At 32.9% G+C, this 118,267-nt stretch overlaps 3 protein-coding genes, 1 long non-coding RNA gene and 1 other non-coding gene across 5 annotated transcripts; 3 read left to right on the forward strand and 2 right to left on the reverse strand.

Annotated features, from left to right (window-relative positions):
• Positions 1 to 398: 398 nt before the first annotated feature.
• Positions 399 to 3,347, reverse strand: LOC149477439 (peptidyl-prolyl cis-trans isomerase Fkbp12-like). The gene is made up of 3 exons (XM_089710489.1): positions 3,057 to 3,347; positions 2,438 to 2,598; positions 399 to 1,813 (listed from the first exon to the last, which is right to left on the reverse strand). The coding sequence occupies exons 1-3, from the start codon at positions 3,091 to 3,093 to the stop codon at positions 1,685 to 1,687; spliced, it is 327 nt and encodes a 108-aa protein (XP_089566615.1). The 5' UTR covers positions 3,094 to 3,347; the 3' UTR covers positions 399 to 1,684.
• A 376-nt stretch (positions 3,348 to 3,723) lies between these two features.
• LOC149477440 (U6 spliceosomal RNA) lies at positions 3,724 to 3,830 on the forward strand. Its single transcript, XR_016317697.1, has one exon. It is a non-coding gene; the product is annotated as a U6 spliceosomal RNA (small nuclear RNA).
• A 233-nt stretch (positions 3,831 to 4,063) lies between these two features.
• Positions 4,064 to 116,545, reverse strand: Cbp53E (Calbindin 53E). Its single transcript, XM_089710729.1, has 13 exons — positions 116,421 to 116,545; positions 90,793 to 91,056; positions 69,301 to 69,386; positions 21,586 to 21,675; positions 21,048 to 21,134; positions 16,816 to 16,872; positions 16,238 to 16,321; positions 15,449 to 15,504; positions 15,163 to 15,208; positions 9,961 to 10,017; positions 9,788 to 9,859; positions 7,359 to 8,013; positions 4,064 to 6,783 (listed from the first exon to the last, which is right to left on the reverse strand). Exons 2-12 carry the CDS (start codon positions 90,941 to 90,943, stop codon positions 7,858 to 7,860), a joined length of 942 nt encoding a protein of 313 aa, XP_089566855.1. The 5' UTR covers positions 90,944 to 91,056; positions 116,421 to 116,545; the 3' UTR covers positions 4,064 to 6,783; positions 7,359 to 7,857.
• LOC149477442 (putative salivary secreted peptide) lies at positions 45,028 to 56,324 on the forward strand. Its single transcript, XM_089710665.1, has 3 exons — positions 45,028 to 45,154; positions 54,176 to 54,303; positions 56,061 to 56,324. The coding sequence occupies exons 2-3, from the start codon at positions 54,176 to 54,178 to the stop codon at positions 56,290 to 56,292; spliced, it is 360 nt and encodes a 119-aa protein (XP_089566791.1). The 5' UTR covers positions 45,028 to 45,154; the 3' UTR covers positions 56,293 to 56,324.
• Positions 66,829 to 68,857, forward strand: LOC149477443 (uncharacterized). Its single transcript, XR_016317623.1, has 3 exons — positions 66,829 to 67,188; positions 67,315 to 67,376; positions 67,454 to 68,857. It is a non-coding gene; the product is annotated as an uncharacterized LOC149477443 (long non-coding RNA).
• Positions 116,546 to 118,267: the final 1,722 nt, after the last annotated feature.

The following is a 118,267-nucleotide window of genomic DNA, read 5'->3' on the forward strand; positions in this document are numbered from 1 at the left end:
GACCTGAGGAAGGAATTTAAGGTTTTATCCCGTAAATCCCACGGGAACAGGAACTATGCGGGTTTTACAACTACTATTATGGTTAAAGCTTTTTATCCCCAGAATCCATCCATCCAAAAATCCAACTTCGACGTGATCGAATATACATCACTTTTACTCACAAATATAAATTTGTTAAAAATTGAATATCTTCTAGCGGCTCTCCCCGACTTCGTCCATCGTCCAAATACTATATGCTTATAGCTAGTGCATAAGCAACACTGAATCTTTGAAATCGGTCCAGTAGTTCCTAAAATTAGTGTTTTCAAACAAACATTTTTTTCAGCTTATACCAAACTCTCAGCTTTTTAATGTATAAATAGATTTATATAATTAAAGGGTGAAATAAAAAAACACAATTCCAATCCTTCACAATGTTTATTCTTAAACCTTACAAGCTTTTGGTATCTTTACAATAAAAAAGTAAACTTAATGTTTCAGAAAACTGTAAAATAGAAAAACCACAGACAAAATAATTGACGTCACTGTGGAATGTAGCTAAAACAATGCAGTTAAATGCACTTTGGTGCAGAAGCAGGGGTTTCACTCCGAGGTTTAGGTATGTTTCGCGCCGATGCCGACTGAGTTGGCAGTCGAGCGCGGTCTGCGCGGGTACAGTACCACAAACTTAACTAACCCGGTGACGGTGTCACTGATGTCGATTTTAGTGCCGCTAAATAGTATTTCCCCGGATGCAAGGGTAAAAATAATGTCATTGCCAATGGTGTAAATTAACATTAATAAGTAACTTCTTTAGCGGCGTTGAGCACTTTTTCTGTAATGGGTATAAAATCTTAAACTCGCGTCAGGACACGTGACCTGATCGAATAAGCGTAAGACGGATACCATTCCAAAATATCAAACATGCTCAACGTTAATAATCAAGTTTTCACTTCTGCCGGCACTCCCGGAGTGCAACCCGTCTTTTTATTTATACAAAATATTCCGTATGAAAAGTCTGTGAAAATGTGACATTTCAAAAAGGCGGCACGTAGTTCCAGTTTTTGCCACCGGGTCAGTTAAGTTTCTGGCACTGTAACGGTAACGCTCAATGCGTTGGTCACGTGACGTGTGTTCGCGTACCTATGATACATCGGCGAGAACCAACCCTAATCTATTATAGCTAATCAGCTATTATTTATGCCTAAAGTTGACGTTTGTTAGGGAGTGAACCTTCTGTACGTAGTATTATTATATATTCTGTGGCAGAAGTAAATTTATTTTATGGTTTTGCTTACACATAAACCTGGTAACGTATCTTCTATATTTTCACTATTTATCAAGAAAATATCATGAAAAGTTTCTATCAATTCCCAGTTGTAATCTTGCTTTGGAAATCGTCTTTAAAGTGAGTATTCCATAAACTTTGAGCCTTACACACAAAGTATTCAATTATTATTAAAGTGAAACTTTTATTACATCATCTCAAACTTTTTGGTCTGTGTAGCGTATGTCGCGTGACGGTCGGCTGCCGAGTAGGTTTAGGTTTTAGGTAAGTTTCACTTTTACCGTGGTTTCATAAAACCACACAACATTTTTTAGTTTTAACACTAATATCAATAGAGAATTGACTAAATACATTCTTAGATTTCAGAAAATAAGTTACCAGCAAGAATTTAAGTGACTATGAGAGTGAATGTTGTGCTTATTCCAAACGAATGAGTTCCACATCAAAGATGAGGGTGGAGTTTGGCGGGATGACTCCTGGGTGACCCTGTTGGCCGTACGCATAGTCGGGGGTGCAAGTTAACTTGGCGCGTTCACCGACTGACATCTGAAATAAAAATAAAAATCATTTTTTTTAAAACCATTTATTGAACAGAAGAACAAAACATGAAAAAATACAGTAAAGCATCACATAAATCAGTACAATTTGATTGTGATGCATATTCATTCAAACGTCAATTATTTATTTATTTATTTACAAAGGATAGCCAACAATTGATAACACTAATTATAGACATACAAGGAAAATACAATTTAACATATCAAGTGCAACAATTAATTATAGGCTAACACCACATGCAATTAAAAACGGTTATGATTTAAGAACCAGAAAAAAAAAATAATTATACATATAGTATGTATAGACACTGTTTCATTACTTTTATAATAATTAAATTAGTTACAAACACATTAAGATGGCAAGTGATACATGACAGAAAATAAATATGACATACAAGAGGGTACCATCACAAAAAATAATTTACTATCACCTACTGTGCCGGCCGATTCTTTATAAGCGTGATATATAGTGTGATTTTAATTTTGAAAGAATTTTTCAAATCGGACCAGTAGTTCCTGAGATTAGCGCGTTACAAACAAACTCTTCAGCTTTATAATATTCGTATAGATTATATGTCATTAATCGAAGATATTAGTAGAATGATTGTTTTACCTTAGCGACACCCTCGTCCCATCCCTTGATAACTTGTCCTTTGCCAATCTTGAACCTGAAGGGCTTTCCACGGTCGCGGGACGAGTCGAACTTCTGTCCGCTCGTCAGGGTGCCTGTGTAGTGCACCACAACGGTTTGACCGTTTTTAGGGTATGTGGCCTCTGTAACAACGAGGATTATTTATTAAAACTATCGTCATGATGGATATTCTTGTTATAAGGATTATATTTACGTTGGTTTATATGTTATAAGGATTATTATATAGTATACAGTGAATTATATGGCACTTATAACCTTTAAATACTAAAATGTTTTGATATTTCCAAGTAGTGGATTAAAATTACCTAATATAAATAAAGATAAGGATTCTAAACCAGCAGCGTTTATAGCAGTTTAGAGATAAAGATTTGATTTGAGATGAAACCGGTAACCGGTCTTTCTTTTCAAGGTTATTATTTTTTAAATTTTATATTGAAAATTAAATAAAAAGAACCTTACAAAGAACACGTAAAAAGAAACAGAATGGTCTATTAAGTAATTCAGAAATTATTTATAGATAGTTTCAACCACGATTTTATAAATATCTTTACATAGGTAGTTAAAATAAATTCATACTTACCATCACCAGGAGAAATAGTTTCAACTGTTACTCCCATGATTACGTCGTCTGTATTCTTAAATACTAAATAATATCTTTAAAATAACGCGTTCTCTCGTTATACGACAAAATTTTCAACACGTTTTTACGAAGGAGTGGACTGAAAAGTGAAAATGGCGTTCCGAGCAGACCGCGTTATTTTTTTCGTATTTACGTATTCGTCAATTGCGCATGTGACGTTTGTTCTTTTAGCTTCTGATTGGTAGTTTATTAGTTGAAGAAGCCGATTTGACTTTTCATTGGTTCTTCTTTCGTTCTCAGCGCAGGAAAAAAGAGTGACGCATTCACATTCTGCATTCTGCAGGAAATCATAAACAACTAGACAACCTTTAAAATTTAAAAATATTGGTCATAGACTCTGAGCAATAATATTGCTCTGAGGTCATAGATAATAAACTAAACTAACTAAAGATAAGAGTTTAAATTATCTAGAATACATTATTATCTGCAGGTGTTATTTTGTTAGAAAAGACTAGTTCTAGTTTTAACCTTTAAAAACGATTGACTTTAATTTCTTTAAAAAGTGCCCTCTAGTGGCACTTTTTAGTATCATCAGCTCATCCTGAATCGCGATGTAGATTTTTTTTGTGTCACTGACTATATAATAAGTATTTTAACTATAGTAAGTGTACTCGCTTCGGCAGTACATATACTAAAATTGGAACGATACAGAGAAGATTAGCATGGCCCCTGCGCAAGGATGACACGCAAAATCGTGAAGCGTTCCACATTTTTTTATCAATTTGATTTCTGTTTTATAAAAATGATTGATCAAGTAGTTACTTTGTACTTTGTAGCTCAATAGCCCATTTGCATAAAAATGTCTGAGGAATAAGCATAATCACAAATTACTTATTTTTTGAGATGTCATGACATAAGAAAATCCCCTCTTGGGCTCTCCTACTATTATTTATTAAAAAAGTGATTAATTATTAACTGCAGATGCAGTAGGTAGGCTACATGAACTTTTATCGCGGGGATATCGTGATAAAGGATTTCAATAATAAACATCATACAAATATAAACACTTTATTTGCTTCATCAATATGAATTCATGTAATCATATGACAATGTTATCGAAAAAAATATGTAAGTATATAAGCAGAATAATTATTATTTCTAGTTCTTTCATAATACCTATAATGATGTTTGATGCAAAATTGTGTAAAAAAAATGGTTAGTATTGTTCTGATTCAATAGCTTAGCTTTATGCTTGTTATATTATGTTATAGGTATATGATATTATGATTTGCCTAGACAATCAATTGAAATACTCTTTTGAAACAAAATTTTACACTGTGAACCATAAACAATAGCTAATAAGCTGTTAAAACCTCAAATGTTGCCATATAAGTACATGATTTAATAGGTTTTGCGCAGAATATAAACATCACAGTAATTATGCTAACACATTTTATATTTTTTGTTAATTTTCGACTATCACACACAACATACCTTTACTTAAAGGTAAATAAAGATTTTTTAATTGGAGTTGGGTTTAGTTGCTACAACGATTCATATAATATTATCTAAGTATTATCTTATATAATAACATGAAACACCTATTAAACAATTAAGACTTAACGAACATAATAAGCAAGTAAATGCTGTTATTATACATTTTCCATAGACAACAATCTTTATAGTTATTTTTAACCAACTTGCAGTAGGTATAATAATATTATGCACATCTACTAGTTATAGGTAGTAACTTGTACATATTAAAAAAATACTTCGTGTTTCGGTATTTTTAAGAATATACTTGATTATTCCTCAAAAACTAACAATTATTATTGGAAAGATTTAAGTACGTATTTAATTATTGTGCAGAGTACCAGCCAGCACTCAGAGATCCTAATGAAAAATGTAGTATCTTTGACGTTTATCAATTCGCAAAATTGCTTCGTGAATCATTATATTAATTTTAAATGGCTTTACGATAAGGTATTAATTCACTCTTGAATTTTAATTGACTATAATAAAAAATTGCTCATACTTTGTTGCGGCTGTAGTTCAAATAAATTTGGAACAGTTTACGAAACATTTGTAAGCATAAATAACAATTTAATAACTTTAATGCGTCTTATTATTACCGATATAAAATCCAACATTCATTTAAATATTTAATAATTAATTACAAAGCTCCATAAACATTTAGTCTCTGGCAACATTTGTTTAAACCCATCTATAATCTATGAAATAACTAGGACTTATTTTGTACAAATTCATGATATTTTGCAGTGCGAATAAATTTCAAACATTAATTATTTGTTATATTTGGAAATTTTGTTTCATTCTACTAGACTCTAACGCTACTTAAACTGTATAAAATATATTTTAATATGCATTTCATTTATAATATTTGGCAATATTTTTGGCTTATTTATCTATGGTATGTGTATTTTATAATTAATTCAATATGTAATAAGAAAATAAGTTTTTTTTTCAACTTGTACGTAGTACGTAGTATTATGCCACCGTCATCTGGTTAAATCTTTTATTTGATTGAATGACTAGCGCGTTCATTGAATGACGACATTAGAATAACCAGATGACTGCGACAGTCTATACATTATTTTTGTAAGACTGAAATTAACTGCTACATCGTATTTAGCTTTTTTAACTTTCAGTTTTAAGATTATTTAAAACAAAACTTATAAAAATCTTTTCATACCTAATATAGTTTCTCTATTTTTGATGTAACTTGTAAACAAAATTCGAGGCTATATTCTGAAGCAAATAATAACATATTTCAAAGGTAGGTTATATTTCAGTCTTACATCGTACAGTTTTCAATTTAAATAATTATTTTAACGCCAATCTTTTTGAATGTGTTTAATTTAAAGTAAATGTAACAAAAAAATGACTTACTGCATTAAATGTTGATACCTTTTTTAATCACAATTTTTATATCCAAATCACAACGTGTACTTAATATTTAATTACATATAAAACCCTTTCAATTCTACTAATACAGACATAGAGATATTTAATTTTTTTTTATTACGAGCAGTAATATTTTCTCCCTTGTGCATTTTTTTCATTTTTTTTAGTCTATGACTAGAAGAGGTATTTTTGCGTGTGGTATTATTAATATTTAATGTTCAGAATTTTCTTTTTAATGATAATTGAATATTAATTAGGTAGGTACATTCTTTAGGTAAAAAAGTCAAGTTTAATTAAAAAACTTTGACAATCATTCGGGAGGTTACATAACTCCAGCAAAAGTATTTTTATTATTAGATCACTGAAAAAATAAATGATCAAAAAGGATATTTTGTTTCGCAAATTGAAATTTAAGTACTTCGAAATTTATTTCGATACTTTCCCTTTAAATTTTAAATGTAACGGTATTACCGCTAGCATGTTTAAAAAAATATTATGTTATAGATACTTATCGTTCACTCACAGGGAGAAAATTTCTTTTAAATACGATATTTAACATCAATTTTTGATTATTTCAATTTTACAAAATCTATTTATAACAATGCTTACGATACAATAATAATAACATACAACATTAAGCTGTTATTCTTGTAAATATAACACAACGCTTCTATTAATTCTAAGTAAAAAAAGCACACATGTTTTTTGAAATAATTTACTTTGGCACTTTTTACAACTGTCACAAATACATTTTTTTTTATTTATGTTTTCAAATATTAAACACTATTACTACTCAAGGATACTTTATAGTAGGGGAGCCCAGGATGCTAAATGTGGATTTACTCGAGCGTCACGGGAACCTATTAGAATTGGTAGATTAGACCATAGCGAGAAAAAAAGGTCCTATAATGTTTTCACTTTTAGCGGTGGGGAAGGGTTTTTTGATTTTTTTTAATTTAAAAAAGAAAAATATTGGCTTGGAAATACTCAAGCGCGTTAGATATTGATATTTTGCATGCTCCAGGACGTCACTGAAAAAAAGTACCTATACGTTAATCTGACGATTTAAGTGGCGATTTAATCGCTATGAAGAAAGGGTAAAAAATTAAAGTAATATTATTCGAGCGCGTCAGATTAATATAGGTATGGGGGGGGTAATTACAATATAAGAAGTCCCCATTTCGCTAATCTGACGATTCGAGCTCAACCTTAGGGAATTATGGATTATTCAAATTTTCCAGCGGGGCCCCTGAGCGCACCCACCAACCATAACTGCTCATATTGACTAGAGGTACTAATGAATAGCTAAGGTACCGTCCCTTATAGTAATCTGACGCGCTCGTGTAAATCCCAAAATCCCCTTTTGGCCTCCCCTACTATTAATTTATAACTAAAATGTAGTTGGTAAGTTATTATTAAGAAACATTTTAAAGTGACTTGACAAAAAGATTCTCAGAAGTTAGAAGCGCGGGAAAGAGCAACGTTTCTGGCAGTTTCTGGCCAATGGCGCTGCGCGAAACAATGTCAACTAGTTAGGAGTATGGATGAATGTAGCTCTAAAGTCATTTATAATTAGGTTCATAATTGACAGACTCTAAAGAAAAATAAGTGCTCTAGATAGGTTTTGATTCTCTAAATTTTATCTTTATTTATTAAAATTTTTTTCGCACTTAAAGAATTCTCTAAGATTAAAATACAGGAACCAGTTATTATAGAGAAAGAGAGAGAGAGAGAAAGGGAGAGAGATAAAGTGAGTCAAAAAGATAGACAGAGAGAGAGAGAGAGAGAAATCGTATTTAACGTATTTAACAGTTGTAAAAAATGCCATAGCGTTATTCGGATACTAGGACGGACTGGCTGATAAAATTAAATGTATTTATGGTGTTATTGGTACGTCTTCCTCCTGGTTATGTTTTGCGAGGGCTAACAGTATCATGGTGAGTTGTTTTCTACTGATTTTGCCCTCACTGCTGTACTCTACGCCTTGGAGGATCGTCTCTTCGAATTCAAGGAGGTCCTGGGCGTCGTAGTCCTGGAAAATTAAAGATGTAGTCAGTGCGTTTTGTTTGAGCGAGATTATATAATATTGAGTTAAACAAATAAGGACATAATATAATAAAGAGGTAAGGTGTCATGTTTGTAGGGGGTAATTTTTGAAAGTACAGTTGAATACTGATCTAATCATAAAAAAATCTTTATACTACCTAATCAGAAATGACCATCTAAGCGCTTTTCGTGCGTTAAAAGGTGTTAAATTTCGAATTACAACTGTTGTAATTGTTATTGTATTAGAAATTAGATAATTTTCGCAAACTAGGTATATAGGCACGTTTCGTAATTCGTAGCACGAGAATCTTGTGATTTACGATACACTTGATGTCACTACAACAGCCTAAGATATTTGATTTGTTTCAAATGTAGTGTAGCTTATACGTGGGAAATATATTTTCACAAATACAGATAATATTATTATGTAGATACATTCTTCCAAACACTTAGACTGAATACGGAAATAAATGCCATCTACAGACTGAATTATTGAAAAATGTTACAACTGAAATAATAGTAGCCCAGGATGCTAAATGTGGATTTACTCGAGCGTCACGGGAACCTATTAGAATTGGTAGATTAGACCATAGCGAGAAAAAAAGGTCCTATAATGTTTTCACTTTTAGCGGTGGGGAAGGGTTTTTTGATTTTTTTTAATTTAAAAAAGAAAAAAATTGGCTTGGAAATACTCAAGCGCGTTAGATATTGATATTTTGCATGCTCCAGGACGTCACTGAAAAAAAGTATACGTTAATCTGACGATTTAAGTGGCGATTTAATCGCTATGAAGAAAGGGTAAAAAATTAAAGTAATATTATTCGAGCGCGTCAGATTAATATATGGGGGGGTTAATTACAATATAAGAAGTCCCCATTTCGCTAATCTGACGATTCGAGCTCAACCTTAGGGAATTATGGATTATTCAAATTTTCCAGCGGGGCCCCTGAGCGCACCCACCAACCATAACTGCTCATATTGACTAGAGGTACTAATGAATAGCTAAGGTACCTTCCCTTATAGTAATCTGACGCGCTCGAGTAAATCCCAAAATCCCCTCTTGGCCTCCCCTACTATAATTAATACTAGAAAATGGAAAATATGCAAATTAAAAGTTATAATAAAATTGTAGATTATCTAAAATCTAGATTTCGTTAAAATTTATTGGATGTGCTACGCCCGTTGCGTGGGTCACGTATGTTCGCTATTTTAATTTTAAACTAGGTCGAGTTGTGACTGTAGGTTTTATATTTTATATAACTAAAAAAATATGAAACTGAAAATATGAAATATTGAAATTATAATTACATGATTTCCGCCCGCGGCTTCGCCCGCGTTTTCAAAGGAAAACCCGCATAGTTCCCGTTCCCGTGGGATTTCCGGGATAAAACCTATCCTATGTGTTAATCCAAGTTACCCTCTATATGTGTGCTAAATTTCATTGTAATCAGTTCAGTAGTATTTGCGTGAAAGAGTAACAAACATCCTCAAAAACTTTCGCATTTATAATATTAATAGGATAGTCCACTGTCCATACTGTATATTAATATTTCTTAATATGTATGTATTTAAAAGGTTGTGTTGTGTTTTGCTACGAGTAAGTATTTTGACATGTCCTTAATGACTGACAATAAAAAAAAGTAAAAGTAACATGTAGGGACTATTTTTTGTAAAAATTACTAGTTATAAATCAATGTGGTTTTAAAAGCTTGTTTAATGATATACATATATGATAAGATGAAATAAATAGATAAACTTACCTTTTTGACTAACTCTAACAGATCTTTGAGGAATCCCCTTAATTCTTCATTTTCGATTGAGCCGTTGTTATCCTGTAGAACAAAGAACATACAATAATTAATGTATATATATATGCATAATTGTTTTTTTTTAATTTTTATATTAAATTTTTCGTATATTTAATATAACTTACCCTATCATATAGTGAAAAAACTCTTTCTATATCGTCCTTTGTAAGTTTGGTAGCGCCCTGTGAATATAATAAAATATTAGATAATTTATGTATCCAGTTTCAACAATTAATTAATTAAAATTTGAGTTAAAATTATGGCAAGTCATGTTCCCTCTCACTTGCACACAGCGGCGGCCTTACCCATTGCGAGGCCCCGGGCGGCAGGCCCTTTGCGAGGCCCTTTGCTCTTCGTGAAATGTATGTGATGCGAAAGTAGGTCTGGTTGTTTGGTTTAGGTATTTGTCATGTTTGAGGAGAAATGATAAAGTTATACAAATGAATAAAATTTGAGTTTTAAAATATTTATATATTTATGTTACCGGAAATGTATGAAATCAAGGAATTGTATACAATTCCTAGAAAATGTGTACAATTCCGATACCATTTAGGAAATGTATAAAATATTGTTTAAAAAACTATTTGATGCATGCATATCCTAGGAAATGTATAATCTTCCTAGGAATTGTATACAATTCCAATATCGTATTAGGAAATGTGTAAAGTAAATGCTTTCTGTAATAAAACACGTTGTTATTTTTTTTATTATAGCTCTTATTGATATAATCGGGTAACAGTCATACCGTAAAATTGTAATAATATTATGTTCATATTATTATCTTACTAATTAACATTTTAAAAATCAATTATCTTACTTTTAATGTAAATATCACAAAATCAACTTATAAAATCAAATTTTCATTTGGCAACTAATCAGTCCCCTCGTCCCGCTGTCCCCGCGTATATTTGGCGCAGTCGGATTGTATAATCCGCCGTATTACATTACGGCTAGCTGTTTTAATATACCGAAAATTCGTCTTTTTCCAAAATTGTACAAAAAAGACGGTCGCGAGCCGACGGAGCCCCACTTCGTGGGGCTGCTATTTATGTGTAGTTTTAAAATACACGAACCTAACCTAACCCACCCCCTTATCCAAACCAAAAAAATTCTGATTACGAATTATCGGCATAGTTACTACAAAATGCCGACCGTTTGTAAACGGCCAGATTATATACAATTTGCCTGCGACATATCAATATCTTAAATGTTTTACATTTCCGATAGCTATTTAGGAAATGTCTAGATTTCCTAGGAAATGTGTATAAAATAATTTATTTCACACATTTCCGTGCGATTTTAGGAATTATATACATTTCCTAGGAATTGTATACAATGACGGATTACATACATTTCCGGTAACATTTATACATTGAAAGATTTACCAAATTAACAAATACAGAGATGATAAATTTTAAAATTGATGTTTGCGGCTTTTCCTAAGGCTATAAAATCTTTAATTAAAGCACAATAATCCAATAGCTACGTCATTTTCGATTGAAAGAATAGCAAGGGCTGAAAGCCGATCTTGTGTCATCGAATTCCTCAAATATGTTTTAATAATTTTAAGTCTCGAAAAATCCTTTCAGCAGACGCAACTGTCACAGGTGTGGTGGCAATAATTCTCAGGACTATTTCTATAGTGGGGTAAACTTCAGTTAATTTGTTTTCTATTATGTATTTCAGCACCGAGATAATATCGTCGTTTCGTTCATACACACGCATGAACAATTGAACATACTCAGTTCTTCGTACAATTCATGTCCATCAATATCACATGATTCTCCTACTGTCATAGATATTTGCAAGTCGCTGCATTGCTTCAAAAGTTCACTATCACTAATTTCCTTTAATCTTTTTATATTATACATGAAACCAAATATGCTCTCATGATGTTTAAGTGCCTTAAACCTAGGATGGCACTTCTTACGTGTGTACTCTAGTACACGCACACATTTTCATTTTTTTAAATTTGCTTGGGTGGGTTGTTGCGCGAGGCCCCTGCAAGAGCGAGGCCCCGGGCGATTGCCCTGTTCGCCACCCCCTAAGGCCGCCGCTGCTTGCACACATGCGGTTTGTCGCATGCTATCTCTTTCGTTATGAAATATACCTACTTGGTTATACATAATCTGTGCCAATTTATTACAAAAAGTTATTAGAAAACTTTTTTAGTGCATACGAATACGAATCTAAATACATATCTCAAAATTATTAGTCTATTATAATAATAATAAAATTAGAGGGTTAAATTAGTCCCTTTTACTGAAACGAATCTAGCTTGCCTATAAAATAGCATTGGAATGAAATTGACTCTATCAGGTGAATGAAAATAACTCTGATTAAATTGATATTGAGCATTATAAAATAAATAATAAAAAATAAAAATCATTTTTGATCAATTTGTGGGTTAGGTACAAACATGTAACATTTGGACCCCAAACTAGGACAGCCTGTGTCCAAACTTATAGTATTCAATTCGTAGCTGCAATGGCTATCAAAAACTGGATTATTATTGTTTGTAAAAAATAAACAAGTATTATTAAAATTAAACTTAAAACTTTTTTTTAAATTATCTTATATTAATAGACTTAACTTATTGAAACAAAATTAAAACGTCTTATTACTTAGGTATATAAGTTAATAAAAACTATTAAAATTAAACTTATTATTTTTATTAATTATAAATTAAAACATAAATAACAAGCAGCATATTTTAGGAATTGATTTAATACAATTGTATTTTTTATTTATTTACACATAAACCCTTATGCCTATTAAAAATTAGTATAAAACGTGCTCTAATAATAATTTAAATTTAGAGAAGATAGACAAGAGTGCCCCTAAAGTGTTATTGAAGGAGGTTGTAAAGATTTGATCATCCTATGGTAAAATTAGACTCTCCCAACAAAGGTATTAAATTTTCGGACACTTAAAATCATAGGCACAAGTAAGGACTATTTGGAAAGTGTTTAACTGTTTAGTACATAAACAGAACCAGAATAAACAAAAAAATAACGGACAATACAAAAGTCATTGGGACTTATTGTGGAAGGTAAAGGAAGAAATAATAATAATAATTAATGAGAAAGGAAACGAAGGGAATATCTAAATCTAATAAGTTAAAATTGAAACTAATGCCAGTGTAGTGTTAAAAACTAATTTTACCAACGGATTACCACTACGAAGACTCACCTCAATGCCTTCCTATGTGCGTAGTGCAAGCAGCAGTGGATAGACAGAGACAGGCAAATCAATAGTATGTGTTGTGTTAGTGTTCTAACATAGTTCTAACAGAGGCAGCAATAGCTATTTGTTATTATTAATTTATGTTTTTTACTCCGTTTATTTTTGAAATTCGAAATTTGAATTCGTTTTTTTTAATTGCCAGTCGTTGTTTTATTATCAATTGGCTTTTTTGTCACTCTGTGGACGTACCTAAGTTTTTTTGGGTTTTATATTATCTGACAGCTGACAGATTCGATTCTTTGATTAATTAATTTTGTAATTAATTAAGTTCATCGTACAGCGTACTTTCATTATATAAAATATTTTAAATCAGCAATAATAGAATCTGAAATTTATATTTACTTACGCAAAAGATCTAACATAACCTTATCCAAAACCAATGTATAAAATTTCAAACAGCTATTGCCGAGTATTTAAAAATTTAGTCAGGAAGTTAAGAAACACTCTAGATTCTAGAAGGGAGTGCTAGAGCCTATTATATTTTTATTCTGTGCTTGTGCTTCTAATATTTCACACACTAGTATTGTACTAATCTTCTCGTTTTTTCTAAAACTAGTATGACATGTATGAAAATCATGTAATGTAATGATGTCAAATATACCCTTTTCGCTGAAAGTTTTTCAAGTATGATACAAAATATTTCCATAGAGTTATTTAATATTTTTTTAATTTTAACAGACCCATTTAAAATAATGTTAGAGAATTTTAAAAGTAATTTGCCTAATTAGCACAATATACAGATATCTGCAGTCAACTGTGTAATTAGGTTGCATGAAAAGTGTCTATTATAAAATAATTTAATTACCTCCAGTTACAGACGTACACGTTCAATTTATATTTGCGAATAAGGTATATTTAAAGTGCCTATGTGTTTGTGAAATCGATGAAATTCATGTATTGTGTTCAAGCGAATGAACTATGTTTTTTTAAGCAGATTGACGAATATATTGTGTGTTAATATAATAAAATGTAGCATGTGTGTATGTAGCCTTATCTGTGTGAAATACCGGTAATACCGCTACTTTTATGTTTAATTTTTTTTTTAATTATAAAAAATGTATCTATTCAAATTAATATTTCGTATGTGAATCAAAATCACAGCACAATGGAAGCTATCAATAATTGATGTTCTCATATTCATAGAGCTATAATGTTACATAGTCTGTGGAAGTTATTATTTGATATTCACGATGTTCAGAATTATAACCCTCGTCTCGTTGAAGGTTGAAATGTAGCATATGAATAGACAATAACGTTAGGCCGTATTCAGAAAGAAAGCTGGAAACTTATAAGCGCTTACCGGCGCTTGTCAGCGCTGGTTCGTTCTACACAAAGGACGCAGGTTGAAGCAGACCAAGACAAATTTTATATGGCAGCGCCCAGCGCTGACCAGCGCGTGTTGAAGCTTGCCGGAACTTGTCAGCGCTTATCGGCGCGGGTTCATATATTTTCCGGGTTACCAGCTCTGACAAGCACCGATAAGCACTTATAAGTTTCCAGCTTTCTTTCCGCATGTAACGCCCTTACATTAGTGGTATATCTAGTGTTGTATCATCTGTGCTTGTATTGTATTATGTTATCTGTGGTATTAGCGTATAGCGTGTTTGTGCTCTTGAAAAACTGCGATGGAACAAAAGGCTGGCAATAAAATGTCGTATTTTAATTTTTTAACGCTATAAATTTTTTATCAATAAAATATTTTATTCTTCGAGAAAGTCTATAAAGTGTGAAAAGAAGTGTATAAGAATCTGATATGTTTTTACGTTTTAGTTTAAAAAAAATTTCGTGTTGAAATTTTAAAATATGTTTGTTATGTTCATTAGTATAATTCTCACTACGACTAACCTTTTTTTAAATTCAATAATCTTAGCATCCCCTAAAAAGTGCATGTAGCATTGCAAAAGAATTGAATAAAATGTGCAAAAATATAAAAAGTGAACACTACTTTGCATGACACTGAGACAAGCAAAAAATGCGCAGTGATGCGCAGATGATAATAAATGACCATAGACTTTAGAAGGATTTGCGTGGGAAAATGGCGTCACAGATTTATGATTGGCGGGAAATTAACTGTCACTCACCTTAAACACTTGTCTGCACAGGAAATTTTCCTTCACAGGAAGTAACCTTTAACACAATTGTTTATTAATCTGATGCTATTTGTTAATAGTTTATATATTATTCATTTATATAAGGTTAAATAATACATAAACAATAATTTGCCCTTATTTAAAAGAAAATCTTGAAATGTCTATAAGATATTCATATTTGAAAAATATTCATGTATAATAGTAACCTTTTTACGATATATTTTTGTTAAATTTTTACGATAAACCTATTAGTTATCAATATTAAATAAGAACTCACTTAGCCATTTCAGAAAGCTGCAGCCGCCCATCTTTGTTCGAGTCGAAAACTTGTAACTGTTAAAAAAAAATATTTTTTTATCTGTATCACATGTTTATTAGCGGGTCATATTAATTTTGTTTAACTAAGCTGTGGTTTCATCCCCAAGTTTCAGTCAAAAGCCATGTACGGTTAGGCCAAACTTTGCAAAATACGTTGAAATTAGTTTGACGGGTTATTTTACTTTACTACTCATGTTTAATTAAAATTTTGATACATTGGTATAAAGCTGTTTGGAAAATGACCTTTGCCTTACAGGCATAGAAAAAATTGTATTACTTTTTAAATTTTTTAGATTAGCAACATAAAAAATATGACTTTTAATTAATTATTGCGGTTATATTCAACGTAATAATCCTAATTTTTCAAAGGTACGAAACCAGATAATAATAAATGAGAGTCATCTAATATTGAGTGACACATGTCACGACCGCGTACCTATTTTCAGATGCGTTGCCATGGAAACCTCGGAAAAATATTTTATACGTTGCCAACATAAAGAATTAATTTGATTTTGGATAAGGAGGGTAACCACAGGGTATCCATTGAGCTATTATTACTACAGGGTAACTTGGACTCTTTCTTCTTGATGTAAAAGGCAACAGTTGTTATTTTTGTAACTTTTATACAAGCAACAGGTTCTTAATTTTTTTACAAGTAAGTAAATAACTGAAGCTAAATTAAGGTCGAATATTAAAGGTCGTATATTGACAAAAATGTTCCTTGTAAGAAATAAAAATAAAAACTTACCATGGTATCAGTATACTCAATCAATTTATCTTCCGAAACGTCGTTTATCTTCTTTGCCTCTTTCAAAAGATCTCGGAGGAAGTTCTGAAACGTATTTTTTTAATACTAAGATCAATCTTTATTATTCTTATAATTGTTTTCATTACTTTTAATCACAGGGAAAGAAAAATAAACATCTATTGGAGACAGTTTCTATAAGTTGTAGAGATTTTCGAAATAACAAAACATTCGAAATACAAATCTTATATTATCTATACTAATCTTATACTAATATTATAAAGCTGAAGAGTTTGTTTATTTGTTTGTTTGAACGCGTTCATCTCAGGAACTACTGGTCCGATTCTTGAAAAATTCTTTAGCTGTTAGATAGCCCATTTATCGATGAAGGCCATTATAGGCTATATTATATTAAGACGCCAGCAGGAGCGTAGCAATGCGAATAAAATCGCAGGGCACAGCTAGTTTAAAATATCGTTGAATATGTATCTATTATAATTGTGGTTAATAACTTTCACTTTATTAAAGCTTTTTACATATTTCTCTTGTTTTATTTTAATAAATATTTAATTCAAAACTACCTTCAATTCATCCGCTTCAATATACCCGCTGCCATCTGTATCGTACTCCCGCCATATCTATAAATAGGAAAGTTAATTAGAAACCTGCATTTCAAAGGCTTTAGACCTTTGTCATTTTAATAGAGTTAATTTAACTACTTACAGTTTTAATGAAGGAATATATTTTGTTTATACATATAATACTAGTGGTCTGCCCCGGCTTCGCTCGTGTTACATAATATTTAGTATCCTATGTCCTTCTCCTGGCTCTAAGCTACCTCCCTGCCAATTTTCAGCTAAATCGGTTCAGCCGTTCTTGAGTTATAAGTGGAGTAACTAACACGAATTTCTTTTATATATACAGGGTTACAGGTTAAGTCGACCTATTCCTGTTAAGAGCGTGTAGTAGGGGTCAAAACAAACTGATTTGATCATATAATACAATATCCAAAAGTTAGCCGTTGAAGAGTTATTGCAATTTTAATTTTTTTCTTGAAAATGCCACTTTATCTTCGCATTTAGCGTTTAATTTTTTATTTTACTTATTTGGTCTGGGTTTTTTTGAGTTTTTATGTAAAGGTTGAGTTAAACAATAATTCTCAGCAATAAAAATCCATATCGCTGCAAACAATTCAAAGAAATGGCTTTTAAACTAAAAATAATAACATTAAAATAATTATGTTAACTCGTTTTAAACAAAGATATTGAAAAAAATCTCTATGAAAATGTGTCTGCAGATGTTTTTAAAAACATGTGCATGTTCTTAGCAATGTAAAAAGGTATGATAATCTCAGGTAGCATTCGTAGATTCCAAGAAATCGGGGATAAACTTGGTATGGGGAAATAATTCTTAGAATAGCTCATTAACATCGGTCTAGTTATTATCTGCCTATGCGAACAATAAAGGGTTGTGCCGCGTGATTATGATGTCTCACTCACACGCTGCAACTATCTCGCTTCCACCTACTGGAGAGAGCGAAAGGGATGCCGCTTTGTATTTTTTAGTCTGCTTATGTGATTCGTCCGTAGTAGATGCGATTTCTGTGCTCCTCTGTGTATTGACAACGAGACTTGGCTTTCTTTTTGGACTGATTTTCTTCCGATTCTGTGACCGTGGCTCGAAACTGGACTTTGATTTTTGCTTGCGATTTGAATTTTCAATATGAGTTCGTATACTAACTAAGAATATGCTGACATTTTGATGTGTTACGGGTTTTGTCAAGGTGTATCTGCACATGCTCGTGCGGAATACATGACCCGCTATCCTGACCGTCGTGCACCAGATGTTAGTGTCTTCGAAGGGACCTATCGTCGCCTTAGAGAAACTGGTTCGATTCTAAGACGACGAACAGACGTTGGTCGGCCATCTGTCCGGGTTGAGGAAGACGAAGAGGAAAATGAAATTAAGCGATTTTTTCGAATGGATCCCACGACATCAGCAAACATTGTTGCCCGAGAACTTGGTCTGTCTCAGTGGAAAGTATGGTTCACAATAAACACTTCAGGATATTACCCATATCACTACACGCCCGTGCACGTGATGGAAGAAGGAGATCCTTTAAGAAGACTAGATTTTTGTAGATTCATGTTGAATGCGGATCTGAAAAAACCCCTCGTTTTTCAAAAAAAATTATGGACAGATGAGTCCAAATTTGATCAAGACGGCATCACAAACTACCATAACGCTCACTATTGGGCTCCGAAAGCACGTGGCAATCCTAACAAGAAGAATCCAAAAAAATCACAAAGACGATTCAGTCTTAATGTGTGGATGGGGATAATTTCAAATAAATTAATTGGACCATACTTCCTTCCGGACAACCTAAATGGTGAAAATTATGAGACCTTTCTGCGCCAACATTTAAGCGACCTACTTGAAGACATACCCCTGACTTTGTTAAGAGACATGTGGTTCCAACATGATGGCTGCCCTGCACATTACAGAAGAAGTGTTAGAGAATGGTTAAACATCATCCAAACAGATGGATCGGAAGAGGTGGGCCCATACCATGGCCGGCTAGAAGTCCAGACCTAACCCCCATGGACTTTTACGTATGGGGGCATATGAAGAGTCTGGTGTACAATGAGCCGAACCCGATTCCATCTGTTGATATTTTACGACAAAAAATTATCGATGCAGCCAATAAGATGAGGAACCAATTAACAACTGGGGTAGTCAAGAGTTCTCTGCGGAAAAGGTTTCGAATATGTGTTCGCAATAGAGGAAGACATGTTGAGCAGGAACTGTAAAGTTTTTAAGAAAAATAAATTATGACAAAATTTATTCTGATGTACTTTACTAACACTGTCCCATGTTTATCCCCGATTTCTTGGAATCTACGAATGCTACCTGAGGTTATCATACCTTTTTACATAGCTTAGAACATGCACATGTTTTTAAAAACATCTGCAGACACATTTTCATAGAGATTTTTTTCAATATTTTTGTTTAAAACGAGTTAACTTAATTACTTTAATGTTATTATTTTTAGTTTAAAAGCCATTTCTTTGTATTGTTTGCAGCGATATGGATTTTTATTGCTGAGAATTATTGTTTAACTCAACCTTTACATAAAAACTCAAAAAAACCCAGACCAAATAAGTAAAATAAAAAATTAAACGCTAAATGCGAAGATAAAGTGGCATTTTCAAGAAAAAAATTAAAATTGCAATAACTCTTCAACGGCTAACTTTTGGATATAGTATTATATGATCAAATCAGTTTGTTTTGACCCCTACTATACGCTCTTAACAGGAATAGGTCGACTTAACCTGTAACCCTGTATAGATGTATATAAGGTAATAATGTTCAGTAACAATTCACCTTCGCCTCAGAATACTTAATATGTAAATAGTATAGCTAATGCCTTCGCTTCGCTTTAATAATTTTTTTTTGTAAAGTAAAAGCCTCTATTTTTTAGGAACCTAGGAACTATTACATACGAAGAGTGGTCTATTCTTCAGTTAATTGATTATTTAAGGCAACGCTAAATACAGAAAAGGAACTTAATACAGAAAAGGAACGTTTTAAGCTTATTTTGGTAAATCGTAACGACGAAATCTTTCTGGAAAGTTTATTTCCTACATCCTAACAGAATAATGTTACGAAATAAGCAACAAGTGCGAATATCATAATTTAATTCGTCATAACAATGAATATTATAGCTTAAAAATGTAACTTTCATAGCAAACTGTTAAAATACGTCCATAAATATGAAGCTTTATGTACAAAAACAATATACTTAGTTCATAAAACTAAATAAAAAATGCTTTAATAAGATAAACTCATGAAAATTATTGTACTGCCACCGATCCTTGATAAGTGTGCAAAGTTTTAATAAAATCTGTCTGTTAAAAGTGGGTCAAAATGGACTTTAAAGGAGACGGTTACATAAAAAATACAGGTGAAGCTATTAAAGGCGTGTTAATAATATAATAAATAAGGGCGTAGGGATGTGACGACCCCATCGCCCACGGTTGGAATATCTATTGTTTACTTGACAATAGATATTCCACCCGTGCAATCAGTCAACCCGCAGGACACCTTGTGGCGGGGTGTCGGGGAGTAGCGACCCCGCGGGAACCGAGTGCTCCCGGGGGAGGCCCCTGTCTTCACCTCCGGCTTGCCTTCACCGGCCGGTCGGAGTGAAGCCTGACGAGGACAGGACCCCCACCTCTGGCTTGCCTTAACCGGCCGGCCAGAGTGGAGTCGCGAGAGCTTTTAGCTCGAAGGGTGGATGCGAAGCGTAAGTGGCGAGTGGGCACGTGATGCTGGACCCTCAGGGAGCGCGTGATCGTAGTTTAAAGTCCAGGGACGCCTCTCTACCCTTAGCTGCTCACAATATGTTGCCCCCTTGTCGCACTATTGCAGCGACTTATTTCGGGGGCCCATACAGTGAGAGGGCGAGTCACCACCTGCCAACATATTTTTACTTTCTTTTAGTAGAAAGGCAGGTGCCATAGTTTCCCATAGTCCCCAGTACCAGTCTATTAAGCAGCCCAATCCATAGCCCAATTATTAAATTTCCATACCCTGCAATAGTCCTACATCGGCCGCGGACTGCCTAGGGCTGTATCTCTATAGTGCAGTCATGGGCAGGCTGCGGCTGGTGTCCCACAACACATTAAAATTCTCTAAAGGGCCTCTGCGTGTTGGATCCGTGTCCCCACGTAAGCCTTCCAAAGATCCGGGTACCGTCCTTCTGGTGGTACCCGAGTATTATGGAGAAGAGAAACATAATAAATAATAATACCTTCATAAATTCCACGCTGGATTCCAGAGGATTATCAAACCTGAAGAGTAGGAGGAAATTTTCTTCCATAGGCAGAAGTTGCGCCAACTGCAATTACCAAAGTTTCACGTCGTTTTTATATTGGACACTTAGGAAATTTCTTTTATCTAGAATTTAGAGGTGTTGAAATGGACAAAAGTCTAGATTGACGTAATATTTAGGGAATAAGGCTTTTAGGAATATGAAGTATATCTTCCCTAAATAAAGTAAAAGTAGTAAAAAGAGGCTGAAATAATTAATGAAAATAATTGTACTCTTTCAAAATAAAGGTACCTAGCTCGCTTATTATAATATTATTATTAATTCGCGTTTATTATAATATTATTCAGATCAAAAAACAATAGAAAAAATTGGTACTTATTTATATTATGTACCAAACTTAGTGCCTCATAAATTATACAGTAGTCTATCATCTATGGTAGAGTCAGACTATACAGGCTATGTATGCCGTGTATGCCCTAATTCTTTTTATATTGTGTAGACTGTAGAACATACCTACCTCTCTGATATCAATTTTCCCATCTTGATTGTCATCATACGCTTCCATGAAACATGCCTTCAGCTCCACTAGCATTGAATCAGATACAGCCTGGAACAAAAGACAGTATTTATTAATAACAGAGAGGTAGGATTTTTACTGCATCTGCAATACTGATGCCTGACTATACCTTCGAATCACGTCTCAAGATCGAAAGCTTTTTCTTTAAAAAAAATGTTGTGTGGTTTTATGAAACCACGGTAAAAGTGGAACTGTTCGAACGGTTCCGAACACTGCTTTGTGTAGCGCATGTCGCGTGACGGTCGGCTGCCGAGTAGGTATTACTAGTGTCCGACCGAAACTGGTTTCCAGGCCGAAACCGAAACCGAAACCGAATGTTCGGCCGTGGCTTCAGTTTCGGCCGAAACCGAAACCGAAACCGAAACTCACGTGGTCAAGTATGAAATTTCTAAAAATACTGAACTTTGGTGCATTTTACCTATTATTTTGCCTTAATTAGGGCATGAAATGAAAACACAGTATATTAAATTTGTTGTAATAATTTATTTAATTTAAAATAAAAAAATAATATTTTTAAAATATTAATAATAACAATTTTAATTTTTATTATTTTTTCAAATTAAATTCTCAGTAAAATCAGTCATCTAAATCAAATCAGTAATTGTTACTGTTAAGTACTTTAAATACTAAGTTTTGGTATTTTGAGATCTTTCTCTTTATTAAAGAGTCTTTAATACTTTTTTTTTTTTTTTTTTTTTTTTTTTTTTTATTAATTTACCATTTAGTAACACTATATAACCTTTACAAATTTTCGCCAAACTGTAAAACAGTTTGTTGGCGTTGCGCTCCTACTTATTATAGATTAACCTAGGTTATACATTGCCAAATTAGTTAGTTGATAAACAAACACTTAAATACCGCTATAAATGACATACATAGTATAAAACAAAGTTTACATAGTATAAAACAAAGTCACATTTCTCTGTACCTCTAGGTTATACATTGCCAAATTAGTTAGTTGATAAACAAACACTTAAATACCGCTATAAATGACATACATAGTATAAAACAAAGTTTACATAGTATAAAACAAAGTCACATTTCTCTGTACCTATGTATGCTTAAATCTACAAAACTAAGCAACTGATTTTGATGCAGTTTTTTTTTTTTTTTTTTTTTTTTTTTTCTGTTAGAGTGATTTGACAAGATGAAGGCTTCAGTATAATATAAATAATCTATATTATGTTAAGTTTCAGCCAACGCGGGCGAAGCCGCGGGCGGAAAGCTAATACTAGATATTTGACAAAATGTATTTTTTTAATTTACTCTTTACAGATCCTATTTTTAATTTATTATCGTCTAGTAAAATCGGGTACATGTTACAAATTTTTGGTATATAATATTTTCTAGTTCGCTGGTCGTAACAATTTTTTGTTATTGGTACATAAAATTTTCTTACTTTTGACGCTCTTGTATTAAATCTAAACTGTTTAACAATCTTAAATTCATTACTATAGTACGTGTCTATTGCATTTAAATATATAGCCTTATAATTTACAGGTAAGATGTTACAATGGGGAAATAATTTGTCATAATTATTTTTAAATTTCTTTCGAACTTTCTTATGAACTAAATACTTAAGTAATCTTACTTGTAGGTTCTTTATTTGATCTAAGTATGTTTTAAAAGTTAGGCCATAACAACTCAGTCCATAACTTATTATTGAGTCAGCAAGTGCATAGTAAACAACGTACAGAGTATGTTTATTTAAAATCCGACTTAGGTAGTAAAACTGTCCCAAGACTGATCTCAAACGATTACACACATAATTTACATGTAATTTCCAATTAAAGTGTTTATCAATTGTCAACCCCAAATATTTAATATTGTCAACGACATCCAACTTACTACATACACAGTTAGTTTTATTATTATGAAAACATTCATATGTGTGGCCTATTAAATTAATTTGAAAAGCTGAATTTTTAGCATTTTTATTGTGTGGTGAATAAATATATAGACATTTTGTTTTTTGTATATTGAGAATTATACCATTGTCATGTGCCCACTTACACACGTTCTCGAAATCCCTCTGTACTCTGTCCACCATGACTGCTGTGTCGTTGCCGGCGAGCAGCAGGCACATGTCATCTGCATACATACAAACCCTACAGTTCTTGACCACATTCGACACGCTGTTCACGTGCATAATATAACCAACCGGGCCGAAAACGGAGCCGGTCGGGACTCCTAACTCCACAGGTATCTCAGCTCCAGTCGTTCCATTGATGACGGTACGTAAAGTTCTATTCGCCAAATATTCTCGGAACCATTGGTTAATTGGTCCCCTTACCCCACATTCGTCCATAGCCTGTAAAAGCTGCTCGTGGCCCAGCGTGTCGAATGCTTTTTTATAATCTATAAACAGTGCCAGGACCCGCTGCCCACCGCCAAGCCCTGTGTTTACATAATCTGAAAAGTCAGTTAAAGCCGACGCAGTACTACGACCCTTCCGGAAACCATGCTGTGTTTGAGACAATACATTATTACTTTCCAAAAAAGAACTTATTTGTTGAATAATTATTTTTTCTACAATTTTATTAATTACGCACAAGATGGCTATAGGTCTGTAATTAGAATAATCCAAATGACTACCATGTTTATATATTGGCCTTATTAGAGATTTCTTTAATTCTGTTGGGTATTTTCCATTTGATATACACATATTTATAAAATTTGCCAAAACGGGACTGACTTTTTCTTTAACATATTTTAAATCTTGAACCCTAATCTTGTCTATGCCTGGGGCTTTATCACAGCTTAATTTGTCAATAACCTTCTCAACCTTCTCTTTGCTCACTTTTAAAAATCTAAAAGAAACATTACTCGTTTTAACATATTCATTACGATCTAAAAATTTTTGATTACATTTATGTTTTATACTTACAATTTCTTGTGTAAATGTTTTTGAAAAATTATTACATATACTCTCAATGTTCTCATTCTCGCCCAAATATTTCATTATTGTCGCATCTACATTATTTTTGCTACGTCCCAGCCATTCATTAATTTTACACCATATTTTTCTAAAATCCCCTTCACATTTCTGTAGTTCCCCCTGCTTATATTTATTTTTGGCAGCATTTATAATTTTATTTGTTTTATTTCTATACCTAGTATATTCTAACCTCTTATTCATATTTTTAGGATATTTTTTCCAAGTTCTGAATAGTTCATCTCTTCGCTCAATCATTCCCTTAATTTTTTTAGTTACCCATGGTTGTGTTTCCCTATGAGAATTTTGTACAATTGCCACTTTAGAAGAATTATAAATGCTGCCAAACAACGAACTCAATGTTTCATACAACATCAATGGGCAATTTAATGTCAACAATTCCGACCAATCAACATTATCTAATTTACTTTTAACTAATTTATTACACAAAGTATACTTTAATGTCGGTACATACGGTTCACAAACGTTTGGCACGAGATCTAAGCGCGTTCCTATCAGGTGATGATCTGACAGCTTACAGGTGAGCATGTGTGCAGAGACGCTCGCCGCGTTGCGCGTACGCACCCACACATGGTCAATGCACGACGACTGCACGACGCCGTCAACGATCGCCTCGCGCGTAATCTCACTCGCCGGTATTGCACATCTTAAGCCGTATTCACACATCATATTCTTATATTGTGAAATTGTGTTATTCAGTCTGTTGTTTAACAAGTCCAAGTTTACGTCACCTATGAATAATATATCATCTGTTGACAGACAATCTAGCCCTAAGCTAGATTTAAACTAGTTTATAAGACAACAGCTAAGCAGTCTTTTTCTATTGTGCATCAAAATATTCAAGGCTTGGCTAGCAAATTATTAGAAATAGAATTATTTTTAAATCATAATAGAATTAAAATATTTTGTGTAACAGAACATTGGCTTAAACAATGTCAGTTGTTAATAAATATTGATAATTATAAATTAAAAAGTATATACTTTAGAACAAACGCTATTCATGGAGGTTCTCTTATTTTTGTACACGACAGTTTAAAATGCAAGGAACGAACTGACATTGTTAGCCTTTCTGTAGAACGGACCATTGAACTGTCCTGTGTGGAGCTGGAGCGTTATATTATTGTTTGCGTTTATAGACCCCCTTCCAGTGACTATAATATGTTTCACGAATTACACCTACTTCTGCAACCTGTATTGATAATATATACTGCGACTGCAACTGTTTAGACAAAAATATTCTCAATACACTCACTTCGGATCACTGTGGCCAGAAAGTAGTTTTTGAATGGGATTGTTTACCTGAATTTAAAAGAATTAATGTTAGGCCTATAACTAAAAAAGGCATTAATAAATTTAGAGATAATATTAATAAAAACCTGCCCGTACTGAATGATCAATCCTGTCATAATAATCCTTGTGAAATGTTTAAAAATCTTTTTAATTTAGTGCATAATGAATTTGAAAAAATATTTAAAGTTAAATCTTTAAATATTACCAAGGATTTACCATTTAGTAAATGGGCGACACCTAGCATACATAGGTGTAGGATCGTTCTTTATGAGTTATATGGTATGAAGCAATATAATAAAGACCCATCTTTTCTTAGTTATGTTAGAAATTACTCAAAAACTTTTAAAATTGTTTGTTTTACTGCGAAGCGTTTGTATATCAGAGATAAAATACGCGACTCCGATAATAAAGTTAAAACAGTTTGGTCTATTATTAATGGTGAAATGGGTAAAAGCAAATCAAGTAATACCATAAAACTTGTTAATAATGGCATGGTTATTGACAAAAATGCTGATGTTGCGCTTGCATTTGAAGATTTCTTTAGTAGTGTCCCTGCTAGCATTACTAATAATTTAAATTCGTCTTCCGCACTTGCAGAGACCTTTTTGAGGGACCATGTTGCGGGGTGCAGCACATTATTTGAATTGCGACACGTAACTGCTAATGATATTGTTACAGCCTTTAAGACACTAAATTTAAAAAATACTTGTGATCTTTGGGGAATGTCCGTAAATTTAGTTAATAATATAATAGAAAATATTGCGAACAATTTAGCTTTTATATTTAATAAGTGTTGTGACTATGGTACATTTCCTAATTTATTAAAGCTTAGTAAAGTTATACCTCTATTTAAGAAAGGCGATCAAGAAGACTGTAACAACTATAGACCTATCTCGATTTTACCAACATTAAGTAAGGTATTCGAAAAGTTAATATTAAACCAATTGACTAGTCACTTTGCATCTAATAATTTGCTGCACACCAAACAGTTTGGTTTCACAAAGGGGCGCTCAACCACAGATGCTGGAGTTGCACTACTAACACATATATATAAGGCATGGGAAAACTCAAAAAATGCTTTGGGGATATTTTGTGACCTCTCCAAGGCATTTGACTGCGTTGAACATTGTACTTTATTGCGTAAACTTAATCACTATGGGATTAAAGGACAAGCTCAGAACCTCATAGCCTCATACCTGCATGATAGGATACAAACTGTAGTTGTTAATGGAGAACGTTCTAGCGGTGCGTCAATTAACATTGGTGTTCCACAGGGATCTATTTTAGGACCCTTCTTGTTCTTGGTATATATCAATGATCTACCTTATTATTTACAGGATAGGTGTGAAATAGTTCTGTTTGCAGATGATACCTCATTAATATTTAATGTGGATAGGCATGACCCAAATGTTGACGAAGTGAACAGTGCTCTTTTACACATATCCGACTGGTTTACTGCTAATAATTTATTATTAAATGCCAAAAAAACAACTTGTGTTGAATTTTTACTACCAAACGTTAAAAAGTTAAGCAGAAATATTACCTTGAACGGGGAGGTATTACACCCTACAGAATCGACTGTATTTCTTGGGTTAACATTGGACGAGAAACTACAGTGGGGAGCCCATGTCAACACCGCTGCAGGTAAGCTCAGTTCAGCAGCATATGCAGTCCGAAAGGTAAGGCATCTCACCGATGAAGATACAGCTAGATTGGTTTATTTCAGCTACTTTCATAGTATTATGTCCTATGGAATTCTACTATGGGGCAGGGCAGCAGATATAGAAACTATATTTATCTTACAGAAAAGAGCCATTCGTTCTATATATAATTTACGTGCTCGGGACTCACTAAGAGATCTCTTTAAGAATACTGGTATCCTTACTGTACCATCACAGTATATATTTAATAATATTTTGCATGTACACAAAAACGCCGACTTACACACAAGAGTAGGAGATAGACACTGTTATGGCACAAGGAACAGAAATAGAATTGAAATGCCATTTTTCCGATTAGCTAAAGTTAAAAATTCATTTATGGGTCAAGGTATACGCTTTTACAATAGAATTCCTCATAATATTAAAGAGTTTAGTAGTTCTAAATTTAAAACTTATATAAAAAATGTACTAGTTCAGAGAGCGTACTACAGTATTCAGGAATATATGGACGATAAAAACCCATGGAGGGTTGTCGCGTAAAAACCACAGGACAGTTCTTTGGCATGTTATTATAATATATGTTGTTACATATGTATTTTGTAAAATTGTAAAACTGACATGATTTAAAAGAGCAACTATGGAGTTTCTTGCCGGTTCTTCTCCGTAGATACTGCTTTCCGAATCGGTGGTAAATTTTAAAATATGTAATGACGTTTCAAAAGTGCTTCTTTAAGAAGTCTAATTGAATAAATAAATGTTTGAGTTTGAGTTTGAGTTTGATGGTAATATCTGCTTAAGTAGAAGATCACACTCACTCAAAAATTGCAATCTATTGGAGTTCGGCGGTCGGTACGTTGCAATTATGTGAACTATGTTTTTGTCTGTTTTTAATTTTCCAACTAGTATTTCCGAGGCTGAAGTTTCTTTTATGTCTGCGTAAAAATTCAATGAGTTCTTAGAGTATATCAATAAGCCCCCTCCCCTTTTATTTTCTCTTGTATTTGCATGCAAGTTGTATTGCGGTATTTTATAAAACGATAATTCTTCTTTTTTTACATTTACTTCCGATAGTATTATTATATCTATTTTTTCATCGCAAAGTTGTAGTAAGACCATAAATTCACTAAAGTGTTTTCTTAATGATCTTATATTTAGGTGTACTATATCTAATTGTTTTTGTTTGCCTTTAAAATATTTGCTCCAATCTTTCGTATCATTGTATCGAGTATATTGTATTCCATCATCCAAATTGTCAAGTGAAGTATCCATAAAAGATTATAAAATATATTTTAATACTGTATGTATGAGCCTTAACACAGTAACGGTAAATAATAGAATAATACAGTATTACGTTGCTAATTACTCGACTTGTGTTTCTTCGGTTTGAATCAGGGACTTAATATCTTCTTCACATCTTATATTAAAAATTTGTTTTTCAGACTCATTTTTTTTTACTAATATGCTACAATTTTGAAACCATATATATGAATATTTTGATCTTAGCTGCTGCTTGGCGGTCCAAAAAAGTTTGCGTTTTAATGGGGTCATTTCTTCGTTAATAAAAATCCTTTGTTGATTTTCATTACCATAAATGTTGTGGTTAGTAAGAAGAATTTTTCGTTTCTTTATCCACCGGTCCCTAGCCGCCTTAGACCGCAGCGTAAGAAGGATCGGGCGCGGTCGACGCGGCTTATCGTCGAGTTTTGTCACTACCTTCTTTTCTGGCGCGCCTACCCTCTTTACCTCTTGTATGTCTTCAACTGGAAGGTTTAATTTTTTGGCGATAGACTCGACCACCACTTTCAGATCTTCATTTTCGTGACACTCCACAAATGCTAGTTCTACATTTCTCTCCAATTCTTTTTGTTCAATCTTCTCCAATCTCTCCTCTAATGCCATGTTACATTTTTCTAAATAAACATTGCGTCTTTCTAAGGCTGTTATTCGCCTATCTGCTTTATGTTTAAATTCTAAAAGTTCCCCGTAGCACTCAGAATAAAATTCGACTAGTCCTGTCAGCTCCTGTAGTTTGTTTTCTATTTTAAACACTGTTTCTAGCTTTTTGTTGACTTCCGTCAAGAGATTCTCTATTGTAAGATTACCAGAATCAATGGCGATTTTCGGTGATTTGGGTGTTGAATCTATTTTCACACAATCTTCACATAAATCGTTATGCGGCAATTTCTTTGCACATTTTTTGTGAAATAATCCACCACAGGTCCCTTTACACTTAACTACATCGTCCTTTGTCGCTGACAAGAACAGTTTACATTTCTTACACTGCACCATCGTCGATAATAATTATTAATTACTACACATCCGCACTCGGAGCGCGCGCGAGCGGAATTGGATTGGTATTTGTACTTAGAAGAATAATCAGTCTCTTTTAGGTACCTCTTATATAAAAATAATAATTATTAATTACTATTACACCCAGTTCCAATCTCAAAAATTGTTTCCACCAGCGTGGGTCAACCAACGCTTTGACAGCGTCCGTCAAAGCGTTGCCGAGGAAAACGAAGTTAGACGAGCGTGAACGTGTGTGAACTAAGTTCACTGAACTTGTGAAATGAGTTTCGGTTTCGGCAAAAGTTTCGGCCGATTTTGGCCGAAACCGAAACTGTGGCCGAAACTTGATTTTTGGCCGAAACTCGGCCGAAACCGAAACCGAAACCGAAAGTTCGGTCGGACACTAGGTATTACACAGACCAAAAAGTTTGAGACGATGTAATAAAAGTTTCACTTTAAAAACTTATAAAAATGAGGAGAGAGGAGGAGCTTCATAATTCGACTGTATTTTATTGGGTTTGCTACCTCTGAACTTTCGATAGGGTGAACCCATTTCCTTTATGATGATTTTTTTTGCCGTCCGTCGTGTGGTCCCTATTAAATTTTGTGTAGTTTTAACAAATTCAAAGCGGTTTTTTAATAGTTATCAATATTATTGATACGCATTTCAATGAAAATAATTAAAAATGAATACTTAATGAATACATGACAGACGGATTAACACAAATAATTATCTAGCAATCAATCAGTTTCAACCATCGACGATCATTAGCACTGTATTTTCACAATATGTATTGTGATTGATAGGCGAACACAAATCTGTGAATAATATTTGACTGGTGAAGTTTTAACTATAGGGTCAACCGGGGCAAATGCAACTATGGGGCTATGGCAACTAGTTATCATAACTAATTTATTAGAGTTGTTGTAATATATCGCCACCTATGATTCAATAACTCAACGACTAATAAATCTTACAAGTAATAGATGGTGCCACTACGATGAAAACTATTTGATTGATAGGCCATTGTGTCAAACCGCTATTTTGAAGTTGGTGTGCGTAAAAACAGGTGTCGAGTTTTACAGACAAAAAAATTGTTTAGGAGTGATTTTTTGCAGGTGTTTTTGATTGGACACGATTATCACAAGCCGTTAAGCATATTTCATTTATATTTTTAATGCGTTAGTTGACTCTATTTTGTGTTATTGATGCAGTTACAATTGCCTCATGAAAATTTCACTGTGGGGTTATTGCAACTGTGAGGTTAGTTACAATAGCCCCTTATATTTTTGTATGAAACTAAAAACACTAGTGATGTGACAGTGTCGATATTTTTATTATGTATCCTTCTTGGTAGTCAAAATATACTTTCTTTATGATTAATTAAAGAAGAACCATCGATTATTTCTTCGATATTATACCCAGAGACGGGTTCATAAGTAAAATTAAAATTAGATAAAGCGTGGTTAAAGACTATAAGTAACTAAAAACGATAGGTAGGATAGTTCTGTGATTGTTCAAGTAATTTTTAGTTAACGGTTGATTAACTAATAAACGTATTTTGTTTGGTTTACGTTTTTAACAATATTTAACACAAAGAATATTATTTGTTCTGACCAAAAACTAAAATTGACTTAGTAGGTAGTACACTGTAATTTTCTTTTTTGTTGCGATTTAAAGTGGTAAATCAAAGTAGGTACATGAGATTTTCCTCTAAATAATGCGGCGCCATCTACGATCGCAACGTTATTGTATAGATAACGTTATTGTATATATATATATAGAATAATAAAAATATATCGATGAATAAGTTTTTTGCATTCCCCACACTAATTCTCTAACAAATAGTTGCATTTGCCCCACATTTAGAAAAATAAGATTTTTCCTGAAAACTCGTCCTTGCTACACGGTAATCCAGTTCAAAATCCTATGAATAACATGAAATCTCATAAATATATTCTATATTCGTTGTTTTATATGAAATAGAAGAAGAGCTATGGCAGTTAGTTGCATTTACCCCCGACTAGGGGTTAATGTAACTTTTTCTACCAATTTTAGGAAATATTCTCACTACCAGTTATTTATAAGACTACTGTATTGCTTGATTGGTTTAAAATAATCTTGAATAAATACAAAAAACAATAAATGGGTCAAATAAATGACCAAATATAAAAGGAGATAACTGCAACCGATCAAACTTGAGACTTGTTATTTTTTAGTTGCATTTGCCCCGGTTGACCCTACTGTTATTTTTTATGATAGCAGGGCCGAGCCGCCCCTGTGTGCGAAGTGTGCGGCGCACACAGGCGCCAAGACAATAGGGGCGCCGCGCCGCCACTGCCACCAAAATTATTTTTGTTACCTATATGATTGTTTTTTGTAGTGGAGTATCGACAAGTAAGTAGGTACAATAGGCGCAACATAGGCCTTGTAAACAACAAAACATCTATAACGCTTATTGAACAAGTCTCTCAATATTTAATGTTTATTATTATTCACGTTTATGGTTTCATTTTACGTTTAGGGTTTTAGTTTACATTCCTTACGAGCTCAACGTTAAAACGGCGGCAGTTCTTTGAATCAGAGAAAAAGTACTAGTTATTTTAAACCGTAGAGGCGCCGAGTTTGTATGAGTATGAAATTAGTCCACTCATTTCGTCCGAAAAAAAAGGCAAATAAAAGAAAGTGAATTTGCGCATCTATTTTTTTGATATGTTGTAGGGGATACCTAGAAAAGCTTAACTTGAGTTTTTCGACCAAGATTTCCTATGAGCTTTCGTCGCCATCTTGAAAAAAGGGCTAAAATTGGTTTTTCGGCAATAACTCGGCTATCCGATGAAATTCGTAAATCACTTATAAGACACTTTTTGTTCCTTTTTTAATGCTCTACAATTAAGTTCTGACCATTTTTACTGTATCGTGCATAGTTATCGAGATATCGATCGATAAAGTAAAAAATTATTGTAAGACCTGGCATCCGTTTTGACGAGTGTGTTTGCATTTTTTCAATTATAAAATTTTCTTGAAACCATTTTTCATTCATTTTACCGTGTGTTGTACTTTTTTTCGCTCAAATGCAATTCAACTTTTTTTTTACTGCACAAACACATTATTTGTTTAAAAAATATACTTTAGTGTGATCTTTAATTTGTTCTAAAGTCTGGTCTATGTACTTATTTTTTATCCCATCAATTTCCTAAACAATTTCCCATTCGATTCGCCATGCGAACACAACCGAGCGAGCAGCTCGCTCGACGGTGAGCGTGAATTCACCGACTCTGCGGCGCGCTGGAGATCGTAATTTTTGTCCAACTAAAAAACTCCAAAAAGTAAATTGTAGGTCTGAATATTCTCTACAAGTTCGAATTCTACGATTTTTTAAATACATGTATATTGTATATGTATTAGATACATGTTATACATAATGTAGGTATATGTATTATGTCCTAAACAAAAAAAAGCAAAAAACTAAAAATGTGTCCTGAATTTTTGAAGTGAAACTTCTTTATCGGGGTTGGAAAAAAATTGAGTGTAACATTTTTTCGTTACGCGTGACTTTTTCCGTTACGCGCCATCTTTTTCTTATCCCTACCACGCGTGATTTGACGTATTTCTGTAAAGTTGCATATAGTAAATTATTTTTTGAAAAATAAGGTCATAAATAAGTTTCACTTCGTACGTGTGTACACTAGTACACGCACACATTTTTTTTACTTTATCGATCAATATCTCGATAACGATGCATGATACGGAAAAAATGGTCTAGACTTAATTGTAGAGCATAAAAAAAGGAACAAAAAGTGTCTTATAAGTGATTTCCGAATTTCATCGGATAGCCGAGTTATTGCCGAAAAACAAATTTTACACCTTTTTTTTAAGATGGGGGCGAAAGCTCATAGGAAATCTTGGTCGAAAAACTCAAGTTAAGCTTTTCTGGGTATCCCTACAATATATCAAAAAATTAGATGCGCAAATTCACTTTTTTTTAAATGTATATAATGAGTGGACTAAATATGAATGAGTGAGTTTCTGAACACAACCCGATGCGATGCGTGCGACGCAAGCGGGGCCCGGGGGTGGGGTCATGGGTATTCCCCGATTTTAACGAACGAGATAGCTAAGGCAAAACAAAACAAATGAACAATCATTTGATTGAAAGTGTGTGTGTGTAAGGTGCGCATTGAATTTTTATAAAATAAGAGGCGCTTCATAGGTTTCGCACACAGGCGCTGCCGGGGGTCGGCGCGGCCCTGTTAATGATAGTGTATAGTGTAACATATTCATTTAGAGATAAAAGATAATCTTAGGTACAAGCATGTACAAGTAATTATTACCTACATATTTTAGATTAAATATTTAAACATTGCTATTGTCAAACGTTCCTAAAATTATTTCCTTGATGTACCTATAGTACATCATTTAATTATTATTAATGCCCTACTTATGTAGTAAAATATTTGAAAACGCCTGGTATTGATTAGATATTATACAAACTATGTAATAGCAGTTTCATAAAGAAGCTTCAATTGTATTCACAGCTTTTAGGAGGAGGAAGGAGAGATATAGCTACCCTACCTACCCTACCTACCTGCTACCTTACCTACTTTCTACATTTATTTAAATTTTGTCATCTATAATTTCATCATTTGAATTTTACACTTTCTCAATGTTTATTTTTTACATAATTTGTTTTATTATATAAATCAATATCGAGTTCTAATTTGAACTGATTTATGGCTCACTGACTGTTGTTGACTGTAAGTAGCTTTTTTCAAGCCTTTGAATAAAAAGCTGTACATCTACTTAATGTATTGCAACAGGTCCTCCTATTGAATAAGCATATAAGAGTTAGCTTTGTGGATTTTAATATCTTTAACATTAGCCTAACAGTCACCAGTAAAATTAAACTTACATTTGTAGAGGATTTCGACACTTAAATATAGAGGTCAAGAGAGGCGGGCGGAATAATTGCGAAATTTAATTTAAATCATTCTACGCTCAACTGTAACATAACCATGATAACTTGCTTTTATTCCAGTTTTATTATTGTTTGACGAAATGTTTTCACAACTGTCCTTAGAATAACGGCAGTATTGTTATTGTTGAATAAAACTTTTGAACGTAAAATGTCAGCGTCTCCTCCCACTAGCTTGTTATTCAATCTACAAATAAAGTATATTTTATTGGTCCCTTACTTTTGTTTTGGATTATATGAGATGATTCTATCTAATAACTTTTACTTTGACATTGAAGAATTGCGTTTAAGCTCGTAATTCTATTCCATATCCTCTCGTGCTCCAAACAATAAAAGTATTAAAAATATATGAGGAGTCCCCAAAAAAGGCTAATCCACGTTCGAAGGACGTATTGGTATTGTCTACTCTGATCGTTTTCACGTAAAGTGAGGTATAAAATCGATTCCTACAATCCCTATATTTTGCGCGTTGCCGCTTCAATTTCAACTTTCTAACATACTCTTTTGTACTGAAAACTTTTATATTGTATATCGCGAATTGTTCTAGAAAATAAAACTTTGCAATTCGATCTCGGAAAACTTGCAATTGCTCCACTCTGAGAACAATAGCCGCCTTCCACCGGTAAATGGGAAATAAAGATTTTCTGATTCGTCGGAGAATTGAATATTAAATGGAAAATAACAAGTAATTTCTCTTTTGTTCGCGGAGTGCTAATCAGAGGTTTTAATGCTTATTGTGTCATAGAAATGTATGAGCATAATACGCAATTCAAAGCACAGAAGCGGTAAAATGGATTTTATGGGGAACAGATCGAAGCGTCAGATGCTAGGAGATTTTAAGTACCTATAAAGATATTGTAATTATATTGACTGTCATAAAGTTTTTCTTTAGCTACCGAATTTTACTATGTACAATGTACATACTACATTTGAAGTTGAAATACTGCCTACCTATATCAATGTTATCAATTTTGTGTGAGTAGCGAATTATCCGACAATAACTGGGCCCCTATTTAAATTAATTATAAAGGAAGGACTAGCGGTCCGCCCCGGCTTCGCCCGTGGTACATAATATTTACGTTTTCTCTACATAAAAACCATCCTCGTACTTCAAGGAATATAATAAAAAAAGAATGATCGAAATCGGTTCAGCCGTTCTCGAGTTATGCGCTTACCAACACATTTTGCGATTCATTTTTATATATAAGATAAGATTATATATAAAGATTACATAAAATAAAACATTGCTATACTTACTGAGCAGTGAGCGAAACATATTGATTCCATATAATCCAATGAAGCAGGCGGAGGAATGTATCATCAAAGCAATCATGTAAAAAATGTAATAAACTTCACAATTGAACATGACGTGAAAAATTTTTAATATTCCCCTTTCACATAATATCAGGATCGTCAAAATGTATTGAAACATCGAGCATGTATTGAAACGACTAGAATATCGATTTGATATTGAATCGATATCGACTCGACTCGCAATTTCGTGAGCTCGAATCGGCAAGTGCTGCTGATGTAGAATATTACATTTTCTAAATGGCTTTAATCTGGAAAATATAATGTTAAAAGTAGGGCCCATGAAGGCTAAATGGTAGTTTGTATCTTGAATCTGAAAATTATTGGTGTACGAGGATATTAAGGTTGCGCCAGAACAGTGATTAGAAGAGATAAGTGCATGATATAATTTTATGCATCTATAACAATTTCATAAAATATTAGAGTTAGGTTCTCTCAGTTTTCTTCAAAATCCATACTAATATTATAAATGCGAAAGTAACTCTGTCTGTCTGTCTGTTACTCAATCACGCCTAAACTACTGAACCAATTTGCATGAAATTTGAAGATATTTGACATGAAGATATTTTGATACCCGAGAAAGGACATAGGCTACATTTCATTGCGAAATATGTACCACGGGCGAAGCCGGGGCGGATCACTAGTTTCTTATAATTATTTAATCGCAATTAAAACTTTGATATTATATATTATCTAGATTTCTTTTTATTATTTTAATCAGAAAGTTACTTTCGCCCTGTTGAAAATAAATTATTTACTAAGACAAATAAATTACTTAGCTACCGTTATTGTTTTTAGTTCCCGTATCTTACTTTTATAAATAGCTACAATGTTTGTTTAATAACTTTTACATTGCTAAAGGAACAAGAACTAATTCCAAGTTAAATGTATCGCTTAGATACCACTGAGCACTAAATAAGTTGCGGTCAATCAGGGTTGCCACTTGCGACGTATTAAACATTTTCAAAAAAAAAAGTATACTAAACAGTAAAAACTACAAAAATTGTCTTTTGATTTACAGTGATGATGGAATATCTATCATATAATATATTATATCATATAGATTATGAACGTAATATTTATTTATGTTTCTTTTGTACTGCGAATCAGCGTGTGATTGATGTCATAAATGTTTTGGTATTGAATTGTTTTCCATATTTCAGCAAGTATACAAGTACGAGTCGAATTATTTTTACATTAAAGGCAATATTATGTGTGATGAAATTTTTTTAAATAATAGGTTTTTTGCAACTCGTCAAAGCCGAAAGGACAGAGGGTTATTACGTTCTTAATTAATTAAAAAAAAAATATATTTTTAGCAATACTGGCAACCCTATTCCCAACTGGATTTATCCGGCTTCAAATGAGTTATATCTCGCCCTAGTCAGTTGCAACTAGTTGGCCGGAACTAAGAATTTTATTGAAGATGAACAATAAATATCCTACATTGATATTTTAGAACGCATTTGTACTGAACAAATGTAAAAATTACAAATGTTATTTTTTATCCAAAAAAAAGGCTAAATTATTTACAAGATGGAAGAAAATTGCATAAATATTTATTCTTAATAAACATTCAAGCTTTTTAAAAGGTTTATATTTAGTTAATTATATATTACGTAGTTCGAATATGTACCTATTCGCAATGTAGTAAAAAAACGTAAGATATGCTTTCATCTTTTGTAATCAAAATTGTTTATCATTCAATCTTGCTGAAGCTTTTGCGAGTATCTATTTAGTATCTAATAATAAGTATGTAGGTATGTAACAAAGGGCAAGAAAAGTGTCTAGAACGGAACCTTCGTCATTGGGAATACTGCAAAAGATGCGGCATAGGATTATTTTATTACAGCATTCATCTAGATAATGCACCTGAGACACTTTTAACGTTCTAAACTAAATTTAATTCAAAATGTTTTTAAGAAAAAGGACGCGTACATTTTCCTTCCTTCGTAGGTATACCTATCGCCTATATACATACCTTCTTTAGGCGCGTTGAGAGTAACATTTCAAGGTTGCATCATGACAATGCCGTCACGTCATGGCAACACCGTCACGTTGTGGAGTAAGGCGATGATTTTGGTATCTTTGAATTTTGCCAAAGAAGTTTCATTTCTGACACGTGATCGGACCACACGCTCTTTTTTAACATACGTTTACGTAACTTACGTTTTGAATGTTATTTTGTTAGTGTACGAACTACACAAAGCTGACATTGTTTGATCTATCATGTGCTACTGAGTCCCGCTATAAAACTGTCCAGCCATTACTCCAATGCCTGACAGATTTGGCATTATTCCAACATGGCAGTCACGAACACCAGGGAGTTTTAATCTTGTAAAAGTTTAGGATTTATTTTAAAGCTGTAACTTTTATTTTAACATTGTGAAAGGGTTTGAATTTACGTTTAGACGCGTTTGGCGTTTGCGATAGTGATGTTTTTGTTTGCGGATTGCGGTTTAAATAATGTATTTTTTACTATGATATATAAAAAAGCTAGATACGTTACCCGCTCTCTATTTTGGAAAGAAAAAACTCAGCTAAGTGCCCGAGTTTCACTTAGTCACGCACCATTCAGCGTCGTGGCTGGACGTTCTTTTTACATTTTAATCGGCAGTTGTTATTACGAAGTACATGAGTGAGACATGTATTATGTCTCGTGCGTGAGAGTGAAAGAGAGAACAACTGTATTGGTGATAATGCGTTAGTAAGTAGGTATGTATTAATTACGCTGTTTTTAGTGCAATGATGTTGGCGTATGCCGCGTCTACTAGTATAATAGGTCATTGATTTTTTATACTAAACGTGTTCTGCTGCATTGCTATAATATATATAACAATGCAGCTTGCAGTACTTAACGTGGATGGATGATGGGTGCATGGATGGATGGATGAATGGATGGGTGTTTGTTACTTTTACTTAATTATTTATCATACGGGCAAAGTATCAGCTACTACATGTTAACTAGTATGAACTTTAAAGCCACAGACCGTAGAGCTTCTACGCCCTATTTTCAAGCGTCTATCGTAATTTTAGAAAAAAAAAGTACTTAACCCATTATTTGATTCTAAATTTTTCTCAAATTCTTCAATATTCTATATTTAATCTAATTCGATGTTGGGGTTTAGCAGTGAAAGCTAAGCAGACACAATTTCACATTTGTAGTATATACTACACCACATAGCTACTTGTATACCAAATATTTCGTAATACATTTTTACACACAAATAAAATAAAACGACATAATTCTCCTCTGTCTTAACTTCAAAGCATTTAACTTATATAATAGATATTGTCTGTATTTACGTGTCGCCAAATAACTTTGAACAAAACACCGTCTAACAAATTCCATGGCGGAAGGACTTCGCCTTAAAAGTTTTGAAAGCTCTATATTTTATTCAAGCTTCCAATTGTCATTTAGCGGGTAAATAATAAAATAGATTTTTGAACAATGTCGTGTTGGAATTGAAAAGTTTGAGGCTTGTAAGTATTTGAATAAATAGAGCTGATGTTTTGGGTATATTTTAATACTTGCTGCGCTTCGCGGTTTCACCCGCGTGGCTCCGCTCCTGTTGGTCTTAGTGTAATGATATAATAATAATAATAATAAGGGCGTAGGGATGTGACGACCCCATCGCCCACGGTTGGAATATCTATTGTCTACGTGACAATAGATATTCCACCCGTGCAATCAGTCAACCCGCAGGACACCTTGTGGCGGGGTGTCGGGGAGTAGCGACCCCGCGGGAACCGAGTGCTCCCGGGGGAGGCCCCTGTCTTCATCTCCGGCTCGCCTTCACCGGCCGGTCGGAGTGAAGCCTGACGAGGACAGGACCCCCACCTCTGGCTTGCCTTAACCGGCCGGCCAGAGTGGAGTCGCGAGAGCTTTTAGCTCGAAGGGTGGATGCGAAGCGTAAGTGGCGAGTGGGCACGTGATGCTGGACCCTCAGGGAGCGCGTGATCGTAGTTTAAAGTCCAGGGACGCCTCTCCACCCTTAGCTGCTCACAATATGTTGCCCCCTTGTCGCACTATTGCAGCGACTTATTTCGGGGGCCCATACAGTGAGAGGGCGAGTCACCACCTGCCAACATATTTTTACTTTCTTTTAGTAGAAAGGCAGGTGCCATAGTTTCCCATAGTCCTCAGTACCAGTCCATTTAGCATCCCAATCCATAGCCCAATCATTAAATTTCCATACCCTGCAATAGTCATACATCGGCCGCGGACTGCCCAGGGCTGTATCTCTATAGTGCAGTCATGGGCAGGCTGCGGCTGGTGTCCCACAACACATTAAAATTCTCGAAAGGGCCTCTGCGTGTTGGATCCGTGTCCCCACGTAAGCCTTCCAAAGATCCGGGTACTGTCCTTCTGGTGGTACCCGAGTATTATGGAAATGAGAAACATAATAATAAAATATAGAGGTACTTCAAGAATCAATATCTAATTTCAATGTAGGCAAGTATATATTTTTTAATCTTATATTATTTTATTCAAAACCTTATTTCCGCTTCCTATTAAATATCTCTTTTCTATATGGTTATAACACAGAAGACAATATATTATAGCACGCAACTCTGATGTTCTTGTTTCAAAGACACTTTAAAGACAATTTTTTTACGACATTATCACTTCGTGAATGTCAATTTTATATTCAAAAAGAATTTGAAAAAGGAAGCAGCTGTCATATCTGTATTCAAGTCATGTGTTATGTAATTTCTAAGCCAATAAAGGCCTTGGTTTGGCATCCCGCCAAGTCGCCACAGATAACTATAACAATTTGAGGTGAAATAATAATAAGGTTAGGGCGAAGTGTGATCAAAATAAGGGTACATTTTAGATTATTGTTTTATTATTTTCCAATAGGTATATTGTAGAAAACGTTATTTTAAAGATTATTTTCTTTCTAACTATGATAAGACTTATTATACAGATAATTTAATTCATTGATATGGTTCAGAACTAAAACCAATTAAATTATTGCAGTATTACCACCGATCCTTGATAAGTATGCATAGTTTTTCCGTTTAAAGTGGGTTAAAATCGAGTCTAAAGAAGTCGGTTACAAACATACAAACATACAGGTGAAGCTAATAAAACCAGGTTAATAATCAAGATGCATTTTTTGGAATTTTATATAATCAACTAGCAAACCGGGCGAACTCTGTTTCACCACCAGAGACACCTTTTCTTTGCTATAAACCTCACGGAGCCCGAGACCTTTCCAACGAATGCAAAACCGTGGAAATCGGTTCGTGCGTACGAAAACAGTGTTAGTTTTATGCAAGTTCAGATTTAAGCAATTTGCATCTTAAAGCAAGTTGTAACTTTGCTCTTACTAGCGTATGTATTTTAACGAAAACTTTGGCAACTTGCACAACGTAAATATTAAACTTTGTAATTGATGTTCTAACTTACATAACGGTACTTAAATAGAATTGGTGAAATTAATTATTATTGAAATGAAAAAATACATTGTATACGCTTATTACTTTGTCACAACGCAACGACGACTTTCAGATCGCAAAATTATTTCTGGGAGTATTCCCAGAAATAATTATTAGTTATTACCTATTAACTAAAAAGAATTAACTAAAATATACATTGTAAAAAGTTTAAATCAGGGTACCTATGTGCTAAGGTGATATCGTACAATTTTTAATGTGATTGACATCGGAAACGTTTCCGCTCGAAAAGTAGTTTGTAAACACGATTGTCTTCTATTCTCATCGGAATGTAAGGAAAACTTTCCAGAGCAGGCTGATTACCTACTTGTACTAGTAGCTGATAATAATATACTTGTAGTTACTCAAATAACCGTTACGTATTTTCCGAACATTTCTGTGTAATGTTCCTATGTACGCTCGATGTTTTTTTGGTGAAATGCTCACAGTGATTGTGTAATATTATGTACGTTAATGTGCCTTCCGATTTTTGCTTATTAAAATGTTAATAATAATATTATATGTTCGTTGTTTTTGCATCTAATCCAAAAGTAGCATGCCTATCGGTTTTCTACAGAATTCATTTTGGTGAATGTGCGAATGAACTCCACCACCTGGTTCCATCTTCCCCATTTCTTCACCGCACATCTAGACGGGGAATGGGATTCCATCCCTTCACAGTCGACATTCCTCATGTACGTACGCAGCGTTATGCAAATTCTTTTTTCATCCGAACTGCGAAGGAATGGAATTCTCTTCCATCGTCGGTGTTCCCCGTAGACTACAATATCCAGCTCTTCAAGTCCAGAGTGAATAGGCTTCTTCTGGGTAGACGTGCTCCTAAATAGATCGCATCACAGCTTTACATCAGGCAGGATAGCGGTCAAACGTCTACCTATTAACTATAAAAAAAAGCTGTTCAATAAATTTGGAAAACAGCGAACATAAAATATGCTCTACTAGCATCCTTAAAAATGCGCTCTATCAAACGTCATAAAAGTGGAATTTATGTGAAATAAATCATTATAATTCTGTTTCTACAGTTAACTATTAAATAAATACAATAATATGACAAACAAACAAAGTATAGATAAGTACTTGAACGTAGAAATTGTATTTATGTTTTCATTGAATATTCGCCGATAATTGTTGGAACAGCTCAATGGAGTCACGGTTTCATGAACAATAAACCCTTAAGGCTGTGTTTACAAGATATTTATTTATTAAATACATATGTTTTTTGAACTTTAAACTTGCCTGGAAGATATTGCTTATTAGCAAGGGCGCCTCTATGCATTAAGAATTTTCGATAGGTACTTTTTATTTTTTGTTCTGGGTGGGTTTCAACAATAAAGTGTTTGAATAATACATAATACATAATACTTATTAAACACCAAAGAAGTCGACAAATTACAAAAATATTTCATTTTTATAAAATTAGTTCAGGTTAAATGGTAATTTGAATCTATTATTATATTTATAGGTACTAAGTCACTGAATAATAAAAGAATATTTCGGGAATTGCCATAAAAGAAACAGAAGAAGAAGAAGAAGATAAAATAATATTATAAGTAAGCGACTTTTCCTGGTAACCAGTATTGTCTAAGTATGTGGTGGTATGTGTGTGTATAATAAATAATGCAAGGTGCTTTTAGATCATTAATAAATGTGAATAATGTTATCAACATTTTACTTTAAATTACATGGAATAATTAGCATTTAATTTTGATATGCGCGAAGTTCATGAGTATCACTTGAAGGTCTGTTACTTATATTGTTAAATTACTACCAATGTAAGTATTGTTTTGTCTTAAGTATTTTGTTTTTTGAAGACATTAAATAGTTCTCTTTTATAAGTGCTGTATTGTTAGAAGAAAAAAGAGTAGTGTTATCCAGAAATTCGTCCCAAATTTTGGTTTATTTACGGTAAAGTATTATTTTGTATTTGAATATAGCGACAAAGAGGGTCATTTTATTTCACTATTAGTTTTGTTTGATATGAAAAGTCTGACGGTAAATCAAAGATAATGTTACCCAAATCACAGAATAGTTAATAGTACAGGCCCAAATTATATTGATTCTATTTTCTAAATTACCACCTCTTGGTACAGTGGTTGACGCTTGAGCGTAACACCGAGGGGTCCTGGGTTCGATTCCCGGTGGAGACGAAGAAAAAAAAATGTCTTGGTCTGGTAGGACACAGAAGGCTGATCACCTACTTGTTCCTAAAGAAAATCGATCAGTGAAACAGATGTATGAATAATGCATCTGCCCCTTACCCCACTGGGGGACACGGGACATCACTTTTGTTTTCTAAATAATTCCTTCCATAATACCTACTTCCAAGAAAAGAGATATTTTCATAAGTAGGCTAACTGCAGGTAGATTTAGTTAATAAATTATATTGTTTGTGTTTTTCTTTTACCTTCTAATGTACAATGAAGTATGTTTTATTTATTATTCACATCCACGTTTCATTTCAAACAAAGAGACTTGGAGAGACAGTATTTAATCAAATATTTACTGTAGTAATGTGCTTGTAAACGAAGAAATAAATTAAATAAAAATTCCTTTGGACACCGCGACTTTGAAAATCCTTGATACAATTTTATCTGCCACAAAAATAAATTGGGTAAATAACAATCAAAACTCTATTATTTTCTTGTTTGGGTTTGAAATTGAATACTAATTTAAATCAACAAAGAGCTATCTGAAAACGTTGGCTGTGAAAACGTCGAGAAAAATTAACAACAAATAGGTAAATAAGTTTTATTGAGTCGTGTCTTTCCACCGACGTCAAACAATGTTGTTTTCATGTTGTTTTTGGGTTTGTTACCTCATTGTCACCGACATCGACAGAGTGAACCGATTTTGATGATTATTTTTTTATTTGAAAGCTTGTGCCCTCCGTGTGAACCATTTAAATTTGGTCAAGGCGTTTTATTATTTTTGTTAAAAATTCCTATAAAACTGAAGAGATTGTGTGTTTGTTTGCTTTAACGTGCTTCTCTCAACCACGGAAAAAATATATCGCTGTTAGATAGTCCATTTATCAAGGAAGGCTATAATATTATCATCATGCTTAGTTAATGACAAAAGCCAGACGGACAAGAGCAATGCGGGTAGAACCGCGGGGCACAGCTAGTACTATTATTCCTACCAATATTATAAATTCGAAATTTTGTAAGGATGGGTGTGTATGTGTATGTTTGTTACTCTTTCACGCAAATACTACTGAACCGATTACAATGAAATTTAGAGGGTAACTTGGATTAACACATAGGATAGGTTCTTGGTTCCCGGAAATCCCACCGGAAACTACGCGGGCTTTTCTTTGAAAACGCGGGCGAAGCCGCGGGTGGTTAGCTAGTATAATATACAATGTAGACAAATCTTTAGATGAATCACAATAGATAAGTGAAGATAATGTCTGTTTGTTATCACGCTGTATAAGAATCTGTCACATATTGTTTATCGAATCGACAGTACTGAGAAAACAGCGAAAATATTTGTGTGTTTATTTATTTTAATACTTATTTGCTCTTATTTGTATAAGAATTGAACAGATCAGAGAATATTCAAAGGTCAGTATAATAGAGTAAGGTCATGGTTTTAATTTATCAAGACGAATTAAGAAATATGAAAGGAAATTACTTATAGATAATGGATGATAGAGATAATAATGGTTTTAACTTAAGATAGTGTGCAGTCAGTTTTTTTTTTGCATTAGAAAAACTATTTTTTTACGCGTACTGAAGTAATATTGTATGGCTGCTCTCTTTTTCTTTACACAACATATTATCGATACATATAATAAAATTCTAGAAAAGTGGTGTCTGTACAATGAAAATATGTAAAAAAAAATTAGCAGGGGTTATTACTAAATCGATCCCAAACCCAAAACTGTTGTTAAAAAAATTTTTGTCTGTTTGTCTGTTTGTCTGTTTGTCGGTTTGTCTGTTTGTCTGTATGTTTGAACACGCTAATCTCAGAAACGGCTTATCCGATTTAGATGCGGTTTTCACTCATATATTGTGGTAAGCTTCATTTAACATTTAGTGTTTATTTCATGTCAATCGGTTCATAAATAAAAAAGTTATGACCATTTAAGTAATCACAGCGAACATTTGCTAAGGCATTCTATACATGAGTTACTTTATTACGTAAATTATACGCTAAAGTTATTCCTTGACATGTCCAGATGATCATATCGAAAGTCCCCAAGCGTGGGGGGGGGGTGGTTATGCTGAGGGGGTAGTAGGGGGGGTCAAAGGACCTTTATTTAGATTTTTGCTCATAAGTCTAAAACCTGCACAAATAGCATTATGGTTACTTCTAGGTAAATTTTCTATATAAAAGGTCTTTGAAATTATGTCGTAGGTATTATATTTTTAACCCCCGACGCAAAAAGTGGTGGTGAAAAAAACGAATGTTAGCTGTTAATGTAGGTTGTTAATGTAGATTATACCCAAGTGATATATCAAATGAAAATAGACGACATGTCAGAAACAATTAGTCAAATTTTATCAAAATCGGTTCATCCATTTATTTGATATAGGGGTAAAAGTGGGAATAAATAAATGAATTTTATCAAATATACTCAAGTGACGTATAGCTAATGAAAGACATGACGTGTAAAGTACAATAAGACATATTTTATCAAAATTGGTTCATCCATTTATTGGATAAAAGTGGCAATAAAAGTTGTCAAATATACCTAAGTGGCATATCAAATGAAAGGGCATGACCTGACGTGAGAAGTATAATGAGGCATAGGTATTTAATCAAAATCGGTTCATCCATTTATTAGGTATATAGAGGGGTAAAAGTGGGAATGAAAAAAACGAATGTTGTCTGTTATACCCAAGTGATATATCAAATGAAAAAAGACGACCTGTCAGAAACAACAAGTCAAATTTGTATATCAAAATCGGTTCATCAATTTATTTGATATAGGGGACAGGGGTTAAAGTGGGAATAAATAAATAAATTTTATCAAATATACTCAAGTGACGTATCTAATGAAAGACATGACGTGTAAAGTACAATAAGACATAATATTTTATCAAAATTGGTTCATCCATTTATTGGATATAATATGTAGGTATAAAAGTGGGAATAAAAGTTGTCGAATATACCCAAGTGGCATATCAAATGAAAGGGCACGACCTGACGTGAGAAGTATAATAAGGCATACTTAATCAAAATCGGTTCATCCAATAATTATATTTAGGGCAAAAGTGGGAATGAGAAAAACGAATGCTGTCTGTTATACCCAAGTGATATATCAAATGAAAAAAGACGACCTGTCAGAAACAATTAAGTAGTCCAATGTTATCAAAATCGGTTCATCCATTTATTTGATACTAGCGGTCCGCCCCGGCTTCGCCCGTGGTACATATTTACGTTTTCTCTACATAAAAACCATCCTCGTACTTCAAGGAATATAATAAAAAAAGAATTATCGAAATCGGTTCAGCCGTTCTCGAGTTATGCGCTTACCAACACATTTTGCGATTCATTTTTATATATAAGACTAGCGGTCCGCCCCGGCTTCGCCCGTGGTACATAATATTTACGTTTTCTCTACATAAAAACCATCCTCGTACTTCAAGGAATATAATAAAAAAAGAATGATCGAAATCGGTTCAGCCGTTCTCGAGTTATGCGCTTACCAACACATTTTGCGATTCATTTTTATATATAAGATAGGGGTAAAAGTGGGAATAAATAAATAAATTTTATCAAATATACTCAAGTGACTTATCTAATGAAAGACATGACGTGTAAAGTACAATAAGACATATTTTATCAAAATTGGTTCATCCATTTATTGGATATAGGTATAAAAGTGGGAATAAAAGTTGTCAAATAATATACCCAAGTGGCATATCAAATGAAAGGGCATGACCTGACGTGAGAAGTATGATGAGGCATATTTAATCAAAATCGGTTCATCCATTTATTGATTTATAGCGGTAAAAGTGGGAATGAATAATCGAATGTGGTCAAATTATAATCAAGCGGCATATCAAATGACGTGTGAATTACAATTAGTCATGTTTTATCAAAATTGGTTAATCTGTTTATTACATATAGGGCACCTTAGGGGTGATAGTGGGGATAAATAATCCAAATGGAGTACCAAACGAAAGGACATGTACATAATATATAGGTATGATTAGACATGGTTTAGATCAAAATCGGTTCTGCCATTTACTAGGGGTGAAAGGGAATAGTTGAAAGTCTGTGAAAGTAGAAGGAATATGGGAGCAGGAGAATAACCACATCCTGGAAATTTTGAACTCTTCTGTACCTAAGTTTTATAGCTCAGTTTAGTAATAAATTTTACTAACAGTTCTTTTGTGTTATTATTTATTTTATTTCTTAACTTTATAATAATGTGTAAGTACTTATAATTTAGTTGTATATGATAGTACGTGTTTCAAGACGTGTTAACTCAATAATTGTGTGTTAAGTAGTAACTACTATGCAGTCACTATTCCACGCGGACGAAGTCGCGGGCACAGCTAGTTTATAATATTTCTGTCTATAACATGATAATATTATCATAATATAATATGAGAAACATATTACTTGCACATTAAGCCCTACCATAAAATGCAGTGATCTTATCATAATTCCATAATCCATTCCCATAAAGTCCATAAACCATAAGCTGAAAACAAACTACATGACTGAAACCAATGGTAAGAAAACTTGAGATAGTTCAAAGCGAAAGAAACTCACTTGAATTAGTAGCAAAGTACAAATTCGTCTAACTACATTTTCTTGTCAATACATACATCAATACATATAATAAAATTCTAGAAAAGTGGTGTCTGTACAATGAAAATATGTAAAAAAAAATTAGCAGGGGTTATTACTAAATCGATCCCAAACCCAAAACTGTTGTTAAAAAAATTTTTGTCTGTTTGTCTGTTTGTCTGTTTGTCGGTTTGTCTGTTTGTCTGTATGTTTGAACACGCTAATCTCAGAAACGGCTTATCCGATTTAGATGCGGTTTTCACTAATATATTGTGGTAAGCTTCATTTAACATTTAGTGTTTATTTCATGTCAATCGGTTCATAAATAAAAAAGTTATGACCATTTAAGTAATCACAGCGAACATTTGCTAAGGCATTCTACACATGAATTACTTTATTAGGTAAATTATACGCTAAAGTTATTCCTTGACAAGTCCAGATGATCATATCGAAAGTCCCCAAGCGTGGGGGGGGGTGGTTATGCTGAGGGGGTAGTAGGGGGGGTCAAAGGACCTTTATTTAGATTTTTGCTCATAAGTCTAAAACCTGCACAAATAGCATTATGGTTACTTCTAGGTAAATTTTCTATATAAAAGGTCTTTGAAATTATGTCGTATTATCAAAATCGGTTCATCCATTTATTTGATATAGGGGTAAAAGTGGGAATAAATAAATGAATTTTATCAAATATACTCAAGTGACGTATCTAATGAAAGACATGACGTGTAAAGTACAATAAGACATATTTTATCAAAATTGGTTCATCCATTTATTGGATAAAAGTGGCAATAAAAGTTGTCAAATATACCTAAGTGGCATATCAAATGAAAGGGCATGACCTGACGTGAGAAGTATAATGAGGCATAGGTATTTAATCAAAATCGGTTCATCCATTTATTATATAGAGGGGTAAAAGTGGGAATGAAAAAAACGAATGTTGTCTGTTATACCCAAGTGATATATCAAATGAAAAAAGACGACCTGTCAGAAACAACAAGTCAAATTATATCAAAATTGGTTCATCAATTTATTTGATATAGGGGTTAAAGTGGGAATAAATAAATAAATTTTATCAAATATACTCAAGTGACGTATCTAATGAAAGACATGACGTGTAAAGTACAATAAGACATAATATCAAAATTGGTTCATCCATTTATTGGATATAATATGTAGGTATAAAAGTGGGAATAAAAGTTGTCGAATATACCCAAGTGGCATATCAAATGAAAGGGCATGACCTGACGTGAGAAGTATAATGAGGCATATTTAATCAAAATCGGTTCATCCAATAATAGGCATGACGAAAGATTTTGAAATCCTCTTCCATAATGTGTGTATACGTTTACTATACAAGAAAAACCCTATATTTCGGTAATATACTTAAATTTAACGAAGATAAAAGCCATTTTCCAAAAAATATTTATTAACTGTGCCAAAACAGCTCGCAGGTGTCATGGCGTAGGCGTGACGTCACATTTTGGTAAATACGTAATTATTTGTACGCATTGCGAAGAAAATTAAAAAAATATTTATTTAATATGTGTTATAGAAACGAATTTCAAAGTTTATAAGTGGTGTGCAGTATTGCAGTGTGAATCCACATAAAAATAATGCTCAAAAATGTGTTAGTAATTATTTTAAGCGAGAAAATAATACGAAATGATTGTATAAAGTTGGCGCGGAGAACCCCGAACCATGTATTCGTGAATTCGCAATTATATTTCTGTTCTGAGTCGATAAATCATACGTGAAACAATAGAAAATAAATAAAAATGCGTATTCTCAACATATTCATAACAACAAAAAACATCTGATTTGAGTTGTTTACTTAAGCGTGACGTCACGCGTGTTTTAGTCAAAATGGCCAACTGCAGTATTTCAATGTTTTATTTTATTGATAATCTCATTAATCTTAATGTTTTTAAGATTTCTAAGTCACTATATGTAATTATCTATTATACATTTTCCCTTAAAAACACTAATACGATCATTTATGGATACTGTCGTCATGCCTATTATATGTAGGGCAAAAGTGGGAATAAGAAAAACGAATGCTGTCTGTTATACCCAAGTGATATATCAAATGAAAAAAGACGACCTGTCAGAAACAATTAAGTAGTCCAATGTTATCAAAATCGGTTCATCCATTTATTTGATATAGGGGTAAAAGTGGGAATAAATAAATAAATTTTATCAAATATACTCAAGTGACTTATCTAATGAAAGACATGACGTGTAAAGTACAATAAGACATATTTTATCAAAATTGGTTCATCCATTTATTGGATATAGGTATAAAAGTGGGAATAAAAGTTGTCAAATAATATACCAAAGTGGCATATCAAATGAAAGGGCATGACCTGACGTGAGAAGTATGATGAGGCATATTTAATCAAAATCGGTTCATCCATTTATTGATTTATAGCGGTAAAAGTGGGAATGAATAATCGAATGTGTATAAATATAAATTTATAAAGAATAGAAAAAATTCGATCACGAATTTTTAATCGAATGTGGTCAAATAATATAATCAAGCGGCATATCAAATGACGTGTGAATTACAATTAGTCATGTTTTATCAAAATTGGTTAATCTGTTTATTACATATAGGGCACCTTAGGGGTGATAGTGGGGATAAATAATCCAAATGGAGTACCAAACGAAAGGATATGACATGTACATAATATATAGGTATGATTAGACATGGTTTAGATCAAAATCGGTTCTGCCATTTAATAGGGGTGAAAGGGAAAAGTTGAAAGTCTGTGAAAGTAGAAGGAATATGGGAGCGGGAGAATAACCACATCCTGGAAATTTTGAACTCTTCTGTACCTAAGTTTTATAGCTCAGTTTAGTAATAAATTTTACTAACAGTTCTTTTGTGTTATTTTTTATTTTATTTCTTAACTTTATAATAATGTGTAAGTACTTATAATTTAGTTGTATATGATAGTACGTGTTTCAAGACGTGTTTACTCAATAATTGTGTGTTAAGTAGTAACTACTATGCAGTCACTATTCCACGCGGACGAAGTCGCGGGCACAGCTAGTCATCAATACATCAATACATATAATAAAATTCTAGAACAGTGGTGTCTGTACAATGAAAATATATAAAAAAAAAATTAGCAGGGGTTATTACTAAATCGATCCCAAACCCAAAACTATCGTTAAAATTTTTTTTGTCTGTTTGTCTGTTTGTCTGTTTGTCCGTTTGTCCGTTTGTCTGTTTGTCTGTATGTTTGAACACGCTAATCTCAGAAACGGCTTATCCGATTTAAATGCGGTTTTCACTTATATGTTGTGGTAATCTTCATTTAACATTTAGTGTTTATTTCATGTCAATCGGTTTATAAATAAAAAAGTTATGACCATTTAAGTATTTACGGCGAACATTTGCTACTATTATACAGTGTACGATAAAACGTAAGTTATCTTTTATACGCTACAGTTATTTCTATAAAATGTCCAGGTGATCACATCGAAAGTCCCCAAGAGTGGGGTGGGGGTGGGGGGGTAAGCTGAGGTAGTAGGGGGGAGGGGTCAAATTAAAATTATGCTTATTTTTAGGTAAATTTTATACATAAAATGTCCTTTAAGTTATGTCGTATTATAATATTTTTAACCCCCGACGCAAAAAGATGGGTGATAAGTGTTTGACCGCTATGTGTGTCTGTGTGTGTATCTGTTTGTGCCACCGTAGCTCGCTAGCAGGTAATTAGATGCGGTTTTTTTGTTAGGCAGCATATTTTCCGACGCTGGTTCTTAGATAAACTGTATCAAAATAGGTTAATCCATTTATTATACCTAGGTATACAATATATAGAGGTAAAAGTAGGAATGAAAATAACTAAAGTTATCGAATATACTTTGATATATTAAATGAAAAGTAAACGACCTATCAGTAACAATAATATTACGATTATAAATTTCGTGGCCAGAAATAATTTAGTTTTAAAAAGCTAACCTAACCTAACCTAACCTAACCTAACCTATCCTTTTCCACCTTATAGAAATTTTTCCTGACGTATAGAAATTTTCCTGGCTTATATAAATTTTCCTGACGTATAGAAATTTTCCTGGCGTATGGAAATTTTCCAGACTTAGAAAAATTTTCCTAACCTAACCTAACCTAAACTATCCTTTTCCACCTTATAGAAATTTTTCCTGACGTATAGAAATTTTCCTGGCTTATACAAATTTTCCAGACGTATAGAAATTTTCCTGGCGTATGGAAATTTTCCGGACTTAGAAAAATTTTCCTAACCTAACCTAACCTAACCTATCCTTTTCCACCTTATAGAAATTTTTCCTGACGTATAGAAATTTTCCTGACTTATATAAATTTTCCTGACGTATAGAAATTTTCCTGACGTATAGAAATTTTCCTGGCGTATGGAAATTTTCCGGACTTAGAAAAATTTTCCTGACTTATACGAATTTTCCTCATCTGTATAAATTTTCCCGACGTATAGAATTTTTCCTGGCGTATGGAAATTTTCCGGACTTATACGAATTTTCCTCAGATAAAATTCATTCATTTATTCCTACTTTTACCCCTATATCAAATAAATGGATGAACCGATTTTGATAAAATTTGACCATTTGTTTCTGACAGGTCGTCTATGCCTGGAAAATATCCGGAAAATGCGTGAAAATGTCCGAAAAAAGCGTGGGAAAATGCCCGGAAAACGAAAAATAGGTCGACTTAACCTGTAACCCTGTATATAAAACCTGGGTAAAAGTGGGAATGAAAAAAACGAATGTTGTCGGTTATACCCAAGTGATATATCAAATGTAAATAGACGACCTGTCAGAAACAAATGGTCAAATTTTATCAAAATCGGTTCATCCATTTATTTGATATAGGGGTAAAAGTAGGAATAAATAAATAAATGAATTTTATCAAATATACTCAAGTGAAGTATCTAATGAAAGACATGACGTGTGACATGAAGTACAATAAGAAATATTTTATCGAAATTGGTTCATCCATTTATTGGATATAGGTATAAAAGTGGTAATAAAAAAATGAATTTTGTTAAATATACCCAAGTGGCTTATCAAATGAAAGGGCATGACATGACGTGAGAAGTATAATGAGGCATATTTAATCAAAATCGGTTCATCCATTTATTGGATTATAGCGGTAAAAGTGGGAATGAATAATCGAATGTGGTCAAACAATATACTCAAGCGGCATATCAATTGACGTGTGAATTACAATTAGTCATGTTTTATCAAAATCGGTTCATCTGTTTATTGCATATAATATTGGCACCTTAGGGTTGATATAGTGGGGATAAATAATCCAAATGGAGCACCAAACGTGATATGTCGTGTACATATAAGTACAATTAGACATGGTTTACATCAAAATCGGTTCTGCCATTTACTAGGGGTGAAAGGGAAAAGTTGAAAGTCTGTGAAAGTAGAAGGATATGGGAGCGGGAGGATAGCCACATCCTGGAGATTTTGAACTCTTCTGTAACAAAGTTTTATAGCTCAGTTTAGTTTTAATTTTACTAACAGTTACTTTATGTTATTATTTATTTTATTTCTTAACTGTAAAATAATCTGTAAGTACTTATAATTTAGTTGTTTATGGTAGTACGTGTTTCAAGACGTGTTTACTCAATAATTGTGTGTTAGTAGTAACTACTATGCAGTCACTATTCCACGCGGACGAAGTCGCGGGCACAGCTAGTTACTAATAAATACTGTAGGTATACTTTGTTCTCCATAAACAGTAGCTAACTAAGATATATGCAGGCTCATCATCTTTACTTTTTTTTTAAAGTTCTGTTTTAAAAATTATTTTCCTTTTTTTTCAGATGAAGTCCCTCATACTATTTTTGGTTTTGTCGGTGGTATCCCTTAGCAACGGTGCAGCTGTGAAATCTCAGCCTAGATACAATCTGACTGTGGGCTATGTTGCGGCGTATGACATACTATTGTATAGGTAAATAGTAATCTTACTAATTACAATTAGAAACGAAAAAATAATAAATAATACTATACTATGATTTCACTTAGGAAAAATGTGGCTTTTTGTTGGTAATTAATTAATGTTTCAAAGCTTTTTTCGTCTTGACAAAAATATGCTTCCTCTTGGCTCTTTATAATACTAGTAAAGATCAGGACAGTGACTCTTTACTGAAGAATGTTAAGTACTTACCTATAGATAGAGATAAATGATAAATGATATAGTAGTAATGTAAATATATTTTTCCTAATCTGAAACGGGTTACATTGGAAAATACGTTTAAATTACTGAATCTCTACAACAACACAAAACAAAGAAAATTATTGATAAAAATGTTTATCTTAAATAGTTTGAAAGAACTTTTTTTTAATACTGTTCAGCCCAAATAAAACACAAAGTTGACAACCCTTAGTTCCCGCGAACATTCATTCAACACGGATCTCTCTTGGACTAATGCACTCGACCATTTCAATTTGAGGTTTCATGGAGTATCATCGATTGCATTCATTACGACTGAAAGGTTTTACAGACTAATAATTGTACGTTTATATTTGCATTGATTTATTATTATATTTAAGTATTATATATAAATATATATATATATATAAATTGTTCTAATATTATTATAATCATGTTTTAATTCATGACATGGTTAGACCAATTGTAATACGACAATTTATTGTTTAAAACAATAATTTGTCTTAATATTGTTAAGTTTGATTGTTAGTACGTTACGGTTTTACACAAAACTTTTCAATAGATGTAACAAATAAGGTATATTATAATTTATAATATAGGTAGCATTAGTGACCGAAAAAAAATATAATTCCTGAAAAACATAATTTACCTAGTAATTTAATGCAGTTTAAAGTGTGAAACCCAGTTGAATAAAGACAAAGAAGAAACTTTATTCTTCTTTCTGTTCTATTCAAAAAGGTTTAACATACATTACCCATTAATTAAATCATTAATTCATACACAAGTATCTGTTAGAGTGGATTGAATTGTTTTGGGAATAGACTGCGAACAATTTCGAGAACATTTTCTCAGAGTGGTTAGTCTCTTGTGTGTAAGCTTACGCTGTTGTGAATTATATTACTGTTACATTTGAATTTTGCATGTAGATACATTTTTAATGAGCGCTGAAATTTTGTTAGAAATCTATACTAATATTATAAAGCTGAAGAGCTTGTTTGTTTGAATGCGCTAATCTCGGGAACTACCGGTCCGATTTCAAAAATTATTTCGGTGTTAGATAGCCCATTTATCGAGGAAGGCTATAGGCTATATATCATCACGCTAAGACCAACAGGAGCGGAGGAATGCGGGTAAAACCGCGGGGCACAGCTAGTAAATAAATAATTTTAACGACCGTCGCAATGAAAATTTAATAATAAAATGAGTTTTCTTGAAAATCGCTACAATTATATTATAGTTGTAGCAATATTATAAGTTTACATGTATACAGTGTGGAAATTTTCGATGGGCCCTGGAGGGAAAGTACTTGAAATACTGGAGACAGCGAATTTTGTTGAAAGGAAACATTCCTATATTTTTCAAAAGAAATAGAACTGCCTTAAAGATTTTCGAAAATTCACTTGCTTCGACCGGGAATCGAATTAACTGATAATTGAAAAAATTGAAATTTGTTATTGAATTGGACACAAACTCTTTGAAGCTTTAATAAAAAATGTGCAGAAATAAATGTTTAAATCGAATAATTGTTATTCCAGACAATATCTTCAAAAACTACCCATACCGAACGCGATCCAGTACCAGGACTTCATGTTTCGAGGGAACTACGGCACCCGAATATCTGCTGTGACCGCGCACGAGATCGGTTACAGTCAATACGCGTCAGCGTGGATCGTGGCGGGCGGCGTGGGTTATAATTACGTGACCGTGCGGTTACAGACTGCGAGAGGAGGCGGCTTCAATTTTGTTGTTGATGTATGGGGATATTAATTGTGGAAATAAAAGTGTATTAATGTCACAAATGTTGCCTTATTTTTACGAATCAAGCATTGGAATAACATACAAAAGGTCACAAGCTTGAACTATACAAAAATTAAAGAAAAATGTCTTGTTACTTTTGTAATTAATATGTAGATATTATCATTAAATAACTTATAATAATCATTATCTATAAAAATTACTATTATAGTTATAAGACTCGTATATCTGCTGTGACCGCGCACGAGATCGGTTACAGTCAATACGCGTCAGCGTTGATCGTGGCCGGCGGCGTGGGTTATAATTACGTGACCGTGCGGTTACAGACTGCGAGAGGAGGCGGCTTCAATTTTGTTGTTGATGTATGGGGATATTGAGTTAAATAAAGTTGTATTTCTGTCAGAAACATTGCCTTATTTTTACGAAAGAAGCATTGGATTAACACACAAGCTCACAAACTATTAACTTGCTTTGACACAAAATGTCTAGCTTATTTTGTAAATAAATAGTACGAATTAATCACTCATTATGATATTTACACTGTCAATCTTACTCCAATACGTTAGCTGTAAGACCCATATATCCGTTGTGATCGCGCACGAGATCGGTTACAGTCAATACGCATCAGCGTGGATCGTGGCCGGCGGCGTGGGTTATAATTACGTGACCGTGCGGTTGCAGACTGCGAGAGGAGGCGGCTTCAATTTTATTGTTGACTAGCTTTCCGCCTGCGGCTTCGCCCGCGTTTTCAGAGAAAAACCCGTTCCCGTAGGATTTCCGGGATAAAACCTATCCTATGTCCTTTCTCGGGTATCAAAATATATCTATACCAAATTTCATGCAAATTGGTTCAGTAGTTCAGGCGTGATTGAGTAACAGACAGACAGACAGAGTTACTTTCGCATTTATAATATTAGTATGGATGTATGGGGAATGGGGATATTGATGTAAATAAAACCGTATTTAACGTAAAAATCTGGTTATTTTTGATGTGGCAAATCTTGATATAGCATAAAAATAATCCAACAAATATTAAATATTCTGTTTATAGCAATAATATGAGAGATAAAACGTTTCACGTATGTTCTAATACATAAACTTCTTATTCATAAAATTCTTTTTTACATATATCATTTTAAAACTAAACAACTTTTAAGTTAGTTATAAGACACGGTGATCGAGATTGGATTACCCACCAATTCACTGTTATTTAACTATTCTACCTTTAAAAATTGTTCCTTTAAAAAACTGACTGCATTTCTTTATAAACTCCACGTCCATGTTTAATAAATTTTCCAAGAAGTTCACTTTTCCTATTTAAACTGAAAATAACTGGACGTCAAGATGCTTTAAAATCCATCGCTAAAATATTAACAAACAAGACTCTTAGAATTTCGAAGCTATTATGACGATACTTGCCAAGTTCACAGTTAATGAAGGACTCCAATTTGAGTGCAGTTCATCGAATATTCGAGAAGAACTTAACTTCGTTCTTAATTTGTTTTTTATTCGACTGTTGATATACTTATGCTGAATTTTTTAAAGTACACCATTAACTCACGATTCACGATCGCTGTGCAAAGAGACGGATGTTTTTTTTAACATTTGCTAAAAAATACTAAAAAAATTGTTTGTAAAAAGGTTACATATAAAAGTATACCTACTAAGAAATACTTTATTTTTAGATGTTTGCCTTTGGAAATGCTGTAAATTCATAACAATATTATCTCATCCATCGGAAAGCTATTTGTATATAAGGAATTAAGGATACCAAACCCCCATTGGATTAGTTTATCAAATAATTGAATCGTGACAACAATACTAAGCTTAACGTCCCTTACACAAAACAAATCTACAAAAAATACACTTCTGTTACATTTCCAGGCTCAATAAAACCTATTTTTTACTTTTCCCAAAGGTCACAGACTAAAAAAATTGTTTACTCAACTGTATATCTAAATCGCAGTAATTGCGAGGTTAGCACTGGTTAGCACAATCAGAAAAAAAAAGAAAAAAAAAGTTTAATTGACATGTAGGTATTTTGGCTTGGCGCCAAAACAAGGCTAGTGCCAAATGTGAAACAAAAAGATCAGTCACTTGCCACAATCGTATAGAAAAAGTTGTCTATGGGTCTGTTTGTTTTTTTCAGGTTGGATGGATTAACCTTGTAAGTAACGTGGAATAAATTTGTTTGAAGGACTAATGTTGGAAATGGGAACCAACGGTAAATAAGGTTTTAGTCGACTTTGACTAGACTAACGCCTGAACTTCAAAATAATAATAGACACAAACATTCAAATTTATCATGTAGGTATTTAAATATTCATATCTAAATGAAAACAAGATCAAATGAGAACATTAATAAAAACACATGAATTCATTTGAAATCGCGTTATTTGACAAAAGCTGATTTCTCTGAACTCGTTGGTTCGTTGAATTTGGGCATAAAATCTAAAAAGGGTAGGAAAACATTCAATGAATTTTCAATATTGGTATTTATAATAATTGGAAACATTCTAACAATTTTATTATGGCGATCCGAATCAAATTCATTTGATATTTTTAAATTAAAATAAGTTATGTAATCTATTATGTAGTTTAGCTTTCACTGAATATACATATTATTTGAGAAAACCTGTTTCAAAACTAGGCCCTTGAATACCTACACAAGGAATTTGAAACTACTATTTACTTTTTTTAACTCAGGCCCCGGAACCACAGACACAATAGAAAATCTAATAATTGTGTCTGGGACCGATCGGGCCGCTTGGGGCTCAATGGGATAATTTACCCGCGTAAATAAAACCTACGCGTAAAACCACCTTTGCTTTCGAGTCAGCAAAAATGCTATGTTGTATTTTGCTTTTCAATTTTCATATTTACTGCTTATTCAATACGGAAGCTATTTGTCTGCAGTATCACTTCTATAAATGTGACGATACCGTTCAGAGACCAATTTGGTACTTAGAGATCAGCAATGGTTGCGAATTTTCGATAATGGTTAGAACTTAGACGTGAACTAATTCGGAATGCTGGAAACATTATGGTCGTCAACACCAGGAGATAGTAATTTATAATGCATACAAACGCACCTAAGAAAGTAATTTTTTTGTTTTATAATATAAGCAGAATATAATATAGTGGCTATCGTTTTCTTTAGTGTCGGCACAGAATAATAATACTAGTAGCTGTGTCGGTAACGATATTATGGACGACATCATTATCAATTAAATCATCCAACTTATGATATTTATATTATAATATAATAATAAATGTGGGTCAAAGTGTTTTCGCATGTTTGTCCTCAAGTAACGTCGCAACGGAGCAATTTTCTGATATGATTTTCGTGTGTGGTTTTATGACATGGGCGAAACCACGGGAAGAGTATAGTAAACTGTAATTCAAATATTTACTCCCTTATGGCTTATCAGATGAATTTTATACTTTGTAGCGCTACGTATTCAGAATCTTCGACAGCTGCAAGTCACTATCTACTTTTACCAACATATAAGTTCTGGAAAACTCTTCAAATACCTTTGGGTACAGCTGAAAATGTTGTCTCAGCAACTCGATATTACAGTTTGCGCAATTTATTTGGAAATAAACGGTCCACTAGCGAGGATTTTATTAAATCTTGTGATAAACGGCGTAATAAAATTCGCTTGAATACAGCGTGGGACTGAAAACTTTTATATGAGAATTGTTTACTGGGTTCATGGAATTGTTATTCTCAGTAAATGCTAATGTAAGAATAAAGTGATGCTATTCTCTTTTCTATTCCGAGAATTGTAAACGTTATTTTTCATTGCCAATGGAAATGACGTTATATTGAACTGCATATAGGTAAATTATATTTTTAAGTGGTTTTTAGATTTTGGTCGAATATGCTAGTCTGGAATTAAAGGGGAAAAAGTAATTTCATTTTAATTGGAATTAATCCCTACTTATAATATGCGAAAGTAACTCTGTCTGTCTGTTACGCTTTCCCGCTTAAACATCTCAACCGATTTTGATGAAATTTGGTACAGACAATCTTTAGACCCTGAGAAAGAACATAGGCTATACCTACCTTTTAACAAAACACCACGCGGGCGAAGCCGCGGGCGGAAGCTAGTTATTCATAAAAATGATCAGCACACAACTATACTCTTCTGTAAGCGCTTATTCGCTATAGAATTGATAATAACATAAGATGTAAGTACTTAAACGTAGAAAACTGTGTCCCCATAACAATGACGAATTAGTCATTTATAAGAAAAATAATCTAGTTGTTAACAAGAACCAAAATACGACTAGTATAGTATTGTATAATCTGTGATAAGACATAATTATAATTCCTTACAAATTGGAAAACACAAATATACAGGGTGTCCCGCAATCGGTATACTAAGCGCGAAGGGGCTTGTAGTTTTGCATACACTGATCACGTAAAAAATACTTAAACAACAAAATTACGTCAAAAATTTTTTGCTAAATTTTTTCTTAAAATCCATGTTTTCTTCTCTAGCATCGCGCAGTCGGCATATACCACTTCACTTATGTGAGCATTTTGTCTATAAAAACATAATCTTAAAAAAATGCGCCTGGAATTTTATTTATTTATTTATTTATTTATTGAAACAGAATCATTCTTTGTACTTACAGTAATAATACCAAAGCATACATAGATGATAGAATTTAGTAACAATATGTTAACAAAAATACAAACAAAATGGAGTTACATACTATGTGCATCCAAGTACCTGATACAGAGGTCTAGGACAGTATTTGTACTGCTAGCAAAAATGTCAATTGTGGCATCGGAGGCCAGCACACGATTTAGCAGATGAAGGGCCGAGTGTGTCGGAGCGGTGCCGGCCGCCTGCGTCCGCACACAGGCCTCCGCGAACAACGGCCGGCGGCGCAGCGACACGCCGGGAGGCGGCGCCCACAACCCGCACATACCCAAAGCGACAGGATTGTCGACGCGATTATTTAATAATAAGTAATAGTGAATTAAGAGAGCAAGTTTTCGTCTCAATTCAAGTGTATTTAAGCCAACCATGCCTATTACGAAAAGAGATGGATACATGTAAGGATAATATCCGTAAAGTTTTAAATACAAATAACGAGCAAACTTTCTTTGAACCCTCTCAAGCAGTAGAGTGTATTTCTTTTCGTGAGGGCTCCATATTATTGCATTGTATTCCAATATACTGCGTACGTAGGCCGAGTACAATACGACGACAGTGTTTCTATCCTGAAACCTCGCCGATTGCCGTACGATAAAGCCGAGGGATTTGTACGCTTTTTGACACACAGCCTCAATATGTTCATTAAACGTTAACGTTTTGTCAAAAAGTATTCCTAAATCGCGGATGTGGTCGACTCTGCGCAGCGTTGTGCCTTCTAAGCTGTATGGATATACAATAGGTGAACGCGAGCGAGTGTATGTCATTATGTTGCATTTTGAAATATTAAATTCTAATTGATTTTCATGGCACCAAGAAGTCAAATTTATTATGTCATTTTGTAAAGATAAGCAATCGGAATAAGATTCGATAGTTAAAAATAGTTTTAAGTCATCTGCGAACATGAGACATTGGGCTGATCTTAGTACATTAGGAAGGTCGTTTACCATGACCAAGAAATGAGTAGGTCCTAAGGTGCTGCCCTGACTTACGCCAGAATGCACCGAATAAGGATCGGAACGTAGACGTCCGAGTTGGACGTATTGGACGCGACCATCAAAATAGTTAGCGAAGTATTTTATCAACTTGGGTGTAAAACCAAATTTAGAAAATTTCGATAAAAGAACATCATTATTTACGCGATCGAAAGCCTTTTTAAAATCAAAATAAGCTACGTCAACCTGTCTTTTTTTATCGAGTGCTTTTGCAGTATAATCGACAAAATTGATGAGATTTGTTGTCGTAGAACGTTTCGACCGGAATCCATGTTGAGGATCGCACAAGAGTGAGCGAATCTGATTCGTCAGATTATTATTTAAAATTATCTCTAATAATTTTCCAAAACAAGAAGCTACAGCTATAGGGCGATAGTTATTAATTTGGGACTTACAGCCACTTTTGGGTATTGGTGTAATGCGCGACTTTTTCCATTCATTAGGATATGTGTCGGACGAAAGCGACATGTTGAATAAGAAGTGAAGTGGCTGTAAAAAAACAGATATGCAGTCCTTAATGAGATAAGGAGGAATGCCATCGGGTCCTGCAGATGAGCGTGGTTTAAGACGTCGAACAGCATTTTGTATTTCGGACTTAGAGATGTAGCTAATAGATACACGCGAGGAATCCTTATCGGGATGTGAGCAGATGTTATTCGGACTAAGTTGAGGTTTATCTTTCAAAAAGACCGACTGGAAATAAGTAGCAAAAGCATTAACAGCGTCGACACCTGAGACAAGGTTCCCGTTATATTCATATTCGGTACGCTGAGAGTGGGACGAGCGCTGTTGTTTAATAAAATTCCAAAAATTTGATGGATCATTTTTTATGTTAAATTCTAATTGATTCGTGTAGGTAGAATAAGCAATATGTATTAAGTTTTTAACCTTAATTCTATAATATCTAAACATTTCCCTATTAAATTGTGTACCATTTTCTTTATACTTTTTTAGATGAAAATATTTAGTTTTAATGTTACTAATTACGTCTGATGTAAACCATACTGGGTAGTTAAATCTTGAATTAAATGTGGGGTTGCGTTTTGTGGGAACGCATTCATTAATACACTCGTAAATTTTTTTATAAAATAATTCAATCGCATCATCTACATTACCATATTCATACATATCACGCCAGTCTAATAATTCGAGACGCGAATATAGTTTGTTCAAATCCGCCTTACGAAAATTCCACTCATTAGACTGCAAGATAAATTGTCTACACACAGACGGAGTTTTGTATTTCTGTGGTTGGCTCAAATAACTTAATTTTACTAAAAGCGGGGGGTGATAATTATCCTTGGGTACAAGCGGTAGCGGGTCATCGATCAATTGTAAATCAGTATTAAAATTACACAATATTAAATCTAGCATACTACCGGTTACATTAGGAACAGTATTAATTTGACTAAACTTGCACAATGCTAACATGTTTTTATAGTGAGTAAGTACGTTTCTACTTGCAGAGTTTAAATTAAAATCGCCAAAAATAATGATTTTATGCTGCGAAAATCGAATACACAAGTCTTCTAAAATTTCAAAATATTTACAGTAGATTTCATCACTGGAACTAGGTCGTATGTACAAAACACAAAAAACAAAATTCATGTACTTAATTTTAACGGATAAAGCTAAAATCTCTAAACAATTTAGATCACCGCTATTTATACTAATGTTTTTGACGTTGTAGCAGTCACGAAAGGCTAATAAAACTCCACCCCATCCAGAATCGTCAGCTCTATCTTTTCTAAACAAGGAGTAACCGGCGGGAAATACTTCCGAATCACTAACACCACTGTTAAGAAAAGTTTCAGTCAAAGCGTATATATCAAAGCGCTCACTTAATACCGATATTTTACATTTGTCTAACTTTGAACGTAAACCTCTTACGTTTTGGTAGAACATAGTGAGGGATTTAAATTTACGGCTTTTGGGTGTCCTTTTCTTTGCGAAATCCACTACGCCATGGCTTTATATGCACATCTTCGGCCCAGTGAGATGGTGACAAATAAATATCTACATGTTTAGTCGGGACAGTTAACTTGAAGGAAGCGTAGTCTCCACGGGGTTTTAACTGTTCGACGAAGCAGCTATCATTGGGGCAGATAACGAGCAGATGATTGATAACTTGTTCAACAGTTGTACCAGATTTTAAATAATAAACGTGCAGATAGCTTTTACGTTCCGCAGCCTCGAGTGAAGTCGTCCCAGGCGCGGCCGTACCACGAGCTACATTCTTCGACGAATTAGAAACTCGCTTGCGTCTCACTGTTACCCATTCATTGTTAGTACCGATGCTCGCATTTGTATCAGCGGCATCGGTCGCTTGCGAGACGAGGTTCGAGTCGTACGCCGTACCTGTAGTAGGGGCTGGCTCGACGTCACTCGGTATCGCGTGCAGTGGCGGTGGGGCGGGCGCTGAGATGGGCGACATGTTCCTCGCTGTTCGCACCTTAGGCTTGCTTGCGGGGACAGAAGAAACAGCACGAAGTCTCGTCTGACGTACTGGACGCTGCTTCGTTGTACCCGCATCAGGCTCGCATATTTGACCAGCTGATCCGAGATGTACCTTCGTATTGACATCTTGATGAGTTTGAAGGAGATTTTTCAATAAGTTATTTTGTTCGAATATCAGCAATTCCAACGAGTTCACTTTGTTCTGTAGAAGTATAACAGTGTTATTCAACTCGCGAACACAGATTTCTAAGTTTTTGTTAGACATATTCGGAGATATCAAATTATAATACGGAGTGCAACGGTACACGGTTGCGCGCGCGGCGGAATCCTCGGTTTATAAGTATTTTTTACGTACTCAGCGTGTGTAAAACTATAACCTCCTGTGAGCTCAGTATACCGATGGTGGGACACCCTGTATATTCATTGATTTACAGAACCAATTATCTTAATGGCTAATATTCCCAAATTACTTTATGATACCATTTTAATGACCCGCTCAATCACATCTGACACAGTCGAACAATGCGAGCCATAACAATATCGTTTTTCCTTTTCTTCTTAACTATATTTATAGTTAATGGTAGTAAATATTTTGGTGATAAGTTCAAGTATAATAAGAAATTGTACCATGAGGAGAAGAAGGAAGGTAAAGCGTTGAGAAAGCTTTTGAAGCATGAGGCAAAAGCACGTTATGTTCAGGAGAGGATGGCTCCATATTCCATATTCAGTGGTGATCAGTGCCCTTCTGGGTTTGTGAGGATTGAGGGACGGTGTGTTTCTATTGACTACTAGTTATGTGCCCCGGTTCGGCCTGGATTAATTTTTTGTCACATTTTTTATATTTTATCATGGATTTTATACAGTTACGAGAGTTAAGTTTTTGAAATAAATGTTTTGATTTTATTAGTTGTTTTTCTTTTTCATTTGGTGAAATTTAATGTATAGAATACCACTGAATCTCTAATTGTTTTGTGTAGAGGTGGTGAAACTTTTGTTTCTGAAATTATACATATTTTATCTTGAAAAGTGGAAATGGTAAGTAGGTAAGGCATTGGAATATTTTATAAGATGGTATCATTTATATCTTTTCTGAATCAGAATTTCCTTCTTATCAATTTCAGACAAATAAGTATGTAGATATATTTAATTTAACTGTCATGTAAAAATGTAAAAATACGCTACCGTATGGTACGTAATACGTTACAACGTACGCCTACGTAACAGAAGCAAGTTATTTTAAATCTTTGTTGTTGTCTGTGTTACTATAAATAACGTAGATATTTACATAATACAACTGATAAATTATGTACGGTACACGCATTTGTTGTAATAAAAAAATAAACGACAAAAATTCTAATATTCCAAATTGCGATAATAATTTAAGAAAAGAAATTTTATTGTTATTTAATTGATATAAATCACTATTAATTTTACATTAATACAAAACCACAACTATTACAACTAAATCACTTGATTTTTGAAAAAAAAAATCATTTCGATACAATCAGTACCTAACAACGTCAAAATGAAGAAAACATGTCTCATCATAATTTTGACAGTTCTACACATAGCTCTGTCTCTTTCTATTAACAATATGGATACAAGAGGAAAAGAGATGCAAGATAGTATAAATAAAGGGAGTGAAAGAAAGGAATGGTTAAGGAGTTTTCCAGAATGGGCGTCTTTTGCAGCATTTGGGATAAACGGCTGTGCGAGCGGTACTACGCGGATAAATGGGATGTGCGTTCATATTGTTTAAATGTGTGGCAATAAGTGACAATGCGTTTGGCAGTATAATATCAAGTAATATAGTGGTATGTAGTTTAAAGTGTTTGTTTATTGTGAAATAAAGAGGATTAAAATGAATTTGACATGTTTTTTTTCACATATTGTGGTTGGTGTCTTTTAAACTTTTTTGTATTTTTAGTGTTTTAACATAAATAATGAAACCTATTTACTTACATAACCGAGTGTATTTTTCAATAGAGTTTAGTTTCTTATTTTTACATAGTTTTTTTAATACCTAATATTTCACTCTTTAAACAATGATTTCAAATATGGGCGTTTATAAAGAATAACATAAATATTAAATGACTACATTATGTATGTAATGAAAAATTAATGTCCAAGTGTGACGGATTAATTGTGTTCGAATGTTAACGACATGTCATTAACTAACCGAACCGCAAATCGTCATTAAGTGGAAATTTAAGGTGATGAATTAATTTTTCTAACATTTACGGCCCTTTTTAAACCTTCGTAATTTTTATATTATTAAAGTTGTCGTGATGAAAATTCTTGACAAGAAAGTTCAATAGTAACACAATACGTCTACCGTTTTAGAAACATGATTCCATGATATTTTCTCGATAGAAAAAAAATACAAAGTTCTCATTGTTATTTTTTTTTAATCTCTGGCATCTTCAAAATAACAAACGTAAAGTTACGACTTTTTGGATATTAACTATAAAATATACAACCTATACGTCTACCGTGTTAGAATTTTGAAATATGCGATGGTTTTGAAATAAACAAGAAATACTTGAAATTAGCGCGCGACCAGCCAATATAGCGAGAGCCGCCCTGTACCTTCCTACCCCGATCGCTGCACGAGTCATTCCCGCTACGGCCGTCACACGGGGAACTTGTGTCGCTTGCGCAATCGTAAAAAAGGGTGACAACACGATAAGACAAAATGAGACAAATGGGGACAATAAAGAAAATAAGAAGAAGAAACATAAAGGTTGGAGGAAAAAGAATGCTTACAATTGGAACAAATTAATTAAGTAAGTTGGTTTTATTTTAAATTTGATGATAATTGTATTATAGACGATGTTTGATATGTACCCCTGTTTTAAGTACATAACGAATGTGTAAGATTTTTTCATTTATAGCATAAATAATCTTTTCAGAAATCCGGAATCCAGAAGGAAAATAAACCCACTGATTGTTCACAATGTGAACCCACTCCTTCGTAAGTACCTTTATTCAGTCAAAAATGTATATTGTTATCAACGCTCTACTGGTTTTATCGCATGATTCCATTTTTAGCAAAAAGCAACAAAGTGCAAAGAAATAAAAAATCATGGTGAACTTAGTGGAAGTATGGTGGACGTAATATGGAATTATGGAACAGGAGCTCGTTGGAGTAGTATTATATTTAAAAAAAATACGAAAAAATTTCAAGAATTTCTTAGTAGGTGGTAGATAAGTATGTTGTATAAAGAATTTGATGTTGATATTTATTTCATTTATACTTACTACACCTGTGCGGGAAATTGTTTAGTACTAAAACCGGTTTATATTCATATTTACATAGTAATGTGAGTTTTCATTTCGAAAAATTTTGTGTAAGTATATTAAATTGAGTTCCTGGGTGATCTGGAAACACAATTGGGCCCGGAGGATGGCGCTGCAGTCACTCCTCCTAATCACATGAACCGATTTGGATGAATATTTGTGTGCACATTTCATTGTTGTGGGATGATTGGTTGATTCGTTTTCACATTAGCTAATATTATGTATTTTTGTTGTTAGAAAGTAAACTTAATTTAATGTTTATAATACATTATTATTGGTATAAATAAGCCAGTGTTCGTCTCACATTGCTGTACCTGCCTACCTATCCTACCAGGGCCTAACTTTGTTCTGGCTATTTTATTTTGATTATTTGTAATGAATAATTACAATTATAATAGAGTGCAAAAAATAAATACATGCGTCAATATATTTTGTGTTTTTTTTAAACAATTTTTTTATTTAAAAAAATATCATTCCGACCGCGGCTTTGCCCGCGTGGAATTAGGTTATATCGTGAATCCTGTTTTATCCCACAGAAGTGTTCAGTTCGGATAAAAAGTATCCTATGTGTAAATCCAGGCCATAAGCTATATTTTATCAAAATTGGTAATGTAGTCTTGACGTGATTAAGTAACAACTAACAAAAAAATATACAAATTAACATCCAAAGTTTCGCATCAGTTTTACTGTATTAGCGATATCTTCCACTCTTGACTTTGACTGAGAAGAATTAGGGTTTATAACTTCTTTCAGAAATAGTACCTTTCATTTCTGGGCATGATGTAATATCTACGTCAGCATCAAATTCTATCTAAATCAATTCAGTAGTCCGCGTAATTAGGTAAAATTTCATTTTTTCAGAGTAACAATATTTTTTGTTATTTTAAAGATTATTTATAACCTGTATTATTTTGTAATAAAGTAAACATTACGAAATAATAATAATTAATAATTATTAATAATGTCTAAGTAGTTGTTAAAAAGAAGATAATTTTGTGTTTATAAGCAAGAAAATAAAACCAATAAATCAACAATTAAATATATGTATAACAATATTATAACTGTATGACGACTCCATACATGTTTGTCCCGAGTCGGCCAGCGGCAGCGCGGCGAGTTTGCAAGAATGACTTCGCGCACACCCGCGTTCGCGATAGCGAGCTAGACTCCGCCCGCCAAGCAGTGGATTTTTTTTGTGTATCGTCTTAATACTTCAGTTATTTGTTTTATAAATTACAAGAAGGTGTACTAAATTTAGCTCAAAATAAAAGCCTTTATAACTTACTAGTGGTCCGCCTCGGCTTCGCCCGTGGTACATATTTCGCAATAAAAGGTAGCCTATGTCCTTTCTCGGGTATCAAAATATCTCCATACCAAATTTCATGCAAATTGGTTTAGTAGTTTAGGCGTGATTGAGTAACAGACAGACAGACAGAGTTACTTTCGCATTTATAATATAAGTATGGATTTAAAAACTTGAAGCCATACCAAATCCCAATCGCATTTGTTTTAATTTTATTAAATTTGTTTATAATATGTAGGTATCATGCTGCAAAAAAATCATACTGAAATGACATCGTAAATGTAAAATTACTTACATCAGGGCTGATATCTGTGAAATTCGCGCTAGAAACGAATTCCTTCAGAAAACCATCCAGCTCCGTGCCTTCTATATATCCGTTACCTGAAACAAAATACATATTTCATTAATAAAAAAAGAGCATGTATGCCGAGCACACGTGTCAGAAGTGAAACTTCATTGGCAAGATTCAAAGATACAAAAATCGTCACCTTACTTGACGTGACAGTATTGCCATGACGCGAGTTTCACTTCAAAAGTATAATTATCTTGATAAATCAAACGAGAGCAAAAGCATGAAATTATCAATTTGTCAGTTTCATATTCAGCCAGGTATAAATAAATATGGTAGATTTTATAATAATAGAATTTATATTTTTTAAAACAATAAATACGTGTTAATTTCACATTATTGGATTACCCCGTCAGTCGCAATTATTCTAGAGCACTTTTTGTTGGCTTCCAATAATCGTACTAATAATAGAATTTATTTTAAATTCTTCGAATCGAATAATATAATACATTCTTTGTATGTTTATTCGTTGTTTATGTAAAGAATTTGGATGTAAAGTTTATCTAAATATTAATGATTACTCAAAGCCTAAGTACATACTTAGTATTTTGTTTATTAATCTTGCTTGTCAATGTAATATTACAATAGTAATAGTCATTACTTTGTACTATTTAATAAAATTATTATTATAATTAAATTATTTATTTAATAAGAATATTTATTTATTTATTTATTTAATAATAATAATTATTTATTTATTTATTTAATAATAATTTAAAAAATATATTCATGAGTTTTCAATCTATAGTGGTTTAAAGTTAACTCAAAAATGGAGCATTTTCGTAAATTTTCTAAAAAATCTTAGAGAAAGTGTAAGAAATGTTATAGTATGCTATATATTCGTGATCTACTCAATAAGCTCTTTCATTTGATACCCCACACGGCATGTTTTGAAATTTTTTATTTTTTTCTTTGTATGCCATATTTAATAAACGGGGTGGGGGGAGGGGGACCATAAAACTGGTTGGCAACATCTGTCTATTGTCTATAGGATGTCTGGGATCTATACAATATATATCAGAAGTCAGATTTAGGTCCGCTATTTTTGCAAACGAAACTCCACTGAGAGTCTGGTCTATCTGTTCAGTAAATACTACATAAAAAGTGGCTAAAATGTCTTTCTAGTAACAAAATCTTGTTTGAATCTACATTATGAATGTACGAATCACTAGGCTGCTTTTCCAAAATTTCATTGGGCATTCTTCGTGTAAAATATTTTATTAAGGCGAAGTAGTCTTTGATTTAAATCGTTGCATAAAAAGATCAGTAGATATCTATTGATAACAGATTCCCAAATTCTTTGTTACTAGGACAGCAGCACTCCAGTACTAATTAAACCCTTACCACAGATATTATAAACCTATACAAGCACCCTTACCTACATTTACAATAGTATACTAGAATCAAGTGCAATGCCACACATATTGCATAATACATATATGTATAATCGACTTATACGTCAATATAAGTCGCTAAGTGGATTGATCCGACTCGCTTTTATCTGGAAATCTGTGTTTTAATGCCAATGTCAATAATCATTTATTTTTAAACACGGTTGCCAGTAGGAGAAAATTATTGTTTGATTCTTTTTTCAACTTCTTTTCTATAATTCTTCTCCATAGATACTGCTTTCCGAATCGGTGGTAAATTTTAAAAATATGTATCTTGACGTTTCAAAAGTGCTTCTCGAAGAAGTCTATAGTAGAGCCATTTTAATAGGCAACATTTGACAGTTCAACAAAATGCAACAACGTAACCTAGTAACGACGACATAGAATAACATGATATTTCGTTTTGTTAGAACTGCACATTTGCTTAACTTTTTTCAATTACGATTACATATTTATAATAATAATGACCGATGCAACTAATTTTAAGATTTGATTTTACTGATAAACCATTCTAAACATAATAAACATTTTCTTATTTAAAGAACTGACGTCGCTACAATTTTGTGTCAATAAACCTTTTTTCTTTATAAATACCAGAGACGTTACTCTAAAAATCGAAATCTGACATCTAGAATCGAATGCATTGGTTACTTGGGAATAAAAATCATCATAAATTATTGACATGTGTTTCAAGTTCGATTGACAATTGTTTCAAGTCCGTATCGATTAATTCGCTTTAATCGATGTTTTTAAGCAGGTTACCACCCTATGAAGATAAAATTGATAGACGTCAAATGTTGCCTATTAAATTGGCTCAACTATAATTGAATAAATAAATGTTTGAGTTTGAGTTTGAGTTTGAACTACTTTAGGCTGCTTTTCCACTAGAGATGAAGGAAATGTGTCGTGCGAGGATGTCTAGCTGTGCTGAAAATGTGTAGGGGTTTCCACCAAAGCTGTGCGAGGAAAATTTGTGGTGCGAGGATGCGTTGCGAAGTTGTGAAATGCCTTCTATTTTTTTTATATTGTTTATTAACAAACACATCCCTCGCTACACATCCTCGCACATCTCTAGCTCGGTGGAAACGCATAAAATAGCATGTCCACCATCTCAGTCGATACTTTTTAATTTATTGAAGTGAAACTTCTTTATCGGGGGTGGAAAAAAATTTTGTGTAACATTTTTGCGTTACGCCGCGCGCGTGACATTTTTGCGTTACGCCGTACTCGTGACATTTTTGCGTTACGCGCCAACTTTTTCTTATCCCTACCACGCGTGATTCGAAGTATACTTTCTCCAGCGGAGTAGGGATAGCGTATCGTTTTAACGTACGTCCTATCACTTTACTTGACCGTTTTTCTATTGCACTCGTATTAATTTCCAACGCTCTATAGTGACGTGGTAATATTACATTAAAGTGATCAGCAAAATCTAAGTGTTTATTTTAATTCTAATTCCAGTGAATTTCTAAAAAAAGTAAGTAATTACATCTCTTTTTCTAATACTTAGGTGTTATTATGGTATTTATTTTTCTAAGTTATTTAAAATTAACCTCACTTTTTGATTGTATTTTTCAATTTTTTACAATTTTATTAATATATGTATAGATATACACTAACACGTGGGTGGAATTATGGTATAAATTTTTTCTAACATTTGAATGTTGATTGTGGTACATATTTATTTTTCTAAAATATTAAAAGTTATTCTCAGTTTTTGATTGAATTTTTTAAAACACCAACACGTGGGCGTGATCATGTTATTTATTTTTCAAGTTATTTAAGCTTAACCTCTGTCTTAATATGTATATATAGTTACTATGTGCGTCATTAATTTCTGACTGTTTCGAGATTTGGTGCAAAATAAAACAGTGTGTAAATAAAATTAAACAATTGAGTAAAAGTATAATTTCATAGATAACACGTTGAGAAGTTCCCTGTATAAATATATACATATCTTGTATAAATACATACATATGCCTATAGATCTTTACTCAATTGTTTTATTTTATTAATTTTTTACAAATTTTATTTTGCACCAAATTTCGAAACAGTCAGAAATTAATGACGCACATATTATTATATATACGTTTTAATATAGAATATTTTATTTTATGCTTTTTGAAGTGTGCAAAATAAAACAGTGTGTAAATAAAATTAAACAATTGAGTAAAAGTATAATTTCATAGATAACACGTTGAGAAGTTCCCTGTATAAATATATAATATACATACCTTGTATAAATACATACATAATATGCCTATAGATCTTTACTCAATTGTTTTATTTTATTGATTTTTTACAAATTTTATTTACACACTATTTTATTTTGCACCAAATTTCGAAACAGTCAGAAATTAATGACGCACATATTATATATACATACTTACGTTTTAATATAGAATATTTTTTTTATTTTACAACCTTTACAACTTGATCATTAGGAATTTATTACCTCTATTGTTCGAACAAAAATAAGTTACCGACTTTAAGAACGTGCCGACAATGTAAGTACACTATTGTTTCTTAGAAAACATTTTAGGAGTATACGATAATAAATCTATGACTCACGTAAACACGTGTTTGCTTGATTGGTGTCAGGTGTTCAATTATAATTTTATGAATTCAAAATTTATAAGAATAAACCTCAAACTCTCTGTCCAATCAAAATCCGCCTGAGTCGAAATCCTTTATAAGCTGAAAACGGCAGTGGCCGGCGTAAATATTCAAATAGGTAGCGAGGAGCGAAGCGACGAGCATCTTAGGTTAACTTTTGAACTACCGCACGAGCCGAGCGAGCGAAGCGAGCGAGTTGCAGCAGCGGCCGGTGTAAATATTTAAATAGGTAGCGAGGAGCGAAGCGACGAGCATCTTAGGTTAACTTTTGAACTACCGCACGAGCCGAGCGAGCGAAGCGAGCGAGTTGCAGCAGCGGCCGGTGTAAATATTTAAATAGGTAGCGAGGAGCGAAGCGACGAGCATCTTAGGTTAACTTTTGAACTACCGCACGAGCCAAGCGAGCGAAGCGAGCGAGTCGCGGCAGTGGCCGGCGTAAATATTCAAATAGGTAGCGAGGAGCGAAGCGACGAGCATCTTAGGTTAACTTTTGAACTACCGCACGAGCCGAGCGAGCGAAGCGAGCGAGTTGCAGCAGCAGCCGGTGTAAATATGTAAATAGGTAGCGAGGAGCGAAGCGACGAGCATCTTAGGTTAACTTTTGAACTACCGCACGAGCCGAGCGAGCGAAGCGAGCGAGTTGCAGCAGCGGCCGGTGTAAATATTTAAGTAGGTAGCGACGAGCGTGTGACTAACGTATTTCTTTAATATTGTATATAGTAAATTATTTTTTGAAAAATAAGGACATAAAGAAGTTTCACTTCTTACGTGTGTACTCTAGTACACGCACACATTTTTTTTTAATCAGCAGTAAGAATTGATCTTCTTAATTCTAGAACAATAATAAGTGTAATTAATATGCTACAGGATTTCTGAATGAAACTTGTTAGTACAATTTCAAATATGAATTATAATCAAATGAACCTTATTGCATTTAAAATATGAATAAACTTCTAATACGTTTCATACGCTAGGAATTTAGAAACTACAATCAATTCCATATTCAGAAATAACTATTCATTTGAATATCAATTGAGAATTCATCGAATAAACTAATGCAATGAAGAATGGAATTTTGTAACAGTGAATTTATGGAAGCGAATTGTTATTTGTATATGTTAACTAAAATTTATAACATACTAGCGATGCGCCCCGGCTTCGCCCGTTTACGTTTTTTCTCCATAAGGACCATCCTCGAACTGCAAGGAATATTATAAAAAAAGTACCTATTAACGAAATAATTTTTTTTTTATGATTATAGAAAAAAATCAAAACATAAACATATGTTTTCAAATTGTAAGTGGAGAAATACGCAAGGACGCCTTAATCAATACTTATTTAAGAATTTTATACTACCTTGAACATGAACCTACCAACACCTTAATATTTGATTGCACACGTAATTCATTTTTTAATTCCTCGTATCACGCAATTATTAAATTCATTCGAAGGTTTTACGATAACATTGACCTTCTCGGTTTTACATAAGAAGTCAAGTTCATAATAATTTTTTTAACAATTTAACGTGTATTATAAATAATTTTCAACCTCAAAATAAAATGCATCAATATTTACGTTTTCTACTACTTAGATATTAAACAATAATGACTAGAATTTAAAGAGTTAAATTTTGTTCAAGTTCAAGTTATAAAAAAATACAATTACAAAAGCTTTTTTTATTGATTGTATTATGTAACAATAATCTATAGATTTATTAAAAAAAAACGATCAATTTAAGCTGCATAAGATCAGCTAGTCAGTCCTTACTCCAAATTGTTTCGTCTACCATTTTGAGCTCTAACCCGAATATAAATGTTATGTGAATAAAATCCAATTCAGGACAATTTGATGCAAATATTTGATGTCTCGAAGATCCACGATAGCGACATTTTATGTGACATTTCATCCAGTTCAAATTGAAAACGCCAGTTTCGTAACATAATATTTGTATGTGTATTCATTTTGCAGCGTAAATCTCTTTTCGTTTCGTATCCCATTTGGCTTCTTACATTTTCTAGCAGGAATAAATATGTTATTATAAATTTAAAATGTGAATCGATCTCCTGAAACTTTTTATTAAGCTATTGCATAGCTTCTATCGCGGGCCTTGAGCGCGGGGACAGAATCGAGAATAGGGTTTCTACTCAATTAAGAAATTGGATAAGGCCTTAATATTTCAAAAAAAAAAGTTTTTTTTTAAGTTATTGAAATCCAATCTGTTCCAAGAACATCCTAAGTTTGATAAATTGCCTAATTTCGCTGTCCACAAGTCAAATTTCAGGGACAGATATTTGAAGAAAAAACGTTGATTGACGATGCGTGTCAAATTTCTAGCTGTTCATTTATCTTCCCTTTTTTGTTTATTTGAAAGGCTTTATGGCTATGTCATAGCCTGGTTTTAAGTCAATCTATATCCTATTAATATTACAAAATATGCGAAAGTTCGTGAGGATATGTTTGTTACTCTTTCACGCAAATATTACTATACCGATTACAATGTAATTAATTGGTAGCTGAAGACCCAGAATAAGACATAGGCTGCTTTTTAGCCCGGAAATCCCACATCTTTCAGAATTTTCTTAAACATTACTTATAGTAGGATTGTCGTAGCAAACAAAAATGTATGAAATGAAAGAAAGATGCCTTCACAGCGTAACTAGAAAACCGTATCTTTCTGTTTATGCATGTTTTATAAGCATACACAATGTAACGTCTTGCTTGGAGCAAATAGGAACAAAATGTGTTAGGCTGAGAGCTGGTTACTAAGATTCTGAATACTTCTAATACTTATAAAAAAAGAGCGTATGTGCCGAGCACACGTGTCAGAAGTGAAACTTCTTTAGCAAGATTCAAAGATATCAAAATCGTCGCCTTACTCCATGTCGTGACGCTATTCCCCATAATCTTGAAATTTAACTTGAAAATTTCACTTCAAAAACCAAAGTTCGTATGGATGATATCTATGAATTATTGTTTTTGTATAGTTTAATATAAAGAAAAACTAAAATAAAATACCCTGGGTAGAGTTACTTAACCGTAGATCTTATGCACACTTAGAAGGACTACAGGGTAATATATTTTTTATATGAGTATTTTGCGAGAAAAAGCGTGTTTTATGCGTTCAGTGTCAGGAATCTCGTTTCTATATTAAATACATATGTACTAGCTTTATACAAGTTGAACCGGGATAAAACATAGCCTATTTTTATCGTACAGATGATGTTTTCGGATGGTAAATATATTTTTTTACTCGATCATCGATAAAAAAGCTAATCTTTCTTGCCCTTTATAATATTTGTTTCGACAACTAGGTGTGTACATGCCTTGTGTGTGTGTTAGGCGATCGTAAATATTGTAATCAAAATAACAATTGGCTTCTAGATTATGTACACCTCGATAGAATGCAAATAGGTAAAAGTTTTAATAGTACATTCGTTTTGTAACGGACTACAATACCTATTGTATAATGTTTCTCACATAGAGATGTGAGACGTTTTGCCTAGTTCAAAGAAAATATGCAGAATTTTTAGCTTAGTTTTCAACGGATTTCGGGCTTATGTTTATTTACTCATGGACTTCATCATTTGTAGGCACTGTCACAGAATGATATAGTATTTAGTATAGTACCTTTTGTGATAAGTATACGCATGAGTTTATATAGGATGTTTGATATTGGTGAAGATAAACAAAATAAAAAAGACGTGTGGCACTTGGGGACTGCCGCGGTAAAGCTATTGCATAGCATGCCTTCAAGCCACACCTCCGTGTACGTCGGAGTGGGGAGCGTGAGGTTTTTTTCGTTACGGAATTTCTCGATTCGGTCCCCGCGCTCAAGGCCCGCGATAGAAGCTATGCAATAGCTTAAAAGTTTTAATTTTAAGATATACCTAGCAGCTCCATTTGATGCGAAGGATTGAAATGAAAAATCGATTATTGAAATAACAAGGAAATAACACACACATGAACACACATATTTTATACGGTCTGTAAATTGTAATATGTGAAAACATATCGGATTAAAATGTTAAATTCAAATATAATGTATCACCCCTAAGGGACAGACAAAAAATAAACAGCCGCTTCCTAAAATTATCGCAACCGTACGAATCAATACACAATTCTAAAAACATGAAAATAATTTAAACAAATCCCTACCGTTTATATTTCACTGATTTATATACGTTTATTAAACCATGTATTCATTTGTTTACAATAAACAACTCAAAGCAATGATTGGAATGCATTAGAACTGTAATATCCGTTTTCAAACAATTAATGTAAACATAGTTATTTGATAATCTATTACGTAAACATGTTACTTTAATCCATAGCTATACCACGGATAATATACAGGGTGTCCCACCGTCGGTATTCTAAGCTCAATGGATGTTATATTTTTGCATAGGTACGCTGAGTACGTAAAAAATACTTATAAAATTCCAGATGCATTTTTTTTCAAATAAATGAATTCTTAAAACTCTTTGTGTACATCCCTAACAAGCAATTCGCCCATTTTTGCCACCCGCACGTGAGCTATCGTTTAAGATTATGTTTTCATAGACAAAATGCTCACATTAGCGAATCGTTATATGCCGGCTGTGCGAAGCTAGAGAAGATCTATTTATTACGTGATCAGTGTATGCAAAACTACAAGTCCCTTCGCGCTTAGTATACCAATAGTGGGACACCCTGTATATAGCTTATACCTATTATAAGGTCTGTCAGTCTGTGTAAGGTCTACTTCTGTACCTGTTTTTATGTGTATTCTTTCGAGGCTAAATGTGGGCTAAACCGTTGCTAAATAAGTAAATACAGAATTACAAAAATAAGAGTGGTACAAGTAATTCCATGTATAGAGGGCGGTCTTATCGCTGTTAGCGATTTCTGCCAGACAACAGAATGCAAAAGGATTAAGTATATTTATTGTGAATATAAATAATTAGGCCATAAATAATTGAATGTTTGTAATAACAGTAAATGAAGACTAAAGCGTAATTAGAAGGTAACTACGTTTTTCTCCAAAAATTAATTCCAGTGGGTTCACTTAGTTGTTTATAGTTATCAAATCTAAGTAGATATGAAGTGTAATTCTGGACAAGATTACAGGTTCTTGTTCATTTTACACATGTTTGTACATCTAGGGTTTCTAAATCAGTACTAAGTTTCGTCATAGCTGTTAGGGATTAAAACAAAACATTACGTGATTTGACAATCCGCTTGTAGAGGTTAATGTTCAAACTAAAATATTTATTGAAGTGAAACTTGTGTAGGCGCGTTGAGAGTAAAATTTCAAGGACGCGTAATCGATATACCGTCACGTCATGGAGTAAAGCGATGATTTTAGTATTATTAAATCTTGATCAGAAGTTTCACTACTGCACACATGCTTTTTTGTTAAACATAGACAAATGGATTAAATAATGGAGCAAGAGCTGCTGCAGTTTTGCCATAATTCCGCGCAAATGATATTGTTTTAGAAATTAGTTAATTAACTGCTAATTAAATTTAGGGCCGATTTTTCAATGCTTGGATAAAACTTATCCGTCTAATAAAGTATTACACGATAATATTAAAATGTCACGTAAACTGTCAAATACGGGCAATTAGAATACGTTTTTAAAATGGTAGTTTTATACATTATTCGACGAATAAGCTTTATCCAAGCATTGAAAAATCGGCCCTTAATGTTCAAGTTTCCAATATCAAGGTATGTGTATCTATATTTATTACAGCTAACTACATAAAGGTGTATAACAAGAAGTCCCATATTTTTATAGTCAGATGACACCTTTCTTCGCGTAAATAGAGCGTCGAATATTTGCATATTTCATTCAACGAACTATTTATTATGTTTTCGAAATTGGCAACACTGCTACACGTACGTTGCGGTCGTACTTGCCTTGCGTGACGTATTTGCATATATACGAATGCAATGTTTATTTTAAACAAATAAATAGAAAAAAAGCGTATATTAATGTTATTTGTAGAGGTTTTCGAACATAAAAATAAAATAATAGGGACATAGACAGATGATCAAAATTCAGTTATTATTTCAGAGAAAGAAATATAGGCTACACTCGAGTTTTGCAACAATTAAAACAAATTATCAAATAACATTTTATACTTCAAAATTGTTCAAAATTACTTTTATAAGATACCTGTTTCTTAACGTTAAGAATCATAGCAGTTTTTGGTTTTATTATTCAGCTCGTAACAGACTTACTTACATTCAAGGTGACATTTTTAGTATTACACTTTTGCATAAACCTTTTCGCAAGAAAGGTCGGTTGATATATGTGCCCTAAATAACACTAAGACAACATGTAATAATGTATGAGTATTTATATAATAAACAAACTTGCAAGTTCACGGTAGTCATATAAAATGTAAAACTCATCTATATATACTTAAATAAAACTCAAAGGTGACTGATATAGTGATCTATCAACGCACAGCCCAAACCACTGGACGTATCGGCCCGATCGGGCTGAAATTTGGCATGCAGGTAGATGTTAGGACGTAGGCATCCGCTAAGAATGGATTTCCCGAAATTCTTGCGGGAACGGGGAAAAACGGGGATGCACGTACGAAGTCATGGGCGGAAGCTAGTTACATTATAAATTCTCTACAAAATGCATATTCATAAATGAAAAGACGGAAAAACGTTTAAAATGAAATTCGCTCGTTTAATTTTTGCGGAATCCTTTATCATATTTCAGAAAAGACTGAAAATAATGAGACATTTTCGAGTATCATTTTTAAAGTTACAACCCAATTACTCGAGCTTCAAGTTTAAAGTGTTTTTAGTTGTACAACGTTATTACAGCTTTAAAAAGGATGATGATTTACTTTAGAGGTTAAAATTAAGATATATACGGAGAGAATTTAGAGTACCTTTCTTTGTTTGCCATATTACGTCGTAACTACCAAGAATTTGTCCTAATTTCCGGTGGTATAAGGTGGTTCAATAATACAGGATGTATTTTTTATGGAACATTGATATTTGCCTAGGTTACATGTTTCTATATAATGAAACAAACTATGATTATATAGATATATAATAGAATCTTATAGAATATAGATAATCATAGTTTGTTTCATTCATTAGGTATATTATGTACATATATGTATATATATCTATGCAATTATTTCTAGCTTATGATTTGGCCATCCACGCACATGAAAAATTCACTGTGTATAATTAATAGTTATAATATAAGGAGTGAAGTTCACACAGATTCTATAAAAGAAGAATGAATCAATGCACGAAATCCAATAATAAATACATATATTCAGGCTAGACTTTCATAAAATTATCTTAATTCAAATTTAAAGTTAGTCAAAATCACACGAACCATTATCATTATTTGTCCAATAACTGGAATCATACCTCTTTGGACTTAATACGCTATCTATATCTAGCAACCACGCGCCAACACAAATAAATATGTAAATAACAGATTACAAACCAACGAACAAAGGTTGGATAAATAATGACGTCAAAGGATTGTAAATAACTCGCAAATCCCATCGGGATCTTCAGTTTGATCCTAAACATCCCACGCTTCAAGGAATCAAGCTCATTTGATACTATTGTTCAGCCCACACGATTATTTCATAGTATATTTGTTTATTATTCAAATGGTGTGCGCATCAGGCTCCAACGGTGAATTTACATCAAACGATCGATTCTATGCAATGTTCTAATACTGAACAACGCTGGATACGAGTTTTCGTTTACACTAAAAGATCACGAACGAATGCTCTTGCTCTAGCTATGTTCGTTTGGTGTAAATGCGCCGTAACAAGAATCTTAATATCTTAATACTATTATAAAGGCGAAAGTTTGTATGGATGTATGGATGTATGGATGTATGGATGTTTGTTACTCTTTCACGTAAAAACTACTGAACCGATTACAATGAAATTTAGCACACATATAGAGGGTAACTTGGATTAACACATAGGATAGGTTTTATCCCGGAAATCCCACGGGAACGGGAACTATGCGGGTTTTCCTTTGAAAACGCGGGCGAAGCCGCGGGCGTAAATCTAGTATTATAATATGTTACATACATATTATAATATTCTTGAATGAAGACATGTTTAGTATAGTCATTTGCGTAAGAATAGTGTAATAAGTATAGTGCCAGCAATCAGGGAAAATTATTATTTTCATGCTTATCTCTCATGATGACTTTTATTTCTTTTTCTTATTGTACAGTCGGGTTTATGGTTTTATATGGCCTCTATATGAGAGAATATCATCATAAAACATAAGCATTTATATATTATTAACATGAAAGATCGCATCGCCATCTCGAATCGCATTTGTAAGGGTTAATTTATTTTTCCTAATGGCTCTGTTCGAAAGGAAGAACTACGGTATTTTAATACTTTTAATATGTACTAGAATCAATTTATTAAAAGTTTACTCTAAAGCATATTATAAAGAACTATGTCTTAAGCCTATTATAAGGCAATATATTCTCTTAGGAATAAAATGAATAAACGAACGGAAAAATAGAAAAATTAAAACAGGCTTTAAATTAGTTTTGCATTATGTTATCTGTGCTTTTAAATTATTGTTGATTTAAATATAAAATAGTGTTATTTTACTGTAAAATTGTACATTTATATGTACTTTGTGGGCAGGAGCGTCGCATAATTTAATTTTCCACAGAATCGTGCTAATGAAAAATATGATACTGCAATATGCATATTGGACCAGAATACGCTTTTGGAATAATAATTATATAATATTTAGAAGAATATAACATTAATTTACAAAAAAGAAGTATTTCTATAGCTCATGTGTTATTCTATATTACTGTAAAGTTTCATCAAAATCTGTGCGATAGTTTTTTTGTGAAAGAGTAACCAACCATAATATATTTTATTCAGTGGCGTGCCTAGGGTGTAAGGACTGGGCAAGCCCAAAGTTTTCAAAGTTTTTGCTGGGTACCCTTTTCTTGAATTAGAAACCTTCCTAAGGTACCTATACCTACTGTGTAATTACCGAATCAAATCTTCTAAATTTTCACGCGCGCCCGCTAACAGTTGAGTCAAACGTTTATCATTAAAATCGATAAATTATAATTATTAAACTGTATGACATTATATTATTAATAAAATTGAACAGATCATTTATATTCTAATAATTCAAAACGGCGATCTTCTGAAGGAAAGATTTTATAACATCGGAATCGGAATCGGAATCGGAAGAAAGTAGGTGATTGTTTTAGAATTCAATTACCTAACAACTTTCAATTATTGATAATTCAATAAGGCGTTCTTGGCCTTGTGTATTTCTTAACCCTAGAAAGATAATCATATTGAGTAGTACGGGAAAGATAGTCATGCGTCAAATTTACGCATGTTTCTTAGTAAGCTCTAAGTCAAGGTATATTGCTTTTTTTCTATAAATTGTAAGTTATTATATAGTTACAGTTATATTAGAATAATTCGCACTACAAATAATTTATTTTTAATTATTTTTATACATATAAAAAAACGAAAACATTATACGTCTGCTTTAAATCTACAATTCTTGTAACTCGTATTATTTCTAATAAAAACTTATTTTTGACCACAATTATCAGACTTTTTTATATGTTATATATATTTTGTACATATAGTTATATAAAAAAATAGTGAGAAACAAGTTTAGCACATATCAACGTATGCTCACGACATATAAACATGTTCCATTTTTTGCAGGAGGAATTTGCCTTTCGTCATATTTCAGAAGGACAAAAAGTATAGTAAATACGTTTATTTTCCGAAGGCCTCCTCAGTACTTTCTTATTATGTACCAGATACTTCATTTGATAACAAATTGGAGATATTATCACGCAAATATCTTATCAAAGCTGGTGATTCTAAACACCCACGCATAAACAAAGAAGACAGTTCCATGCTTCTATATTTCATGTTTTATTGACTCAGATGTTTTTGTGCTTTGTTGTTAACATTGTGGCTATAAATTTAATATGCAATATGCAGGTAATTTTATTGATTCCATGAAATAAAGCCATTGGCCATCTCATTGTCTTGCTACTATTGAACATCAGGGAACACATTCGGTCTAATGCATCTACTCCGCCTTTTGCTTGAATGTAATATATCATTTTTGCTTTGTAACTCATCGGGAAAAGCTTCTTCTGTGTCACTTTTCTCGTCATCTTCAATTTCGTGGTCCTCCTACTTCACTATCGGTTTCTTTACAGGGACCCTCATCGCTTTGCATAAGAGCGGCTAATATACAATATTCTTCCAATTTTCTATCACCAAATGTTTTCTGTATTTGCTCCAATATGTATAAAAATAAATTTTTAACATAAGTCACAATATACAGTAATAATAAGCCGAAAAATATTCAAACTACCATAGAAGTCAAAATCTTAAAAGTCACGGTAAAGATAATCATGCGTAATTTTGACTCACGTAGTCGTTATATTTCAAAATCGGTTACACTAACTTTATTGACACCTATACCATAGGTTAGCTCTCAGTGACTTATGAAATGTCCTATAAGCACAGTTATGGATTCGCGACATTTAAAAAGATACAGCTATATTTCGAAAACGCAGGAGTCATTTTGACGCAGACTATCTTTCTAGGGTTAAATACGTACCTATGAATTCGATTTAACGATGAGAAAGCACGCTCCGTGGAAGAACTACCTTATACCTACTAGCAGAAATCATAACTACCAAGTACCAAATGTGCAAGTTTCAACAGCTGGGGCTTCTAAGCAATTCTTATTCATGAAATCGATTAATTCGTAAACATATTTTAATTAAAATTTCGTTTATGTGACTTACTAGCTGTTTGGGTAATGCACAAATCGGGAGTTGGTTTTTATGAAGAAATTAATTGATGTTTTTCAGTAAAGTTTAATGATTTTACCTTTCCCCCGCTGAGCACAAAGCAAACCATCACAATTTACAACACAATCTGCTGTCGCGACACTCATTTTATCACAAAATTCGAAAAACATAACCTAAATTACACCGATATAATCACCCGCTCAAACAAACTATACCTAATTATTAGGTCTAATAACAATAATATTCACGACGTTCGTTCGCGCAATCGTAACTATCTTCACACTGTTAAAGCCGGGCTTTATCGTGGCTTTATTTTCCATACAGATTGCTATAGAATTCTATGGCTAGGTATGTAGCTACTTAGACGAAATTTCATACGTTAGAAGAGATGAGCGCAAAGCCCGGTAAAAGCCCACGCGTGCAAGCGAGACAACTACATGTTATAATCCATCCAATTTAGATTGTAACGTCAAAATAAAAGGTACGACCTTATTGTGATAGGAAGAAGGATGAAATTAAAAGTTTACTCGAATTCGTCATTGTTTTATGCTAGGCGTATTATATATTATATTGTAGGTGAGTTTTCATTGAATTTCGGAGCAAATTATGAACTGCTCATTGCGCGCGAATATTCAAACGTGAATTTGGTTATTTTCCTATCTCGTAGCGAATTTCTAAGGCAAGCCGGGCTTTTCGGCTTGTATGAACGTACCGCCACTGATTTTATTCACCGTAATCTGGTTAAATCAACGTTGATTTAACTAGCGCCTCTCAACGTCCAACTAGAGTTAGCGGATTGTCATAGACCTTTGAACAGAGCGGATTTAGTCATTCAATGAAATGTCGTCATTCTAGTGCTAGTCATTCAATCAAGTAGCAGGTTCAACCAGATGACGGTGCCAACTCACATATACATCCATCCATCCTCACAAACTTTCGCATTTATAATAGTAGTAGGAAATATTATGTAGATATAGCAGATTAGTCTTTTATTCATTGGTAACTCTATTCCAAAAATCGACCATTCAAAATCTCTAGTCGTATTGTTTCAAATCTGATAAAATGCTTCAGAATTCGTATGGCTTTGTGTTTTCTCTGTGAACATGAAACAATTGTTTTTGAATGATGGATTTAATAACTTAATTACACAAGGTATATCCCTGATTGGTTGTAATTAAATACCGTACCGAAAAATCGATAAAGGTAAGGATAAAGCTATGTTTTTTACAGTATTTATTTCAAACGAGTTATATTGCATTGTAAAAAGATAAACTGACATAGAGAATACAGCATTTTGGTCTATTTTTAATACGTTAATATAATAATTTGTACATAATATTATGTTTTATCTAATTATACTCCGTGTCTCTTGACCGTTAAAAGGTATTACAAGATTAAGAAAACTATTGTATGTCTATTTTAAATTATGTATAAAGTTAATTTTGATTACCGATAAAACTTTTTTTTACTTTCTTTGAGTAGGTTTCCACTTTGTTCATTATTTTACTAAAGAAAACGTAACTAATGTAAATTATATTTATAAAAGTCTATAATAATTGAATAAAAAGGGTCAAAATTTATTTAACAATGGGGAGTATTCATGTTTTTCATTGGTGGTGGTGCGTTTTGGAAGTTTGAATTTCGCTCCATTATTTTGCACTTTTTGAATATTATTTTAGGGGTTTAAATAATAAGTAAATAAAAAAAATCCTTTTCATTATAATATTACGATAATAAGTATTCGAGAAAAAAATATTTTAGGCCATTTCAAATTTTATGCATATTCCCTATTGTATAATTTTCCCAGATATGTCATTTCTGCATTACTTTCAGAATTCAGACATCCCGTAGGTACGTTGTAATTCACTCAAAATTCAACCCTCCCACCCACACATTACAATCTAAATTCCCAGAAACCTTGATACGTTTACATCATTAGGCAATTGAAATAATTTATCACGACCTTAACCCTCGTGAAAGAGACTCAGACGTTTAAAAACACGGAGGTTAAACAAACAAGTCTTGGAGATCACAAGGAATTTTAGTTGAGGTGAAAGGGTCAGCCGTGTGAGAGTGTGGAATAGTGACAGCGCTATATAGTCGTAGGTATAGCGCTATCTCTTTCACACTATGGAAATAATACTGCTATAAGACATAACCAGGTTTTGGAATGGCGCCAGAAAAACATCATTAAGTTGTTAAAATAAATGTTTATTTATACATATATATAAATTTCACATGAGTTCAGTGAATGTTAACTTCGTGAGCAATATGTTTGCGGGATATACGGGATGCCGAATATTTTAAGCTTATTTTGTAAGGTATATTTTCTTTGCAAAACTATTGGGAGAAAGAAAACTAAAAAATACTTACCTACTGATTATACTGACTTGATTATACTAGATTGAATTAAAAAGAATGCATACCTATTAAATACATATCTTTATAATTATCACGAACGTAATAAAACTTAAATATTTTGACCCTAAAACTACTAAATAGTTGAATAAGGGCCGATTTTTCAATGCTTGGATAAAACTTATTCGTCGAATAATGTATAAAACTACCATTTTAAAAACGTATTCTAATTGCCCGTATTTGACAGTTTACGAGACATTTTAATATTATCGTGTAATACTTTATTGGACGGATAAGTTTTATCCAAGCATTGAAAAATCGGCCGTAAGTGTGAGTTGGTGATGGCGCTAGCTGACCCATTACAGTTCTGTCATTATTGTACACTGGATTTAATATTAATTGAATAATTGAAAAATTAAGGCCCTGAAATATCGTGGTACAAAAGCTGCTTGGTTTAGCTGCAGAGTCATTACAATCTATTCGCAATACATGAACTGCTAAAACAGCTTACCGTGTTGCGCAGAAACTCAATAGAATTCGCTCAGTTCGCAACTATGAAAATTGCTGTCAATTTGTTGGAAACTGATTGCGATACAAGTGCTTTGATTGCTTAGTGATTATGTTTTTTCACACTATACATAGCGTGAAATATAACCATATAGGTAATAGGCCCAAATTCTCGTATTATTATGCAGGTTTCTACTTCTTTATTTGACACTAGCTTCATAACTTTGGCTCGCGATAAAAAAAATGTAGACTATGTTCTACGAATATTCGTAGACACAACCGTAGACAGTAGATTTTGTAACTGAAGTGTAGCTTTGTAGATTTTTAAACAATTATAGTAGAGCCATTTTAATAGGCAACATTTGACAGTTCAACAAAATTCAAGAACGTGACTTAGTAACGACGACATATAATAAAATGATATTTCGTTTTGTTAGAACTGCACATTTCCTTGACTTTTTTCAATAACTACTACATATTAATATAATAATAATGATCGATACAAGTAATTTTAAGATTTCATTTTACTGATAAACTATTCTAAACATAATAAACAATTTCTGAATTGAAGAACTGACGTCACTACAATTTTGTGTCAATAAGCCTTTTTTCTTTTTAAATACCAGGGACGTTACTCTAAAAATCGAAATCTGACATCTAGAATCGAATGCATTGATTACTTGTGAATAAAAATCATCATAAATTAATAAATTCGATTGACAAATGTTTCAAATCCGTATCGATTAATTCACTTTAATCGATGTTTTTAAGCAGGTTACCTCTCTTCGAAGATAAAATTGATAGACGTCAAATGTTGCCTATTAAATTGGCTCGACAATAAATCTGTTCTTTTATAATATGAATCTACATTTAAATAATGTTTACTTTATTTTGGTTGTCTTTTTCGTGTAACAGTAGCTTAGATAAATAAATAATAAATAAATAAATAAATATTATAGGACATTATTACACAAATCGACCTAGTCCCACAGTAAGCTCAATTAAGGCTTGTGTTGTGGGTACTAGGCGACGATAAATATAATATTTAATAAATACATATATAGATAATAACACCCAGACCCAAGAACAAATAATTGAGTTCATCACACAAATATTTGCCCTGGCCGGGGATCGAACCCGGGACCGTCGGCTCAGTAGGCAGTTACTTTACCACTGCGCCAACCGCGTCGTCATTATGATCTAGATCATTATGATCTAAGAATAGTAGAGTTAAACGAACGTCTTTCTTTCTATTTCGTCTAAATAATTTTCACAATTTTGAGGATAAATACGTTTCATATTAACTAATTGGAAATATTGATTACGTATATAACTATTGTTTAGAAATAGTTCTTCGATGTCGAACTTAATCACTTTAATTAATTACGGACTAATAACGTGGGAACAATCCAAATGTTGATAGAATGCTTTGAAGAAACGAAAATTAACGTCTTCGGTAATTTATAGGTTATACTCAAAAATGTTCATTTTCATTATAAGGCATCAGTGTTTATTTCTCATATAAAGATTTTACAGCGTCTCATCAGTTCGGTCGGTTCATCCGTTCTTGAATTACGCTTACATTTAGCGATTCATTTTTTGTATAAGAATTGAAAATTTTGGAGACGGAATGCATCGTATTTCTCTAAAATTTTAATTTCTTGATGAACATGAAAATAAGCATACAGCTAATGCAGATGACTAAATGACAATCCCTACTTATTAATATTATAAATGCGAAAGTAACTCTGTCTGTCTGTCTGTCTATTACGCTTTCCCCCTTAAACCTCTCAACCGATTTTGATGAAATTTGGCACAGACAATCTTTAGACCCTGAGAAAGAACATAGGCTGCCTTTTATTGCGAAATATGTACCACGGGTGAAGTCGGGGCGGACCGCTAATATGTTATAAACATCACTACGTAAGGTATATGTTTATTCTGACAATATTGTAAAATTCATAATACTTTACTAAGACGGTGGCCTAAAACACACAATAAAAAATAAAAATAGCATTTTTCAGGAGGTAAACACCGACCATACTTCTGATAATGAGGTGGTTCGTAACAGGAAAACCCACAAAAGAAACAGGGCTCAGGTGTGACGTCACAATCCCTCGAGTTCATATTTTTCATGTTATTATCGAAATTGTCAGCTTGGACAGTTTATGTGATAATGATCGAAGTTTTCCTCTTGAAAGATCTGTAGATATTTTACGCGTTTAATATAATTTACATCACTACATAGTATAAAACAAAGTCGCTTTCTCTGTCCCTATGTCCCTATGTGCCTTTGTATGCTTATCTTTAAAACTACGCAACGGACTTTGATGCAGTTTTTTTTGATAGATAGATTTTGATAGATGAATCATCAAGAGGAAGGTTTTAGTATATATTTATTAGGTTTTAGACAAAGCGGGCGAAGCCGCGGGCGGTAAGCTAGTAATACATATTATATCTGTTTTGTTCTGTTCTGTGCGTTATAATGAAGATTTGTCATATTTTATAGCTATATTAATTCTTAAACTATATTGGAATCAATCTTCATTCGTTATCGAGACAATGTGCAAATTTTTAGCAGCGGGCGATCATAGTCAGATAAACTACAAATTACAATATTTATTAGCAGATTAAGACTAAAATATGTAATACTTTTAGTCTGGTTAGGAATAATATTAAGCATGTTTCGAAAGTCTTATTCAAACCTACGAGTATATAATTATTATTATTATACGTGTGTCACCTAATTCTTTTGAAGTTTCAATACCCACTCATATAAGCCCCTACGCTATAGAAATAAGGGCCTGGAGCAAAAATAAAAATTGGATTTTTCTCGTAAAATTTATGTGTTGATTGAAAAGGTAAATTTGCTGAAATCACCATTTTATTTAGTTGCTGATTCGGTGCTTCATAAATATCGAATATAAAAACATAATGAATAATCAACCTATTTAATAAAGATTTATTCACATTCATTTTTCTAATTGTAACGAGTATAAAAGTACCTGTATTATTATTATAATCGACAAAGTGATTAGTTAAACCTGTGAGTTAAACTAAGTTCTATACAATTGATATAATTGACGTCAGAAGCGTTCCCTGTATGTGTGCGTGTGCGTGACGTGTGTCACCTTAACTTATATACTTGCGTCATCTTTGTAATTATCTTTGAATAAAAGAGCATATTAGTAAAATCACATGAAAACTGAACTTCCCGCTCATCTCAGATCGATCACCAATCATGTTTGCTCACGTATCTTTTATTTTTATTATTTATCTGATAAGAATCTGTACCAGAAGGTAGTAAAGAGAATCTAGAAGGTACCAATAGTGACACATCTCATTTATATTAATGAGTCGTCACCCGGCGAAATTATATGTATAGGATGTTGAAAATCTCGTCGAAACCCGTAGCGTGGTTACGAAGGAGGTAGCGAATAAAAGACGGACGCGATGCGTTGAGCGATTTCCTTTCCTGAATACATGTTAATATCATATATAAATAAATAAATTAAATAAATCTTTATTTCACCTTTTGATTGTACAATATTGAATATGAGGCTCTGGCTCTCTTGCTAGGCATAGCCTGTGTTAAGAGAGCCAGTCCCTTTCCTTAATACATCTTGGCCTCGATAAAGGTAAAAATGAAAAGAAAATTTAAATGATAATATGAAATGAAATTTTTATATGAAAAATGTACTCTCTATGAAAAATGATAATAACAAATTGCTTACCATCTTTATCATAATGACTCCATACTTCCATAAACTGGTTTGCAGACAATTTCTTCAGCTCCCTCGAATCCGGGTCTCGAAACTGTCGCATAAAATTCGACGCTCTATCCAAGTTCAGTTTTTTCGATGACCCATTCGAATCGAAACTCATCTTTAATTCTTATAAAAATTACTCTTTTTAAAAAGTTTATTGTCTTTTATTTAAATATAAAATAATTGATTTTTCAATGTTGGCACCACTGACATTACAGGAGCTTATTTCATCTGCAACAAAAGAAAGTCAATGTTAATGATATTTTAGTCAAAGTTAATTCCTAAAATCAACAGGTAATTATGTATTGCATTCTAGTTTTGCTCCTAAACAATTGATATTTGATTATTGATACTATTAAATTTTTAATTTTATTTATTTAATATTTTTTTTAATTCATTCTATCTGCCAGTAGAGTTTTTTTTATATTAGCATTTTATAAATTTAATAATTTTATTAATTTAGTAATTTTATAAATTTCGTCATATACAGGGTGTAATCGTTAAGTGTGCAAAGGCGATTATTTCGTAACTATTACAGATATCAAAAAACTTTAAACTGATATCGAAATTACTTAACCTAATGAGTAAAATGGCCATAATAAATTTTTTAAATTAAAACGAGAATAGATAGATATCTGTAATAGTTACGGAATAATCGCCTGTGCACACTTAACGATTATACCCTGTATACAGTTTACATCGTCTTCTTATAAAAAAGTACATAATTATAATGTGAAACAACATTATATAAATATACATATATATAAAATAAAATACACGCGTGTAACACGCATTCCATAACAATATAATATCACAAATACCGTTTCCATATAATAAAAATTCGCAGACGACACTCAAAAAAGCAATTCCCCAACTTTTACGACGTTGCTAGAAATCTGAATAACTTTTCTCAAACAAACAAGGCACTTCTACGCACTATAATACTTAATATATAAGAACAAAGTAGTATGTTAACTGTAGAGTTCTATTTTAATTTATTAGAATCGCTTCTGATAAAGATATTAAATAAATTAAAAAAAAAATATTAACATATAAAATTAAAATTAAAATTAATTAAAATAAATTAAAATAAATTAATTAAATTAATTAAAATTAATTAAACATTAACATATCAAACGATCGTCGTGAAATATAGATTCAAGGAGCTAAACTTATAGTAATAACTTTATTACAAGTAATCGATGTATTTTACGTCATTCGGGAGCTATGTAGTCGTATGTTAACTATTATTACGTATTAATTTATTAAACGCCAAATACAGGTACTTTTTCTAATAAAAATTATCATTACATGCATCGTATTCTATTAAAATATACGCTCATTTATTTTTCATTGGAAATTAAGGATGACTATAATATAACATCTTATAATGTATCTAAGTATCTATTATGTTTTACAATGTACTTAGATTTTACTAGGTTTCCGCCCGTGGCTTCGCCCGCGCAGTCAAAGAAAAACCCGCATAGTTCCCGTTCCCGTGGGATTTCCGGGATTGCGTCATTTTCCCGGGATAAAAAGTAGCCTATGTCCTTTCTCGGGTATCAAAATATCTCCATACCAAATTTCATGAAAATTAGTTCAGTAGTTTAGGCGTGATTGAGTAACAGACAGACAGACAGAGTTACTTTCGCATTTATAATATTAGTATGGATTGGAAATTAAGGATGACTATAATATAACATATTATAATGTATCTATTATGTTATACAATGTACTTAGATTTTATTTGGAATTTTATTTCAAAGTTTAGGGACGCCATCAAGTTTGGCGCGTACTGTAGCAAAAATTTCATGTAGTTAAAACTTTCTCAATAACTTGGATTTACGATTGTCCAAAAGATAAAAGTTTCACCTAAATATCTTCCCTAATAGAATTTATAGAAAGGTCCTTTGAAACGCCAATTACAAAAATCTAATATAACTTTCAAGGTTTTACGAGCTCAATTTCATAGATATTAATATTTCAAAGGACATTGCTTATTAAATTGAAAATAGCCTGAAGTTGTCTATTATCATATAAATAAAAAGAAATTATATTCTGTCGGATAGAATCGCTTTCGATCACGCAATGAGGATATATTTGTAACGCTATAAATTTAAAAGGTTATGTTTTGTATTGCATACGTTGATATGTAATTATTTTACTAGCATAACTTATGTCGGAAGAAATATGCTAGGAAATGAAATATTCCTTCATAATATATTAATTGCCCATGTACATATCAGGGACCAAATAATAAATAGGGGCACTTTTAATAATGCACGGGCATTATGAATAATGACAAACTACTTAGGTCGAGATAAATCTAAGAGATAAATAATTCCCTGGGCGGAATTAGTAAGGCTAGGTTTGGCATTTGAAACTACATAGAAATAGAAAAGAAAAATGTCGGGGCATTGTGAAAATTGCCTCTATTTATAATGTGGTTCATAAGATATTCTAGAATGGAACGTTATATACACGTTTATATATTTCCGTGTAATTATAAAAATATTCATAAATAAACTATAGCACTTAGACAACTATCTCTAAACGTGGTTTCATATAAATGGACTTTCTAACAGTGAAATAATTTTTCAAATCGGCATCGTAGTTCCTAAAATTAGCGCGTCCAAGGAAACAAACAAACTCTTCAGCATATTTAGCATAGATAAATGAAATTACTATAGAACTTAGGCAACTATCCTATCTTACATATTATTTAGGATTATTATTCCATATGTTCTACATATGAACTTTTTTAACACATGTAAAAAAAGTCGTTTATTTGGAAAAATACATAAATACAAAACAATAGACGATCGCCTCAACTAGGAAAATAGGCTAGAGACGATCGACGCCATTGCTCTCCAGACTTAGCCTGTATTGTTTAGTTAACTTTAAATAGTTTCATATATTGATTATCGTTTTGTACTGATATTAACCCAAATAGATATGTATATAGAATTTTGATTCTCTATGTATATTGATTTCGACAAATCTATTGTTAGAAACAGTTACGTAATTACTATGATATCGTTATTGTAATTTGTTGTGATATTTTTTTCGATAACATTCGAAGCAATTTGTCGAAGTAGTTTCATAATCTACTCAATTTATTGATTTATCCAAATTACAAATTTAATGATCTACTGATTCTATAGATATGTATTAAGAAATAAAATAAATAAAATAAATGATGTACTAATAATACGATTTTCTTAATAGTTTTCGATTGATATACACTGGTCATCAAAAAAATCGACCCACCTACACTATGTTTGCTATTTATCGATTATTTCACAAATAAGTCGTCTTAGATTGTTGTATTTTCTTGTAAGGGTCTGATAACATGCTAATCATTATGTTTGTCGAAAATTTTACTGCACTTAAAGATTCTTAACAAATTTTTATACAGAAATACTGTACAGTGTTGATTTGACGGTTTACGGCGGGACAAATTATGCCCGTGTTCCCAGTTCAAAAATGACTTTTTTTGGGATCTCTTGTTCATAACGTTAAGTTTAATAATTGATGCTGTAGTTTTGATAAATTTTGTCTCAATATAATGGATACTACTCTAGCTGAGGGGGCCCAAACTGTGGCTCTACTAAAACAGGGGTTATGTCAACTTGCCGTGGCTAAAAAGTAAAATCTGAGCTGTTTTGCAGTTCGATGAGTTTACCAAAGGTTTCTAGAGAATGGGCAGTATCGATGAAAATATTGATCTGCAAAAAATAGGGCGGCAACTCAAAGGGACGACCCCTAGATAATGTAATCAACTCTACAAAATCGACATCTGTCTGGTGTAGATCTCTAGTGACGCCTGCGTGAAGATAAGGAGGTGGGTATAAATGACAGAACTGTTAGAAGAAGACTTTAGGAGTAGAACCTAAGACCACACAAGCCAGAAACAGGGCCACAATCAGCCACAGCTCATCGACAAACCAGACTTCAATTGACTCGAAATCACTTAAACTGGACTATAGGCCAATGGGAGTCAGTACTTTTGAGTGACAAGATGCGAATGACTTTATATGGTGCTGATAGACGTCTTTATGTCATGCGATGACCAGATGAACGATTTGTTCAGTGCTAGGTAAGAGAAACGGTCGATTATGATGGAGGCTCTGTAAAGTTCTAGAGTGGCATTTCTTTGACAAGACGCACGGAGCTTGACGATAAAAAAATGCTCATTAAATGCTGTTCAATACATTACCGAGGTTTTGGACTATCATATGGTGTAATATGCCGGCTGTATCTGCAAAAACTTTGAGTCTATGCATGATAATGCTCGGAAGCACGTAGAGTGAATCGTGATCCAGTATTTAGAAGAGGTCCGCATTAGAGTTACACTCTGGTTAGCAAAAAGTCTCGATTTGAAACCTACAGAGCACATGTGGGACAATTAAACAATAAAGCTTAGAGCTCGTAATTCAGCCCCTACAACAATAGGAGACCTGAAAACCGCCATGAGGGAAGAATGATAACGAATTCCTCAAGAGACCATCAAAATCTTGATTATTTCTTTAAAATGGTGAACGCAGGCTTGATAGCCTGCGTTCACTCTGGAATGATTTCCAGAAAGAAGAGAAAGTACTGAGCATAAATTCGAAGGAAACGTGATCATAAGTTTCATGATAACAAAATAAACTGCATTTGAAATTTAATAAAGAAAAAGCTGAAAATTGAGGATTTTGATCTTTCTTCGAAATTGACAATTTTTTTTATGATGTTAATGATTTTATGTGTTTATATTCGTGTAAATATGCTTGTTTAATTAATCAGTTCAGTTTCCAAACAAATTTTTTCTTTAGTTTGTGAGAAAACCGCAATTTTCCGTAAAAATGCAGGTGGGTCGATTTTTTTGATGACCAGTATACTTACGATTGATGGAAAATTAAATGGTGATGAAAATCTTTTCATGGTAGTTATCAGTTGCAAGTTTTCATATAATATTTGTTTCCCGGTTAACCACAAATCCAGAGTTGTGGTTAACCGGGGTTATATTTTAAATTTTATTCATGTCGTACATATTTCACTGATTTTCCATATCGAGTTGCAAGGCAGTTCATTATGTATGTAGTCAATAATCTTCATCAAGTTTCGTACCTTTTATTAAACCTAGAACCTCTTGTAGAGTTCATGTAATAACCATTTTAGCAAGAAAACAACTTTGTAATAGACGTAGTTAAGGAAACATTTCGAGTAACCTTTATTTATTCAGTTGAATTATTCATTCACTTCAATACCCAGTTGATTGCATGAATATTGCATCAAAGTAAACAACGTATCATAACAACTACTATTATAAGATTTTTATACTAACTAGCGATCCGCCCCGGCTTCAGGTGAAATTATGCATATTACATACTGTTAGACGTAACTTTTGATTTATTATTGACGTGACAACGTCTTATAATTCGATAGAGCTGGCTGCACGCACGAAAAAAAATGACTCATGTGGCGTTACCTCGCTCTGAGGCGTTCCATGTAAGGCTTGAAGTGCAAGCGAGAGCGCGGAACGAGCGACTAAGAAGCACAATCGGACGTTGTCACGTTCAACTATCGTCAGTAAACCGACTTTACAGACAACCAATTTTTTTTGTGGATGAATAGTTGTCACTATTTCCTATCAAAACATGTTTACCTGTCGAAAACTATAAATTGCCACTTTCCTTCGACTCGTGACGTATTCGTACGAATCGTGCCTAGGGGTTCGGACGTTGTTTATACGACGTTCGACCCAACTACCTTCACTTTGCTAATAGTCGTTGACTTGATGCGATTTGTTATCAACTACCTACTTCAATTAGGTAGCTGTGTAAAATCGCAGAACATTCTTATTACATTTCAAACTAATATTTAACCCGTCCTCGCGTGTAATTTCTAACAATACAGGGTGTCCCAAAAAGTATAGATATACTGAAGCTGGGAGGTAGAGGACCTAGAGGGCTATCCGAATCACCCCCATGTACATAATATATCATGCGTATTTTCGTATTTTCAGAGTTAAAACGTTTTTTCAAGTTTTCACCTATCGCCGAGTACGATGAGATTTTTCTTCATAGTGACGTGAATTATTGCTTATTTTTGAAGTAAAACTTCTTTAGGCGCGACTAGGGAGTAACTCAGATTTTTTTTCTGACGGAAGTAACGCTTACTATAGTCTGTGTAGTTTCCGCCATTTAAAAATAATAATTCTGATTGGTTGTAAGTATATGTCATATACTACACGCTTCTTGACTTATACGCCAGCTAGTGGCAAATATCATAATCAATTAGGATTATTTATTTTCAAATTTTCAAACGGATCAATTGTGAATAGCAATGTGAATGAAAAATTCAACAGTTTTAAAAACATTATTTTAAATTGCAAAATTTTTTGAAAATCTCTAAATATACTTGTTTATTTATTACTTTTAAAATAAGTAAATTAAAAATAAAAATAAACATGTTGCGGATTATAATCAATCTATTTTAAATATTGCTGAAGACAAAGTAGTATCCATAGCAACAGATAAGGTTGTCATTCAGTTGAACAAGAAGCATATGTACGCCAACAATTTCATAAAATGTCAGTTATTGATACAGGAGGATCGCCTTATGAAATCATATTAGTTCTTAACAAATTTTACATTATTGCAACCAATATTGATGTATCTGATGGCTTAGCCAACGGTTGTGTTGGAAAGTTAGTGTATATTGAACGTGATGACAGTGATAACATCATACGCTTATGGCTTGAGTTTCCTGGTAAGATAGGAGAGAAAATTAGGAAAAAAGCTGCCCATCATATTCAAACTCTAAACATTAGTAGAACAGCAGTCCCAATTTTATGAAGTTCGTCATCTGTACCAATGAATAGAAATAAGACAATATTTGCAAAGAGAAATCAGTTTCCATTAGTATCTGCTTGTGCGCTTACAATACATAAGTCTCAAGGTGGTACTTTTGATCAAATCGTTTATGAATACAATAAAAGTCACAGTCAGCAGCTGTTATATGTAGCATTATCACGAGTAACTGATATAAATGGATTGTTCATTGTCTCAAACACCGATGACAACAAATTTTATCATGGAAGAAAGCGTCCAGGGGGAATAGTTGATTTACAGTGTGAATTTGAAAGACTTTCAAATTCTCGCCTAATAACACAACAGGAAGAATTATATAACCTTGTAAATGAGAGTAACATTACACTATTTTCCTTCAACTGCCAAAGTTTACGTGCTCATGTTTCTGATCTGAATGATAAGGTATTAAAAATGTCCACATTGCTGTTATTTTCCGAAACTTGGATGAAAAATGACGAACAAATTCTTATTGAAAATTTTTATTGCGTTACCCAATACAAACGACCCAACTCAACTGCTGGTGGAGTAGCTGTATATCATTCATCTACAGATACACTGAACAATGTAACACCAATTCAAAATATTTCACAAACGATATTATCACAAATTTCCGATGAGGTTTCACAAATTGGTGACATCGCCTTGGTTCGATGTGTTAATACGAATGACCAACCTGTGATTATCGTTGTTATTTATATTTCTACAAATACTAGCCTGACAAATATCATAAAATTTATTCATCAGCAATTACTTCACTTCACAATTGAAGGTTCTCGACTTTTAAATAGTAATTATCATGAATTACCGATGATTCTAACTGGAGATTTTAATGTTAATTTTCGCTCTCAGGAATCTCAGCCGTTAATTGATTTTTTAGAAGAAAAATTTGATTTATCTATGAATACTTCTCGACTTCTTTCAACAACACGTTTCGGTACAACGATAGATGCTGTATTTTCAAGAAAAGTAGCAAATTTAGAGAGTAAAATTTATGTTTCACATTATAGTTACCACAAACCTATAATTTCGTACGTAAGAAATTATTATGACATTCAATTACCTGTTTCGAATGAATAATATTAATATAACATTTAAATAATCTTTGTAAAGCACATGAATAATAAATATAATTAAATTATAATATAATATTTATTTATTTAAGTTAATATTTAATAATTTCAGTGATATATGTCGTCAACGCCAAAGAAGTTTTACTTCAATCGCGCGTAAAGGTTACACGCACACACTTTTTTTTGTATGTGCTAAGCTGTACCTAGCGGCCGCGGCTCTATCATTATTTATTTAGTTTTTTATATCTAAACGTTCAAACCAAACACTTTTTAATTAGCGTATACAAATATTTGAGCATTAATTTAAAGGCTATAGTAACTACAGATTAATTTACATCCTAGTTTATAAGTCTACTAGTTACTCGCCCCGGCTCCTATCGTGTTGGATAACAACAAAAATATAGTCTGAAATCACTTAGAAAATAATGTATGTAGTTTTCTGCTGGAGAAAGAATTTTCAAACCGCATATATGTAGATATCCTTTTGTGATTACCAAATACAAACGCAATTTAACAAAATAGCAACTATAACATTTTATATATATATAGGCAAATTTAATGCGTCGCGACAATAGTTGCTCTTTCGCACAATCTATCGCCAACTTTTTTATGAAAAAAAAAAAACAATTACTTAGGGATGCCACCAAAAAAATTAAGGAGACGATGTTGTAGGCGATAACTAGTATAGTTAATACGTTTTTATTAACTTTTTTAAATATTTCAAGCTTTAAATAGCAAGTCGAGTCTAGGTCATTGCTTTTTATTACGGCGACCCTTTTTACGAGTTCACTGAAAGCGGCGATGTGTGAAAAACGGACCCTTGTACTTTCTTTTGTACAGCTCACTTATTTTATTGTTGAGCGTTAATTGGCCTTATTTATTGATAGATAAGGCTTTATTTATATTGTGGATTTACTTGGAATTAATGAGAACAATGATGGTCGTTGATTTTCTCGATTTTCTGTGTGAAGTCCCGTGTCCCCGTAGTGGGGTAAGGGGCAGATGCATTATTCATACATCTGTTTCACTGATCGATTTTCTTTAGGGACAAGTAGGTGATCAGCCTTCTGTGTCCTGCCAGACCAAGACATTTTTTTTTCTTCGTCTCCACCGGGAATCGAACCCAGGACCCCTCGGTTCTACGCTCACGCGTCAACCACTGTACCAAGGAGGCGGTCAATCGATTTTCTGTGTAGAGATTGTTTATTGAAATTTTGTTATGGACGGGTTAAATATTTTACGAATAAATGAAGCATGGACGGCCACTGACCTGCCTGCCATATTGTTTTCTTTATCAATTACATTTCTCAAAATTTGGAAAATAGGTTAATTTTTATTCATTTGCAATCTACAGCCACTAAAATACAGTAGTAAAGTTTTTTTTCCTCAGATGTATTCGTGAACATAGTTGTATTTTCTTCATAGCATTTAAAATATATTCTACTTGTATTTTCAATTCCAATATAAAATCAAGCTTTGCTATTTATGGCACAGGCGTAAAATTAAATATGACACTCTCTAGAGAACATAATTGAACACTTGTAAGAGCCTAAATTTACAAGTCTGATTAAATGTATAATTCAAAAATAAATTGCGAAATTAAGAGCCTTTCAACTGCTGTAATTGGATTTATATCAATTGTGTTTGAACTAAATTAAACATTCTCTCTACAAATTATTTGAAATATTTGGCGTCAGATACATTCATCAACAACTAATATACAATTCGCGTTTAATCTAATAGTACTAAAGATATTTTATTGTGTGCATAATATTGTCTTTTATATTACGAATAAAATAAAGAAAGAAATAGAACAAAGAAATAAAAGAAAACTTAACACTCTTTACGTCTTCCAGACTTTGTCAGACTAGATTGCAAAAATAAATAATTGAACAATATCGAAACCGACAAACTGCATTATTATGCAAAAACTCCAATATAATATTATGTAGTGTCCAATTATCACTATGATACGTGGAGAGAGCAAGGAGAGCTCACTCTATATTACATATTATTATGAAAACGTGCTAAATATCTAATATATAATTATTATAAAGGCGAAAGTTTGTAAGGATGTATGGATGTATGGATGTTTGTTACTCTTTCACGTAAAAACTACTGAACCGATTACAATGAAATTTAGCACACATATAGAGGGTAACTTGGATTAACACATAGGATAGTTTTTATCCCGGAAATCCCACGGGAACGGGAACTATGCGGGTTTTCCTTTGCAAACGCGGGCGAAGCCGCGGGCGGAAATCTAGTACGTCATATATGCCATACTTTATACGTATACCAGAAGGTATACGAACTGGATCAAACCAGTATGTTGACATAGAACTTGCCTACCCCTCTGAACAGTTAACAAATTTAGAACTAAGAACAAATATCGGCTATTGATCTTTGTCGAACATGATTTACCGCCCAGTGGAAATGTCCCATAGAGTTATCAAACATTCAAGAGCATGATTATTTGAGTCATGCGTCTATAGAGTCAACGATAGACAAATAAGGAAAGACATAGAGGATATTGTATGCGAGTTGTCACTTTTCACAGTTATCACGAATTGATGGATGGATACTGATGGATAGATTACATTTTTATTACCCTCCAAAGGCAGTAAAACTATTTTTATGTTATACAGGGTGTCCCACTATTGGTATACTAAGCACGAAGGGACTTGTAGTTTTGCCACTGATCACGAAAATAATACTTAAACAACAAAATTACGTCAAAAAATGCAAATACCGCTTTGCTAATGTGAGCATTTTGTTTATGAAAACATAATCTTAAACGATAGCTCACGTGCTGGTGGCAAAGTTGGGCGGGTTGCTTGTTATGGGTATACACATAGAGTTTTAAGAATTCATCTATTTGAAAAAAAATGCGGAATAACCTGTATAAGGTTATACAATATTTAATATATAATTCGGTCTAATCAGAATCGACGAAATATATTCTAGAATAGATATTACAGTATGACGCTAGACTGTTCACTTTAACATTTTTTATATGGCTACCTTTCCCGATATTTCTTTCCCGATCTTTCTTAGTAAGCCTTATAAATGTCCATTTTACCAAAATGTTTTCATAATTCTCTGTTGAAAAAACTATATTTACACGTGCCAATCCATATCGATGAATAATTAGCCGTAAACATTTTTACCAACCTTCTATTTAACGACTAATTTCTTACTAACTTCTATTTGACGACGCGGTTGGCGCAGTGGTAAAGTAACTGCCTACTGAGCCGACGGTCCCGGGTTCGATCCCCGGTCAGGGCAAATATTTGTGTGATGAACTCAATTATTTGTTCTTGGGTCTGGGTGTTATTATCTATATATGTATTTATAATATTATATTTATCGTCGCCTAGTACCCACAACACAAGCCTTAATTGAGCTTACTGTGGGACTAGGTCGATTTGTGTAATAATGACCTATAATATTTATTTATTTATTATCTATTTATTTAAACGTACCAACTTGAGCCACATATCGACGTACCTCATTTATTTTATTTTGGCACAATTACTGAAATATTTGTTAACGCCAAATACACGTAATTGTAAGGTCAAAGGACCCTCACACAAGTAGCGGAAGCGAGTAATTTGACAGCTTAATTAAGGCTCAGTCGGGCGTCTAATTACGCAATAAGGAAAACAAATTTAGAGGCATACGGTGACAGGGGTCTTGGAACCTTATTTTAGTACAGAACATTTGATATTGTACCTAATTGGTTCATATTTTAGCTTTGTAAAACGTAATTATAGCATTCTCACGTCGTTAGGCTGTAATTCTAATTAATTAATGTTATTGTGGGTGCCATAAATGTGTAGAAAAGAGCGTGTGTGCGTATACACGTGTCAGAAGTGAAACTTCTTTGGCAAGATTCAAAGATTCCAAAATCGTCGCCTTACTCGATGATGTGATGCCATGACGCGACCTTGAAATTTTACTCTCAACGCGCCTACTTAAGTTTCACTTCAATAATTAAATAAATACAAAATAAAATAAATACATACCTACACATTTACATTTTTTTTAATTAAGTAGAGACTATAACACATTATAGGGCTGACGCAATCAGCAGATATCGTTAAAAATAACAGAAAGAACTGCTAAAAAATGTGTGCTACAATCAGTTCCACTACACTACATCATGATGTGGTAAACTTTCATGAAGTAATTAAACCGAAAGGTGAAATAATTATACAGCTATTCAAATACATTAACAAGGCTATAAATGGCTCTCAAGATCCAACTTTGATAATATTAAGAGCACGTCTCTCTAATGGTTCATGCTTCAAGCTTATGAAACAAGATTATGGGTTCTTAAATTGTGTTTTGTTAACATTTTGTCCAAGTACTGTATTTTCCAAGCCTTATTTGTAACGCAAATATTCTACGTGAAATTTTATTGGTGTATGCTTTGTGAAACGTTTGATGTAATATTAATGTTGGAGATCTCCATTTTGATCTTTTTATCGAGTTTACGATATAATCTCGTTTCTTTTAAATCAAGAAAAACTTGAAAGGGGCCTTTGTAAGACCTGTTTTTGCAGGTCTCTTTAATGTCTATTTTGTGATAGACGAAAATACGAAATGATATATTTTTGTCTTAAGGTTTTAAGAGTTTTATCCATTAAAAATAATATGTCAAAAGTGCTTCTAGAAGAAGTCTAATTGAATAATTTTTTTGAGTTTGAGTTTTGTATACTGTTCAGCGTTCTCGCCATTTAAAAGTATTAACAACTAGCTGTGCCCCGCGGATTCACCCGCATTGCTCCAATCCTGTTGGTTTTAACGTTATGATATATAGCCGATAGCCTTCCTCAATAAATGGGCTATCTAACACCGAAAGAATTTTTCAAATCGGACCAGTAGTTCCCGATATTAGCGCGTTCAAACCAACAAACTCTTCAGCTTTTTAATATTAGTATAGATTAAATACAATGCTATATTACAGTATTCTCATGCGTCTAATTTCGTTATCTCGTATCGGGTTTCTATCCCATGTGCCTTTAACGTGATTTTGAGCATGAGTTTTGCTCGCATACATTTACATATATTTGCAGTAACTGTATGTATTATGGATAATACACGGATATAACATAGCAGTTGCATTTTAATTATTACATTTTTTGTCTAAAGGTATTCAAGCATGGTTTAAACTTAAAATATATTCCCTGCTAGCATTATATTAATAATCAATGTGAATAATCTTTTCAAAATTAGCAGAAATTTTTATGGAATCATAATTGCAATTTATGGAAATAAAATACACATATTTTAGTTATGCGTATATAGACAATCGCATGTGGCTTCATTGAGTTCGTCACCGTGAACGGTTTATTCAGGCTATCGTAACAAAAATAATTATTCAATGCAAACTTTATCATTATAAAACTAGTAATTGCTAATTTCCAGTACTTTTTATAGCAATACAATTTACAAACCAACAAAGCTCTATCGAGCACGCATCAAAATGATGTTAATCATAATGTACGTAATTTTGCTCGAAAGGTTTTCACGTGAAACGGTGAAAGGGTCCACAGGCTAAGGAAGGATATTTTTAACCTTTTATACAGTCAAAGCCATCTTTAGCTGACTGACTTGGCAAGGGTTTATAGCTCAATAACTATATATAATAAATAAATAGTCAATACGTTTTCATTCTTTACCTACAAGGAATTTGGGACTATTTGTTAGTAGCTGTGCCCCGCGGTTTTACCCGCATTGCTCCGCTCTTATTGGTCTTAACGTGATGATATATTATAGCCTATAGGCTTCGTCGATAAATGGGCTATCTAACACTGAATTTTTTTTCAAATCGGACCTGTAGTTCCTGAGATTAGGGCGTTAAATAAATCAAACAAACAACCAAACTCTTCAGCTATATATAATATTACAATATATATATTATAATATGTACATAGGTAAACCTATATTTAAGAATTGTATATTCATAGATATATAATAATGATTAATCTGTAAGTTAATTTATATTTCTTCTTCATAATTACTTTCAAAATGTGGGTGTGTTAAAAACAGGATTTCCCAATTTATTACCTCGTTAATAATTACGCGTGGAATCCTGTTTCATCATCATTATAATAATGATAATATCATCTGTGAGATGTATCATGTACATAAATAAAATAAATATATGAATAAACAATAATCTTCGAATCTTATTTTAAGTGAAATTTTGTTTAAATCAATGGGTATTTTTTCGTTTTTAGACCATTGAACTGTGAATCAGAATCAAAGGGTAAAAATGTTTATTAAAAAAGTTGTGTAAACGAGGAATTTTAAGTTAACTGCTTTATGACATAACATATATATACAGGGTGTCCCAAAAGGTTACGTAGCTAGGAAGAGTGGTGATAGGGGTGGTCATGAGAGTCACCAGAAAAATAAAAAAAAAATTCCCCTCTGGGTATTAAAAAAATAAAAGGCATTTATAAAAAAAATTAAAATTTTATACCTTGTGAGGCGATTTTGCCCCTGATGACCTACAATTATTGGTATATTTAAAAAAAATTGCTGTTATGCTATCGTCAATAGCCCCTTTTCAAATTGAAATAAGAAAAACAATACATATCTAACCAATATTTTAAAGAAAATTAAGTTTTTGTCCAATCAAGGACTTAGTAATTACGATTTCACTCAACTTCCTCTAAGTGTACTGAAAAAAAAAAGTACTATGCAACTCCGGCGAGTAACTTAAAAAGTTAGGTAATTTTATTGCAATTCCAAAATGGTATAACACTTACTTGAAAAATTCTTATTAGGATATGTAAAGATAATTTTCGGGAACAATACCCCAGCAGAACAAAACATACCAATAAAATAATAGTCTCAAACTCGTACGCAAATAGTACATTTTTAAATGTCTATTCTGTTCTTTAAAACTTAAAAAGATAAATAATATTTTATTGCAATGGTTTTAATTGAAACTCAAAAATAAAACAAAATCGTAATTATTTATTTAAACAAAATTCTTGAAATGTCTACCACCAACATAAATACACGCCCTACATCGTTTTAAAAATGAGCGGGAGATATGGCGGGCAAATCTTCTATTGTTTATTGATTCCGCGGCCTCTGTAATCCTCGCCCTCAAGTCAGCCAAGTCCCTGATGGGTTTTCCGTAAACTTTTTCTTTTATAGCACCCCAGTAACAAAAAGTCTAACGGGTTTAAATCCGGTGAACGAGCTGGCCACGCTATAGCACCGGCCCTTCCCATCCACCTACCAGGGTATTCTTCATCTAGGAAATCCCTTACAGGACGTGCATAATGTGCTGGGCACCCATCATGCTGGAACCACATATTCCTCATTGTTTCTAGCGGCACATCTTCCAATAGATTTGGTAATTCGTTTTGTAAGAAGTGTAAGTACGCCTCTCCAGTCAGTGCCTCAGGTAGCTCAAAGGGTCCTATTATTAATTTACCATTTAGTATTCCGGTCCACATGTTCACTTTAAAACGATATTGGGACCGATCTTCTCTAAGTAGGTGGGGATTTTCTACGTGCCACTCGTGCAAATTGTGTAGGTTCATGTATCCGTCCTTTTTAAAAGTAGACTCGTCGGACCACAGTATTTTATTAAAAAATTGAGGGTCCTCCCTATACATGCGCAACATCCTACGACAAAATGCAAGTCTCGCAGGATAATCGCGTGGTAACAGACCCAACGTGAACCACCAAACGTGTTTAGTTTGGTTACATTGTTATTGGTATGTTTTGTTCTGCTGGGGTATTGTTCCCGAAAATTATCTTTACATATCCTAATAAGAATTTTTCAAGTAAGTGTTATACCATTTTGGAATTGCAATAAAATTACCTAACTTTTTAAGTTACTCGCCGGAGTTGCATAGTACTTTTTTTTTCAGTACACTTAGAGGAAGTTGAGTGAAATTGTAATTACTAAGTCCTTGATTGGACAAAAACTTAATTTTCTTTAAAATATTGGTTAGATATGTATCGTTTTTCTTATTTCAATTTGAAAAAGGGTTATTGACGATAGTATAACAGCAATTTTTTTTTAATATACCAATAATTGTAGGTCATCGGGGGCAAAATCGCCTTACAAGGTATAAAATTTTAATTTTTTTTATAAATGCCTTTTATTTTTTTAATACCCAGAGGGGAATTTTTTTTTTATTTTTCTGGTGACTCTCATGACCACCCCTATCACCCCTCTTCCTAGCTACGTAACCTTTTGGGACACCCTGTATATATACTTGTACTACTTGTATAAATTAATATAATATAGTTTACTACGAAAAAAAAAGCAGTGAGTAGGTACATATTTTTAAATTTTTGATATTATTCACACCTAAAAGTTAAAACAAAACTGTTGCCTTAAAAATTGTAATATTAAACCTCAATTCTATTAAATAACCACTAATATCGATTATCTAAATTCTAGATACGTCTCGAACGTTCCAGAATTAAAGTGTCTAATTTTAAAAGTCTATTGTTCTTGAATTTTACCCGTGACCCGTTCACGGTCGCTTCGAGAGACAATCGATACATGGTAAATAAGTAAACGCCCCCACAAATATCACTGAAACTGTTACTGGCTGATGGATATTCTTTTTTTTTCTTTTTTAATTAAATTATGTAGCGCCACAGATAATGTAATACCGCAGATGATATAATACAATACTAGTAGTAACACGTTTGCGGGGCACTGGGCATGAGATTTTACAGGATTTATGATTTATTGAAAAGAGAAGTATGTAGAAATTCACAGATTAAAAATTTCGGCGCCAAAATTTTCACAGATAAATAATTTGACATAGACTGACTTGTTGCTTTTTAAATGCGTTTGTATCAACATCAAGCACTTTTATTCGAGTTATTTAAAGAGCTTTTTAAATGATTTTCGGGGAAATTTATCCTATTTTTTGCAATAAGGAAACAACGAATCGTAATAACATCGAATTGATTTAACCGTAATTGACTTTTTATTAATTTATCATGTCGTTTTTGGGTAGATCATTAAGTTGAGATCGAATATTCAAATTATAAAACAAAATGCTCTTAGTCTATATAGAATTGCTTATAAATTGGAATTAATAATATTATAACCAAGATTAAAATACCTAATCTACGTTTAATTCCGCAATAAGTTAAATACAAACTTAATCCAAGGACTTCTTAACGGGCCATTAACAAGATTTACCAGTGCTTAAGGAAACTAAACTGCAATTTCTAGAAAGAACACTTCAAGATTTATACAGTTTCAAAAGTGGGATAGCAACACGTGCAACGAATAAAAGAGAAGGACAACGATATTTTAGTGTTTTCCGTCTGCAAACTTTTGATAAAAGGTCTCATTAATATGCGGACTGTTCTATTGTTTTTTAGTTGTTAAGTTTACGTGTCTTTTGTAAACAGTGTAACAAACAGTATAGAAACAGGGATCGGAAAGTTTAATACAATTTACGCTGTGTAAGGCTGATTTACGGAAGTAGAAATGAGATATACCTACGTTTTGAAATAGCTCTGAATGTGAACTAATGTTGTATTTTGTTGTGTTTGATTTTACGCGGGCATTGGATATAAATAGACATACATACTTTTAGAAATTAAGCATATAAAAAAAAAAACGCGATTTATTCATTATATTATTATCTCAACGCCTCACACACTTTACAGCGAGCGTGGTCACCTGACTTTGCAGCAAGCGTCAACCTTCCCCGTTAAAATCTTTAATTTCTGAACTAATGTTATTAATGAAAATGTTAAATGTCTGCTTTTTGTTACCTTTCTATATTTCAAGCATACGACGATTACTATTTAATTAATAAAGCTGTGTATATCATTGTAGGAAAAAGCGGTTTTTCTCATTTTCATTACATTCTCTAAACATACCATTCCATGCTCATAATAATTAAACTAGTTAGTTAGTAGCCCTTTTTCAGCTCTCGCTCTATTTATTTAAAAAAGTGTTAATTGCTGTCTAATTACGACTAAATGACGCGTCTGCAAAGCAAGCCTATGACATAAGCCGTGAACAAGCATTGTGATAACGTCCCTATTCTTCATGGAAATAGATGCCAACATGAATTGGGTCAGGTCTGCATGATGTCGCGAGTTAATAGAGTATATTTATACCTATTATTGCATCATTTCCTTGGTTTAGTGTTAGGTATGGAAGTGAGGGGTTTTAATAAATAAATAAATAGATAATCCATACTAATATTATAAATGCGAAAGTAACTCTGTCTGTCTGTCTGTTACTCAATCACGCCTGAACTACTGAACCAATTTGCATGAAATTTGGTATAGAGATATTTTGATACCCGAGAAAGGTAAAAAAAACGCGGGCGAAGCCGCGGGCGGAAAGCTAGTAATAAATAAAAATTATCATGAATCTTAATGAAGGCTCTTTAGCCTCAAAAAGTGACGTCGATTTAAAGATTTATTTTATTATTAAAAAGTCTTGTGTTTTTAAACAGTTTGAATTTATAAGAATCCCTTTTGTAAATTTTACGTTGACTAGAAACAGATTGAACACCCTCTTGCAGCCGAACAGTGAAATGTGTCCATGTAATTTATATTGCAGACTACAATTTTTAGTTGTTTCTCACTGACATAGTTTCATTAAAATTTTCAATACGATGAACATGTTTAAGCTGAAATTTTATGGATAAAATTGTCCCTCAACGAGAAGTAAATATTATTTTGTAATATCTTTCCCCTGTTGAAAATAGGTCAGCAACACAGATGTGAAGAATATCCAAAAAGTCACTGGAGGTATGACTCCACTATTTTATCATTACACGAAGCGGGAACGAGATGACTCTTTTAATAGTAAATAGTTTTTGCTTTTAGCTCAACATTTTATATATTTTTCTCGTATTTAATACGTGGAACTTTTATAGATAAATTTACAACCAATTTACGATATTGATATTAATCAGTGATATGGGATATGCTTTGAAACGATATTAAGTATTTATTTATAGAGATGGAAATAAATTCTTAAAATAAAAAGCGTGTAACAAAATAAAAAGATTTATTTATTAATAAAATTATAAACTAGTTTTGGAAGAAACCTAATTGCACAACTTTTTAAATATAGGTAGGTCCTTCTTATGTATGTTAGTGCGTATATGTATTTCTCCGAAACAATTAATCACTTGTGACTGTGTTTGACGTTCACATCACTTGAGACAACAAAATTAATTGAAATTTCATCGAAATCGATTAGTACATTAGAAGGGTACAAGATCAATATAAACAATGTAACTCGCTTAAGACGCTTCTTCTAATGGAAAAATAATATTTTAACTCGATTGAAGACTTACATAGTAACAAAAATATACATGTATGAAATCCTTCCAACTTATAATATCGGAAAATATATTTGATACAACGATTTGCCTTTGGCTTCTTTCTCACACACACAAAAATCTCTGTGCCAATTTTAAGCCAGATTTGATAAAGGTAAATTATACGTTAGGAAGTAACAAACATCCATCTATTCTCATAATTATTCAAGTAACAAGTAAATAGTAGTAAGGTTACTATAATATCGAATCTTAAGCCGGCTACTCACGTACCTGCCATAGGGGCAATATTGGAACAATCTCGGTTGCACGGCGGTTGGAGCAATTTCAGCTGTTCTCTAAATTGCCCCTGCTTGCCAATACGCATCACAATTAAGGAGCCAATTAAGGTTGTAATTACAATATTGCCCCTGCTGCAGGTACGTGAGTAGCCGGCTTTATTACACAACTGTCAATTCAATCTTTTCCCCAATATCTCAAAATACAACACGTATTTTCTTCCGAATTTTCCCCCTAATAAACTCTTCAGAAGTCAGTAATTGTACCAGTCATTTGACGTTGTTATCCAAACTTCTTAGAATACGCCTGAGTCCAAAAGTTATTGATTATAATATACCAAAGTGAGATATTCTCGGAACACACTTATTCCTCAATAGAATATTTCTTATTCGAGGATCATACGAGGATTTCAGTTTTCGGAAGGATGGCGTTATCCTTGATCCGTATTTAACCTACATCACAGATAATATAATACTATATACATATTATATTTTACTTTACTACTCTGTATATAAAAATGAATCCCTATTTCCTTTCATTACGAGTGAACGGCTCGACCGATTTCAATAATTCTTATTTTTTTGTGTTCGTTATTGTCAGAATTTTATGAAAGAAAACCTCAAGAAATCACCTGAAAATTAAGAAAATGTGAAAACTTTTACGGCTGTGGATTTGACAACTGAGAAGACAGTACAACGGTTGTTCAGCTAGTTACCTATATATTCTACGTATTAAATATTCCTACTACATACTTATACTTGTTATAAGCGAAAAGTTTGTGAGGATCGATGAATGTATGATACAGTTTCACGGGACATGGGTTCGTATGATCTATTTAAAATTTGGTATGTATAAAGGTTATACCTGTTTATATATGTAATATTTTAAAGAAGACTGGAAATGAAGGATAGGAGCTAATTTTTGCCGACTCAGGAAGGTTGAAGTAATTAAAATAGCAATGGAAATTAGCAAACTAAAATACAGTAACAAATAAATTGCATTGTTTAGCTGTATCATGTTTAATATTAATGCTGTCTGAGAGAGTACGGAGTTGAAAATAAAAAAACATTTCAAGTTTTTTTTTTAAGCTACCTGAGCTTAAGAAGAAAATGTGAAACTTATTTTTAATTTCCGTGAGCAAAGGAAAAAAATACTTAGTTAAAAACTGAAATAGATTAATTTTATAAGTTTATTATGTTACGCGTCTTAAAAAGACACGTATTTCTAGAATGATAAAGTATAATTAATGTAAATAATGTGTGTACTATTATAATGAAAATATACAACAGTTTGTAATATGTTACACTAGCTGTGCCGTGCGGTTTCACCCGCGAACCAACCCACGTGCAAAATCAAGTATTTCTCCAGCTCTTGTGCTATTCTGATATTGTATAACCTGAAAAGTTTCCACCTAATCCGTCAAGTAGTTTTTATGTGAAAGAGTAACAAACTTACAAACTTTCGCGTTTATAATATTAGTAGGTATATGATTACCTACATAGCAAGTTGAGGAAGTAATATTAAGTACAGACAATAGTTAGTAACACAGTAATAGTGCTGGATTACGTAATAAGTGGAACAGCTCTAATTCTCATTAAATCGGTATAATTTGGGTATAATTTTGGCATACATTTCGGTGTACATTTGATCGTTAATTGGAGCTTAAAGCTTGTGCTGATAGCTGCTTTATCATAGTGTGCCTATGCTTTATATGAAGTTTAAAATGGTATAGAGTTTACAAACAGAATATTATCGTCATATTTGCGAAATTAAAAGCGTAAGTCATATCATAAAGAAAGAAGAACGAAATAAAAAAATACTTCAGATAGAGAACACAAGAGATGAAGAGCTAACATATAAAAATTTTACATTTCATCACATTTTTTCAAATACTTGAAATTGTTACTCTCATATAAATATGAGATACCTACCTACGAAACAATTTCTTTCACACGTCAAATTCAAAAGTCCAGTCAAGTTTTTGTTACATAGATACCTAAAGCTAACCTTCTGACCTCTAAACGACGCTTTGAATATACTAAATATGTATCTGCGACTTTGTAGCCGTTCTCTATACGTTGTATGCACTATAAACACGAACGCTCGTATATGCAAAGCACACAATTTCTCTTTGACTTTTAGAAGTATTTACTGGCTAAAAACACTACCTCTTGCGTGAAGTGTGGGCTTTGAATCTTCTGCTTGTTTACTAACAGCTAATATGACCTATAAAGGCCAAGCAAGTGTCTGCTATATATTTTAAACTAGCTGTGCCCCGCGGTATCACCCACATTGTTCCGCTCTTGTTGGACTTAGTGTGATGATAGTTTATAACCTTCCTCGATAAATGCACCATCTAACACTGAAAGAATTTTTCAAATCGGACCAGTAGTACCCGAGATTAGCGCGTTAATATAATATTATAAAGCTGAAGAGTTTGCTTGTTTGTTTGTTTGTTTGAACGCGCTAATCTCTCGCAAACAAACAAACAAACAAACTCTTCAGCTTTATAATATTACTAGCTGCTCCGCGCGGTTTCACCCCCGTGGCTCCACTCCTGTTGGTCGTAGCGTGATGGTATATAGCCTATAGCCTTCCTCGATAAAGGAGCTATCTAACACCGAAATAATTTTTCAAATCGGACCAGTAGTACCCGAGATTAGCGCGTTCAAACAAACAAACAAACAAGCAAACTCTTCAGCTTTATAATATTATATTATTAGTATATTAGTATTAGTAGATGACCACCGTCTTAAAGAGCTATGTATGTAATGAGCACAAATACACAATTTAGGGACATTTTATGTGTATTTTATATTTGTAGTGCTATTGAAATGTAATATACATATTACACTTACGGGAGGGTCAGGCAAAATAGCCATCTTAAGCTTTTAATGAAAACCTTTACCCTACTTTTTAATCAAAATATAGAGTACTAACTATATGAGATGTTTTCAGCGCTCTACAAATTGATATTTTATTTTTAATGTCCAATCAATATAAATATAAATGAATTACAGGTTGTTAATTCGAAACTCTACGCAAAGAAAAGACAGATACTTAATCAGATTTTTTATGTCATAATATTTATAAGGCTTAAATTTATCCTTTGCCTCAGTAGTTGTCTGGTAGAGATCACTCTAAACTCTAAAGTGATAAAGCCGCCCCATTATCTTAATATGTATATATAAATCTCGTGTCACAATGTTTGTCCTCAATGGACTCCTAAACCACTTAACCGATTATAATAAAATTCGCACACCATGTGCAATTCGATCCAACTTGAGAGATAGGATAGTTTTAACATGTAGGTACCACGGGCGAAGCCGGGGCGGACCGCTAGTATTATATAATATATAAAGCTGTATGAATTTTGTACGTTCTTTTCCTTTTAATGAACATATTATGTTAAATAAAAGTGATAAATAAATAATATGGTACCTTGTAAAACCTTAAAAAGACTTATTTATCTGGAACAGTTTGATTTCTGTTACATACGTTATTGTGCAACCAAAGTTCGATCATAAGGCTTTATTGACTCTATTTACGAGACAGGTTAAAAGAACGGTCAAGGGCGAAACGAGTCGTGCAGTATATTTGTCTCCAAGAAAAATATAAAGTTTTATTGTTGAGAAAAGTATTCCAATGAAAAATGATAAATTATTGTTTAAATAACATTATTTTTAGTATAAAATTAACGTGTCACAGTGTATTCAACCAAACTTGGTAATGGTAAACTGTGTTTTAAAAAAAGAGCGTGTGTGCCGAGCACACAAGTTAGAAGTGAAACTTCTTTGGCAAGATTCAAAGATCAAAATCATCGCCTTACTCTATGACGTGACGGTATTGCCATGACGCGACCTTGAAATTTTACGCTCAAAGCGCCTAATGAAGTTTCACTTCAAAATGATAAAGCAGAAAATTTGCCGGTTCATTATGTATTTTTTATCAAAGTCTAATATTAAATCGCGAAATAATAAATGTAGACATGTTATATACTAGTTACTTAGTTATGTTATACTTAGTTTAAACAACAATAACGCAATATGAAAACTATTTGGGGCTAGCTTCAAACTTTTGATTCAGCCTATAACTCTGAAGATCTATCATCCATAAAGCATCATCTATCATACTTATTGTAAGATTCAACTAATCAGTGTTGGAGAGGTAATTAACCGCGAATGAGATAGTTAAACTTCAATTATTATTTTGCGTGTACTTCAATAATTTTAAGGACCGATTTTTCAATTCATAGTTAAAACTTATCCACCCAATAAAGTATTACACGATAATATTAAAATGTCACCCGTAAACTGTCAAATACGGGCAAAGAATGCATTTTTGAAATGGTAGTTTAATACGTTATTCGACGAATAAGTATTAACCAACTTAACCAAGGATTGAAAAATCAGCCCTAAATTAATAATGTCGCCTGTTGTATTTATTCTGAACTCTTTAACGATAAGAGCACATACATTTTTTTTCGTTTAATTAATTGTATTTTATATGTATAATATCTATACACCTAAATCGCCTAATTTATTATTAGTTTCGGTGAATATTGTCGTCATCTGTAATTGTTTTGCATAATAATTTATAAATCCTATTGTAACTGTTTAACGTGAAAGATTCGTATGTAACAACCTTTTTAATAAATAAATGAATTCTAAAATATGTTAAAATGAAGAAATACAGAAAGAAACGACATATTTTTTATTCGACTTCAAATTGCGGAAATATGCAGTAAAGGGTACAATTTCGTATTACATAGAAAATCTGTTATGTAAGTAGGTATCTAATTTGCTACGCGATACTTCTATAAATTGTAGTTAAACACTACAGCTGATATATCTTCAACAGTTAAGTATTACCACAATAATGTATGTAATACCACAGATAATGTATAATTGAAGTGAAACTTCTTTATCGGGGTTGGAAAAAATTTAGTGTAACATTTTTTCGTTACGCGTGACATTTTTCCGTTACGCGCCATCTTTTTCTTATCCCTACCACGCGTTATTCGACGTAATTCTGTAAAGTTGCATATAGTAAATTATTTTTTGAAAAAGAAGGTCATAAAGAAGTTTCACTTCTTACGTGTGTACACTAGTACACGCTCACATTTTTTTTATGTCAGAGCAAGCAAAGGGGCAGGTGGGCCACCTGATGTTAAGTGGTCACCACCGCCCATAAACACTTTTAACACTAGAAGTGTTACAGGTGCTTTGCCGGCCTTTTATGGACAAATAAGCTCTTTTATTGAAGGCCCCAATGACCAATGGTAGTTCAGAATCTGAACTTCAGATAATAAATAGCATTACAATGGAACTTTCATTAAAAGGCTGTCAAAGCACCTGTTACAGCACTACTGTTAGTAGTGTTTATGGGTGCTAACCACTTAACACCAAGGGTGATTTTGCTATTTGCTTTGGCGTCATAAAAAAATTACATTAGCATCAAATGGCATCGTCAGTCTTATTATCTCAACTAGCCTTCAATGCTATGTATGAACCTTGTGTTACCACAATTCAAATAAATGTTTTTTTTATGCCAGCTTGTCTATTCAAATGTGTAAAGCAACGATAATTAATATTTGGCGCCTTAGAGTATATATTACAATAGTAGTATATATACTCTAAGTTTGGCGCATTTTCACCCCTTATGATAGGCGTACTACACAGGCGTACTATAATTTATCATAAATTATTTTATCTTAAATAAACCGGATTGGCAACCTAATATTTACAGCAGATATTTTTTCATTAAAATTTTTTAAATATCGAATTCTAATAATAAAATTTTAAATTTCGCACGGTCAAATATTTTTTTAAATTTCGAATTCTAATCGTATAATTTCCCACAGGTAAACATTATGTTATGAAAAAAATAATTTTGCAATTTTTGGAAGCACACAATTTAAACGTTTACATTTGTTTGACAAACGAAACCCGTATTTTATTGACACAGACACCTGAAAATCGAGTTTACCCGAAGGCAATATAAATAGTGTCACAATTCGTTCCATAAAAAGCACGTACGTGCGTAAAATGTACCAACTCATCTATAAAACTTACCCTAAATCTCCTGGATTCTTCTATATCTTGCGTTAAACTGGACAAATTGCGAAATTGTATTTGTTTATTTATTTAACACGACAAACGCACGGTTATTGACAGACGTGCGGCTGCTTCGCGGGGCGATACACGAATGAATGAACCTAGGGGTTGCTGAGACTCGGAGGGCGGAGCTGCCCAGCTGTAAAACCCGACCAATTTCAGAAGCTCTACCCGACATATTGGTTAGCACGCAAAATGGGATTTTGAATTTGGTCGCGTTATGGAAAACTCGGCCTGAATCTGAGAAGATAAGCTAACCAATTTGAAGAGATCTCGCTTGACATAATGCGACGTAGAGGGATGTGGCTTTTTGAGTTGTTCGGTTGTGAGCGGATGTTTATTGTTTGAGCTGCTGAAAATTGTCCGTAAGTACGGCGCCCGGGTAATGTAATGTATTAAGACGAGTAATATGGTTAATGGATATTTTTATATTTACACATGGGTATTGGGTATAGGTATGAGTTATGAATTTAATACCGTTATGTTTTATCAGCAGAATGGAAGGAAGTATGGAATGTTGAATAATATATTATTATCGATTCATTCTGGTAGATTAGGTTGATTTATTACCAGTATGAAATATAGAGAAAGTTTTCTTTTCTTTCTTATTTGTTCTTTTATGAATTGTGGTCCAGGTGACATTGTGTATACTGACACAATACATAATACCTATGTGTTATTAGGTAAGATTGAAATACATATTTCTACGCGGTTTTTACTAAATCAATTCAACTCATCAGTTTAAATTGTCAGTGTTCTACGATGTTATCTTAGTAAATAAATAAATAATGTACCTACACATCTTCACTGGTTATTATATGTTTTTTATACACAGACAATTTTGTAGAAAAACCATGTAGTGATGTAGGCACGCTTAGGTTAAGTAAGCTCTACCGTAATAGAGCAAAGTGATTGAGCTCGTATAGACCTTTAGATAAGCTTCTTTATTTATCGTGTTCAGTGTAAATAAAGCATTAAAATTGCACTAAACATAAACTGTTTATAATAATTACTGGCTACTACATAAATATGTACTTGTAATTATACTCGTATTAAAAAGCTGAAAATATCGTTTATTTATTATACATATACATACATGCATATATCAGGAATTAGTAGACCGACTTTTTTTTTTGTTTTTGTGAGTAGTACATTTATTCAACACAACCGCATTTTTGCTCATGCATAGAAAAAATACTTATATTTTATATGCAGTCATATTTTGGTAGGTAACTCATTAAAAAGCCATTTCATGTAAAATATATTAAAAATAGTTCCGTATACAAAAGGTAGAGTGCGTTTCACGAAAGAGTTCCCCTGCCGTTATGTTGGCATACCTGACTGTCAAAAACGAAAATATTTTTTTTAATCAAAAATGACAGAGAAAATATTCTCCTTTCTTCCTAGCCTTATCCCGTATCTTACGGGGTCGGCTGCCTAGAAAGGAGAATATTTTCTCTGTCGTTTTTGATTAAAAAAAAATATTTTCGTTTTTGACAGTCAGGTAAGCCAACATAACGGCAGGGGAACTCTTTCGTGAAACGTTCTCTACCCCATTTATCATGCAAGAGCATTGAAATGAGCTGTCAGTGTTGATTAAAAACTGCCACCTCTGCGGTTTTCATCAAGTTTTTGTACGATTTTTTACTTTGCCTGAATAGATAATGATTATTAGCGATGCTTTTGATAGCGTTGTTTAATATCTCATTTTTGTGTTCGAACATATTTTGTTCATTCAACTTCTTTTAGAAGTATTGGTCTTAGCGTAATGATATGTATATATTATATAGCCTATAGTCTTCCTA

Source organism: Colias philodice, chromosome 25, assembly GCF_061535455.1.
Source record: "Colias philodice isolate Cphi_HAF_F1 chromosome 25, ilColPhil1 Martin Lab GWU primary, whole genome shotgun sequence".
NCBI lineage: Eukaryota > Metazoa > Arthropoda > Insecta > Lepidoptera > Pieridae > Colias > Colias philodice.

What these genes read in the sequence shown, in the direction of transcription:
- LOC149477439 (XM_089710489.1), bottom strand. Translation starts at nt 3,093, where the DNA reads ATGGGAGTAACAGTTGAAACTATTTCTCCTGGTGATG. An exon ending in AACTATTTCTCCTGGTGATG is followed by an intron (nt 2,599 to 3,056) that starts GTAAGTATGAAT and finishes TCGTTGTTACAG; the next exon opens with AGGCCACATACCCTAAAAAC. An exon ending in GGGACGAGGGTGTCGCTAAG is followed by an intron (nt 1,814 to 2,437) that starts GTAAAACAATCA and finishes TTTTTATTTCAG; the next exon opens with ATGTCAGTCGGTGAACGCGC.
- LOC149477442 (XM_089710665.1), top strand. Translation starts at nt 54,176, where the DNA reads ATGAAGTCCCTCATACTATTTTTGGTTTTGTCGGTGGTATCCCTTAGC. An exon ending in TATGACATACTATTGTATAG is followed by an intron (nt 54,304 to 56,060) that starts GTAAATAGTAAT and finishes TTGTTATTCCAG; the next exon opens with ACAATATCTTCAAAAACTAC.
- Cbp53E (XM_089710729.1), bottom strand. Translation starts at nt 90,943, where the DNA reads ATGAGTTTCGATTCGAATGGGTCATCGAAAAAACTGAACTTGGATAGA. An exon ending in TCACAGATATCAGCCCTGAT is followed by an intron (nt 21,676 to 69,300) that starts GTAAGTAATTTT and finishes CTTTTGTTCCAG; the next exon opens with GCTGTATCTGATTCAATGCT. An exon ending in TGTGCAGACAAGTGTTTAAG is followed by an intron (nt 10,018 to 15,162) that starts GTGAGTGACAGT and finishes TTATATTCACAG; the next exon opens with GGCGCTACCAAACTTACAAA.